This window comes from Larimichthys crocea, chromosome XXII, assembly GCF_000972845.2.
Source record: "Larimichthys crocea isolate SSNF chromosome XXII, L_crocea_2.0, whole genome shotgun sequence".
Classification (NCBI taxonomy): Eukaryota; Metazoa; Chordata; class Actinopteri; family Sciaenidae; genus Larimichthys; species Larimichthys crocea.
In genome coordinates, this window is record NC_040032.1 from 5,588,774 (window position 1) to 5,731,206 (window position 142,433).

Genomic DNA, 142,433 nt, shown 5'->3' on the forward strand with positions numbered 1-142,433 from the left:
ACCTTCTCTGGTGTCACAACACTGCTTCCTTGATCAATTTAATAATATTTTAAGTTCTGGTATATAATCATTAGCTGTCAATTAACAATCTATGTGTGCAGCTGCTTTCTGTTTGTTACTTTGAGGTTTCATTTGTTCTCATTTATGTTAATTATATTTCAATTTATGGCATTTTAATAGCGCTTACTTATATAATTTCTCACAGCAATCCAACTGAGACTCCTCCTCCTGCATCATGCCAAATGAGTCTTCACTCGTACTGGGAGCAGAAAAATTGTCCTGCACCCATCTAGCCTGCTCCGGGACACCTCCAGGCTCTCATCCAGACCAGGGAGATCTTTCTCGGGTGCTCAAAGTTCCACAATCCCCCCAGACCCATGGAGCCTACTGATCAACCACATTTTCTTCAGTCACACAGATAATACGAAGTCTATCCAGACTGTGGTTCAGCCAGGAAGGCTACAGGGGTCACAATCCATTTCCGACACCCACCCCCAATGTCTTGGAACTCAGCCTGAACCCGGAGCCCCAGGAGACGGGGAAAAAGATGCAGGAGCAGCTCAGAGAAAGAAACATCACTGTGGGGCGTGTGGGGATGTGCTGCTGGCTGTTGTCCTGGCTGTCTTCTCCCCGCTGATAGCTGTGGGAGTCTGCATTGCTGATATCCTGACTGGAAAGTGCTGTGATGGGAAAGACATGGACTCTGTGGATGAACTATAGACTATAAATACAGTCTTCATGAGAAAGACTAAGGCTATAAGGGGGCTTGTGAAGAAAGACACATCAGGTTTTACTGTTTAATCAATTATTCATGAATCACATACACACTACTGAAACATTTTTCATAGCAGGTTTTAGACCTATCGTATATTTCCATTTTTTTCACTTCAGTACTGTATGAAAATCAACCTGGAGAGACTTTGAATGTGCTTGTGAGGCAATCCATAGTGGTGAATATATATTGCATACTTCATAAGTTAAGAGTTATGTAAACCTCCAGTTGGTAGCAGGGTCAATTTATCTCCTCGTGGTGCATTCAAGTAACCTCTAACATTCAAGTACTGATAGTGGCTGTAAAATATTATTGCTTTCATAAGTTTTGTTACTCTAAAAGGAAATCTTGACAAGACAAACAGTGACACCAGCTGACCAAACAGTTCCATTACTGTGTTTGTTGCATTACTGCATTATTTTTAGACAGTGGTACACCTGTACTGAGTGTAAAACTCATGTCATCTGTTCACAATGTTGTTCCAGTGTTCTAAAGAACTGTTGTCACTCATACAGAGTATGATTTACTGCCATGTTTTTGAAGAATACAGAAAAATTGTATAGTACTCCTAATATGCGGTTAATACATGATTCTATGTTATGTGCGCCACCCAGTGGTCTCCTAATACAGTGATTGTACTGACAATAAATTATATGATGCCAACATCCATTTCCACAAGTAATCATTGCTGTAAAATCCTCCTCCACATACAAACTGTCTCATGTAGGTATTCAGATAAAGAGAATCAGATCAAATCAGTGGTACAAAGTGACTAACTGCATTTACTCAAGTACTACATTTGTTTACAGTTTTGAGGTATTCATTTAGTATTTTAATTTAATAATACTTTATTCGCTATATTTTGGAATGAAATATCCCAAATACTACATTTATTTGATAGCTGTTGTTACGTTTTAGATGAAGGTTTTACATTAACGTATGATAACCATACAATACGCAGTGCATTATTAAACATTAAACCAGTGGTGGTTTCCCTGTTTGGCTTGTGACCCCGTACAAAAGAAGCAGTGTGTATAATGGCTCCTTGTTACGTTTCAGATGTTGTTACAAGCTCCATTAAAAAGTAATTTCCCAATCTCCCGAATTGTTTAATTTAGGTTTGAAGCCTATAGAGGTCCAATATTTCACAATAGTGTATGGCCCAAAACATGAATTTATATGTTTTTAACCCTCATGACCCCTCAGAATTATGCTGTGACGCACTAGAGGCAGCCCACCCCTTAAAACCACTGCACTTAACTAGCAAACTGTGTATTTATCCTGATACTTCTATTTAAGTGGGGGTTTTGAACGCAAAACTTGCAGTGTAGTATTTCTATAATGTTGTATTGGTACTTTGACTTAAGTAAATGAACTAAATGCTTCTTCAATAGCTGATCTGACCAAAGAAATGTCAAAAAATAAATAAAAATCAGTCTGTATTGTGGACCACTGTTAAAGCCTGTTATTCATTGAAAACATTTATTACATTTTTTTATGATGCAAACAACAGCGAGTCCCACCCTCGTTGGAACAGCTCATCACGTAGTCATGAGGGAATGAAAGAGACACAAAGGGATAGGGACAGAAAAAATGTGTATTAAGCGCAATTCCATTGTTTCCGTTAAAAAAAACAAAAACAACAACAAAAAAAAAAATCATGACAATCAGCTCTCATTGTAAATTTTGGCATCTTTTTTCCCTCTTGTTGCACTCTCTGGAATAATGGTCATTAAAAAAAATCAAAAGAACAAGGCATGCATAATAGTTTCTGGTAATGCACATAGATTAAAGGATACCACTTAAATTCAAAATCCATGTACGATGTTGGTGTACATTTCATATATATGTATATATATGGTCCCTTTCTTAGAGGCGTTTTAGGCCTATCTACCTGTTCCTGCTGTAGGACTGTCTCCTGTTGTCTACGCTTGGTCTAGAGTCAGCCTGTAAAGAGGTCTGCGCTGGAAGATACATTGGTAGGATGGACTTCTAATATTGACTTCTCCTAGATGTTACAAGCATCTGTTTATTCATCCCTTCATCGCTTACTGCATGTTATCAAGCTATTTATCCCAAAGTTTCTTTAACTTAAATAGTTTTCTTTGCGTCAACTGACCATTGTGTCATCTACACGATTTCATCAAACCTTGCCTGGGTTATAGCCAGTATTATTTTCTATTAAAAACATCTTCTCCCATCTGCTATACTACCACCCCATGCTTCTGTTTTAAAAGGGGAGCCGACAGACTTACTTGGATCTATTCAATGCTACTGTGCCCATGAGATAGAAGTCTGGAACAAAAGTATTTTAACTTCCAAGTAACCTAAAGTAATGGATTTAATTTCTGATACACTAAGATAAATTTTAATAAATGGGTGAAACAGCCATGCCTCTATAGTGCGGGCTGTATACGTGGCCACACATTTTATTTATTGAAATGTAAAAGAAAAAAAAACAAGAAGAAAACAAAACAAAAACAGGACAAACCAAAATGCGTTGATTAAATAGAATGTGGAATGAATGTCTTTACTGTTAAAAAAGTGTACTGCAATGTATACAACTATGGTGCTCTTTCGCATTGCTCAAAATGAGTTGAAGAGGGGAAAGAGGCATCAGGGATTGTTGATATACCAATGGAATCATATACAGATTTACAGTTATAATGCATCTATCATCACACTCAACAGATGGCAGGAAGGGAGGGGGGAGAGGGCAGCAAACGACAGACACAATATAGAAAAAATGCATTCGTTTGAATTTGAACATCCTTTGCTGTGGAACCAATGCTATGTTACTCTCTTAGAAAAAGACAGATGGAAACGAGTGAGTGAGTGTGTGCGCGCACGGACAGGTATGAATTCTGTAAGTGCAGAACCAAATGTTCGACCAATAAAAGTCTATTGGGATCAGGTTGTACTGGTTTCTCTGAAGGTGGAGGCAGACTTGTTTAACCAAACATGGGGCTGAGTATGATGGTACTGGTGGTAACGGTTGGGCGTCTTGAGTGGCTGGGTTTAGCGCCCCCTCCCGATGGTGTTGTTGGTGGTGGTGTGGGTGTGTTATGGGGCATGGCTGCTTTAATCGATGTACTGAGAGAGCCAACGGAAACCCTCGCCATAGCCCTGCCTCTTCAACACACTGCACATGAACACCTCCAGTGGTCTCGTGTTCAGCTCCTTCATGGGAATGTTACCCTGAGAGAGAAGCAGGAAAAAAAAGGCACTAAATCAACTTTCTTGTGAGAATAGATTAATTCTGTCCTCGGGACAAAACAAAAACAACCTTAAGTACTGGACAACTCTTGCAGTGCGAGTTATAATTCGTGAGGAGTTCAAGAGCGAGCGCTGGGTATAAATGCATTTTTGAATATGCAAATAGATACAACGGGTTGTGTCAAGTTGCTCTTTTACCTTGGCAAACAGGTAATGAAGGCAGCTCCTGCAAGACTTTACCTAGCAAACTTAAACTTGATGTTTGGTACATGTTTTAATGCTGACAAATGGACCAGCCAGCAGTATTTTGACACCACAACTGAATTACTTTTCAATGTCAGTGTACTGGAGTGGGAACTCATTTTCCCTTGTCCAAACACAGACTTTTCCCCAGTCTAGAAAGTGGACGGGGGGTTATATTTATATTTATGTTATTTATCATAAGTGCTGTGTCTACTCACCTTGCCTGTCGTCTGTCCATACAATCCAAAAATTTCCCTCAGCTTCTCCTCACTGATGGCCTCTGGTCTGTCGATCTTGTTGCCCAGAATCAGGATAGGTACATTTCCGATGGTCTCATCTGTCATTAATGCCTGGGAAGGTAGACTGGGTATTACTATGTGGTATTACTTTAGATTATTATCACTATAGATGATTATTTTGCTTAATGAGTAAACAGCTAATGTATAAATAAATGTATAAGCTCCCAGACTATCCTACCACTATCTCAACTTTGCTGGTGTCAAACACCAGAAAAAGTTAAGGTTTTTCAAAAGTGGATTTGCTGTCAAACACACTGCTCAACTGTGACCTAATACATAGCAGACACTTACATCAAGTTCTGCTTTTGATTCTCCCAATCTGGTGTGGTCTGCACAATCCACAAGGAAGACAATGCCATTGATGGCAGGGAGGTAGTTTTTCCACACTCTGCGGGCTGTGTGAAAAGACACAAACAAACAAAGAAAAATAAACATGAGAGATTTACATTCCGGTCTGTCTGGTTTATTAGTCTTATGCTATCAGGAGTATTGCATCAAAATTCCACTAGCTTCCACCAGTGCTCCTAGTGGGATATATAGCTGCGTGGAGAACAGACCAAAGCAGCACTGCAGCCATGATGTCACAGGGCCACGTCAGGTGGAATTTAGGAGTTAGTTCAAGAGAATTTTCTTGGGGTGCACAAATTGCATGCTGCATTTTCCCCACATGGAGATCAGGTACGTCTCCTCGAAGAAAGCAGCTAATATCCTGATCACTTTATTTACAGTTCATATATTGGCGGTGAAAAGCGGTACCGGAGCTTCACAAACACCAAACATTAGTGTACACAAAACATACCTTGTGCGTGGCCTCCAAGGTCAAAGGTGGTGAAAGTCATGCCAGCAATCGTCAGCTCTTCTGAGGCTGGAGAAAGAAAGAAAATGATCATGAACGAATCTGAGAAGTCAGGCAGCTCAAAAATCACTGACACACAATAGCTAAACCCCCCCACACCAAAAAAAAAATCAAAAATTCAGCAGTGGTTTGGTTAAAAATAGCGAACATAAATAGCTGTGAATAATTAATTTTTGCACGGATGGTTTTCAGCACATTACTGATTGAGCATGTGTGGATGCGCATGTATGTGTGCGAGTGAGTAGCACCAACTCACTTGGATGTAAAGTTGGCACATGCTGTCCCAATCTGTCATCTTTGAGCATGTGCAGTAGTGTTGTTTTGCCAGCATTGTCCAAGCCAAGAAACACTAACTTGCCGGATTTCTTGTACAGTCCTGAAACAAAGCCAGAAGCATTTCAGAACACAAACCTGGGACGTAAAATCCTCCTTCTTTAGACAGACTGCATCATATGACACAATGCTTAGTATTTGGACATTTCACACAGAAATAGTCTCTTGACAAGTGGCTGTCGACCTAATCAGTTTACCAATCTCCAAGCTCTACTTGACATTATGAACGTTAAATGACACAAAAAAAAAGACAATCTCATCCTTGTATTCCTGGATGCAGTGTTTCTCAAATCACGTACCACCACAGAAAATGTTAGTACCACCATTATGACAAACAGTAGCATAGGACAACCCTATTCAGCAACACAGGTCATGCAAGAGCCAGAGCTAGGAAGACTCCTGTTCCTAATATTTCACGTTGTGAGATTGCAGCGGTTTTAAACTATATATCATACTTTAGCTTTAACACATCCTTTACTGAATCAAGGATGGCAGGGTGATATTGAAACCAAATATTACAGGAAATGTAAGATGTATTTTAAATTACATTCCAGTGATCTCATAGTTTATTTTACATTCAATAAATGTTGTAGTATATTATGGTTTTAAATTAATTACATTTTTAAAATATATTTCAGAGATTCCTCCATGTACCACTTGAGGGTGGTCACATACCATAGTTTGAAGGTAGTGTTAGTGTTAGTTAGATCTATTATACTAGGAATGACATTTAGACATACTGATTGAGAAAAAACCCCAAAAAACCCACAAATGCTAAAAAGAAAACTGTCAAGATTATTGTTCATTCTCTCATATGGGTGTAGCGACTAACTGAATACAGGACAAAGGGTGAAACTGAGGTTGCTCCTTAACTCTCCTGACAAGAATACAAGGCTTTGTGTTTACCACTCTGAGTCAGCGCAGTGATACCCAGTGGGTTTGTGAAATTTCTGACTGAGTCAGCTGTACTAGACGTTACTATTACTCCCAACAGCACTATGCTACCTGTCTGACAGGGAGAACAGGAACGGCCGCTTCATGGGATCAGCATTGAACACAGAAACTACGACAGAGCTCTTCGGGGGAGAAGAGCAGCTACTACATATGAAGGGTTTTCCAGATTTCAGATAAACATATCGATCACAAACACATTTTTAAAAAACTGGGGTGAAAATTTGTCACATTTCTGGGAGATATTTCTTTTGTGTGCCTTTTATGTTTACACTGATCGTGCAATTGTCTGTAGATGATCCAATCACCTCTGACTAAGGTAGTATTTATGAGCTCTGACAATATTTCACTCAGAAACAGAAATATAAAGTGCATGTGAAAGCTACTGCAATTCCGCTGCATTAAAGTGCAAAAACACAGCACCAAATGAAATCCATCATTAAAGATTTATTTTAAGTCAACTGTCACTAATTAAATACAATTATGTGATAGTTAGCGTGCGGACTTCAGTAGAAGCATTGCTTGTAAATGCACAGTAGGGAGCAGATTTGAAATTTTATTTACTAAAACAATTGAGTTCCTTAATATCAGCAGGCCTGTATGTTGGATGCTCTTAGCTGAGCCACTTTAGATAAATATAACTAGCATGTGTGCCCCCGATGGGAATCAAACCCACAAGCCAGCCTGTGTAAGTGCTCTATGCTTTGGTCGCTAGCGATGGTAGTGATTCATACTACTGTCTTACTACACTGACCACATAAACTGATGTGTTTTTGTCTGACATGGGCTTTTGCTGAGAATGTCTACTTGCATGACATCCTGTAGTGTGAAGGAGCAGTTAAGGAGTGGTGCCTGCCGATACTGTCTGGGTGTTTGTGTTTCAGATTTGAGTCTCTTGTGCACGACGTAAACCAACACCTGTAAAGAGACCCTGCTTTTTCCTATCAGCTTCTACCACAACAAAGATCACTACTGTGCACATCAGCCTAAGCCTTTTACTTAACGATTCAGGACTGAGGTGTAAGATAGACCAGCAGTTGTAACAAGTCAATCGACTATAAGTCCCCTCTCAAATGACCAACTATGTTACATTACAAGGATGCTCCTATTAGGATTTTTGGGGCTGATCACACTTGCTATTGACCATGTTTAGTGGCAGACAACATGTGCAACACATTCCTCTCCCAATTTAATATGCTCACCCTGTTTTTTCTTTTACTTTAATGACTAAAACTGTTTGCAGTGACACTGAATTACTGAGTGTGTGTGTGTGTGATCAGGAATACTCACCTAAGAACTGTAGTACACCACTGAAACTGCTATAAAGCCAATTTAAAAGGCCTGACATATCCGGAGCCGTTGAATCCTGAGAAAAAACAAACGAGGGGGGGACAGACAGGCAGATTAGAAGACATGAGCGCACACAAGACAAACAGAAGATCTGGCGTGTTAGTTTGCCGCCAACATCCATCACTATCATACAGTCATTGAGCAAAATTGAAGCACGAACACGCAACAAAGCATCAGTTTATCAGTAACTCCAGGGATTTGGACAGCCGCATTAAAGAGAAATTAGGCACTTTTTTTCTTACAATGTTATATGTTACCAATGGAAGAAATACAAGTCCTTGTTGCATACTATATTGATCGAGAAATCTGAGTTCTCCTTCTGCAAAATCAGCTGTTTTCCTGGCACTGGTGCCATCGTTTAACTTGTACACTGACACAGTGTGAAGCAAAGAAAAACTACAGTGTGGGAAGAACTTTCAAGTGACCTAGCAATCCAAACCTGCTCCACCCAGACTCAGCATCATCAAGGCTTTGAAGCATGGTAAAAATCCTCTGTGGCAGTCATGCGCCTTCTTGCCTACATATTTGCATTCTTCAAAGCTTTCGCTTCCTTCTAGCAAACAAATAATTAACACAGTCTATAACGCACACAGTCACATGATGGTTATATTCGGTGCTTCCACTTAAAGTGGTCAAACAAGTCTGTTGTATGTGCCCCTTTTGCTGTTACTGTCTTCTGATATTTCTTACAAATTGCTGTGGGTTGTTGCACATTCGATCTTCTGTAATGTAAACAAACCACTTCCACTCTCCGGAAGTCTCTTCCTTTTTGGAATGGACTCATCCGCAGTGGCTAGTAGCAATGTTACTTTCACTTTCAGCTGTACGTGTTGTTGTGCAACAGTATGACATCATTAGATCAACGTGTCTGAATATTGCCATTATCCCCATATGAATACAAAAATATGGTGCATTATTAAAAATGATATCGTATGTTACACCATTTTATTAAATTAGTCTTTGAGTTTACAATACCTTTTTATTCACAGAGCTGTATTTGAAACGCACACCTTCACTTTGCTCAGGCCACTTTATGCTGGTTTACATCACCGGCATATGCCGGCTTTTACCAGTATCAGGCGTACTTTGTCTGGCTGATGAAACTATCAATGTCCAGTTGTCACAAGATGGTTGGGCGGCTTCAGCTTTCCATACATCACCGAAACTATTTGGACATCCACATAAAATACTGCACATTTTTTACTTGACTATTATAGGATCCTTCATACCCAGTATAAACAGAAAGACTCGTCAAAATAACTAACATGACACACCTGAAAATTCTGCAAGCTGTTTAATATTATTATTGTTCTCAGTCGTTCACATACTCAAAGCACTGGACAGCAGGAAAAGGTGAAAGTTATGTAACAAACATAATACTGAGATTCTAAATCTTGGGAAGAGCATAACTATAAAGATAAATTGGCAAATTCTTGTCCAAATTTGATGGCTTAATATTCACTTTATTAATCATAAGACCAAAGGGAACCATTCAGCACCTCTCACCTCAAACCTGAGGCACTCACTTCTAAGAATGCAGCCTGTCTTAAGCCATCATACAGATAGTGGCATCTAGTGATAAGAACAATGGCTGGCTTTCTACAGCCAATGATAAGCTTGTTCCAGTGAAGTCTTTGGACAGAAGGACAGGAGATTCGGCGACTGATCACATACCATCTGACGGCTCCTCCACAGGCATGATGAGCGTGTTGTTCAAGAGAAACCCATCTGCATGGGCCTTGTGAAAGAGGACTAGTCTTAGCCTTTTGTGACAAGCTAGCCAGATTGCATTTCAATCAAAACAAAATGGATCAGAGATAGGACCTGCTGGAGCCGTGTGAAATCAAACAGCTCTTTGACTTTTACTTACAAGAGTTGTTCATTTGTTATTCTAGTACACACAGACTTCTTTCTCCCCTCTTTTAAAGTGGCGTGATCAAATGTTTCAGCACGTGTCGTGAAAATCGGAGAAAACACAAACATCCTCTCTCTGTAAGCAAACGAGAAGCTTTTAATTCCATCAAAATCCGTGCCCCATAATGTAGCGAACGTGGTTATGTTTGCCACATTAGACACACACACACACACACACACTCTGCGACAGTTACAGAGGCAAACTGGTGCTGACCTCTAGCCGTAGTTACGTAACATGCAAACAACTTCAGGGCTAAAGTATAAGGCAGCCAAAGTTCAGGACCACGCAAATACAGCTGAACTACATGTCATCCGCTGTTACACTTTAGTCCCATATGCTCCCACGCCCACGCCCCATTGGCTGCTACGACACTGTGGGCTGTTCATTACAGACTGACGCGACCACGTGTGGCGTGATGCAGCTGTGAATGTGAAACAATATGACGGTAACTGATAACAACCCACCGGCAAATATCGGCTCATATGAGACCAATGCGGGTTATAAAAATTCAAAGCATGTGGCAGTGACAAAGTTTTACCTGAGGCAGCCTTAAGTTGTTTTAATGGTTGACATGGTTTTAACTGGGTAAACTCATCGACAAGCATGACTGACCGCATTAAAGTGACTGATACAGAACGACTGGTTGCCAAGTGATCACTGAGGGTGCAAGGGAGGAATCTGACTAGAGCTAAACTCACTACTGTCAATGGTTAATGGGCATTATTTCAAATTAACACCCTCAGCACATGATTGTTTACTGACTGAACAGGAGTGTACTTAAAAAAAAAAAAAAATCTACACCTTTTGGACAGTTTTCCCTCATTACCATCCACCCTCTAAATTAATCTATAATTGTCTGACAAACAACTGGAAATGGTTCCTCAAACTCCTCCTCTGTAAGTCGCTTTGGATAAAAGCGTCTGCTAAATGCAATGTAATAATGTAATGTAACTTAGACAACAAGGACGACTTGAAAATAATTATTTTAGAAATGGGTTTCAGTTCTCAAATGAAGATGATCAGTAACAGGAGGACACGTTTCCCCCCTGAGGATAGAGCCATATCAATTCCCACATACTGTGATCTTTCAGGCAGGTCTTGTGAATCAAACCACGTGTCACAAGACTGTGGATCTTTTAAATACAGTGAAACAAACTGGATGCGGTTCGACCCGGCTGTCAAAAAGGAAGTCCAGCTCACAACCTCTGTCAACGTAGCAGCGAGTAGTTAGCTCCCCATTTACCTTTTTACGGCTAACGTGGCTGCTACGTGAAATGATTGTTCCGACAAGTTCGACGCCGGCAAATGAACAAACACTAATATCACCCAATATCACAATAACAAAGTCGAAGCTATACACATATACGATACATGTTTGTTTTTTTGTTTGTTTTTTAAACCTTGGGTGAGGCCGGCTCGTTAGCTGGCTTTAGCAGGAAGCCACCTAGCTACGTGTCATAGTCTCTCAGAGGCGACGTTGCATCGAGGAGCTACGTTGGCTAATCGGCAGTTAGCTTTAGCGATACCTCATCGATACAGCACCAACACCGCGCAGTGGTAACCGTGGGAGTATTTCCCTCTCGCTAATAAATACAACTGGGACAATAAATATGAATTCAGTTCATGGATATCTGAAATAATACGCTGAGTTAGCCGACCTGGTGCTAGCGATGCTAACGGGCTAAGATGCCGAGCGTTGACGTTTTTCTAAACCGTGGCGGAGGAAATGTGTCCTGAAAACTCACCCGTTATTTAGGAGGAGAGTGATTTGCCGAATGCGTTCGCTCTTGTAGTCATGTAAATTCGGTCTCCCGGTCGGGAAAAAAAAATAAGAGAGCCTGCGGTACACCAGCTCTTCCTCTCGCTCTCTCGCTCTCTCTCCGTTTTCGTGTTTTGTTACTGAGCCACGACACTGCAATGGCTGTCCAACAACTCCCCGAACTCTGCCCAGCCGCTTCCTGTTTATGTCTCACACTCAGGCTTCCGACGGGAGAGCTGCAATAAGCGGATCGTCGAGTGTTATCTCTTAATTTCGACAATACCCACGCATATATTTCACTGGAATCATCCATACGCGTTTTTTATTTTATTTCAGCTAGCTATCTGTGAATGCTTGATAAAACGAAAGAAACGACCGACCACAAAACCACAGCTCACATCTCGTTAGATTGTAGCATTTGCTATGTGTGTGTGAAAAACCATTATCGCTTAAATGGCGCTTTTGATGTGACTGGCAGTTGTTATGGTGATTGTTTAAAATGCACACGGACAGATTAGCGGCTGTTTTGCTTTATTTTTAATGAGCAAATGTTTAATAAAGACGGCGCCCGTGACTGAAATCGGAGATTGTGCTCGCTCCTCTTGTTTCCAGTCGAGTGAGAACACAGGAGCACCGGAGGAAATGCCACGTGTACACACTGCGCATGCCCGACGATTTTTACGTTGATCCTGCTGGGTGATCCCAACTTCCGGTGAAAGGGGAGAAGTCTCACACGATTACTCTGACTAGGCCTGTCGTTACTCACCCGTAGGTAGTTGAACGGGCTTTCGGTAATAGCCATGGCCCTGTGATCGCCAACAAGTCAGCTGATTTACTTTTTTTTTTTTAAAGACATTAAGAGACGTCGCCAGCTTTGACTTCACACCGCAGCGTCAGAGCCACAGGTTCAAACCCCGCGACTTCCCCAGTTGCTAGTTAGCGAGCTAAAGACGCAGCTAGCTATTCGCCAAGCAAGCAAGCCTCTAAATAAGATCCTGGTGTCTATTTCAAGATGTCAACTGCGGGGTTTAACTCCCAGAACGGGACGGGGACGGGACAGACATATGCGAACGGTGAGTAACATTCAAATATGAGTGAAGTTGGTTCAAGGCAAAGTCGCTGTGGCGTTAAGTAAACTCGTGTGTCGTGAGTTAAAAAAAAAAAAAAAGAAGCTAACACTAGCAGCACTTCTTCAGTCTTGAGTCTGTGGCTAACTGTTAGCTGGCCGCTCTGCTTAGTAACGCTGTGACTTGAGGTAGCCAAGGCAGAGTGAGCTGTCACAGTTAACGCCGGTATAGCTGTGGTTAGACTCGACCTGTGTTAAGTTAGCCCGCTGACTTTAAGGTGGTAATAATGTTCGTAGGGTAACTATACCTGTGTTGCTAACTCGTTTTAGCCAGTGTTTGCTACATACACAGGTAGCAAACCAACAGGTTGGTCAACACAACCTTTATTTATCGTCATAACTTTTTCATCTAGGTGTTGGGACGTCCCAAACATAACGGCGATGCTGACTGCTGTCAAGCTCTTGGGCTAGTCAGAACTTTTCCTTTCATGTTAAACCCATCTAACGAGATCTGACTTGTCTTTTCACACCTGTTTTTTTTTTTTCTTCCTCCGTATAGTTTCAGAACTATTGTAAACTGCAAACTGCAGAGCAGAGTCAGTGTCTGCCTCGCTGTTGTGCAATGCTGTTTTCCTTCTTTCCTTCTTTCTTTAAACAGCTCAGGCACGTTTGTGTCCTACGTCTCACTGTACATGTGGCATATTGGTGATGATCCAAATATATCACAGAGGAGCTTTCTCCGGACTCAAACGGTTACCTACTGCACTTTGAAATCGCTCACACACATTTCCAGGATTCCCCATGAATGTCGAAGAAAACACTTGTATGCAGCCCTTTGGTAGCTTTTCTTATCGATTCATGTGAAGGGGCGTTGAGTTTATAACGCCGCTGTGCTTCTACAAAGCTGCATTTAAACTTCTAATCATTCTTTTCACTCCCGGTATCTCCCTTGAATCAGATCACCAGAGCATTAGAATCCAGCTCTGTTCTTTGAGCTCTGATCAATCTGAAAACAATGCGTTTGCTGACAATAGAAACAAACCACGAAGGCATGTCACTGAAGCTGGATGGGTTTTCAGAACAATGCTTGTAAATCACTACCTGTCATGAGATATCTGTAATGTGAATGAACAAGTCAAATGGAAGTAAGCATCGCTGTAATCAGCCATTTAAAAAGGGATTAGCATGAACATATTTAAACATTATAATAGTTGTAACATAGTACGGTCATAAGCTTCGTGTCACAAACTCACACTTGAGGATTAATCAAACACTCTCCATTCAAATCCCTCGAAAGAAGTATGATTATAAATTGCCGTAGTAATACACCTTTAAAGGTCCTTTTGTATTTTTCTGGTGTTATGCTTATTTACTACTCAACCGTGCATCTTCGGTCACTTTTTTCCCCTCATTTTTAAACCAGCTTCTCGCACGTTTTCCCCTCTCATTGGACTGATTTGTGATTTGCTGAGAGGTCTGACTCCCCGCCGGGCTCTTCATGATCGGACAAGTGCTCCAGCTGAGCTGCAGTTCTTAAAATTTTCCTCTTAGGATGGTTGGATTATGCTCCTTCGCCTATCTTTGCTCATTGAGAAGAGTTGTGGTCTAATCCCATCTCACTCTGCTGGCTTAGCTCTACTTCCAGTTATCCAGTGCAGGACTAGGAGGATGGGAGTGAATCTGTTTGCATTATGTAACTATTTAGGGTGCAAACGGTGAGACACTGATGCTGCAAGTGAAGTGCTGTTAATTATTATTTATTTATTTTTCAGCTGTTAGAAAGATCATGTGTCATTTACTATTCCAAGAAGTAATTCTGCTTTGATATGTGGTCAGGAAATTGAGAAACAAATGGCACGTTTCAGTCTAGGATCTGAATAATACTCAGCAAAGTATTCTTAAATGCACAAATGTGTCATTACTACTACATTGAGGGGAGTAAGGTCAGACTTGGCTCAGAGCCGCCACTGAGGGCAGATAATGGTGACTTAAATCCAGGTAACGAGATTAAACTCTGGGCTGTTGATTCGTTGGTCATTTAGGTGTTCAGTGTTTTTCAGTTGGTGTGGTGTCATCGCCAGGACTGTGCCATCCGTTTTTCTATCACCTTTTGAAGTGAATACATTTAAACTCAACTTAATATCTATAATTAAATCTATTGCATTTGTTTATCTGTCTAGGAAGCTAATAACTGGAATGTGAGGCTACCTTACAGCTACTTATTTAATGGCTTTGGGCTACCATGACAAGAACTGGATCTGTGTAGTCTTGGTTCCAAGAAATATGTATTTACTAAATAAACCTGTTGTGTAACTTCTCGAACATGCCTTCATTTCTCTTCTCCAGGCCCGTCACAGAATCCAGTAGGCCTGCAGCAGCTGCCAGGTGTCAGCTATGGCATGACTCACCAACCAACCTACAATCCAATGCAGGCCAAAGCTCCTGCACCCCCTGGACCTGGACTTTACCCCTCTGGTCCATACCAGCCTGCTCCCCCAGTCAGCTCCTACCAGCCTGTACCGCCGCTCGCTTCCTACCCATCTCCTCCAGGCCAGCCGCTTTTGACAAGACCTCCAATGGGAGGTCCTCCACCTCATACCCCTCCTCAGTCTGCCAGCCCTAGCCCTGGTCCTAGACTGCCCCCTGCACATGGCACACCTCCCCCTCCTGCTGTATCTTCTAGTAGCTACTACCCAAACCCACAGCAGCCACAGCCGATGGCTCCAGCTTGGCAGTACAGCGCAGCCCCCCCACCTATGGGGCCACCCACTTCCATGAGTGCACCGCCCCGTGGCCCTGTGGCTAATCACGTGAACCCAGCTGCGAGCTCAACAGTGCCGCCACCGCCTTCGTCGACAGCTTACAGCCCCGCACCACCAGCCCTATTGTCGCACAGTGCCACACAGCCCCCAGGCCCAAGAATGCCCCCCATCTCTGCACATGGATACACCCAGCCAGGTAGGAACACAAAAGCTCCACTGAAGTTCAAACCGTACCATCTGCTATTGAAAATCTAATGATACAGACACTCCTGGTTCAAATCAATAAAAAGATAATTCAGCTTCTATAAAAACCAGTCCAGTGAACTTCAGCCAGTTAAGTCCCTCTAATATAAAAACTTTATCTTTTTAAAACACAGTTTCTTAAAAAAATATCCACCTCTGTGCTTTTATTTTTTTATTATTACTGTGCCTTTTCCCTGTCATCATCTTCTTTCACTGACATGTGCTGCAGATATGCATATCTAGATAGCTGACGTTGGAGCTGGACATTGCCCTCTGCTCCTACATCGATTGTGTTGGCCTCTGTCTCATTTACTCTGAATTAGTACAAAGTCTGAATGAGAATTTTATTGTTTCGAGTGTTCTTCTCATGTAGCAGTTTGATGTGGCTCATAGGACAGTTTAAAATTTCAGTTTGTGCTGTTGGTTGCTTACTGCTGGTGATATTAGTAGAATTTCCACAAGTATATCTTTAGGGCATTTCTAACATTTTGAGAGATTCAGGTCATTTCATCTCTCACTGAGAGTTTAAGGATTGTCTCCACAGAGAAGTATTTAGCTCACATTGTCAAAACAAAAGGCCACTCATGGAGAATCTCAGTAACTTTTTATGCCAACTAGTCACTAACATTTTCTCTGGAGGAAGTGATATGAGCACGATAGAAGCTGGTTGTGTAATCTGCAGCCACAGTGCAGATTTGTCACAGCGTTTCGTAAAATAACCTTGATTTTTTTTTTTTTCTTTCAGTGCAGTACTTCTGCATAGAATGAGAGTACACACGTTCACCTCAGTCTGTCTGTTATAAGTATATCTCTCATGTTCAAAATAGACTGGCCGTTCACATACACACACGCCAACGAGAAGAGTCTGCTTGACTTCAGTGACCTTTGCCCCAGCCGCACCATCAGGGCAGATCTTCCCAGTACAATGGTGACAGTGAAAGTAGCAGCTAACCGGAGACATGATAGAGATTTTGTTGACTTCTTTTTCTTGTTTTAAAATGTCGTACGCGTCACAGGCAAGTCTTAAATGTCACACATTTCACCACCAGCCACAATAAGCTGTTGACAGACGCTGAATGTTTTATAGTGCAGTCAAATATGGTTTAGTCTCAAAGTATTTAGTCAGCATATGACAGGGCCAATATAAAATGCAAAGAAGTACAGAGCAAAAATGTGTAGCTAATCTTTACACTCGTTACTGCCCTGAAATTATAGATTATTCCTTATAGGCAGATAATGATGTGTAACTCTGTCACTGCTAAAGCAACCTAGTAATAAACCATGCCCTTGGCGCATGGTGTATCCTTTTTATAAAACATAGTGTTGTGTATATATGTCACACTCAAAAGTGAACCTACTTCCTGCATTTATTGATCCATAAATGAATGGAGGAGTGTGAGACATCTGGTTTGTCCGTAGAGACAGAAATGAGCTGGCGCTGGGTCAGAATTGCAGCCAGCTGTTGTCACCTCCAGTCCGAGCTTATAATGTTACACATCAGGCCTCACATCTCTAATACATGATATGTGTCAAAACCGCAGAATGCCAATGCTTTACATGACACAGTTATGTGCAGATAGAGAGATCACTGTGTCTACTAAGTACCTCACGGACAGTTTCAATGTTGATTATTCAATAACAACTTTGGCATGAAAGTATAAATAAATATGATCCAAAATGCATCACAGTTTCAGCTACTGAAATATGAAGATTTGCTGCTTTTCTTTATTTATTCACCATTTTGTGACATTTTCTGTAATAAACGAGAAAATAATGAGCAGCTGAAGCCAAAAGAAGAATCACTGTCTGTGTTTATCGCCAGGCACTGCACCTCCACCAATGAATCCCATGGCCCCCCACACATACCAACCAAGCAGAGCTCCCTATGGCCCCCCACCTACAGGCCCACCACCAACCATGAGACCCACACCGCCTCCCACTGGACCCCCAGTGGCCAATGCCACACCTCCACCTCCCAAGGCAGATGGTAAGTTTTTGTTTGTTTCCTTTTTTATTCTTGGCAAATTTGAATGAACGTGAAAAAAAGAGAAAATCCATGAGATAAAAAGTGACGAGTCATCATAGTGGAGTTAGTATTTCAGAGCGATTGCAGATGTTTTAAATATCGTTATCGAACTGGTGGAAACACTGGATGTCACAAATTAGGCAAGATAAGTGTCTTTATTAAAGGGACGTTTGAAGTACAAACATTTTGTGGTCCTTGTGGTGATTGTAAAATCAAAACGCTGTCAGTGATGATCATGATATTGTGTCACGTTGGGTCTCTGTTTCCTTTTTGATAAGCCAGCTGTTTTTGTTCTGACCCCCCTTCCGCTGTGTCCCTCCCTCCCCCCCTCCTTCTTCAACATGCCAGCTCAGTGTGGGGCGGCTGTTAACAGCACTCTGTCCCCCACTGAGCCCGACTGCCAGGAGGGGGATATTGAATGTCCAGGTGTGGCCAAATCTGTCAGTAGATGTTAGATGTTGTGTCAGTGTTGTGGTGCCCGTCCTGTCCTCTACGTGCTGTTGTTCATTGTATCTCGGACACACTCATTCTTTTTTCATCCCTTTTAAATTGATACGAAGCTCCACAGAATCCTTTTGAGGCCGAGCTCAAATCTATAACAATGAAGAAAAAGTAGTTAAAAGTTTCAGGTGCTTTGCTCTCTATAAGTTGTAGCTGAGTCTTAGTGCTGCTTTGGCCCAGTATTGTTAGTATCACAGATTTCCTGCTGTTAGTTTGTCTCTCTCTTTCATCCATTTCCATCATATCACCACATGTATGAGCTCATATATTTCATCGACAGTGTCACCATTAGTGTAGAGTTGCACGATACCCACGGTATACCCGGTACCCCGCGGTGCCAAATCATAACCGTCGCTACTATACTAGAAATTTTATACGACGGTACTACCGTGGATTACTATACTACCGGTGCCAGTCTCCGCTACATAGCGGCCGCCTCTGCTCTCTTCCCGGCTTCTCACTGCATGCTACTCCTTTGTAAACAAACCAACATGGAACCGCAACCGAACGTCACAGCTGCTGAATGATTGGCTGTTTGCCTGTTACTGGTGACGTCCAGGGATATGATAGGCTGTTTCTACACGCTGTGTCCGCCCGTCTGTTAGCTGATTGGCTGTTCGTGTGTTTCTGCCGGCAAGAACAAACTCCGCGAAGACAGCTCCGCTCCGATAGAAACTCGCTTCAAAACAAACAAACAAGCTAAAGTTCTGTCTCGCCCAGACACGAGACAACACACTCACCATGGCAGAAGCACCGGGCCTGAGCGGCGAGTCTGCCGTGGCGTCGTCATCAGTGGCAACACTAATTTTGCTCAAAAAAACAAACTTGTTGTTTCAAACTTGTTTCAGTCTAATTTTTACTTCACCAGTATTATGTTTATCATGCACCAAACAACATTAGTAATTAATAAGTATTTATAACTTGTACAAATACATTGCAGTTCACCAAAACAATAATAATAATAAAAAGGCTGCAGTATCGCGCAGTATTTGTCTGGTATAGTATCGTGGTTACTCATTTTGGTATTGTGACAACTCTACATTAGTGTTGTTTTTGCTTCAGTTCTCCTTCCATCTTGTACGTTTTTAATGTAGGTGAGATCATTCCATATCCATCACCTGTGGTTAGCACACTGAGATAGAAGTGGGGGGAAGGGAGTCATCAAAATGATTCAATTATCACATCTGTGTTTGTTTTGAAACAGGAACTATGGCTGGCAATGGCCCACCAGCACCAAACAGCTATAATCACATTGACAACAAAATGGGTAAGATTCTTTTCACACCAACTACATGTACAGTCCAGGTTTATCAACAGCTTCATTCTGCGGGAAAAGGGACAAATGATCCTCTTTCAATTCACGTCACTGTTTTTTTGGAGGTGGCAAAACATTTATGAACAAGCTTATTTTCTAACCTTTAGTATTAAAGGTCCAGTGTCTACGATTTAGGAGATAGAATACAGTATATTTATGAAAAATCACCTAAAAATAAGAACTGTTATTTCTACCTTTGAGTGACAGCATAGGCCACCAAGTCTGCCATGTTTTGTACCTCTGAGTTTCTCCTTCATGCTAGGAAGCAGAGGATGAAGCTAACATGACTGCGAGATGCTACAAAGTCCAACACACTGGTCTTTAACTTACTTCTTTAGTACACTTTTAAACAAATTATAACCTGTTGATTTTTCTGCACTAAGTACTAAATAGACAACATAACAGGAGTGAAACGCCCACAAAGCCCTTCAGTGACTATCCTTCTGGTATGCCGCACTCAGTTTGATGTCCAGGAATTATTAACAATGTATTAATGAGCCACACCATGACAAAGAGTGACCCGTTCCTTCATTTACATAAAACACTGCCACTGTTGTTTAATTTTCCCACACAAACCGTCATGCTGCTGTCACACTCATCTGCCACCAAATGTGTATTAATCTGCTCACTAAATGCATGATTTACTCCTGTCTGTGTGTTATTAGCAAAAAGCCACTTTGTCTAGCTGTTTCAGGAGTCTAGAGAGTCTTTTTTTTTTTTTTTTTAAGCGGAAAACTATACATTTGTGGCTTCTTTTTTAAAGAATTGTGTCTTCAATAGAGGCTAGGAGCACAGTGCCAGAAACAGAAGGGTCAGAAAGTGTGGAGAAGTAGACTAGTGCGTTGTTTGGTTTGGTCTTTTCATTGGTGGTGGGTTCACTTTTTCTTTCAGACGTTTAATTCAAATTGAAATTTTCTTCCAGCTGGCCTGCCCCAACCTGGACCACCGGGTCGGCACTTGTGCCACTACCCCTCCCTTCCCCCTGGGTACCAGAACACCTCGACCCCCCAAAATGCCACGTCGTCCTTGCACCCTACTATACAGGCCGCCACGCATCCTTACACTCAAGGACCTCAGCAATACCAGCAGGTGAGAAAACGTGACTTTTATGGTACTAAAAACTAACGTTTATGCCAGCAAATGACTTTTTCAGGGCAAGGTTGACACAGTGGTCATCGATGGAAGTCAGTTGCAAATATTAAATGTATTCTGGTTATGCTACGAAAAGATAAAGATTCTGGAGGGAATATGAAATCCTTGAGGCAGTGAATATCAGCAGATGTCTACACCAGTCGATCAAAGCATGGGTGGCGGTCCATGCTAAATGATTTGGCAGTCATCGCTTTTCAGTAAGTAGATTAACTGAATAGCTGCTTGTTTTCCCTCACCTCAGCCACCTGGTGGCCCAGGGCCAGCCCAGTTGAGTCCATCCTTGGCAGCCATGAGCCTCCAGTCCAGCACCCCAGAGTCCCTGAGAGTGGTCAACCTGCTGCAGGAGAGGAACCTGCTGCCACCGAGCCCGATCCCTCCCCCAACACCATGCCTCCCGCAGGATCTGCAGAAAATCAACTGCAACCCAGAGTAAGCAGTTGTTGATTAGCATTAAGAGCACGTGTCTGTAACTCTCTGTACATGTAGTTTACACCCTATAAACTTCTATGTTTGTGTCTCTCTCCAGGGTTTTTCGTAGTACCCTAACCAGCATCCCTCAGACCCAGTCTCTGCTCAATAAAGCCAAGATGCCTCTGGGCCTGCTGCTCCACCCCTTCAAAGATCTCTCGGTAACACCTCAGTTCAATATTTGATGTGCACACACCACAGGCTGTACAATTAGTATAATTTACACCGTCAGTTTTATTTATTTTGGTTGTCCATTTTAATTATTAGCAGTATTTGTATGTATGTATTTGATCCTTTGTGTTTTTAGAAAGGGCTATAAAAATAAAATCGTTATTATGTTATTAATTACTATATTTACATCAGCTTAAATAACTTTTTATTGTCAACTCTGTGTAATAACCTTAATTTTCAACCTGAAACCTGGTTTATTAAGGGTTTCAACAGGAACACTGTAAACACAACTACGTTTTATGTGCTTTACAATGCTCATAACTGGTTTTAGCATATGAATGAGTGTTCAGACAAGGAGACAAGGAAAGTGCGTGTGAAAGGATAAAAGGAAACATAGCAGGTTGCTTTGCAAAAGTATAAAAAATGATCTGCAGCCTGATTCTCAGTTATGTTTGTGAGATGTAATTAAAAACGCTAAACATTGAGAATCTGTCTGAACACCTTCTTTCAGAATAGTATTTGACTAAATTAGTCTCCAGGCAAACTCTGCCAGAATGAATCTGCGTTTGTTCCCGTGGTTATTGAGGACACAGACGACAGAGATGTTGCACAACTTGGACAGCAACAAGAAAGTCTTTTATTGAAAAGCCAGTTACGACAAGCAGCAAACTGAAGATGAGTTTGTCCGGAGGCTCTCCTCACACAAGGGTTGCCGTTGTTCTGTGGTTTTTCCTCGCAGCAACTTCCCGTGGTGACATCCAGCACCATCGTCAGGTGTCGCTCCTGCAGAACCTACATCAACCCCTTTGTTTCTTTCCTGGACCAGAGGAGATGGAAGTGCAACCTGTGCTATCGGGTCAATGATGGTAAGATCATCTGTAAGAGCTGCTGTCAGGGAGAACATCAGAGGCAATCAACAAAACAAATACAGCTTAGCAACAAAATAACAAATCTATTTATTAATTATGTATTAACCCTGGTACATATTTTAACCTTTATGACTGTGGACATTAGTAATGATCGTCCTCCTTACTTTTCCTTCACACAAAGAATTACACACAAAGTACAGTGAACTGTTTAATACAAGATGTTTTGTGTGTGTGTAGTTCCAGAGGAGTTTATGTACAACCCAGTCAGCAGATCGTATGGAGAGCCACACAAAAGACCCGAGGTCCAGAACGCCACCATCGAATTCATCGCTCCTTCGGAATACATGGTAGGCTTCAACAGCTGCATTGACATTGATCCTGTTTAGGTAAGAGTGTGTTGGCCCAGGATCAGCCCGGGACGGTATTAGTGCCAAAGCAAACCTAATTAGACAATTATGTGATTAAGTGCACGCATGTAATTGTAATGTGAACTTGAACTATGTGTTGGCTTTGATTTACCCAGCTGAGGCCACCACAGCCTGCAGTTTACCTCTTCGTTCTCGACGTATCCCACAATGCTGTGGAGACAGGCTACCTGAAGGTTTTCTGCCAGTCACTGCTGGACAACATCAATGCGTATGTACAACATCATATTTCCACTATTTAGAGATTTTAAGAAGGCACAAGGGTAGTGATTTTCAAACTGCGAGCCGATACAGAAATTCAGTTTAAATGTTTTGACATTTCATGTGTGGATCGGCTGACGTACTTATAAGTCCTTCAGTGGGCCACTATTTAAATAGTTCAGCCATAAAGTGGCAAAATATAGACAGATAGTTGTTAAATTATTGTAATAGTTTCAAGTAATATAATTTAACAAAAGTAGCAAAACGTCATCTTGCAAGGTTGAAACGGTGCTTTGTAAATACAGATGAATGTCTGTAATTCATGATGCTTGAGTGCTAGCTCAGGTTTCCCTAAACATCCTTTCAATTATGAAAACCTGAAAATAGATTAAAATGACTGGAATCCTGGTAATAAACTCTGTTGTCCTAGCCTCAGATCGCCTATGTAAACCAAGGTGTATTTTGCTTTAAACTCAACTGTAGGATACACTTTCAGCCATTTGTGAGGAAGTGCTGTGCTGTATTGTCAGGAATAGCTCTGGAAAACGTGTGTGTGTGTGTCTCATAGGCTTCCTGGAGACTCGCGAACAAAGGTAGGCTTCATCACCTTTGACAGCACCATCCACTTCTACAACCTCCAGGAGGGGCTTTCCCAGCCTCAGATGCTCATCGTGTCTGACATCGAAGGTGAGACACAGCCGTTTGTGAAGGCCACTCGTCATTACTACAGCAACTCGACACAGGCTGCACGCAGATTTACTGCAAAAATCTAGAACTGATGACATAAAGAAAGATATCAAGAGATCACACACTATCTGCGACTGTCGGTGCTCTGCTTTTGGTCAAATCATCGAGTTGGCTGCACCACAACAGTGCTTCTGTTTCATGTATTTTTAAATGAATTATTTTATGTTAGCTGCACTATTATCTCATCACAATAATATCAGTATGTATGTATTACATTTGAATATCTTTGTGCTCCACAGATATCTTTTTACCAACACCAGACAGCCTTCTAGTAAACCTCAATGAATGCAAAGAGGTAAGAACATTTACCTGTTACAATTCTACTTATTCTTACTACTGGATATTTAAACTTTGAGGCCACACTCGAGACTGACGGAAAACTTTAGTCACCCTGACTCTGACCGCTTTACAGATGGAAGAAAAATGAAATGAAATGAATGTTTTCCCTCAGGGATCAATAATAGGTCACACAAAAAAAGACTCACTCCCTATATTTGCCTTTCAGCTTGTGCAGGATCTACTGAAGAGCCTGCCAAATTTATTTGAAAAGACCATGGAGACTCAGTCTGCCCTGGGTTCAGCTCTGCAAGCGGCCTTCAAGCTGCTGTCGCCCACCGGAGGGCGCATGTCTGTTTTCCAGACCCAGTTGCCTAACCTCGGTGTGGGGGCGCTCCAGTCCAGAGAAGACCCCAACCAACGGGCATCTGCCAAGGTGAGACCTCTTATATCCCGGACAAGCCTCACCATCCATGTCCAGCCATCGGCTGTTCAACAATAATGAAATCTTTTTTGTGTAGTCACCTCGGGTTCTGTGTTTGGCCCTCGTAGTCTGACCTGTTGTGTTTTTCCTTCAGGACATCCAGCACTTATCCCCAGCGACAGATTTCTACAAGAAGCTAGCTCTGGACTGCTCCGGGCAGCAGGTGGCGGTTGACCTGTTCCTGCTCAGCTCTCAGTACTGCGACCTGGCATCGCTCGGTAAGGAGAGGGGAGGATAAATGCTCATTAGCCGCTGCAATCAATAAAAACACAACACATTTATGAATCATTAATAATGGCATAATGCCAGATGCCAGCGCAGGCTATCATGTCGAAAACAAAACTATCAGCTTCTCATCCACCCTTATTGCTCTCCTCTTGTGTGCCTTTTCTCTCTCTCTCAGGTTGCATATCCAGATACTCGGCAGGAAGCATTTACTACTACCCCTCCTACCACCACCAGCACAACCCGGCACAGGTTGAGTGCTTCCAGAAGGATCTGAAGAGATACTTAACCAGGAAGATCGGCTTTGAAGCTGTCATGAGGATACGCTGCACCAAAGGTCTGTTTTGAATATTTATTTTTCAGAATTTTAAAGGTTTTTAACTTTTTAACATTCCCTGTTCTGATTTTTTTTGTCCCTTTTCATCCTATTATATGATAAGTATAATAAGGATTTTGTGCTGGTTGCTTAAACTTAATCTGCAAAGTGTTGAAGTTTGTTAGGGCCCCAGTTAGACCCCAGATGTTGTTGTTGTGTTTATTATACATGCTACTTGATATCAGTCCAGTTTGATTGATGTTGTCCCTTTTGTCTCTCTGCAGGTCTGTCCATCCACACGTTCCACGGAAACTTCTTTGTGCGCTCCACAGATCTGTTGTCCCTTCCCAACGTGAACCCAGACGCTGGCTTTGCTGTTCAGATGTCCATCGAGGAAAACCTGGACGACATGCAGGTCGTCTCTTTTCAGGCAGCGCTGCTCTATACGTCCAGCAAAGGTACACACACACACACACACAGACACAGCCAAACTTTGTTTTGGATTTTTCAAAGCCATTGTGAAAATTAGATTATTTAAATACTGTGTTTTCTCTCACAGGAGAGCGGAGGATCCGTGTCCACACCTTGTGTCTCCCTGTGGTCAACTCTCTGTCAGACATCTTTGCTGGGGCTGATGTTCAAGCCATCTCTGGACTGCTGGCTTGCATGGGTATGTACCCCACTATCTAACACCTTTTTTGAAGATACATGTTTTAGCACATAAAAATTCAGCTTGAAATAATAACATGTCGGATGTTATTGCCACAAAAAGTTCAGTACCCAGTTTCTCTCACTCAAAAGTCACGGAAAAGTCCACTCAGTGTGTGTGTGCAGTGGAGGTTTTACACATCACACTTGTATAAATTGTATATTGACCCACAATTTGTTATGTCACAAAATGAAATCCTACATTAACGTCTCAAACTCAGATTTAAGGTGAGCACGGCAGATGAACATAAAGCATCACGTTCTGACTGTCACTGTGCAGAATGACTGAGTGTGTGTAATGATGAGCAAAACACTCTTTCAAAGGAGGGAGCATGCAGCATGGTTATTTCAGAATGGTGTAGACACTGTGGTCGAATATATATTAAACTTAAATTTCATCAGAAATGAGAAACATCTCCTAATGCTCTGCATAATAATTGAATGACATCTGCTTTCATTTTAAATTGGGCAAACCTGCAAAACACTTACCCTCGAATTGTTTTACAGTTAAACTTGATAGGAAAAAAGTTTGCCTGTGTCTAAACTCACTCTTTGCAGTGCTAGCTCTCTTACCTGATTTAAGCAAAAAAATGTAAAGATGATGTCAAACCACGCAGTATTCTACAAATGAGTATGGATTTTTATGAAGCGTCGCTCTGAAATCAGTCCCCATTGATTCAGTTAATAGTCTTTTGATTGGCTTGATACTAAATCATTGCTTGAGTTTTCATCCACTTCACTGTTATTAGCACTGACAGATGGAGATGAGTGGCGACAGCTGTGGTTACCGAGCAACCGTCGCATACTGAGCAGTCAGATCTGTCCTGGCTCATCTCACATCTTACAGAACAGACGCTGATATTTTGCTTTCTTCAGAACATGGCACAGATTGGCTGCACCGCTGTCATTTGTGCCTTTCTTCTTCATCTAAACCGCTTCGTACCGAAACCTTAAAAAAACACAACATGTCTTTAAAAAAAAAAAACACACTTTATGCCATGACAAGAAAAAAAAAAGGTCTGGTCTCCCAGCTTTTAGTTTGAAGTGTTCAATTTCAGCTCTGTGAAGTGCTTTAAACACTTTATTTTTCTTTTTATATATAATTGTGCTTCAAATAAAGACGAGCATTTCTCTACACCTTATTCTTGTTTAAAAATCATTCACATTATATGAAAGTTATGGAGAGAGGAAAAGAAAAAAAAAAGTGATCTTTTGGTGTTAAAGGCGATGCATTGAAAAATTTGGGTGCACCTAAATTTTGTGCTGGTGCACCAACAAAAAAGTTAGGTGCAACCAATGCAAAGATTTAGTCTGGAGCCGTGCAAACAGCAGCTGCTGACAGCTCTCTCTCTCTCCAGCTGTGGACCGCTCGGTGACAGCCAGTCTGAGTGATGCCAGAGATGCGATGACCAACGCTGCCATTGACTCGCTGACGTCGTACCGACAGTCTGTGTTGACCATCCAGCAGCCCGGCCTGCTGTCCCCGGCCTGCCTCAGACTCTTCCCCCTCTTCATCCTTGCCCTGCTCAAACAGGTTAGTTAGTTCATTTTGGATCTTGTGTTGTAAACCACACTATCGAGTCTTTACTGATCCTGTTTTGTGTGCATCTTGCAGAAATCCTTCAGGACAGGCACCAGCACCAAGTTGGATGACCGGGTGTTTGCCATGTGTCAGCTGAAGTACCAGCCGCTGGCCTACGCCATGCTGATGATCCATCCTGCTCTGTACCGTATCGACGATCTGACTGATGAGGTGAGGAGGATGAAATTTCCCCTCAGTGCCTTCAGATTTTTGCAAGTAGTGACACTACTAAGTGTAGTTTCAGCAGAGAAACACTGTTTTTGTACGGAAGTTAAAACACTGCTTGGCTGTTAAGGACTATTTTTCTTTCAGTCCATAGCTTTATATTTTCCACTTTAATTTGAAGTGCCTCTCTGTTACTGAGTCATTTCTTCTGTTTCCTGCATCCTCAGGGAGCTTTGAACATCAGTGAGCGGACCATCCCTCAGCCCAGACTGCTGCAGCTGTCTGTGGAGAAGCTCAGCAGGGAGGCAGCTTTCCTAATGGATGCTGGAACGGTATGATTCTTTCAGTGCTCATAAACCACGAGAAAGCTGATGTCTGAACGTAGCTGAACTTTTTGTCAATCCCAAAGACGCTTCAGATCTAGCTATAATGTTAATAAGAGTAGTACGCAGTAATTGTGATTGTTTTTAACGTGTACTTTACTCTGTGCCAAAAGGTGATGTATCTGTGGATCGGTCGGAACTGCAACCCCAACTTCTTAACACAAGTCCTGGGAGTTCCCAACTACGCTTCTGTGCCTGATAACCTGGTAGGAAACCACACATCATAGCTACATTCATTTTTCATTCCTCTGCTTCGCCCCAAACCTGTAGTTGAGGGTGGCACAATGGTCACATCTGTTAACTTGCACACCGTTTCGGTCTTTGCGTCCTCCTCCCTGATGATGAAAACTTGCTCTCCCTCCCCTCACAGTATATGCTCCCAGAGCTGGACACTGCCGAGTCACAGAGAACCAGAGCTTTCATTGGATGGCTAAGGGATCAGAGGCCGTTCTTCCCCTCCCTGCATGTCATCAGGTGGGCAACAGACAGCATCCTGTATAAGAGAGTAAAGTAGCAAGGAATGTGGGGAAATTAAAAACCAGCCAGCTTTTTTTCTATCTAGACATCTTATGGTCCCCTGTTCCACCCTGGAAAACAATGTGGCTGAATAGATCAATTTACAATTAACTCAACAGAGAAATCTGAAAACTGAGCAGCAGTGAGGTTACTGATGAGGTTTTGTTAAACTAGAACAGAGGAGGAAAAATCAGTAACTGAGTTTTTAGAACAAAAGAAAACATTTGTCAACACTTTGAAGGAAACTGACTATGACTGACGTGTCTTGACCTTTTTCTTTCACCGCTCTCTTCATCATCTACCTCTCTCAGGGACGAGAGCCAGCGGAAAGCCAGCTTTATGCAGAACATGATCGAGGACCGAACAGAGTCGGCCCTGTCGTACTATGAGTTCCTGCTTCACCTCCAACAGCAAATCTCCAAATAATCTTCAGTGGGACTGTGGAGGCGAGGGAACGCTGAAGTGAGGACGCGCATTGGTGTGTGTGCGTGTGTGTGTGTGTATATGGTGTGTATATGGTGTGTGTGTGTGTGTGTGTGAGCAGTGGGACTGAAGGAATCCTCCAGCTGTGGTGCGAAAAAGCTCCTGAACTGAACTGATGTAAAGCGTCACTAAAATCAAACTATGTGACGAACAGTGCGAGGACGGAGAGTGACAAAGAATCTATTCTGATGCTTATTTGGCACTTTTTTTTACCCAGCTGAAGCAACGCGTTGGATGGAGAAGGAAAAAAAAAAAAAGGCAAGAAATCCGCGATGATGTATGTCAGTGATTGAATGAATCTGTGTTTATTCTCATAGAACAATGTTATCTAATTGAGGTATCATTCAGATACAGTCCAGGCAAGAGGATGTGTGAAGTGTTTTTTGTTCAAAAAGCACAGTCGTCTTTACTAAAAGTTCAACGTATGTGTGTATGTGTATGCTTAAGACTAGGTTCATGAGAATGTTTAGTATGTTTGCGCTCAAAGACTGTTATTGGGTGTCACCAGGAGTGTTTTCTTTGCTCACTCGACAACACTCTTATATCATGCCCGAGTGACAGAAGATGTGCTTTTTATTTCTCAGTCATTATAATTGTGTGTCGAACAAATCCATAGACTATAAGGAAGAAATGTTAAAAGGTGTTTGAGGGGCTGATCGACCTCGCAAGTCGACGCTGCCTTGAATGTGTGGACTCGGCAGCAGGGAGTCGTTTTCATCGGACTGATCTGTCCTCTGTCATCTTTTCTGTCTGTGGACATTCAGAACGCCTCTGACGACATCGCTGTTCTGTTTGTTTATTTCCTCTTTTTTTTCTGATAATCTAATAATTTATGAGACTCCCAATCTGATTAAATTCTTATAATTGCCTTGTATGGGAACTCACTTTTTATTATTAAACCTCTGTTCAAATACAGACTCTATATATGAAATATTTTAATATAATAGGATATGGTAAATTCTTTAACACAGACATAACAAAGCCATTGTGATCTTTTACTCATACTTACTGATACTTGTATATTGAAAAGACTGCATTATATAAAGGTGAAGAAATGCTGATTTTAGTATAAACATTAAGGTGAAATGACGCTAAGAGAATAAAATGTTTGGGACTTTTTAAATGTAGTTTTGTGTTTTGGTGGGTGAACAGTGTTTATTCAGTGAAAATGAAGACTACAAAACACAATATGGACCAACTATAGTCAATTTTTCTCTTGACTGGGCATGAATTGAAGGCTTTTGATTTGGTCTGATTTCATACAGTTTGTAATCTATGTATTATATAAGCGAAAAATGTATTTAGGAACAGATAAATATGTTTTGGTCTTCATGCACAAAATTGTCTTTCATAAAAAAACAACTGATGAAAATAAAATAAAAAATAGCCTGTGTTTGTACAGAGTAAATTGCAGAGGTGTGGAGTCAAGTCACGTGACTTGGACTTGAGTCAATAATCAAATAGACCTGACTTGACTTCATCTCTCTTGGGTAACTTGATCTCCTTTGCAAACCCTGAAATTCAAATGATTTTATTAAAGTGTGCAGGAGATCACCTTTGAATCGTTTGGCTGAGCTGGATAAAGAGTGCAGAAAAGCAGATAAATAACTCATTATGCACTTCAGACTCACACTGATGTACAGTAAATACATTTAAGGAAAAACTACAAAACATGCAGCTCAAAAATTATATTTGTGTCACAGGAATAACAGATCAGGGCTCAACTGGTTGTTTGGCTTTGTTTAAAAAAAACATTTTAAACGTCATTCATTATCTCTGTAAATTAGCTGTAAATTGCTATATATTGGGCAAAGGCGCACATAATAAATGAGGTGAGAAGACCTGAAAGAGTTCAGACAACAATGGCTTTGTTCCACTTCTTGTAAAGTGTGAGCCACAGCAGTAACGGTAACAGATGAAGCATGACCACAAACTGATGCAACAATACAGTTTTTGACAATAATTATTTCCCACCTCTATATACCAAAACCACACATACATGTATTATTCTTGGATGTACAAAATAGATACTTTTTATACTTCTACTTAATTATTTATACTTTATTTTATGTAAACACACACACATTTCCTGAAAAAGAAAATTGTCTTATCAAACCGAAACAATGCCAACTTCACTTGAGTGTGAAAACCTTTAAAAAAAACTGTCTGTGTTGTAACAAGTGACCAGTAGAATCTCATTTCATACATTGTCTCTCATTTTCTGCCTTTAAAACTGAATCTACAGAACAAATCAAAGCTGGCTGTTCTTATAAATCTGTCTCACACCTCTGCGGGATGGTCACAGTACATTAACATCTGATGTTTACCAACCTTATCAGTGCACTGTTTAATTTTGAAGTGCATTGCTCTTTCATGTTTACTTTAATGTCAGGTTTAATGGGTTTAAAATGTGACACACATTGGTATGCTTAAATTCAGGCTTTGACAGATCTGGATCCGCTGTCTAAATCATTTTAGTTTTATCCATAATTAGCTTTTTGATGCTGCAAGTTTAAAACCCATGATGCACTTTGACAGATGAAAGCAGGAAATAAGAAAACCAAACCTCTGTTACACAAAATAATGTTTGGTTTTTCAGACTTTTCTCTCATCTTTGCTTTGTCTTGTGAAAAAAACGTTTAGTTTCATATCTCAAGGCTTCAAAAAAAGGCCTCCAACTGAAAACAATCCAGTCAGGGAAAATCACTCTTGCCAACTGAACTTTGAACAGTTTAGTTGACAAGGGGTTGCAAGTATATGCTGCTTCATATTAGGGTCACAAGCAAAAGGTTGGGAACCACTGCTGTAAAGGACAGGGCCCAAAATAAACAGGGGTTATTAATGATCATGCTCTCGGGTTAGCAGTGGAACAAGTGGACAGTTTGATCCATGACAAGTTCCAGGTCCTTTCCAGGTTCCTGCAGAGGCCGCTTAGTGTTTTGGTTCAAAAATCTAATTTATTATGAAAATGTGTATGCGTGCACAAATGATTTCTACTCCCACAGCTATAAATTGCGGTTGACATGCCCTTAATCAACTGTTAGCATTTCATTACCCTAGTCTGCTCCACCAGCCTCTCAGTAAAAAAAAAGAGGTGCAAACCCAAATTAATTAACAATAAATTATTCAAGTCACAGTCTATATAACTGCACATTCTCTATATATTTATATAGTTTCATAGCTTTGGTGCTGGCTCCCAGGTGTGGTCTCCCACAAACTGAATATCTTATATATTGAGCGGCAGTGTACGGAAGCCCTAAAAGGCCATACATACATACATTTTATTCCACTAGTTTTCCTGTGATAAAGAGATAATTTCCTCTGTTTTCCCGTGATAACAAGAGAATTAATTCGAGATCTCGAGAAAAAACGATGGTCTAGTGTATTAAATCAAGTGCGCACGTATTACAGAATGTATGACAAATGCATGTAGTCCATGATACGGAGCGAGCAAATCTATTACGCCACTGTAAAATCCCTTTGATCCAGAAGTTCTGACAAAGGTTAATACACATGATCTCAGGACCATCCTGACTGTTCACTCACTCAGTATAAAGCATATTTACTGTATCATTTTTGAGCAATTCAGCCTCAAAGTTAATTTTTTTGAATTGAAAAAGGCATTATGTACAATATTTACTCTACTGTAAAATCTCTTTGATCCATAATTTCTGACAAAGGTTGATACACTTTGGCTAATCCTCACTCCAGTCCTGAGATCAAGTGTATCAACCTTTGTCAGAAATTATGGATCAAAGGGATTTTACAGTACATAGGTTTGCTCGCTCCGTATCATGGACTACATGCATTTGCCATACATTCTGTAATACAGGCGCACTTGATTTAATACACTAGACTAACGTTTTGTATTCTCGAGATCTCTAATTAATTATCTCGTTATCACAGGAAAACGGGTGGAATAAAATGTATGTATGTATGTATGGCCTTTTAGGGCTTCCGTAGCAGTGAGCTTTTGGTCATAAGAAACTGTGGTGAACGTTTCATGCTGTTTTCTATGGAAGCCTTAAGCAGTCATGCATTCATTATTTCCTCCATTTTCTCATGATAACGAGTTAATTCAATTTGTTTCCTCGAGATCTCAAGATAACAAAACTTTCATAATTAATGTGAGATTGATCGAATATGATAGGCCTGAGATTCCAATCACATATGCCATAATCACCTGATGCTGTGACGGGCTGATCGATATACTCCTGCTCATCTGGCTACACTGAATGTTTCCCACAATGATTTAATGCACTAGACTTATCATTTTGTTTTCTCAAGATCTCATATAATTATGTTGTTATCTCAAGAAATCAGAGTTTTGTTATCTCAAGATTTCAAGACAATTATCCCATTATCTCAGAATAACAGCATTTGTTATTTCGAGATAATGACCCAAGTAACTCGAGATCTGGAAAACACATGAAATTTAACACTTTATCGCAAGAAAAAAAAATCAAATGTATGAATGTATGACCACTTGATGTTTTCTGTTGTTGTCAGCTCATCAAATAATTTATCAATTATTTGAGAAAATAATCAGTATGTTAATAAAACTGAGCATTGGTTAGTGCTCCAACACTTTCTTTTTTTTTTTGCAAATATTATATCATGAATGTGGCATGTGAAATGGTGCACGTGTGACACTCACTAAGCCTAGGAACCGCAAATCACTAAGGATATTAGTGTTATTAAATCATATATATATATATATATATATATTATATTATATATATATAATATATATATATATATATATATGTGTGTGTGTGTGTGTGTGTGTGTGTGTGTGTGTGTTGTGTGTTATATTAATTATATTTTTATAAATTATTAATATATATATATATATAATATTATATATATATATATTATATTTATATATATTATATATAATATATATATAATATATTTATATATTATAAAATTTATTTTTTGTTATATAACAGTTTAGCCTCCAAGTCATCGCTGAGGGCTTCAAACTCCACCAAACCACTTCGTCATGCTCGGCAGTGACGCCATCACAGCGCGTCCTCTCTCCAGACAGTTCACGGTTTGATTCAACGCTTCAGTCCTTTGTGTTGTCGTCGGGGAGCCAGTCGACTCGTCTTTTTACACGTCGTTGTGAATTTTACCGCGTAGTTCACGTTAATTCATTAATTCATCCCGACATGGAGACCGGAGAGGCCGGAGAGGAGAAGACGGGCTCCGTGTCTGCGGCGCAGAGGAGAGCGGAGATCCGGAGGAGAAAGCTGCTCATGAACTCGGAGGACAGGATGAACAGGATCGTGGGCTACGCTAAAAACGAGTCTGAAAACAACGGTATGATATGAAAGCTGACCCGGTTCACACTGCACGGCTGTCTTTTCTACTCAAACATGTAGCGACAAGTCCAGTCAGTTGTGTTCATGTAGACCAGCAGCATACATTTGCACTGATATAGTCCCCAAACACCTTTAACAGGAGCAAACATGCAGGACAAGAGAGGACAGGAGACCATCTTCGTAAGTTAGGCCTTTGGTGTCTTACTCAAGGGCACACCGGCAGTCCCCAGGAGGTGAACCGGCATCTCTCTAGCTACCAGTCCACCCTCCATACTTTGGACCGTGCCAGACTTGAACTGTTGGGTTACTTAAACCACGTCCCTACGGACTGATGAACATAGACCTGGGAGGATGCTGAGCAAAGTCCAGGTGCATGGGAGCTGAGCAACACCACCTCCTGGAGATATGGAAAGAGGACAGACTACACCAGGGGTGTCAAACTGGTCCACAAAACCGTTTTCCTTCCAACCAAACAGCAGCACACCAGACTTGACTCATTTAATCAACTGATCTCAGTCTTCAGAGAGTTGATTGGTCAAACTGTGTTCTCTTGGTTGGTTGGAACTAAAACCTGCAGCCACACGGCCCCTTTGTGGACCAGTTTGACACCCCTGGACTACACAAACGCAAGCACATAAAAAAAAAAGAAAGAAAAACACCTGGAATATGAGAAAGAGACTGACAGACAGACACAGACAGACACGGAGGGAGGGATTGGCTGATGGCCCGGCAGAGAGGACATGGAGGTGAAAATAGGCAGAGAGAGAGACGCACACAGCTGTGCTTGTGGGACACAAACCGAGAGTTAGACAGATGAACGTGCACTGAAATGAGCCGAGATAGATTCACTGAGACTGAGAGCGACACACTGGATGGATGATGCTAACGAGTACAAGGCCTGAAGTAACCGAGGAGTAAGCAAGTAACTGAAAGTTAAGGCAGACAAATGATCTTAGGTTTGGATTTAAAGGTGGGAAGTATGACGAACTATCAGAAGCAACCATATAGTCTGCTCCAACATGGTTTCTTCTCCTATTATAGCAAATATTATACCTTTGTGAAGTGTCGATCAAACAGCATTGAGCCAAAATAATACTGGAACCTGAAGCCAATTCGTGTCACAATTTCAGGGTTAAACGTCTGGCACTTACTGTCCTGACTGTGTGTACAGACTGTGGTTGATCGACATCTTATTCGCTGCTGATGAAGTTACAGTTTAATCGTTTTTAATAGTACAAAGAATTTGGTGACATCACCTAATAATGGTCTATAAAATGTTGGAAAGTTTCAGTTTTTCAGAGCCCAGGGCATCATCCTTAAATTGCTTGTTTGATTTTCCAACATATGAAAATATAGACTGGAACTCAACCAAGCTTGTCATTTCCCCATATAAATAACTTTTACAATTATTAGACTTATTGTTTCATCACTAGTTCAATCTTCGAATGTCTTACATCTGCAGCTGGAGTGTCCCGGCGTCCCACAGAACCCCACTTCCACCTCGACCTCGACAGGACGGAGCCGTGGTCGTCCTCCTCGTCTTCCCCGAGACCCTCTCCCTTCCTGCCAGAGGCTTCGGGGCTTGGCAGCCGCTCTCACAGTGCCACCCCAGAGCGGAGGGGCTCACCCCTGCTAGGCTTCAGTGAGCCAGCGGGAGGCTCTCTGGAAGATGACATCGGAGGGATTCGACAGAGACCGAGGGGGGAGCGGGTGTCGGACGATCTCAGCGGCTCTCCGCGTCGAGGCTTTCAGAAGTATCTGTCCCGTTTCGATGATGCCATGAAACTGCGGGGTCAGCTGACAGAAGAGAAGCCAGCCCAGGACCAGGGCTCTGAATCAGAGGAGTTTGATCCCTTCAGAATCTTCAGGCTCATCGGCAGCGTCCTTCTCGCTGTTTTTGTCAGGATGTTTGTCTGCAAGTATCTGGTGAGTCTGTGATAGCTGTGAGAATAGCCCAGTGCTCATTTCACATCCTAACTGATGACAATGTAGACACAAGGCAGCCTGCGACAGATCATTCACAAGGTTTAATGACAGTATGTGATTATTCTCATATGAAATGTTTATAATGGTTCATATAAAATGACAAATTCTTACATTAGTTTGTATATGTATTAAATTCTTACTCAAACAGACGTGGCATTCATTTTGGGAGAATATCACATACACTTTAGAGGCATGATATCAGCCCACATTTATTAATCAGTGCATCTGACTACCAGAAACCTGATATTATTTTGATAATGTGACTCTGTTTTTTCTTCTAGTCAATATTTGCTCCATTTCTGACCCTTGAACTGGCCTACATGGGGTTGTCCAAATATTTTCCAAAGGTGAGTTTGCGCTTGATATTTTGTTATATAAAAGAGAGCCAACAGGTGATTAGCGTAGCTTAGCATAAAGACTAGAAACAAAGGGATACTGCTAGCCTGGTCTCTTCAGTTCAAAAATATACCAGCCAGCTGGCAGTGATTTCTCGGTGTCTTGTTATTATATGAGGTTTCTAGGCAACCAGCGGAGACTCTAGGAAGTCACTGACCCTACCAAAAAAATAGTTCCAGTAGCTCCCTCTAAAACGTATATATCTTTTTTTTCTTTTGTTTTCGATCATTCCTAACCATCCAAATGACGTTTTTCAGATTTTATTGACTAAAGAAGTTGCCACCATGGATCATAGTTCTACTTCTCTTCCTCCAGGTAGAGAAGAAGGCCCAGACCACTGTGCTGACTGCTGCCCTCTTGCTGTCCGGCATACCCGCTGAGGTCATCAACCGCTCCATGGACACCTACAGGAGGATGGGTGACGTCTTCGCCGACCTCTGCGTTTACTTCTTCACGTTCATCCTCTCACATGAAATCCTGCAGCTCTTTGGTTCAGAGACTCCCTGATGGACCAGAAGAATCTCAATAACCCCAATCCTACCCCCTTCTTGATGTCCTCTCCCTATGTCTCCCATAGCAACAAGGCATGGTCATTTACGTCAGCTGATTTGGGTTTGTTGTCGTCAGTCTGCAAAACGAATCCTTGCTGTCTTATGATCAGGGCTGCACGTCAGCTCGACGAGTGCTCATTAATTCAAGGCTTCAGGATTCCACTAAGGCTAAGCTACATGTGACCAGAGAGTCTAGAGTTTCTTACAGAGCTCTAAGTCATTTTGCTCTGGACTGAAGCTGAGAAACAGAAAAACAGTATGTGTTTGTGTGAAGAATGTACAATGGCGTTTATCATTCTGAGTGATATTTATTTGGCAGGTCCAGCATAGAAAATGATAAATGTCTTAGTGGAGTGGCCAACAGTGCAGTTCATCATCAGTCTGTCAGCCACAGGCTCAATTTAACTTATGAATGGGGAAACACTAGAGTCCTTCAGGGGTGGTTGATATTTCTGAAAGTGCCGTTACATCTTTAATTTATAATATGGCCAGTGTATGCTACAAAATAATCAAATTAGTGTTCAGTCTCATTGTCTCTCAGTTATATGCATTACATCAGTAAAAACTCTTCAAAATCTGTAATCCAGAAACTTTAACGATGCTAGTTAGACGGTTTAACAGTAATGTCACGATGTACTTGAGTACATTTCTACATAACAGAAGCAAGGTGAGAAGTTAAACCAATAGAGAGCAGCAAAAACATGATTTCCAGCTACTGTTACGTTGTTTGACGGAAATTGTTTTCACATGGGATCATTAATTTAAAGTGAGATTATGTAACTTTTGCTAAACAGTGGCCACTTTGGTCATAAGCAGCAACTACAGGATCATTATAAATGCTAAAATGTAGTGCAACAGTAACAGTTTAGATTATTTAACATTAGGCACCATGATGCATTGCTCTTACAAAAAAAAAAACAATGCTGCATTTTACTATTTATATGAAGTCAGCTTTATATTTCAAAAAATCAAAATGCATAAACTGGGTGCATAAACTGTGCACGGTGGTGTCATATTCTCAGCGATCAGCAGCTGTCTGACTCAGCTGTAAAACCAAATCTGCTGGTAAAATTACAAGAACTGCTGGAGAAATTTGGAGGTATCTGATCTCTGGTTTACCCCACTATGAATATCTATTGGTCATACTAGTGAGCCCTGCAGTGCATCAGGCAGGGTTGGGGTCAGCATTTTCTGTTCATGTCATTCAAAACCTAAATCTAAACTTTGGGTAATTTGAAGTGGGATTGTTGGGCTCAGTTGAGCTCGGTACAGAAGTTAAGCTAAAAAAAAAAAAAAAACCCCAAACAACAAATATTATTTATGATATACTAGACTTTATTGGGGAAATAAATGTAAATTTACCTTGTAGAACACAAGAGTTGCTGGTCTACAACTGCTTTGATTAGTTAGTTAGTGTTATTGTGTGACTTTTTGTTGTGGGATCCAAACTAATGTTAGTTGCTCAAGATGGCAATATACCAGCAACTCATGTTCTGCAAGGTAAGATTATATATTTCTTTGTCAAGGTTAAAGACTGGTAGTTTTGGAGAAAGCTACATAACTACTACACTTTATGTTGGAAAGGACCGTCTGATGTCACGGTGGGAAAATATTCGAAACCTTTTCTTGTTTGTTTTAGGCAGCTAAAATACGTTTTGTCGCTGCCCCCATCCCTAGCAGTGCATGGCTTAGCTTCTTTTCATCCGTTTCTCCTAACTGGGTGCATGCAGACCTCATACCCAAACTATCCCTTTACCTCTGAAAGGGAGCCTACTGAAAAAAGACACATTACATTTCATGGTAACGTAGGTTAATTAACCAGCGAATGATTTTAATTGGTGTATTGAGAACTTGAGCTCTCCTTTAATGAGTAGGTAAGACTCCTGTGTGTTTGTGTTTTCCTCATAGGCAGCACTTTAAGTTCTATTTTCTGTTGCAACTTGTCATCCAGCGTTCAGAAGGGTCCACCTGTGTTATGGACGAGTTCTCTCTTTTAAGTTGTGAGGTCAGAAGAAACATCTAGTGATTTAACTTGGAGTGTATTTTTTTATTATTGCACGGCTATGAGCTTAAAAATCGCAGTAAGCTTCATACAGTATATGTACGTGATGAAAAGTGTGATGAAGCGATACAGGAAAGCTCTGTGGGAGTTTGTACGCGTATTTGTGTTGAGTATTTCTGGTGTCCTGCTCTGCTTTGTTCAAGCCTTACTCATACATACTTTATATACAGTATACTATACTTCTGTGCTGGTATGTCCTCTCTCCATATTTTTAATTTCATCCAAATTAATTTATTACTGTAAATTACTTTTCATGTAAATGAATTGGTGTGATTTATCCTACAACTTGTCTGACCTACTTGATCGTTTTTGATAATGTTTACAGAATAACTGTTTTTAACTGCTCTTGCAGTATCTTGCGTATTTGAATTTCAGTAACAAAGTGTTAACATCATGTAAACTGTCTCTGCTTAAAAACCTATACAGGAATGAATAACTGAACAATTCATACCAAATAAATACTATATGTGTGACATCTGTTTTTAGTCTCATCCATTTTCTTTATGGGATTATGTAACTGGGACATTGCACTTTAATGAGAACCTACTTTCCTCTTATTCTTTGTTAACATCATGGTATTGATTTTGGCTGTATTGTTCAGCCATATTTAGAGGACAGGAGTGTTGCGTTTCACTGTAATAAATATTTTCTTTTTTTTTTTAATTGAGGGAATAGTATTGATAAAAATCAAACTGCATGCAGACTGTTATGTTTATAAAAGCCTTTCGAAGCAGGAAATTTGGAGGTTCATTGAGAAAGAAACAATTTTCTAGAGATGAAACAAAACAAAAAAACGATAACCCAGGCACAGGTTGAGAGTAACTATTTAGTTGGTATATCAATGCATAACATCAACCATGAGACTAGTAACCAGTTGTCTTCCACCTATTCATTATTTTCTAAAAGTCTTAGCCATCGCTATTTAATAAATACAGAAGCCCCAAGCGGTCATACATTTTATTTCCTGTATTTTCTTGTAATAAGGACTTAATTTGTTTTGTCCAGATCTTGAGCTATTTATGTCATCTTGAAATAACAAATGGTATTATCCTGAGATAACAGGATCATTTTCTTAAGATCTTGAGAAAACAAATCCGTCTTCTCAAAACAACAACAAAATTAATCTTGAGAAAACAAAATGACATTTTCAGAAACATCATTCATGGTCGCTATGTCAGAGGAGCAGGAGTATGTCAATCAGCGCGCCACATCCATCAGTCAGCATCAGGTCAGCATGGCATGATGTCACGTGTGATGGAAATCTCAGGCCTGTTACATTTGATTCGTCATCTTATTGTTGTTATCTTGGGAAAAAGACAGTCTTGTCATCCTAAGATCTCGAGAAAACAAATTGAATTAACTTATCACGAGAAAACGGAGGAAATAAAATGTATGAATGCATGACTGTTGAGGGCTTCCATAGAAAACAGCATGAAACGTTCACCACAGTTTCTTCTATCTATCTATCTATCTATCTATCTATCTATCTATCTATCTCAATGTACAAAAATGTAAATATTTATAAATGGAATACTAGCATTAGGGTCAACAATACTTTCTAGCCTTTACCTGGTGAAGCTTTGCTCAGAGCTTCCAAGTGGTTCTAATGTGTTTCTATTTTCTTCTTCTTCTTACGTATAAAAACATAATTTCAGTTTCTTATTTTTGTTGCAGGTAACAAATAAATGTTTTTTTTTGTTTAGTTTTTTTTTTTGTTTCACACCCCTAGCTTTAGTTGTTTGGTTTCTGTGGTTCTTGGAGTCAGTGAAGTTTTGTAGTCCTCCTGCACTCCCGCCGCGCGGTGGCGCACTTCGCTGTTTCCCGTACAAGTTCGTGAAGTACTCTGTCTGTCGCAGTTTTCTTACGACACACAAACAACCGTCCACCGCGCCACAGTCGTCGTTACAGCCGTGAACTCATTTCAGTGTTTTTACGAGGCCTAACTTCACGGCGTGACCATGGGACGAGAGTCCAGGTATGTGGAAACTATCCTGACAGTTCTCTGCTTTTTCACCGTGACTGACTCGTGTGGCTGATGAACCTCAGCTGTTTTCATTTGCAAGGCTAATTTCGGTTAGCATGCCAGCTACGACGTACCTGCGTTCACGCGTCTCAGCCGACAGCTGACCTCACACATCCCTGAAACATGAATTCAACTCACTTAAAACGTTTTTAAAATGTAGTTTTTAAAAGCCAGCTGACTGTCCCGCTGTTTGTTTCTCAGACACTACAGGAAACGCTCCGCGTCTCGGGGACGCTCAGGTAGCCGATCAAAGAGTCGCTCTCCGGACAAACGCTCCAAGAAAGACGACCGGGACCGAGACCGGAGCAGGAGAGAGCGCTCACGGAGCCGGGACCGACGGAGGTCCCGGTCCAGAGACAGAAAACGAGCCAGGTGGGTCTTCTACAGTACTGCATGTTAAAGACTCAGCTGTTCACACTTCTACAAACCTAATGCTCTCAGTTTTAGATAAACCGGCCTAACTCAGCTCTCAGACCACAGTTTTGTCAACACAGACATTATGAATATAACCTATAATAAAAGAAATACCTGTCCTGAGCTACGTATAGAAATACGTCGTGTTGTGTCCCTCTTGTCTTTTCTGTTTTTCATGTCATATTTACTTTTCGTTGTGCAGGCGCTCCAGGAGTAGAGAGAGGAGAAGGTCAAGAAGCAGAGAGAGGAGGAGGTCCGGCAGCAGGACCCGAGCTCGCAGGTCCAGATCTGGAAGCCCCAGCAAGAGCAGGAGACCAGATGAAAAGTGAGACCCTCGAGACTTAACTGACAGATCTGTTAACCCCTGCAGTAATCAAGTGGGATTTGTAAAGTAACCTTTTTGGTGCAACTTTCATATTTTCAAATTAAGGTGCGTCAAATCGAACAACAGCAAAGACGGCAGATATCGGTGATATGTCCCCGTTTGACTAAAGAAAAGTTTTTAACTTCCTTTCAAAAACTCACAAGAATATTGTTCTTGTCTTTTTTTTTTTTTTAAATCTTGATTGTTTTGTGTTTTTTTTTCTCTCGCAGGTCGAGGAGTAAGGAGAAAGACAACATTGATCCTGTATCTGAAAAGAAAAAGGTTAAAGAGGAAAAAGAGGATGAGAAGGTCGAGGATGTGAGTGTCATTTATGGAGGCTTTTGCTAACCTCGCCACATGAAAAGTAGATGGTGGAAATGTTTCTGATCTTTACTCTGTGTCCGTGCAGCAAGACTTTGACCAGAACAAGCTGGAGGAGGAGATGAGGAAGAGGAAGGAGCGCGTGGAGAAGTGGAGGGAAGAGCAGAGGAAAAAGGCCATCGAAAACATCGGAGAGATCAAGAAAGAGCTGGAGGAGATGAAGCAGGGCAAGAAGTGGAGCCTGGAAGACGACGACGGTGAGTTTTAATTCAAACCTGCCCGAGTATTTAGTACAAACAACCTGCTAGGAGTAAATGACACTTAAGTTCACCATCTTTTGTTTTATTTTAGAGAAATATAATAAGGCAAATTACCAAAAACGTACCAAAATTCCTCACTCTCTAAGTGTTTTAATTATATAATCGATTATTTCCCATCATAAGTTGATTTTCTTTTCTTTTTTAAGTATAAAAAGGATAGAATTTTAGTGAAATCATTCTTGTAATTTAGAAACTGTATTCAACAAATGTTTGGTATGTATTCTTAACAAGTCATTAAATCAGTCAATCTATTCAGTGAATTGATTAACATACTTAACATCAGCTTAACGATCGACTGACCGGTAAAGGCCGTAGCTTTATAACTCGCTCTTCATTTCAGATGATGACGAGGACATTTCAACTCCGATGGAGGCCGATGATGATGAAGATGGTGACGGGAAGGGGGAGAATAAAGAGAAGGAAATAAAGGAGGAAAAGAAAGAGGAGGGTGACAAGGAGAAGGAGACTCTGATGGAGCAGCAGGCCGAGGAGGACGACGTGGATCCTCTGGATGCCTACATGGAGGAGGTAAAACAAGAGGTGAAGAAGTTCAACATGGGAGCTATGAAAGGAAATGATAAGGTGAGTGAGTGAGTCATTAAAGGGGCTTTAAATAATGTATGACTATAGTTTATAGTTTGCTTCTATTAGAAACCAGTAAGAACTGCAGCAATATTGACAACTTTAAATTAAAACCACAGATCAAAATGTGCATCATACTGTGTTATTTAAAAGCCAGCAGTGTGACCACCTGCCAAGAATTATAATGTAAATACAGTCCGACATCTTGCCGTACAATATTTAAACTTTTGTGTTGTTTTTTTCATCTTCAACAGAAAGGGGCAATGACGGTAACCAAAGTGGTGACTGTTGTTAAAACCAAGAAAGGGCCTCATACTCACAAGAAGAAGGGCGAGCTGATGGAGAATGACCAGGACGCTATGGAAGTGAGTTGTTTCTTAACCCTCAATCAACATCTCTCTCTTGTGGAGATTTAAATCGCGGTACTTAGACTCATAAAAAAGATTTCATAACGTTAGACTTCTAACGATCCAGAATGTGCTGTGTGTTTGACAGTACTCATCAGAAGAGGAGGAGGTGGACCTGCAGACTGCTCTGACAGGCTTCCAGACCAAACAGAGGAAGATCCTTGAGCCTGTTGACCACGGGAAGATCCAGTATGAGTCATACCGCAAAAACTTCTATGTGGAGGTCCCTGAACTGGCCAGGATGACTCAGGAGGGTCAGTGAACGGAACACCTCTATACGCCATTGTAGTATTAAGAATATCTTTCTTTGTATATCATCACCACCCATTTAACACCTCTCTCTTTGGCTGCTCTTAATCAATACACAGACGTGAATGCATTCAGGCTGGAACTGGAAGGGATCACCGTTAAAGGGAAGGGCTGTCCCAAACCCATCAAGACTTGGGTGCAGTGTGGAGTTTCTATGAAGATCCTCAGTGCTATGAAGAAGTGAGTATGACTGCTGCTGTAAACTTGGCAGCCTCTCAATGGACATTCCTGAAAATACGTTTGTACAGTCAGTTTGTGTTTAAATGGCTCGAGCAATGATTTTAGGTCCACGTTCAGAGAACAGCTCCCTTTTTTTGTAGTAGTATGAAATATATTCAGCCGGACATTGAGTTGTAGGTAACACAGCAGTATCAAAACATGTCTTTGTTAAAGCACTATTATATACATTAGAAACATATATTCAGATTGTGCTTTTCAACCAGAATCTGACACATCACATTCATGTTCATTTCTTTCTCCTAAATGTCCATAGGCATGGCTACGAGAAGCCCACCCCCATCCAGGCCCAGGCAATCCCTGCAGTCATGTCAGGCCGAGACCTCATAGGCATCGCTAAGACCGGCAGCGGAAAAACCATTGCTTTCCTTCTGCCCATGTTCCGACACATCATGGACCAGAGGCCCCTGGAGGAGTCTGAGGGACCCATCTGTAAGGAACCAATCTTTTTTTATACTTCCTTTAGGCATCACTTTGACATTTACAGAAATGTCTCTATTTCTACTGTCTGTATTCAAATGGAAAAAAATGTATTGTATGATTTCCTACTCTTGTGCTTTACAAAGACTTGGTTCATAGCACAAATGTAGGTCAAAGGAAGACTAAAATAGGACCCGTTTAATAACCCATAATAATCCCTCTCCCAGCTGTAATCATGACTCCAACCAGAGAGTTGGCTCTGCAGATCACCAAGGAGTGTAAGAAGTTCTCTAAACCGCTGGGACTCAGGGTGGTGTGCGTTTATGGAGGGACGGGTATCAGCGAACAGGTAAACAAACAAACACACACACACACACACACACACACACACACACACACACCAATGTTGTCTATTCATTTGATTTCCCAGGTGCTTTAATTGGATTACAATGATTTGATGTCCAAAACAAAGTAGTGGTGAATACTGAATAATAATAAACAACGTCATTGTCATGGTGCTGGACAGTCCTTGTTAAATGATCTCGATTAAGCAATATTAACATGAGGATGTGCTTTAGCATCATTATGGGCATGACAGTAATGTAGCCCATAAGCATCACAGAAGTGCCAATAATCATGTAATAATACAATAGTCACCAACAAATGAAACATATAATCAAAATGTATTCATATTATGGAACAGTTCACTCTCAAAATAAACTTTTCTTTCTTGCGTTCCCTCTGTTTCCATGGAGATGCATAGGTCTGAGAAAAGTGAGAATGTGTGCAATAAAAATCGTCTGAGTCTGACAGCACATTACTAAATGACTGGAGTACTCTTATGTCGTATATGATGGTATATAGTGAAACGTTTAATTATATGCACTACTGGTCTGTAAAATATTTTGTAAATATTTGAACTTCAGATTGCTGAGCTGAAGAGAGGAGCTGAGATCATCGTGTGCACACCGGGAAGAATGATTGACATGTTGGGGGCCAACAGCGGTGAGTTCACACATGTTAACCCTCTCACTGCTTTGTTCTGATAGGATGTCAAGCATTTTTGATTGTGTCTTGTGAAGCTTTTTGCTAATGAGCTTGCATGGAACAAATGATTAAAGTACATAATGAACCAAGTCAGTACCACTTACTAAACTGTTGACATTATTTGACCACCTTTTGGGATCAGTCATATCTACAAGACAGTGATGTGTTTCCTGAAGATCAGGGCAAGTACAGGTAGGTGGACCTGGTGCTGCCTCCGTGGTTCCTCAAACTCCGAGCCAGAGATGACCAGAAAAGTTTGATAAATGTGTTGTAACATGGGTGTATCGGGATCTGTAATTTGTCATATTAAATGAGAGTAGCTTGAATGCTCAACCAGGATTCTACAGTGTTATTGTTTTAGCAAATATACTCATAGATAAATTCAAACTAAGTAGAAGAGATTTAAAAATAAAAGTTCCAGTTGTTTTCTTACAGATCACACATCCAAATATGTCGTCTGTCTCTGTGGTTAATTCTAATTTGGACATCATGTGGCATCTTAGAACAAATATCATTGTAGAGCCCTGGACAGCACTGAGCATTTGTATAAAAATGTGAAGAAATACATTGAAATGTGTTCAGAAATGTTGTTGTGCGCTATGTAAATATCTTTTGAGCAGTCATTATACTGTACTGGAAAGGGTTTTTTGTTTCCACACATGCGAGGTAATCTGTAATATGTTTCCCTTGTAGGTGAAAAGGCGCTTGGTCAGATAATGCTTGATGGGGCTCCATGTCTTGTATTGTATCTTGAGGCTGTTTTCTGACTTTTACAGGTCCCCCATTTCCCTGAGATGGTACGCAAGAGCAGAGTCAACAAAAACAAATAGCATTTTGAAATCTTAAAAAAAATCAAACCCTGGCCAGACTAGTTCTCAGAAGATTGTGCTGAAGTTAGGATGTTGTTTTGTTAAGTAATGTCAAGTATTGAAAAAGGTTCTCTGTGTTTACTAGATTAGTGGGTTTTTTTTGTTTTGTTGAAGAAGGCAGGGCTGGCTTTTCTTGAAGTTAACAGTTTTCCTCACACTCCTCTCCCGCGGTGTGTAGGTCGAGTCACCAACCTGCGCAGGGTTACATACGTGGTGTTGGATGAAGCAGACAGGATGTTTGACATGGGCTTTGAGCCGCAGGTGGGTGTCAAGAACCATCTTCATGGAAACGAGTATCTCACACAGATAATGCCAGTTTCTTCGGTTGCCTTCAATTCTAAACAGACATAAGATGGAAAAAAAAAACGAGACTTGACTAGACAGAATTCACTTATCTCCATCAGGTGATGCGTATTGTGGACAACGTGCGTCCAGACCGTCAGACAGTCATGTTTTCGGCCACCTTCCCCAGAGCTATGGAGGCGCTAGCTCGTAGGATTCTGTCCAAGCCCATTGAAGTCCAGGTGGGAGGCCGCAGTGTCGTCTGCTCTGATGTGGAACAACATGTGGTAAATATTCTACTTTTCAATTCAATTCAAGAGTTTATTGTCATTGTCCACAGGCGACGAAATTGTGTGTGGAGCACAACACAGAAAAGTAGTTAGTTAAAAGTTAAAGGTGCCAGTGCCCCCCTCTCCAGTTCCCTTAAAGTGCAAAGTGACAAGATAAAGTGACATTTGTGCCCTGTATCTTCTTCCTGAGGGCAGCAGTCTGAATAGGTGATTGGCAGGATGGTGGCAGTCATGCAGGATTTTTTTTAACTCTTTGTAGACAGCGTGTGGTGTAGATGGTACTGATCTCTGGGAGAGACGTCCCAGTGATTTTCCCTGCTGTTTTAACCACATGCTGGAGTGCCTGCTGGTCTGCTTTGGTGGCGCTTGAGAACCATGCCAGGAACCCATACATCAGGACACTGCTAATGGCACTGCTGTAAAAGTTCACTAGCAGTGGTCTGGAGATGTAGTAGCACTTTAACTTTTCTCTACCTCATTTATAACAAGTTATGTATAGGGCATGTTTGGTTTCTTTTTCCAGTACAGACAGACTCCCTGCTAGCTTATCAATATCCTACTTCATTTTTTGTTGGAGTATCCTGTTTTATTCAAATTCATATTGCGTTTCTTTTTGTAGCTGGTGATTGATGAAGACAAGAAGTTCCTGAAGCTGCTGGAGATCCTGGGTCACTACCAGGAGAAGGGCTCCGTCATCATCTTTGTGGACAAGCAGGAGCATGCAGACGCACTGCTTAAAGACCTGATGAAAGCCTCGTACCCCTGCATGTCACTGCACGGAGGTAAGGGGTTGCATTTAGGTCTTGATGACACTTGGATAGTTTTACATTTCGGATTAGCAGTTTCTTATAGCAATCTCAAATATGTCTCGTATTTGGTCTTTTCTTCATCCCTTTCCTGACCTCCTAGGAATTGACCAGTACGACAGAGACAGCATCATCAACGATTTTAAGAATGGAGCATGTCGCCTGATGGTTGCTACGTCTGTGGCAGCCAGAGGTCTGGACGTCAAGCAGCTGATCCTGGTGGTCAACTACAACTGTCCCAACCACTATGAGGATTACGTCCACAGGGCCGGTCGCACAGGCCGAGCCGGCAACAAGGTTAGGAACTGAACCTGTTTTGTGTCAAGTGTGTTTTTGGAGCATGTTTTTAATCCTACGCAACTTTCTATTTTTACACATCTCTAAATCTTGTTCCTTCTTCCAGGGCTATGCCTACACCTTCATCACTGAGGATCAAGTTCGCTATGCTGGTGATATCATCAAAGCCTTGGAGCTGTCCGGCTCTCCTGTCCCGATTGAACTAGAGCAGCTTTGGGCCTCCTTCAAAGACCAACAGAAAGCGGTAAGACAAGAGACAGGGGGATCTGAAGTGGCAATGCGTGTGTGTGTGTGTGTGTGCATCAAAGGTAGATTTTTGCATTAGACCGCATAAAGTGGCAGCAGGAGATCATTTTTTGAATTAATAAAATTGTCTTTGAGCTTTCTTTACATGGCATAGCATCATATCAAAAATGAATAAGGATACATCTGTCTGTGGTGTCTTAGTTAGCAAGCAGACCCAGTTTGATAAATATGGAGTTTTAAATCTCTATCTTTGTTTCTCTTTTTTGCTCCTCTCCTTCATCCTTGCAGGAGGGTAAGACCATTAAGAGCAGCAGTGGTTTCTCAGGAAAAGGCTTCAAGTTTGATGAGACAGAACATGCTTTGGCCAACGAGAGAAAGAAGTTGCAGAAGGCTGCACTTGGACTGCAGGACTCTGATGATGAGGACGGAGCTCTTGATGTGAGTAACCCTGAAATTTTACTATTCACTGCTACATCATTTAAAAATCTGACACAGATTCTAAGCATCATATGAAATATTTATATTTTGGTTTCTTAAGTGTGCTGTCCTCCCAGTTAGAAATCCTTATGTTAATTAATGTCACCATTCGGTCTCCTTCTCTTCAGATTGAGGAGCAAATTGAGAGCATGTTTAACTCCAAGAAGAGGGTGAAGGATCTGTCTGCTCCCGGGGCGGCCACCGGTTCCGCAGGAGGCGTTACCACCACAACAGCTGTACCCGGAGGGCTGCCAGGACTCGGACCCACATCTGCTGGAAACATCCAGAAATTGGAGATGGCCAAGAGGCTGGCACTCAAGATCAACGCTCAAAAGAACCTGGGCGCTGAGGCTCAGGTACGTCAAACTGAGATCAGATATATTATATATAGTCATCGTTGGTCCAGGTAATCATAGACCTAATTTAGAGAGACCGTAAGTTCTTAATGATCCCACTCGCCACCTAATCTTTTCTTTAATTTGTTTCATGTGTCAAGATTCTTTTCCCCCACATGGACCAAACAAAGTGAAACTAATGTTCTCTTTGTGTACAGGATGTGATGCAGCAGGCCACCAATGCCATCTTGCGGGGTGGCACCATCATGACACCGTCTGTGTCAGCCAAGACCATCGCAGAGCAGCTGGCAGAGAAGATCAATGCAAAGCTAAACTACACGCCCGTGGAGAAGCTGGAGGAGGAGCGGCAGGCGGCTGAACAGGCCGAGACCATCAAGAGATACGAAGAGGAGCTGGAGATCAACGACTTCCCTCAGGTCGGAAGCACACAGTGCAGGCCTGTGCTGACATATACAGCAGATTACTGCTGCTTTTATTTCATGGATAAATATTTCACAGACTCTAAAAGCAAATATATTTAGTTTTAGTCTGAAGTTTCATTTTTGTAGTAGTAGTGGCAACACAAAAACTGTCATCAGTCCTTGAATTGTGTTATGATGCTCAGAAGTGTGTAACATCACCTCCTGTGCACAGACAAAACCTCACGAGAATCAACCAAAAATGTTTGAGCTTTAACTTTGAAAATTGTGTATTCATGTAGGACTAAACATAGCAAGCTGAGGAATCAGGCCTCACCTGTGCTTCGTTCAAATTCAAAGAAAGTGGTGTCGTCTTGCGGTTTTGTTTTGATGGATGGCAAATGAAGAAAAAATTTAGGAAAAGTCTTTATATGTTCCTTTTTTTGTTCTTCCTCAGACGGCCAGGTGGAAGGTGACATCTAAAGAAGCTCTGCAGAGGATTGGTGAATACTCTGAAGCCGCCATCACCATCAGAGGAACATATTTCCCTCCGGGTAAAGAGCCCAAGGAGGGAGAACGGAAGATCTACCTCGCTATTGAAAGTATGCAACAGAGAAAACATTTTTAATTCTTGCTTCTTTAAGAAGTTCTACATTTTCAAAATGCCATTCTTTCTTGTGCTTTATATTAATGTTCTGTTTTGTTTCTTTTAGGTGCAAATGAACTGGCTGTGCAGAAAGCTAAAACTGAGATCACACGGCTAATCAAAGAAGAGCTCATCAGATTAGTAAGTATCTTCTGCCTCGTGAAATCAATATCCAGTACTCCATATCCTACTGACATCAGGATAATTAGGAGCTTGCTTCAAGTTTTGAAAGATGTCGCTTATTGTTTTATTATTTTTTGTCTTCTTTTCAGCAAAATTCCTACCAGCCGACGAGCAAAGGCCGGTACAAGGTGTTGTAGAGGAGGAAGCGAGGCTCGCTGGAGGAGTTCAAATGTCTCAACAGTCTCCTGTCGTCTCTACAGTGTCATCAAAGTGATTGAAGGATGTTTTAGTTTATATTTTTAATGATGCTTCCTTTAATTACCCAAGTTACTCATGATTTGTTTTTTGTTCCCAAGTTACTCATGATTTTTTTTTGTTCTGTCTCCTCTCTGCTTCACTTTAGTTTCAAGTAATTTTATAGACCATTGTGTCTGATGCCTCTGGTGTCATTGAACCATCACAATTTTACAATAAGCTGTTTGGCAATTTTTCAGTCATCATTTCTTTGACTCCGTTGTATGTACAGCCACCGTCTTTATGAAGAGGTCCCCAGTTTTTACTTTCCTCACAATAAAACAATGTGTTGCTAAGGAAATGAACTCGATTTGTCCAACTGTTTTGAATCTGGTAGATACTGTGTACCCTTACCGACTGTTTGAATTATTCAGCAGGTTTTCGTTTGTATATTATTCATCAGCAGTGGGGTAGTGCTGTTTGGTGAGCACTAAAACAGCATTATGGCTCAATTTAAGGACTAAAACCTAAAAAATAAGGCAGCTTTATCGCTGCTTGTTGGATGTAAATAAAGTGTTTTGTGGATTTTAAAGTAAAATGAGCGTTTTTGGGGTGTCAGAGTGGTTCAGGAGGAGGGGAAAGGGGAAGAAGGGGGGAAAAAACCCTTCATATGCCCTGTTTGGTGCTCTGCGCATGCTCAGACTGCGCTCCCCGTCTTATTAATTTTTAATGGAAAATGGCTGCGTTTCTTATCCAAACCTCTGGATGTGCGAGATAAAACCTCGTTTATCTGAACCATCCTGCGTCTCTTCGGCGTTAAACACCGACACAAACCTGATGTGTTGATCCAAACGCGTACGCTCGCCGATGTCCTGTGCTATTTGGGGGGTGGAAATGGTTCGAGTCGCGCTTTGAAGGGATGAAAGATCATTTTTCTCCTTAACCATTTCTGCTCCGAGATCTGCGAACAATCGAGGTACAGTAACCTTTATAGTTATCGCTAACGTTAGCGGTGAGGAGGTGTATTTTTAGATTTGGATACACGGCCTAGATGTGAAACAAGGCAAATCGGATATGGCCACACTTTGGTCAACATTTTTAAACCCGTTTTTCGGGCCAGAACCAGGCTAGATTCAGCCGTGTTGTGTGGTAACATTGCACCGGTGCAAAGTGACACGGAGAGTAAGAGGTTTTTGTCGTCTGGATGCAAATCTGCTGAATCCATGTGCATATTTTTTGTGAATGAATATTACTACAGTGTAGTGTATGTGATAGTAAAGTCCACACCTCCCTGCATCCTGCATCCTCTGCAGATCTCATCAGCAGCACTCTGTCCTTTTTTTGTTGTTATTGTTGCCATCGTTAGTTATGAGTTTAAGCCCTGACCTTAAACAGCATTTCTGTGTGTAAACAATCAGAATGCAAACTAATTGTAATCAGCAGGTTTTTAATGTGCATGTTATGTTAGTGAGGAAGTCCTCTATAAGGAGGTCAGAGGTCAGGGTTGCAACCAGCTGTTTGGGATTCAGGCACTACTTTAATAAAGGTTTATGATATAGTTGTTAAAGTTCTAACCCAGGTCTTTTTGTCTCCACTACAGTAACACAACCTAAATCACACTTTTAAACATTTATGTTCTTAATTGGTGTGGTTTATTCAGAATCTGAAAGCTGTTTGGGCGCAGCAGTAGCTCAGTCTGTAGGGATTTGGCTTGGGAACCGGTTTCAAGTCCAGCAACTTTCCAGACTGGTAGCCGGGAAGGTGCCAGTTCACCTCCCGGGCACTGCTGAGGTGCTCCTGAGCAAGGTACCAAACCAAACCTCTAACTGCTCCAAGGGCGTGCTGCTTTCCACCATCTCTCCACATGTGCATGTCTATGAGCCCTTTGTGTGTGTGTGTGTGTGTGTGTGTGTGGTTCTAAAATGCATGTGAAAATTTGAGTGAAAAAATTATTTGCCCCCCCGAGGGATCAGTGAACTATCTATTCTATTAAAACAAGCCATGTTAAACTGTTTGACTTCTTTTTAATTATATATATGTATATATGTACTATGTATATATGTATTATTGTGTAATTATATCTATATATTATATATATATTATATATATTATATCTCATATTATATATATATATAGTGTGTATATGTGTGTTTATCTCAGGCTGCATGGCGGTACCGTGGTTAGCACTGTGGCCTCACAGCACTAAGTTCAAACCCTGGAGTTTTTCTGTGTGGAGTTTGCATGTTCTCCCTGTGTCTGCTCGGATTCTCTCCGGGTACTCCAGCTTCTTCCCACAGTCCAAAGACACTGCACTCAACAGGTTAATTGGTGACTCTAAATTGCTACAAGAATTGTTACAATAATTATTACAAAACCCCATTCAAAATGTAACCATTTAATTGAGAAACAGTCTCATTTGTAGTAATAATAATAATGACATTAGTATTAATGATAAATGTGAATATGAAGTTTAAAAAGAAAAAAGAAAACAGACTTGTGTGCTCCCACACCTTCAGTGTTAATTTCTTAAAGTCTCATGATGACTTTTATGTGTCTAGTAAACTTGCATAACGAATCAGTTTATTTTGAAAGCACCCAAATATTGTGCAACTGCTTCTCTCTGTTCCAAAAACAAATGATTTGTTTCTATTTTTCGCGAACAACTTCTTATTGATTAATGCTGACAGAAAAGAACATATGTACATTTTTACAATAATAATGTGCAATAATATTGTGCATGTACATAACAATACCTAGTGTGCAAGTACAAGCATGCATATATATATATACTTGAACATAATACGCTGTGTATGCATGAGCCGATACAGATGTACACCTGCACATGCGTACTGTTAAAATGGAAAATTATGCTGGGAAGCTATGAAATCTGTCGAGTTGGGGAACTTCACACTATATTTAGCACTGAGCTAATGCCATCAGTACATTAAACTTGTGTGTGGGATATCTTGGGTTAGTGTAGAGCTAAAGAAATCCAGAATTTGTTGTCCTGCACACGGTGTGAGTGTTCTCGAGACTTTATATCTGCACTAAAGTTAAATGTTGATTTAAGTTTTGCAGGCTCGAAGCTAAACCTGTTCAGGACCGTTTCTTTAGTCCCAAGGGTTTCCATAGAAAAGTTCAGGGAAGAAGGTGTGTGATGCTTTTTATCAGAGGTGGGGGAGTGAACCAGATGTGCATTTGCCAAACCATCATGTTAAGTCTTCATCTTTAAAGTCTTGAAACGTTAATTGTGATTCTAAACAAGAGGATCGAGAGCTCAGAGCGAGCCACACAACACAACAGGTGGTCGGACTAGCCATTGGCTTTCTTTAGACTAGTTTTAGGTAGCGAGGGTATAAAGCTCTAAATGAGTCCAGGTTTCTTTTCTATATGCAGGTCAAAATATTGACATCTTCATATGATAATATATTGTGTATATATATTCTGTGTATGTGTCATCTGTGTTTGATTATTACAACTTCTTTCTGACCCCCAGCAGAAGATGATGCGACAGGTGACAAACAGTGACTTCTGCATGAATAGCAGGCCGTCGTGCCTAGCAGAGGACGGCCACCATCCCGCCTCCCACTTTGAACTGTGCACCTCCCAGTCCAACAAGTTCTACCCACCTCCCCCTCCGTCTCTCCAGATGACACTGGCTCCCATGGCCCTACCCGCCCAGAGCCACAAACCCATGGTGTGTCAGAGACAGGAAGCGCTTGGGGGTGACCCCCGCTCACCTGGAAAAATACCCAGCATTAAAAGCACTGATCAAACGCCGGATGATGGCAAGAAGAAGAACAAGGCTGTCGGGAAGACGGGCAGACGCGGGAGGCCTTTGGGAACCACCAAACTAGCCGGATACAGAACCAGCACAGGGCGACCTCTTGGCACGACCAGAGCTGCTGGTTTCAAGACGAGCCCGGGAAGGCCGCTGGGTACGACCAGAGCGGCTGGATACAAGGTCAGTCCAGGACGGCCTCCTGGCAGCATCAAGGGCCTCTCTCGCCTCAACAAACTGGCTTACGGTAGCACCTGCAGCGGAGCAGCTTTTCCCTATCCCCTACCACACAAGGAAATCCTCTGTGAACCTTCCTGCAAAGAGAAGCCAGCTAATGAGTAAAGGCTCTACTCCGTTTCTACTCACCCTCCATCAGTTGAATAAGAGACGCATGAGTACAGATTCCTGCCAGATACTGGGGGCGATTGTGATCTCTCCCAGTCTGCCGTGAGGCTGAGTGGAGGACATTTTCTATTATTCGTGTTGGTGTCATCTGTGTGCCTGCCACCTGATATAATACTGTTTTTTTTTCAGTGCTACCGCTGGAGATCTATGGTGCGTGGAAGCTTTCACTACACATCGCTGTGTCTGTTTTCTTGGAAGAAAAAAAAAAAAAACAGATGTTCATTGAGCAGGGGCCTTTTATCTTACTAACAACTATAGTGGTAATTCATGACAAGTTTGTGTGATTTATGTAGCATTTGAATGACCGAAAACGTTCATTTTAAAATGTTTTATTATTGTAAACAAAGGAGACTGATTGATTGATTGATTGATAGCCATGATTGTGTGAAATCTAAAGTAGCTATGTTGTCAGGCAACAGGAAGGTTTGTTGGAAGTGTGGTCTTTCATTTTAAAAAACAAAATGCTGTATGTAGCACCTTTTATGTGTCATATTTGTAAAACGGGAATGGTATCTTGGGTTGGGGGTCAAGTAGCTTGTTCCATGGTCCCTTCTATGATCTACAGAAGATCTTCCGGGCTAACAGCACCTCAAAACTGAAATCCAGTTAATCCAACTTTTTCCACTGGGCACCTGAATTAACATGACCCCCGTTAAAGGACTAATGTGTAGAATTTAGTGGCATCTAGCCGTGTAGTCGCTCATTTCAATTCTGGACTATTGTAGAAATATGGTGGTTCAAAATGGCAGACTCTATGTGAGAGGAACTGTGGCATCTGTAGATATGAAAGGCTCATTCTGAGGTAACAAAAACATAATGATTCTCATTTTCAGGTGATTTTACACGAACAAAGCTATCCATTTTATATTCTGTAAACACAGCCCCCTAAATCTTATATACTGGACCTTTAATATCTTTGTGTTCACTCTCTAAATGTCATCTTGCGAAATGTCTACATTTGCATGCAACTTAGGGATTGGCGTGAGAAGTAACTCTGTCACCCAAGTCCGAAGAAATGTTTTATATTTTAAATCTATTTTAAATTGCATTAATATCTCTAGCAAGAGTTCATGAAAAAAATGGGTTAATGTGGACCCTGGGTTGGCTCTTTTGCTCCGTGATCACCACAAAAAAAGTTGTCTGTGGTTAAACTTTTGGATGAACAATGTTTATATGTTCTTTCTACTGCATTGCTCTTCATTACAGTTAAAACCCCCTACTAGCTTGTAGTGTAGAAATGTTTTTTCTAGTCTGATTTTATTTGCTTGTCATTCAAATGAGTTCTGCTACAGATACCAAAATTCTACATTTTATAACTCACATTGCTCTTCCTATAGGTCTCAACACAAAGCAGCCGAAGAAGAGATTTGCTTCAATGCAATACACAAAAATGTGATTTATATCTAGGAAATATCTGATAAAAAAAAATAAATTAAAAAAAGAGAAAAATCTGATCAAGCATTCAGTTTTACCGTTTGATGCCTGACAGGTCATTTTGCCACAGACACACTCACACAAGAGAAAGGACGCAAGAATTGCCATGTATGTTCAGTGTCATTCATCATCACATGCCACTGATTGGATTATTGAGTGTGAACAGACTTGGCTAAAAACTGAAATTCAGGTACAAATAAAAAATATATGTTGCTTTAATGTTACAAGAAAAATGAGCAGGTTGATATCCAAATAATAATCTCATCTGTAACATGAATGTGTTGCTGAATGCACTAACTATGATTGATATGGCAGTTAACAGTGTAGATATAAAATGTATTCACACAAACGATCTTTAAAAGAAAAAAAATATATTTGATGTGATATGTGTTTGACATATGTCCTAAAATGATTTAAGATTCATGTTTTAATTTGCATTTTAATGCTGAATCCTAAACAAATGAGACTGTCACTGACAAGACTGACAAGCACTGCTGGCCTCTGATTATATTTGGCAGACAGGTGGCGCTGTTCCCCTAAAGCAAACAGCCAAAGCAGTGATGGAAAAATCATTCCCCTTACTTGCTTTGTAAAGAACAGCTAAGAGCCACATTTTTAGAGCACTTACGACAACTATCACACGTCAGACAGACTACAAATCATCTCAATCATGGTCTCATTTGTTTACAAAGAGGTGTAAGAATTTAAGAATTATGGTTTAATTTCGACTGGGAAAGGAATGGTACAGCTTGTCAGTCTTTCACATTTTGATTTTAACAATGACAAGGTCAAATCATGTCTGTTTTTTTATGTTGCTATTTATTATGTTGTTTTAAGTATAGTACCATAGTCCTGTAGAACACTTGAACTGTTGAGAAAGCTGGTGTGTTTTCGTCGAATGCTAATGTAAAATAATTTTGTAGTTTTCTTTGTTTAATATCTGTCATTTCACAACATGCTTAATGCGCCAAAAAACAACAAAAAAACACAGCAAATCACATGTAAGTCTAATATGATTGTGATCCAAAATAACTGATTGGCTATTACGTGTCACTGTTTTATGTTCAAGTTTTAATTTTTTCAAAACATAAATCTGATCTGCCCTGATGAACATCCAGTTTTTTGGTATTATTCATAAACATTTAAAATCCGGAGAGTTTAAGAAGCATTTGCACGTCCCTGAGTTGCTCTGCCATGACAACATTTTAAATAGTTACATTTGGTGCAATAATCTGTTGTATGTATTGTACTGTGAAAACTTTGATACTATCACTTTTTATTATCGTTGTATTTTTATACTCGTGTACAAGGCCTGTCACTTGTTTTGTTGATGTGTGTGATGTTAACAGAGGATATTGAAATGTCACATACAAACATGATTCTCACCCTCCTTTACCAAAGAATATGATGTTATCTAAATGTAGGCATTGACGCTATTTGATTTTAGTATTTAGTATTCCAACATAAACTTAGCATGAAAGTTACTGTGTAAAATCTAAATGGAGACACACTTGGAGACCACTATCCCGGAAAATATAATACGATTGTTTGGATTAGTAAAAAAACAAAAAAAAACTTAAACTGTCAGTTTCTTGAATGCATTGTAAATTGCTATACATTGACAATGTAAACTTAGTTCCTTAGATTTCATCATATTTATATCCATCGGTCATTCACTTTGAAAATAGTTCTCTTTTTTATATATAGTTTTTATGTAGCCACGTTTGGTATTTAACTGATAATGTTTTGTTGAGGTTATGGCTGATATGATGCCTGACTGTCTCACATTCTGACATTTGTGTTTCTTTTAGGTTTTAGATACACGTGGTGAGGTGTCTTCACAGAAGACATTTTGACATGTCACAGGAAGAAATGCACAGGCGAAATACTAAAAATTAATGATGGCTCAATTCAATTTAGCTGCTTCAGTTTGCTTCAGAGTCCTGAGTTGATCAACGTCACAATGTCATGACGTACTGGGACACCCATTAATGTTAGTAGGTAGCAGGTAACGCCTGTGCTTCTTCTTTTATGACAAGACAAAATGTCTGCTGTAAAGCTGAAACTTTTTTTGTCCATTTTCTTGACTAAGCGGGTATCAACACCTTGTCTCTAGCATAAAAGAATGATGAATTTTGTCAACCTTCAACAGCTACAACTCCCACAAGGCTTTGACATTGTGCTGGTGGAACAGTGGGTATAGCCTCTCTACCACTAACTTTCTATAAATTCATGCAATCTCACATTCCTTGGTCCGATACATAGGTATTGACACCAAGGTCTTGGGTTTGTGGGAAATGGTGTTTGGCAAAGGGGACTAAAGACAGCAAAGTTGTGTTGTAATAGCTGTAATGGGAGTTTTTAATAATTTGTGTTATTACAACACAATGATTTTAATTGAGAGGTTTTAGTTCCTCTTCGACTCCCCATTGCTTAATGGGATATAGTGTTGTTGTTTTTGTTGTTGTCGAACACTAAAAATTGACAATTGTCACATTTGTCATAGATATTCATTTATTTTAGAATCTGGACAGAAAACTATTAATTACTATTATTATTATTATTAATTAATTTAGTTTCAAATGTTAATCCAACAGAGCCTAGCTAAGATGGAAGGAGTGGGACTTCTGAATGCCAGACCTCAGACATCAACAATAGACTTTTATCAGGGCAGCCATTTTGACATGAAATAGTAGGTAAACACAGGTGTTACCAGTGATATGAATTAGGGTTCTGTTCCATTCAGGTCAGACAGAGCCAGGGTGCTGCTGTCCTGTATGTTAGTTCATTGGAAAAGGCTCTGCGGCAATAAATGGAATAGAACCTTAGTTAGAGTCATTAGAAAGACTTGCGTGGACCCTGCTTCATGTCAAAATGTCTAGACAGCTATTTATTTCCTGATTTTTCACTGATATTTTGGATCTTGAACCTCAAAGGAGTACATTGCAGAAGGGATAAGTGGTTAAGGGATGATTAAGGAAGGTGTATTAACTAAAATGGATTCAGTAACACAGTTCATTTACTCCATAATTGTCTAAGTGATTTTTTCTCTCACCGTCTTCAGCATTTAATTAACAAATAGTCTGTTATCTGTAGATGATTTTTGATTTGCAAAAAAATATTACCTCACATTTTGTTTTGTAAAAGTCATGAAGCCCTGTTATTCCTAAAGTGTGACTGGCGAAGCCTGTAAAGCTTTGTATTATTCCCATTTTATTCCTGCATGATTGTTGTGGAATGTTCAAAAGTTGTGTAATAAATCTGAAAGTAACACACTCTGCTGAAATGTTGTGTTAAAATGCTTTCCTTTGAAACAGAGCCAACATTTCATAAAGTTAAAATCATTTCAGGATGGTGCTATTTCTGGTGAAAGTACCTGTCACCTCCGTCAAGTGGATGTAATGTGATTTCCTTCATTCATCTCTGTGTGTTTGTCTGTTACTAAAATATTAAGAAGAAACAGATTATTGGTTTGTTGACACAGGACACACATGATGACATGTTAATTATTTATTTATTTTCAACAATGACTTTTCATAAATGTTTCTACCACGTAAAGACATTTGAAATCACTCTTAAAAAGATGATCAGAAAACTATTTTTCAGGTTAAATTTAAAATCATATCAGTTTAAACAGAGTATCCAGTTTCACACATATTTCTCATGTACTTATCATGTCCAACAAACAAAACAGTAGTATTATTTTGCAATATCATTGCAACAGCAGCTCAGTAGTACAGAGAGCAGTATGTAAAGTACTAAAGAGTAAACATCAGGCTATACAAATGATGTTCATGAAGATATGATACAACTAAAATTACATTCAAGGTTCTGTTTACATCGTTACATACATGACTTCTTTTAACTCGTGTTGACATACTTAAGTCCATTTATATAATGACCAAATTCAATTTTAAGCAGGACAGAAACAGATTTTTCATTTTGATATTTCACATATACAATATTTTCCATGCACAGAATATAAAGAAAATGTTTAGTAAATATAACATATGAATCAAATGACTTTCATTTCAGCATTTCATTGAACTGACACAATGAAAACATAAAATGAAGACAAACGTCACAGTCCCACCCACTATGTTTGATCTCTGCAGTGCAGACACACCTCAATATATACTGCAGCAGCACAGCTGAATCACTCTCTGAACTACTTCAGGTCACACAACTCAGCAGTGTCTCCACTAAGGCCTGGAAGCCAGAATCCAGGATAGAGAGGCTGTGTGAACGTGGTCTGGACTCTGTGGAGGAGAGTCATGGTTTCAGTGACGCTGTAGTAAGACAGAGTACCTGCCCTATGATCCAGATAAACTCCTATTCTGGAGGACTGAGGGCCTGAGATGGAAGTACTAATATTATTATGAATAAATTTATAACCACCACCTGAACAATCTAACGCCCAGGATTTGTCATTATGTCCAAATCCACATTCAACACTAGATCCTGTTCTGCTAATATTCTTGTAAGCAACTGCTATAAGAACTCTCCTGTTCCACTTCACCTCCCAGTAACACCGTCCAGTCAGACCTTCTCTACTCAGGACCTGCCACCAGCGAATAAATCTGTCTGGGTGACCCAAATATAACTGGTCTACCGCCATCAATGTTGCTTTTCTGTTTCTGTCACACAATAAAACACGTATGTTTGCTGTATTTGGATCCAGAGTGATTTGACAAGAATATTTCATAAATTCAGCTCTGGTTTGGGGCTCTCTTTGAGGCGGTATAACATCGACATCAGTCACTGCCACTGAGATCTTTGTCCACTCCTCATTCAGAGCAGCCTGTAGTTTATCTCTGGCCTTTGACACAGCTGCTGTCACATCATCAAAAGAGCACAGAGGATGGATATCAATGGTGGGTAAGTCTTTAGAGTCACTCAGATGTGACAGAGAGCGGTAGTTGTTCAGGAAATGGAGGTGATCCTCTGTGCGTGAGAGCTTCACCAGCTCAGTGTCTTTCCTCCGCAGCTCAGTTATCTCCTGCTGCAGCTTCTCCTCGAGCTCTTTAGCTCGACTCACTTCATTTCCCTGCTGGGATCTGATCTGCTGCTTCACCTCAGAGCTTCTTTTCTCAATGAGACGGATCAGCTCAGTGAAGATCTTCTCACTGTCCCTCACAGCTTTATCAGCAGACAGATTGATAGCCTCCACCCTCTTCTGAAGCACCTTGACGTCTTTCTCTCTGTCCTGGATTCTCTGTTGGATTTTTTGCTGACTCACCCCGAGCTCCGTCTGCCTCTCAGCCCTTTCAGCTGCAGCAGAGACTGTGTCATGGCCTTTATGATCATCCATGGAGCAGAGATAACAGATGGACTTCTGATCAGTGCGGCAAAAAATCTTCATCACCTCGTCATGACGAGAGCAGATGTTCTCCTGAAGCTTTGAAGTGGCTTCAACCAGGTTGTGTTTCTTTAATGGAGCTACATTGTAGTGAGGCTGGAGATGTTGCTCACAGTAAGAGGCCATGCACATCAGACAGGACTTGAAGGCTTTAAGTTTCGTCCCAGTACAGAAATCACAGGCCACGTCTCCAGGTCCTGCATAGGAGTGATCAGGTGAAGCAGCTTGAAGTCCTACTTTCTTCAGTTCCTCCACTAACTCTGCTAACATGGTACTTTTCACCATGACAGGCCTCGGTGTGAAGCTCTGCCTGCACTGAGGGCAGCTTTGTGTTTTCTTCTTCTCATTCTCCTCATCCCAGCAGTCTTTAATACAGCCCATGCAGTAGCTGTGCCCACAGGGAATAGTCACAGGATCCTTTAGAAGATCCAGACAGATTGAACAGTTGAGTTTCTCTCGGTCCAGCTGAAACACTTGCTGCGCCATTTCTACTCTAAACGTCAGTGAATGTCAGTAAGTTTCACTTTCTGTTACCGGATAAAAGCTGTGCTCTTTCCTTGAAGCTTCTTCACTGATCTGCAGGGCATGAGCTTTTCAACTTTACATTTCATCACATGGTGTTCACACCCATCCTTACACTGGCAGATCTGTGAAAGGGGAGGGAAAGACAAACGTCTGAGCTGAACGGACTTGGAGCAGGAGGAGCCTAGTCTAGCTAGAAAATAAAATCAGGGTGTAGTTTATAAAGTTGACTGGTGCAAATATTGCTCTGTGTCTACTGTTACTATCTTAACGAAATTCCAAACATCATTTTCACCTTCCTTCAACAAAGAATACGATGTTATCTAAACGTAGGCATTGATGCTCTTTGATTTTAAAAATATTCCAACAACTCACAAAATAACCTCAGCATAAATGTAAATGAAGACACTCTTAGACAACAAAACATGCTCATATACAGAGTGTGTGCACATTTGGAAAAGTTTCGTTCTTTTTCTTTTTGTGGGAGGGTAACCATCCGTTGCACACCCCCATGTCTGTCTGAATTTTGCCCTTGTTGTTCCTGAACACTAAAAAACAACTACGTAACGATTTCATATTTGATCAGTTAGTATTAGTATTAATATTAATTAAGCAACTGAAACCCCTGCTCCACAATTCCTCCAGCATGGGCTAAAATGTGAATGAATGCGGTTCATTTTTTTCAGCAGAGAGAGAGAGAGAATATGAATATGGACATGTTGACATAATATAAAAACTTTGATTATGAAGTCTGTTCTGTTGTTGTTGACTATGGAGCTGCTTTTACACACAGAGGTGTTCACGTTTGTTCACGTTGTTGTACAATGTTGCTTTATAGATGACTATAGCTTATAAATTATCCTGACCATCAAATTAATAAAACATGAATATCGCATTTTACTGTGACAGTCAAACTATCCAGCGTCCCTCCACATCATCATGGAAGCCGTACTGTTTGTTATTAATCATTAATAATTTCGAACCATCCATTTTGCCATAACTTGTTTATGTCTATGTTTATATCTGAGACAGGAAGGTGAGCGACCATTCTTGTTCATTATTTCATTTCTGATGTTGATAATAAGTCATATTTTTCCACGTTTACATATCCCGCATAACAAAAACACGCAGTAATCTCAGATGAGCATTTTGTAGTCCATCATCTGAACTTTGTAGTTCTACCACGGACCACGTCGATAACATCCGCCGTCGCATAATGACGTAGCCTAAAATAAACGCTCCCCTTCCGCAAAGTGTATCGTTTATTTTCTTCCGCCACACCTCGAAACGTTGTTTCCTATGAGCCGAACATTACGACCTCACATCTCAACATGTGAGGAAAAACGCTCATATTTGTATCTAGATACATTTAAAAAAAAAACATGACGGGGATTTGTAAGAAACCTTACATCTCGTATGTTTTATTATTCATGTTGTGTCATTCTGATGTTTTGAGGTTTTCGTCTGTAGCGGCACAAGGTAAGAGACAGACGGGCTAAACCGCGTTAGCGAAACACTGTGAACTGACAGCAAACTGTTAATTAAACTGTTAACTAAACTGTTAATTATCAGTTATAACGATGTTTTTCCACAGCAGCCGTTTGGACATGAACTAGTAAACACAGTTGTTAACAATGATACTAATTAAGGTTCAGTTCGGGCAATACATGGAGCAGGACCTTAATTAGTGTCATTGGAAACACCTGTGTTGACTATTTTAAAATGGCTGATGTAAAAATTTGGTGTTAATGATATTAACACCAAATTTAACGGCAGTAATAAACGTGCTGATTGTGTCAGTGTTGTGTTCACGTATTAACAACAAGATGTCGGTTTAACCAAATGGACCCTGTTCACTGCTCCAAAATAATTCTGAATATTTTACATTACTGGACAAATTCAACTTCATGACAGCAGTGTTAGACTCTTCGTTTTGCCCAAGTGGCAACTGCAGATACATACGTTCATTCTGGTAATTGTAATAAATTGCTATTTAACTTCATTTATTCTGTTTGAACACTTTCAGTGCACCTTCTCTTTGGAAAAAAAACAGAAGAGGTGTTATTACAAATGAGACATTATCTTTAAGGGCTATAGTTTACACTATCAAAAGGAAAACATGACGGACAGCCATGAGAAATATTTTATGTACTAAACTTGATCTATAAATGATCTTTTTTCAGAGAATGATGAGTCACTGGAGCTCATACTGTCAGAGGATACATTGCCCGACTTGGAGAACAGTCCAAAGTTTGTGGAGTCAGAGGACCTGGACTCTCTGCCCAAGAGGCAGTTCAAGACAGCTGAGATTGCAGATGCTGTGATGGGAACCGAAGCTCCCATTGATCCATCTGACATCGAGTCCCTCTTCCCCAAAAATGTGAAAGACTTCCAGTCAGGTTTCTCCCCGCCTTGTGATGAGAACAGTGCGCAGTGTGGTTCGCCTGCCCTGACTACACAAGGAGCATCACTGGACGAGAAGAGCCTTGAACCGTCACAGCAGGTTACTAACTAGAAGTTACTAAAGAACCATGCCTCAAAATCTGTTACAATATACACAGTGATGAGTGCAGTAGTGCAGAAGTTGACATCTCCTTGGTTGTTTACCTCAGGTCACTCTTGACATAGTGCATGCTGACATCACACCAAGTGAGGAGCTGAATGCCACAGAGAGTGCCAAGACGTACAAGGTGAACTGTGATAAGAGGAACATCACAGGAATGGACAGTTTCACTGTGCAGGTCCTCAACGCTTCACAGGTATTGATGCTGCCCTATGAGGCTCACTGCTCGAGGAGTATCAAACACTCTTAACACCTGAATGCTATTTCCTAAAATTCTTCTTACATTTAAGACAACTTAGCTCTGAACAAATTCTTTAGATTGGCTATCATTTTTCTAATCTTTCATCCATAATATTGGTAGCTTATTATAGTTATAAAACGTCCTCCCCATGCCTGAATACCAGTATCAGAAATGTTCCTGATACGGTCTGAAGTGCTGGATGGGATAGCTCTCTTAAGCTAATAATTGCCAACATATCAGGTAGATTTTACTTCATATTGTTCATTGAATGGAAACCTTTTTGGTAAATGTTTGAAGAATTAGAGCAGTGAACAGAGAAAAGGTCACTGGTCAAGATCAACCCAGGGTTTGTTTGACCTGTCTTTGTATTTCAGATTTTCTGCAGTCTTAATAGCTGTCTGTTTTCCTCATTTCTATCAGGACCTGATGGACTTCCTGAATGCAAACAGCACAGAGTGCTCTGTGGTGCTGTTCTTCACCGCGTGGTGCCAGTTCTCCGCCAGCCTGGCACCTCACTTCAACGCCCTGCCCAGAGTCTTTCCCAGCATGCACTTCCTGGCACTTGATGCTTCGCAGCACAGCAGGTGAATGGTCATGTTTTCTGCTATTAATGTGTATCACCCCCCTCTGAGACAAATATCAGAACAAATGAAAGCATAGCTAACTATACAGTGAGATACCAGTCCAGTAATCTAAACTTTGTAAAGATTAAACCTTTCAGTTTTTGTTGAGACTGTGACAGATGTTTTGATTCCATGAAATGATGGATTGTGTTATGTTGAGAGATGTTTGAAATATTTTGTCTCCTCTATATATATTCTGCATGTAGATGCAAAAAACATTACACCCTTGAATATAATGTCTTTTGGTCTAAAAAACACCACAGCATTCAGTCAACACCACTAGGAAAGTCTCAAACCAAACCTTCTATTTTAGATTGATTATTCTGGACATTCTGGACACTCTCAAAGTTCATCAGAAGTGCCTGAGTCGGTCTCACATTCTGCACAACTCAAGCTGGTGGATAGACTTTAAACCCCAAGATAACACCACAAATACTATACGCCCAAAATTAGTCAAAGAGAATGCTTTTACTCATGGAGGTGTTTTTGTCAGCATATTCTAGTCTGGAGACACCGATGTCTGTTTACACAGATTGGAATGGCAAGCCATCTATTATGTCTAGGAAGGCAGCAATAGGTCAGTGTTGAGATAGATTCGCACCTACTGTTCCCAATCAAAGCCAAACAATTAATAGTGCAGAGGACCTCAAGGCCCACATGTGACCTTGTATAACCTAAGGATAGAAAATTCCATAACAAGGTGAATATTTAAAATTGAGTCATCATTTGTAATTCTTGTGTCTTTCCTGTCTCCATCTTCCAACAGCCTCTCCACAAGGTTTGGGACTGTGGCAGTGCCCAACATCCTGCTGTTCCAGGGGGCCAAACCCATGGCTCGCTTTAACCACACTGACAGAACACTGGAGATGCTCACCTCCTTTATCGCTAACCAGACAGGTACAAACAGAGTAGTAACAGTCCAAAATATTGCCGTTTTTATGTTTAAGGCAGTCATATATTTGTTCCATGATCTATTGATCGAAAGTTTTGTATGGATTGAGCATGCATGCCACGCATTTATTGGTTCTCTAGGACAGGGATTAAGACATTCCTCTCTAATACTGGCTTTGCCTCTTTTGCTGGAAAACTCTGCGTCCATGTGTTCAATTTTTAACATTTCCTGGGTGCTTGATGCATGAAGAAACAAGTTCAAATTGATGTCATGTTTCTGAAGTAGTACACATGAATATTTGACACATTACTTTTTAGAATCCCCAGTGAAATTCTGAGACCGAAGATTTACAACAACAAAAAAGAAAAATCTTGTGTGTTTTTCTGCATATATTTCTATTATTTACTGGTTTGTCATCTTGGGCACTAGACTGGAATGCTCCTGGTGGTTTGAATGAGCTTGGACAGGGCAAAATAGATTTCTTATGTACTGCACCAGCACTGCTCACGAGGCATGCTGTATTTTTAGATGAACTGTTTACATGTTTCAGGGTTTGAAGCAGGCTCCGATAGAAACGTGATGGATGCAGACCGTCTTGGTCCCCTCCCCAGCGTCCCGGTGAAGAGCATCGACTGGCTGCTGGTCTTCTCTGTCCTCTTCATCACAGGCTTCACTACGTATGCCATCCTGCGAACAGACAGCATCCGCTGGCTCATACCGGGACAGGAGCATGAGCATCAGGACTGATAACACACAAATACACACACACACACACACACACACAGACTGCAAGTCATTGGATGTGAATGATAAACAACTTTGTTTGCTATTAAAAGTAACATTTGTGAATTTGGTTATGTTTCAAGTGTTTGATGAATAAAATTAATTTATGTGTGCCATTGCTATTTTTTAATAAAGAATATACTGATTTGTAGCTGATAAAGGTCCAGCATGTAGACTTTAATGGCACCCATCACCTGTTATTCTTGTTTCAAGCATGACTTAGAAACTATAGTGGCCATGAAACTTGTTAAAAGCGCTTAAGGTCCTATGTATAGCCAGTATTTGGTTTGTCCTTTCTAGGCTGCTGTAGAAACATTGTGGGCCAACATGGTGGACTCCATGGAAGAGGACCCACTCCCTCTGTAGATATAAAAGGCTCTTTCTAAGGTAACAGGTGATCATACACTTATGAGTATTATATTAAATTTCTGTCAATAGATCCCCTTACATGTAACACACTGGACCTTTAACATTGCAGGGCCTGGAGAAGTAAAAGCTATAGACTTGTCTGTTTCTCTTCTATTGTTTTTATTAGATATTTTGTTTTTAGCCTGAAGTACAAAGTACAACAAACTGACCTCAGCAGGGAGGGGTAGGAGGAGGATATATGTCTGTATGAAACGCATCTAGTCATAACCAGACGGAATTTTAATCAGGCAATAAACTGAACAGCTATAGTAAAGTGTGAGAGGACAGGAGGGGAGACGCTTAGCAGAAGAGGTGAAAGTGGAGAAGTAGTACAGCTGACAGCACGCTGCTTATGTCTGGGTTAATGTTTAGCCTGAGGCCGAGCAGCTCATGGCCCTGCAGCCGTCTGTTAAGGCTGAGCAGTCTGCTGCTGACCAGGAGCAACTCGTCTAAAATGGTGAGTGCTGCAGTGACAGTCCAAGTGTTGTTGCATTTATAAGCATCTTATCTACGTATTGTTTACGAGGCCATACAAACTCCTGAAATAGCAAGTGGCGATAGTCAACAGAAGGGAGAATTGCTTATGGGCTTTTATTCAATTAGGCTTTAATAGTTTAATAGTCGTGGTCTTGCCTCCTGAACGTTACTACATAATTAAAGTGAAATATTTCAACGTTAAGTCCAGGTGTGTGCATGGTACAGGTGCTGAACTGAAGAATGGGTTGTAAACAGGTCACAAAGAGTTATATTCGTATAATTGTGAGTGTGAGTTTGCATCTACGTAAGACGGTATTGAAAAAATAATTAATTTAGCGTGTTTTTGTGTATTTTAAATGCACATATAGAGAATAAACCCTGAGTGATAATACAGTTAAATATGAATATAACAGCAACATGAGTGCACATGTAATGTCTGTGTTGCTGTTGCTTGCTCGGGCCAGCGTTACTACCCATTATTAGTGATAGGCTGCCACCTTGCGGACACGGTACTAATAGCACCCAGGTAACCAACGTGACAAATTAAGAAAGTGGCAGTAAGAAGTTAGGTTAGAAGAAATGTTTAAAAAATAATCACCAAGAACCACTGATTAAAATGTGATCAATCAGTTAAAATGTCAGTTAAAAAAGTGACAATTCCTGTTTTACTACAGACCATGCGTTCACATTAAATGCTGCTTTTAGAGCCCAGCAGATTGAAAAATAATACAAGTTAAAAAAAAGCTAATTAAAATGTTCTAACCACACAAATGATGTACACATTTTGAGTCCTGTGTGTGTTTGTCTTCAGTCGTCAGACTCCCACTGGCTCTCCTCTGCAGACCGGGATCAAGTGGTGATGGAGCTCAGGGCCACAGGCTGGGTGGAGGTGGACGGCCGCGATGCCATCTTCAAAGAGCTTCATTTTAAAACCTTTAATCAGGTGTGTGTGTGTGTGTCTGTTTATGCTGATGTATTTTTGACATGGTAGAGCCAATATTAGACCATTTTTGTAAGGTGAGGTTACTTTGTCTTTTACTTTGGTTTATAGTTTAAGTTCAGATAGATATTGTATACAGTGAGGTGTATCTAATTTCCTGTTCTTGCGCTGATGTAATTTACATATTGATGATTTCAAACAGACATGCACAGAGATGAACACTTAGCAGGGCTGATTTTTGTTTCTGTCTTCAATAATTTAGAATTTCGCCATATTGACGGTACTAAAACATCTGAGGACACTGCTGCCATTAAATGATTTCAGTCAAGATTTGGATATAAACGATTAAAATACAAATTTTCCCCTCTAATTATTGACATTAATAGGAATAATTAATTTACTTGGCCAAAATAGTGCAAATTGCAACTGTTCAGAGTGTGTATGTCTTAAATTCAGTTTGCCACCGACTGAACACACACAGAGACAACTGACATCTGCGGCAGTCTTTGTAGTTTTTTTTTATTCCAGGCGGCCGGTAGAGTCTGTGAAGAAACTCGTTTTTTGTAGTCTTTGTCGAAATCTGTCAGCCTCTGCATTCTGCCACGATCATCAGTAGGCTGTAGTAAGCTGCCTGGAGGTTTGTTTGATGGGGATCAGGACACAGACCACCAGACGCACGGCCATCGGAAACACACAAATTCATCTGTGTTTATACTCTGATTGGTTGCAGGTGTAGCAGGAAGGCAGGTTCCTCTCTGCTTTCGCTGGTTTCATTTGGTTCATGGAGTTTTCTTTGTTCATACCTGCAAAGAAAAGCACTGATGACAGTTGAAAGGGTGTTATTGTGTTTATAAGAGAAGCTATTATCCCTACTAATATTTCAATCAATGGGGCTCTAACTAAGAAAGAGCATACTAGACACGTAAAAAACTGTGGAAAGTGGAGATATTAAAATTTGAGTTATTGCATTTGAGTCTTTATTAGTTCAGTAGTTTAGTGCGCTGAATAAGCTTTTTTCTCAGATCATGACAAGAAAATCACTTGTACTTTGTCCAGATAAAATACAGCCTGAACTAAACAAAGTTATGATACGAGGAAATATTAGACCAGCAAATAACCACACCGGACAATGAATCTAAAATATTCAGTGCCAATTTTTGAAACTTGACAGTTTTATGAACATTTTGTTTAGTTTGTCTAATACCCAGTCCTAATCACACCAGGACAGATTAGGTCATTTCACTCACTTTGGCCCTTCATGTTGCTGAGGTGGATTTGCATTTCAAGCCACTCAAGGACACTCCACATATATTATGTAAATCAGAAACAAAACTTAAAAAATATAGTTCTATGTTCTACATGTCTTGATGAGGTGAGCAGTCTGTACATGAATATGAATCACAGAAAATGCAAAATATATTATTATAATATCTATCTATCTATCTATCTATCTATCTATCTATCTATCTATTTCTGTAAATTTTAAAAACTTAAGCTTAGTTTGGGGCTTTCGACTGTATCCCTTGCTCAGTTGCTATTGTGACAAGTACATAATTTGATCACGTGATGATATGTGCTTGAACAGAAACCAATGCCGCGATCTTCCCATCATCTATGGCCAATTGGAAGTGAAGTGTTTAATTCAACATGCTTGTTGTACCAGACAGGTGTGGTTCATCACATCACCGTAAGCCAAAGTCTCAACACTATCACACTTATTGTGACCAACGTTGCAGTTCATTCCCTACTTCTCGGGGGTAAAAGAAACACTTTAAGTTATTCCTAAATGCTTTTTGGCACAGCATTGGGAGTCAGCTTGCTACTTTGCCTCAGCCCTGTATTGGGCGAAGTAAACTGCAGCATCTCAAGGCCACTTAGCGGACTTCCTCTAATCCTGTCGTTAGTTGTTTTAGCCCCTAAAATAGTCTGTTTTTACACTTCCCCATGTTTGAAGTCGGTGGGGCGGGCGCTGACCTCCCCCATCTGCTCCTCCTGGCTCTAAAGCCTCTCCTCTTACCCCGACACGTCAGGCTGCATTACTCTGAGACGCGCCAGGCGGCCAGTTGGCAGCAATTGGGGTTTCGATCAGAATGATTTCTTTCACAAACAATCAAATTGGTTAAAATGTTTCATCTGGTTCGCAAACCGCTAACAACCCTGTCATTCCTTCTGCTGGATGTGCATTGCTTTCTGTTTTTTTCTTGCTTAGTTGCCACCCTCCATTCCCCATCTCTGTCTCTGTCTTTGTCTGTCTCTTATTCCCATTCTGTGCCCCATGTTATTGGGGAATGAGCTCATGTTGTTCCAATTTTATATGCTGGCAACTCTCTCTGTCTGTCTCCCTGTCCTTCTTTTTCACTCTCTTTTATTCTCTCTCCCGCCATTGCATTTTCACAAACTCTCTTGCTCGTTTTTCATGGCTGTTCTTAAAGGGCTTTTACCAGAGGGGAATGGAGATGAGGAGCGACATGCTGGCTGATTTCCATTCGCCACTTATCTGCCAGTGATGGGCTTGAGGAAATCAGATCCCGGGAGTTTATAATGAGAATAACAAATCCCCTCTCTGTGGGTTAAAATTCTTCCCCCTGTGGTCTCTAGGGGGCGGTAGAGGTGTGTCTATGCCTCCTGTGTAAATCTGTTGAAGCATAAGGAATACATGAGGCACATATCCACCACTCATAGCTGCAAATGAACTAAAAAAAGAAGATGACAGCTGGATTTGCTTTTTTTAAACTTTTCTTTGATTGCAGCAAATGGAAAGTGTTATGATGCTGTTGTGACCAGCTCGGTAATTTATCTGCGGCATGTGGGTAAACGGTGCGTTCTTAGTGGCAGTGGTCTGAGAAGTAAATGTGAGTTATTTTCCTCATCAAGCTCGGTAATATTTAATCAGGTTTGAGATGTGAAATCCTCTCTCTGGAGTCTCTTTGGTCAGTGAGAATCCCTGCAATCATATGTGGAAACATCTGTGTGTGTGTGTGTGTGTGTGTGTGTGTGTGTGTATAATACTGTAAATTTTGGTTGGAATTTGTGCTTGTTTTTAAGTTGCAGTCACTGATATTGTTTGATCATCAAGCCTTATGTTATGTGTGTTTACAGATGACCATCTGCTTTACATTTCAGTGGATGAAGTGGAAACATTCATGCGACACAAGTGAAATGAGTAGCCTTAAGATGCAGTTTGCATAGGAGAGGTGAGCTGTGCATGCTCAACTGTTGTGTTCTGCTAGCTGAAGTTGACAACAATGGCATTCCATCTTTCCCCTCAAATATTTAGTTATGCAGTGATTCGGGGGGAGGCAGGGAGCTGCATTTGGGATGGAAAAATGGCTGGTTATTATCTCTAGTCTCTCCTGCAGTGTGATTAAGTCCCTCCCCAAGAGTCCAGAGTGCACAGAACTGTTTTTATTTGAAGGTTAAGCAGGCAAATGTCCACTCATGAAGAGTTAGTTCAGTTTTCCAGAAATTATTAGCATGTTAGTTAGCAGAGTGACACAAAAGGGATGAATGACAATTTTAATAGTTGATGTAGTGTTTGGAAAAATGCCAAACATGAGGATTTGCTGCCTTTTTCTCTGTTATATCATTTTAAATTGGATATTGGGTTTTAAATATTTAGATTTTTGGTTTTAGGCTGTTTTTTCCCACTATTTGACTATTTAGATGCTTAAAGACTAAATTATTAATTGACCAATTAATCAACTGATTAAAACACAATTAAACCCTAGTTTTAGCTCTTTTTATGGATAGTAGTTCACTCGTTCACAAAGTATGGTACGTGTACCATTGGTGGCATGCAACCTCCCTCTAGTGGTATGTGGAGGAATAACTTGAAGGTAATTATGGTCATAATTATTATGTTGTGAGCTGGTGGAGGTAAAAATCAAAGTTTCAAAAACACTCCCATCGCGGCTCCAAATTGGAAATATTAGGAGGAGAAATGCAGATCAGGAGTAACCCATTTTCCACCAAATTAACTCTTGTTCTTGAAGTGGTTTCAATCTGAAATGATAGTAAACAATAAATATTCTTATTATTGAGACTGTACTGCCTCCTCCTGCGTAAACTTTCATTAGCTGCATACCATCGGCCTTAACATCTGTCATAGTGCTACTTGGAGAGGCTAATATTATCTGAGGTGGTACATGATGTAAAAAGTTTGACCTAGTTAATTTAGGAGAGATGGTGCAGTTCATCAGCTTAAGGGTTGAATCTAAATGTGCAGTAATGGTACAGCTACTATACAGCTGCTATGGCTACCAAAGTTGATGTCCAAATTAGCATTCATGAAAGATATTTGGATTGTAGGGGGTGTAAGATTCACATGATTAGCTGTAACCAATAGAATAATGAAACAATATATTATATTAGAAAGCTATTACGTGTCCAAATGTTTGCTGAAATAAGACGACGAAAATAAAATAAATAAATTCACAATCATAGTCGTGCAAAAAAAAAAAAATCTAAAGAAATAATGCAACAAAACCAAAAAAGAATATAACACAAACTTAAGACAAACAGCACACCAAAGTTGTGGTTCACCACAGAAAATAACTGCATTACAAGCGCCGGAAAAAGCTGCAGCGTCCACACATCTTCTGGATTTAAGTTCCAATTTTGAGACTGAGGAGAGAGCGCTGCCGTGTGCTGACACCTCCCTCCGCTCCACTCTCACAGGCTGATCCCCCTTTTTATATTCAGTCAGGGGCTCCCTCTCCACCAAATCTCCCTCAAGCCTCTGCCTCTCGTTACGGGCCTTGCTCTGCTTGTGTTGAATAAGTTGTCCTACAACTAAAACTGAGCCCCTGGGTAAACCAAACTCTGAGCCATCCCCCTCCTGACACACACATACAGACACACACACACACACACACACCATACTCTAGGCCCCTTGTCCTTGATATCAGGTCGTTGTACTTCCTTTGTGCAATTAAACAATTATTTTTAGTGCTTGTCAATTAAACATACTTAGAATGATGAAAAACAGTTATTTTGTTCAAATATCTAGTAAATTTAGCTGGTTACAGCTTTAAAAATACTATGATTTGCCTTGTTTTCTTGGTGTGACACAGCTGTAAAATGAATGTTTAATTATTAATTGAAAAAAACTATAGATAGATTTAGAATTTATTATATCTATTTTTTTTATCTTATATTTTTTATTTTTTTTGTATGTTTTTTCCAGAGTAGCCAAGCATTTCTGAACTATGGAGTGAGTGTGGTGAGTGAACTGACTTTTAAAGAGCTGCTTAACTTTAAAGAATTTAGTCAGTGGACAACTAAACAGTTTATATTTGTCTTTTCCACCCTGCAAAAAATACAAATCTGATGGCAACGCATGATTTTTTTCAGACGTTAAATGTTTAAAATGTTCACGATCAGTCCATCAGCCTATAAAACTCTGAGTATTTACATACACATGCGTACATAATCACCCTGCACAAGCGCTCACACCATATCTCTTACTCAAAGTGAGAGGGCGGTTAATCGGCTCAGCGGTGTTCAGTTCCCACCTCCGTCTCCAAAATGGAACTTTCCCTGGGAACTGGAGGCGTCCTATATTCATCTCGTCTTGTGAAAATGACTGGAGGGAACCGGCGAGGTGTGGCGCCCAAGCGGAGGTGGTTAGATAATCTGGCTATCAGTCCTTGGGTAAGCTAAGATGGCCCTGACGTCTGCTGTCTTTTGACGAGCCCAATGTCTTTTTAAGCCCTTGCTGGTAACCCTGCAGTTAATGAGGGGGTTTGCATAAGTTGGCCTTAACGCCATGCTTGAGCATTACATGACACTCTTTACATAAATAGGAGCTGACGTGCATGAACATTTGTTACACAGGGTATTAGTCACTTAATGAGTATTCACAGCGTGCATCACCTTTGTCAGAGTATCAGATTGAAGCTCCTCTGTGGTTCTCAACTTTTAAGAACGTTAACTTGAGAAGATTATGATGTTACACATACCCAGCAGTGCTCTCTTGGACTACATGAGAGAACTTCAGCACTTGGCAGCTTTGCTTCATAATTATTTAATATTTTGCTTTAAGTTACATGTCAACTTAGCCGGCAGCCGTGTTCGGCCAGCTGGAAGCTTGTGAAGAACTGTTTGGGAAAGAAGAGAAATGAGACATAAGAGGTGTGGTCATCATCATCATCCTCATCACCGCCACCACCACCACCACCACCGTGCAATTCACAGCGTTCTTGCCTTTCACTGCAGAGGAGCGAAGGTTTTCCAGGGGGCTGACGCTGACGCGAGTGATGATTGGGCTCGCAGGGTAATCATCGGGTAGTCGTGGTGGTGTGTAATGGAGGAGAGCGGCTTGTCTTCATGTGTGTGTCGGCACATACTTGTACGTATGCCGAGAAGGTCTGCATGTGTGCATTCGTACATACATCAGTGTGCTTGTGTGTGTGTGTGTCTGTCAGAGGCTAGTGAAGAGTAGGCACAATCTGCATGCACTTAGACCTGGCAAGACAGAGCAGGCGTTTCTAAGCCCCTGGACCGCGCGGCGGTGGAAAACCGATCTGTAAATAACAGACACATGTGTTTGAAACTGAGTCCTGTATTCCAGCCCACGGCCGCAGTGAGAGAGAGAACACCACTCTGCTCCGACGTCAAATTGTCTCATCCAGTGTTGTATGACAATCATGCCGTAATAGCACCCAATCGGCTCCTCAAAAGCAGGAACGTGGGGAAAGGGGGCATAGCGGGGGTCTGCCGTCGGGTGTTTCTGATTATTTGAGATGGAGGCCTGCAAAATATCATGTCAAATTATCTGACTCTGACAGCTACAGCTTGTTGGGCCAGTTGGAGAGAGAGCGGCTGGCTGGCTGAATGAATAGATGGATAGTCGACGGGCTGGCTGACCTGTTGGCTCGAGAAGTGTGCCCCGTACAATACAAATGGGGTAAACAAAGCACTTTGAGAGGGAGAGTCCTTGACCTCTGTTGACATAAGACCTCAGCTGGGAGTTGAGGGTCGGTTTTATTTTCTTGTTTGGCCCAAGTTGAGGATGTTGAGATGACCTAGAGGTGACAGACAGGCGTAGCACCGGCACTTCACCAGTATTGTGTCCTGCTACTCCCCTTACTGCCCCCGAGGGACCACCACCTGTGAGAGAAGTCCGTTGTAGGGCACGATTTTTCAGGCCTTTACAGGATTTCAGGTTTTATGGACATTCAACTCCAATTCATTTGTAGTGAGAGATTACCGCTTTCCTGACTCTTTCTCTCCTCATTTTCGTGGGACACGAAGAGTCTTTTCTGAGGGTTCATGTTGCAACTTAACTGAACTTGTCATCTTCTGTTTCACATTTCACTCTCCTCCAAATTTGATTTTGTGCTGTGGTTCGTTTGCACATCAGTGAGGTCTAAATGGGGTCCTAATTTTTCAAGAAGTGTGACTTCTCTTGATAAAAGCAGCACAACCCGCATATTGTCCAGCACTTTGAAGTTTGGATAATGAGTATAAGCTCTGGTTGTGGTTGGTTCGCTGTCAATTCAATTGTTTCAAAATGCAAATAAAAAACACCCTTATTTGGATACTAATACAGCATTTGTTCTGAATCATTGGTGAACTTCATCATACAATGAGCGGGCTTTGAAATAAAAATATACTTCTTGAATTAAAACTGAATTGAAGTGACCAATAATTGGTCCAGACTAGAAGTTCCTTCCTATGCCAAGTTTGGAAATCTGTGGAAACATATCATACAGATGTGACTGCAGATGTTCGCATTTTGAGACCCTTCGCAATGTCAGTGAATCCACAATTGTGTTATTGTGATAGTGTTGCTTTAAAGTGGTGTGACCCAATTGGCAGACATGTAGTGTTAAAAGGGATCCTCCCTGTTGTATTCATTGTCCAGTATTCACACATGCTGAGCAAGGCCAGGAGCCTCAAAACCGTTCATCTCCAGCGGGAATAAATATGAAACTGTTCCAATAAAATAAAAAGCTATTTTCATACAGTCATGTAACTTGGCCATAATCAGCATTTGGACCGCTGACCACAATCCTCAAATCCAGCCAAGAAATTCTACAGACATAAGTCTGGCTGATCCTGGAGTTTTGAAGTTAATATTGATATTTTTCCTGTAAATATAACTCTGAACACGACGCATCATCCGATATTCATTTAACAGTTTTGATAAGGATCTCTCAAATCTGGGTATTACATTGCAACTGAGATGACACATACAGAACAGGACATTTTATATTTGACAAATAAACTTTGTGAGACTGTTTCTAAATGAACTAAAATATATATTTTGCATGTCTGTACCGCAATTTACAACTGTTACTGACGAGCAAACATTGTAGTGCTGACAAATTTGTGATTAAAAACCAGCTTTAAAAATAAAAGCGCACAATGGCAACATTTATGTCCATTTCAATTATGTTAGTTGTTATTGACACAAAAGCTAAAGTCACATTTCACATGGCAACAGATAAGATAGCTATCAGAGATCCAACTGTAACATTTTGAGAAGAAGCTATTCATAATATTGTATTTACAAGCATCAAAAGTAGTGGATCTGGACCTGAAACGTCGAGAGAGAGTGGTTCTACCAGTGATAGTTGCAAAAATAAGATGAAGATGAAAATGGCTGATTTGTAACTCTTCACACACAAGTTTGACCAATCAAAAGTGTCTAGAAATGCCAAGGGACGAGTTTTTGTTTCATAACAGAGTCCAGGCTGGAAAGTGAGCTTTTGAAAGAACATGGTGTTTTGAAATGGGACAATGTGCAGGAACCCTTAAGTGTTCACACAGAATCCTTTTACCTGTCACTCAATGTTCCTCAGCTGCAGATTAGCTGGAGCTCGGCCCTGAGAGAGAGAGTGAGAGAGAGAGAGGACATGTTTGGACAACACCTGACATGACAGGCTGCTTAACCATCTCCATTAGAGCCAATGAGAACTGAGAAAAAGCAGACCGCCTCGGTCTCCAAATTGGTGCCAGTGGGGTCAAGTTGCAGGAATATGCCAATTACTTAAATTGATCAGGAGACGGTTTCCTTGATAACCAATTTGATCAAGCTGCCGATCGTGTTACACACGCCGCGCTGCACGGGCACCGAACAGGACGTCTCAGAAATTGGTTACAACTCACTAAAAAGACCAAACGCAATTTCTTCCACGAGAGTAATTCTGTTTCGTCATGTCAGGTGGTGGACGGGGCCGCAGCCATGGCCTGTAAACAAAGGCGTTTCAGTTGATTTAATTAGGCAGGGAGGAAGTATTTAGGGGCTTAATTGAGATTGCAGTGGGAAATTGCTCTGAAATAGGTCTACCTGATTTTTTTTTTCTTCCCTCTCTTCACAGTGAGCATGACGAGGGATTTCACTCTCCTCTTTGTAGATAATTAGAATAACCATAATCATTCCCTGGATGGTCTGTGATTGGAGAGAGCCACATGTTGGACTCAAAATATGAAGAGTGTGTATGTTTTTGAGCGGGTGTGCCTGAATGCTGCCTGCTTCTTACATGAGTGTGGAAGTATGCACATACATGCCTTCGTGACTTCGTGAAGGTTTCCAACATGCACAGAGACGCCTCTCTGTGCCTCTGATGGAAGCATTGGTCTTTGCGCTCTGAGTCTGTGATACAGGTTTTACTCTTTACAGTTATTAGTCGATCACTCAGTTGGCGAAAATGAAATAATCTATTTTAAATATCAATTAATCATCTTGTGTATTATTTATTTATTTATTTATTTATGTATTTTTTTAAATGTCAAAATTAAAAGATTTTTTGTCCTCTAGATTTCTATGATTGTAAACTTGGGCTTTTGGGCCATTTTATAGACTGAAAGACTAATCAGTTAACGGTATATATCTTATGACCTCATTGGCAAGAGTGACATTTTTGGGTACAGTGATATTTGCTGTGATGGAGGATTTTTTGTGTATTTTAAATGTTATGTTCAATGATTATCTGTATATTATTGAATTGCATTTTCGCAGTCGATCGGGGGGCCACTGACGAGGTTGTTCCCCATTGTTTATTTTTTTTTTGTAATAATCCATTTAATCTACATACACGCTGGAGCCGAACAACTCTTTCCATCCCCTCTCCTATCATGTCTAACGTACTGCTCTGCGTGGTTAGGAAGGAGTGGTGCTTTATATATGTCCCTGGAGAATGACAGCGTTCCTCTTGCAGCTGAGAGTTGAAGAGCCACATAACCTGAACCCTTCACAAACTGTCAACCTTTCCTTGGCAACACTTAACTTTAAGTGTATTCTACTTAACAGTATATAATCATTTAATAAATAAACACATAAAATGTAGCTTTAGGCATAGATAAGTGTTTATTAATGTTTTTGTAATAGCAGTGGGTTTGGCAGTGATGGCTAGGTAAAGCAATGAGTATACACTCATAGTGTACCACTATATATATAATATATATATATATATATATATATATATATATATATATATATATATATATATGTGTGTGTGTGTGTGTGTGTGTTTTTTTTTTGACAGCAGTGCTTTGCTCTACTAAAGATGTTGACCGCTGTCACATACAAAGTCACACAAAGAATTACATAATGAAGCTTTTTTCTTATTGTAATAGCTATGCAGTTTAAGCAGAGAAATCCACTTCCTGTATTATTTTTGATTGACACTTGATTGTTTCTTCCGAACCAGGCGTTTGGCTTCATGTCCCGGGTAGCTCTGCAGGCAGAAAAGATGAACCATCACCCAGAATGGTTCAATGTTTATAATAAGGTAAAAATCTTTTCAACATTATGGTCCAAATCACAATTTTTAATACATGTTTTACTTACTGCCGTATTTACTATGCTATGGACACACCGAGATCAATCAACCACAGATAAAGTCAGATTTTTTCATGTCAAACAATCCTCCATAATTCTGGAGAGGTCTTGAAACGCACTCTGTAAATCAGAATAATTAAAAAAAAAAAAACAAAGACAAACAAACAAAAAGGAACAAAAAAAAACACAGTAGCTTCACACTGTAATCCCATCGTTTTTCTTATGAATATCTCTCTGCCTCCCCTCCACGAAGCCCCTACAACCCCAACACTCACGCACGTCCTTATTTTCTCTGCCTCAGAAATAAAGTAGTGGTTGATATGACAAACCCAGTCCCTGAAAATCTCACAGCATTAGGCTGTAGCCACTGAGTTACTGTGTGGTGGACCGGGCTGCTCTGACAGGAATGCTGCTCCTAATCCACTCTTTATTAAAGTGGCTGTAGAATGGTGCTACAGGTCTCTGGGCCCCCACAGCACTTTCCACCAGACACTTACACATAAATCCCACTCTGACTGAGGTTCAGCCTCGACAAAATAGATGATGTATATTGGGCTACTGCTAATATTTTATTAACACTCATTCATGCTCTGCTCTGATTTCTTTGCTCCCAATATTAAGATGTGTTACAAACATTTTTTATGGGTCAGAGCTGCTGTACTAGAAATAACCTCATTGGTTGAGTCGCAGTGCAGCGCCTGCCAGATAACAGGAAGATACCTGTCACGCTATGTAGATTAAGACTTAAATAAATAGTTCAACATTTTGCCAAATATGCTCATTGGATTTCTTTCCAAAACTGAGATAAGCAGATCAATATCAAGTGCAAGATGTGGCTAGTCTAGTTTAGCATAAAGACTTGGCTTGTCTCTGTCCAAAAATATAATACCAACCAACACCCCTAAAATTCACTAAACAGAAATGTAAACACAACAATTTGTGGTTTTAGGGGTGAATTGTGGTGCCAGAACTACTTTTTGACACCAAGAGCCAACCACAGTAACAGTGTGAGGCTCCCTGACGTCTTGTCATCACATTAACGTCACACTGAGCCCAAAACCTGCTCTCATTGTCTGAATGTGGGCGACCGACTGTATCTGGAGATGCTGAGCAAAAAGTACATCGTAGTCAAGACATACCTCCATCTCCTAACTCCCAATGGAAATTAGCTTTAAACAACAAAAATATGAGGCACAGTTACATCTGCCAATCCGCAGCAACATCAGCTTCCACAAACATGAGGGGTGACACTCAAATGAATAGTTGACTGAAAAACTGAGTATTGATGAACAAATACTGACTCTAACTCTTCAACATAATCCAAGTCTCCTATATATTAATTCACTATTCAAGACCAACTAATGAAGGAGCTCTTTGACCAGATATCCTTCTTTGTCAACTAAATTGGTGAGATTACATGCAGATTTCTTTTTTAGCTAAACAATGATCGCAGCACCAATTATCCTAATAATTATCCTGTCGTTTGCATAACCTGTTATTGCTTTGTGATTGCAAATGGTGTGTCTGTGTCTTCACAGGTCCAGATTACATTGACTACACATGACTGTGGAGGACTGTCAAAACGGGACATCAAACTGGCCAAGTTTATCGACAAAATTGCTCTTTCAATTTAATGTTTTTGTCTATACCCAGAATGTTTCCCTTGTATTTCTGCCTTCAGTCACAAGATAATTTATATTTTGTTTGGCGCATATTTTGTACAAACATTCTGTAAGAATAAAACTTTGATTTTGCGAAACAGTCTTGTAATTGCTTTAAATGAATATAGTCCCACTCTGACTCTTGAGTAAGGTGAAATTTGCAAGGCTTTGTAGAAAACGTTGCTCTGTGGTTTAGATTCAGGATTTCATCACTAACTGAATCTAGCAGATTTAATTTCATTGTGTGTGTCACTGTGTGGTTTTCTAGTTTTTAGCTGTGTTTATTTTCACACATGGATTTAGAATGGAGTGTAATTGCTGTGCAGCACTCTGTCCGGATACTTTCCCCCATCAGTTCTCCACCAGACCACATGTTCTCCTGTTGGCCCCGGAGAACGGAGCAAAATGAGGAAAGGGTCAAAGTCAGTAGGAAGGGGATTTATTTGATTTACGGTTTGGTAAGGGATGAGTCAGATAGGGCTGCTGTGTTTTCCTGACTGGATCGCCATCAGGAGAAGATCAGCAAAGAGAAAAGAGTGTAATAAAAGCCAAATCAGTAGGGCTGTGATTACGTTGCCAACCTATGTTGCAAAAAGCCTCCTTCTCTGTACTTTGAGCCTGTAGAAGGGAAGTTAATGTTTTCTAGGTATGGTATAGCTCGAAGCAAGGTGCTGGGCACCTCAAGTACTCTCTTGAATGGTTGTTGTTGCACAGGGAAAATCCTAATTGGTTGATCTTTTTTTCCCTAAACAATGAGTAATTATGAAGGGTCTGTCCATCCTGATCAGGTCAAGGTAAAACAAACCCCCAGATACTAATTCTGCCAACAAACTCACTGTATAGCTTGCCAGTATTTAGATAAGAAGATTCATGCCACTCTCATGCTTTAACAGTCAGTGTAACATTGTTAGCTTAGCTTAGCACAGACTGGAAACAGCTAGCTTGGTTTCAGTCAAAGGTAATAAACGTGTCAAAAAAAAAAAGGCAAGATGGCAGTTTGACAGTCCACTGGGGGGGTGATGGCTTTGGGGTGCGTGTGAAGGAAGGAAAGTTGCCACCACAATTGCAAAATGGAATGGACTTTCAGGCCTTGTATCCACACATAAAAATGCTACAATTCACCAACGCGTTGTAAAATTAGGTGCTTGTTATAATAAAACAAACACGTCTCAACCAAAATGCCCACTAGGATTAGGAACACATCACTTAAATGCAGCTTCTAAATTCAACTCATCCATAAACACGATATATTGAAAAAAAATAACCTCCCATCCCCACCCCCATGCTGAAGACCAAAGCCGTGAAACTCTGTATTTTAACCCTGCTTGAAAGTTGTTCCTGAAGTTTAGTTATCCCATTACATTTAGGCCTTGACTAACATGGTAGCTTGAAGGTTATGGGCTATAAGCTGGTTGCATTTACATTAGATTAAATAATTTGTCAAATTTTCATATGATTTTGTCTTTTCACAGTGAAGGCCATACATATGTAAGTGAGACTAAAGCACATGCTCAGCATTAGATACTCTATATCATATTGCAAGCATGATTTTGGAGCACTTAACCCCCTGTTCATTCATCTGTATAGTCATGTTCTGACTATCTTGCTGCATGGCTGGAAACAATATCATTTCATGTCCTTTTAATGTTACTGACTCAAACCATCTTACCTTTTTTGTACTGTACGTAAAAATACAGATACAACAATCTAAAAGTACTCCATTACAAGTAAAAGTTCTGCATACTGTATCCTATTTAAAAATAATAAAATAAGACTTACTATTGTACAGTACTAGCAGGTTAAAGTTTGATATGTAAAAGTAGTTATTCTGCAGAAATATGTGCAAATGTAGAAGTAGTATTTTGCTGTTGTTGTTACTTATCACGGTGGAGCTAGTTTTAACTACTGTATACACAGTTAGGTTGTTCATTGGTTCCCAAACTAGGGGCTGGACCCCCTCCTTGAGGGTCATGATATACATCTGAGGGGTTGTAGGATGATTAATGGGGCAGGAAAGAAGAAAAAACACAAAGTGAAACCGTCTGAGTGGTTTAGAAAGGAAATCTCTCTTTGGCGCAACTGTGAATGACTCATCTCAAACTTGACTGCTGACGGTGACTTTGCGTTTTAACAGATAAAAGTGAGAGTGTACTGATCTTCTCATCTATAGCAGAAAGCGAATGAATGCCAAACTCTTCCTGTAAGTCCAAAAAATATAACGAAAGAGGGAAAAAATAGAAGAAAATGTCCATCGCAAAAAGTCGGAGCATCTAAAACATCTAAATTTCCAATCCTCACATGTGAGATGCTAGAACCAATGAAAGATCTTTGATTTATCAAAATCGTTGTTTAATAATTCATTTTTATTGACCAATTAATAGATTAATTGACTAATTGTTTCAGCCGTATGTGAAAGCCTTTTAACTGCTAGGCAACCATCATCTGTCCTCTGTGGTGGAGGAAGGAGAAAGAGGAAGGGGTGGCCCCTTCAGATAATTGGCCTCAGCTGATGGACAGAAGCAGCAGGCAGCCAAGCCAGCCCTCCCATTAGTGAACTCCCTGGATTCTGGCTCCTTAATCCGTTTTCAGCTTCACCTACTAATTCTGCACCGCCAGCAGTCCAGCCTGCACACATACACACACATCCTACACCCGCCCATGAGAACCAGAAGGAGACAGACAGACAGGGGAAGGAATGAGGAAGAAAGAAGAGGTAGAGAAAGTGGGGAGGGCAGTTGAAGGGAGGGGGATAAGAGATTGCAGAGGTGGAGGGGAGTAAAAGACAAATGGAGAGAGAGTGGAAAGGAATAGAGTCGAGTATAGATGAGTGGGACAGGCCAGGTGTGGGGGGCTTTTTTCTGTGTAGACCCTGAGATGGAAAAATAATAATTCTCCTCAACATAAATGTCTAGTGACCGACTGAGAGCGACAGAAAGGAAAAGAGAGTGGGGGTTTCATCAGTGAGTGAGAGAAGAAACCACAAGCAGGAGAGAGACTTTTTGGGCTTTTTCCAAGTAGCGTGATAGCGGCCCATATTTCTCCTTAGAGTGTGTGAATCGTAGTTTCACTCCCTGGCCATATGGTGGATGAGGTTGGACGACCAGTAGTTGCAATCTGATACTGCCAAATAAAGATAACAAGGTCATAGAAAGTCAATCTTGACTTAAGTCTGCTTCTGGAGTCTCTAGGGGGAGTGTGCAGGCCAGCGTTTAGCATGTGGGCTCGTTTGTTGTGGGATTCACTGCAGACACAGTGCTGATAGTAATCACAGTGTGAGCTTCAAGCCAAAAAGCAACCAGGAGCTTAACATTTGCAGAGACATTTGTATGGCATTTGTTATTTGATTAAATGCACCCCGTTTGTACATTTCCCATGTGGTGCGGTAACTACTGGACAATTGCTGACTGTTCTCATCTGTGTGAATAGAAACATATTGTTGTCTGTTTTGCTGATGAATGGCTGTTTCACGCTGTCTTCTTCCATTTAAAAGACAAGTTGTCAGTAGTCCATTTTTTTCTGTGAAAAGGAAAACATATTTTCTCTGGGATATGAGGGATCACAGTAATGGTTGTCATACTGATTCCACCATGTAGTAAAGTATCAGCTACAGGCAGAGAGAAAACACTGTTTTTAGCTTTTTTTTGCAATGCATTTTTAAAACAGTCAAATAGGATTTTAAATGGTTTATGTAACACAAGAAGTAGGAGAATTTCCTCAGCTCATAAAACTATGTTTACTTATTCAGCTAAAACATGTAAAATCACCAAACTGGGAGATACAATGTATAATCTATTAGAACTTTAAGCAAAGTGAGCTGGTTTTGTTTCGCATATCTAAATATGTTTAACAAGATCTTTTAACAAGACTAACAGTCTATGTTAGCGGTGCTGAGATGCTGTGCTAAATGCAAACATGCTGGTGTCACACAGGTATACTGTTTTTTGCCTTTATTTGATAGAACAGCCAAAGATGACAAGAAAACAGGGAGAAAAAGAAAGGGGACGACACAGCACAGGCTGGAGCCACACCTGGGTCACTAAAGCAAATGAGTTAGCCTTTTGTACATGAGGTACACGCTCTACTACTTAAGCTGCCAGGATGCCCCCACCCTCACACAGGTATTCCATCCCCATGTTATTATGCTAATAATCAGCGCAAATCAGTGATAAAAACGAAATTTTGCAAGTATTTAGTCAAGTATTTGAAAAAATTAAAAACAACATGGTGGTGTTAGAGGAAACAGGGGATCACCAAGGTCAGTAGGCATCATCCTCTGAGGACCTTGAATGTTTGTACAAGATTTGATGACAATCAATCCAAAAGTAATGTGATAATTCAGTTTTACAAACACCTGCACTGCAGAATTAATCCAGAGTCTTTAGGGTTCTTGTAAACACTATCATACCATATAATGTCGCTTGGGACATCCATTTTCAGTGTAAAGTGAAAGTGGTCCAATGTATCTCCATTTTGTTTCACTACTGAGGAGGAATGGGGGGTGTCCATTGGTTCAAGTAAAGCATGCTCTTGAAGTAAGGGTCACATATTTGTTAGCGGCCGTTCTTGATGACTGCGCGTTTAGAAATCCGCAGCCATTTTGTCAGCAACGAGATCTCCAATCAACAACCGACTGAACACGTCCAGCAAAACACAAATATGTACATCGACATACTTTTGAAAATATGTAGTGTACGTAGGGATGGGAATTGATAAGATTTTTACAATTCCTATTCCATTATCGATTCTGCTGAATGATTCGATTCTTTATCGATTCTCTTATCGATTCTCGTTTGGGAAAAAAAGGAGAACAAACAGTTTGATCAGCATCATCTAGAGGAGGTAGTGAACTGGAGCGAGTACTAGTACAGCTGCCAGCCTCTGAGCCAGCCAGACTCTCTCTCGTCATGGTCATCTTCTAAATGTAATGCAGAAGGCATTTGATTAATGTGAACTGTTATAGCATGTTTTACAAAGCAGCACATCGCGCTAACATGGTAGGCAGTGTGTTATTTACCATTTACCATCCGTACCTTCCGTAGTAACCGCAGAGGTGGTCATAGCCTGGCTGCTGCCGCTGCTGCTAGGTTGAGATTCATCTCCAGTCCGAAGCGTGTCAAAAACACGACATTCATTTAAAAATATTGCATGTTGTATGCGCAAATGTTTCTGCATGTTCGTCGTGTTCCCTCCCAGCGCTGTTATCCCCACTTTGCAATGATTGCAAGTCGCCCTGTTGCCATCTGTTTTGATAAAATGCAGCCAAACTTTGGAGCGTTTGAACCGAGTGGGTTACTACTCATTGCACTGCACGTGCGAAACTTGCGTAAGTTACGTGCCGTAATTTGTCCTGCTTGCTGGAATTGAGCGTGCGTATGCGCAACGTGATTCATGCTTTTTGGAATCGATAAGAGAATCGTTAGATAAACTGCCAAACGATTCCATGGAAGTGAAACACATGGAACCGGTTCTCAACAAGAACTGGTTTCTCGATTCCCATCCCTAAGTGTACGTCAGTATTTGATGTACATGTGCATTCCATAAAGGTAGGTTTTTTGGTACAGTCACTTTCTGTCAAGTCCAATCTTTAACTGGTGATTTACCTACATCTCCCAGAATTCCTTAATTTAATAAATCCAGCAAGAAGGTGTTTCAAAGAGAACAACAGTTAAGCTCAGGATTTTATTTATTTTGTATTTTTTATCCCTGGCTATAAAAGTACTGTGCACACACACTGTTGTTAAGGAGTTTTGATGAATTAAGAAGTCAGATAATTGGCTTCCTTTAAAATAAATAAAGTACGGTGAACCAGATCTTTCATACAGTAGGCTCCATTCTTCACTCAGCCACCCACGGCTCTCTTTAGTGTGTTTTAAGCACTGACACACACAAAAAAAACTTGGCCGTGAAGTCACTACAGTTCGACTCAGCATGGACACTAATCCCAAAATGACTGTCATGTGTCAGCTTTATCAGAATTACTGCGGTACTGAGACAGAGTCTTGGCGGTAATTACATCATTTTCTCAGGACACATATAATTATAGTAATTCATGCTGTTGTACTTTGGCTTGCAAAAGCATGCAGTTACTGGCCAAATGCTCTTTTAAATGTTTGATCTAATATTTTCTAATAAATCTACAGCTCTGTAAATCAAAGTGTATCTCTTTGCAGTGCAGAATAAATTATGGCAGTTAATACTATAATCATTAGGTTGACATTGAGTTGAATAATTAATTAATCATAAAGAGAGCTTTACTTTGGATGGATGTTGCACATGGATATATGCAGCTTAAGGTTTTATTGTTAAAGTACAAAATGTAATGAAATGCAGGAAGAGAATGGAAATAAAATAAGCAGCCACCGGGCTGTTTGAGATACTTGGCTGATGCTTGTATCCAGGAAGGTTTTGAGCAGAGTTGGTGTCTTGTTCAAGTACTTTTTGTCATAAAAAGTTCGAGTTACTGTGAGCTTCCTTATTCAACCTGCTCTTCACCTTTTAAATACTGTTTAGTCATGCTGTAGGAATTAAGTCCGTACACTAACTTTGTTTTTTATGTTAAAAATATGCCTTCTTTGAACTCTCACCGTGGCAGGTCCAGAACAAAAAACAATGTGAAAAGTACCACACCTCTTTCATACAAGACCAAAACCAACACTGTCTGTGGCTCATAGCTTCAAGAACATTTGTTCTTACTAAATATGTAAATGGGTCACCAATATATACATTATTTTTTTAATAAGACTCTACACATTTTTTTTTTTTTTAAACATTTGGACGATGATGATTTTAATTCTACTACTTACTCGAATTGGAATGAATGTTGGGGACTATTTTAAGCTGTGGATTAATACATGTTTAGAGCTCTGAATGCAACAGAAGAGGTAACTACGGTTATTAGTAAAATTCTATACAGCACAGAGAAATAAGATATATCAGGCTTAGAAACAATGTCTTTATTGAACGAATTGTTTTTTGATAATGCAAATTACACCAACATCATCTTCTTTCTTCCCCCCAAGTAACTAATTAGAGTGGACTGCACCACTAGTAGGGTAGCTCACAATAAACACACATGTAAACAGACAATTTGGCAACACAGGTAATTACAATTTATACAGTTTTGCTCACATCATGTATACAAGGAGTTACAGTGTCAAACATATGTAACCACCAGTTTCAGAAAAGCACCTTTAATCAAAAGCAGACATACATGTGTCCCCCCTCCTTACTTCAAACATGGTAGAACCAGGAAGTATAAATAGATATGAGATGGTTGGCAGAACCATTTTGCCTGAGGACCAGAAAGAGGATTAGTACCAAAGGTAAGACAGTTGAAAGTTTCTTAGCAGAACTTGGCTTACTATCAAACAGTAGGCCGCAAATATGCCCGTTTGTGGTACAGGCCGAACCTGATGGTTTCTTTCACGCTTTGATTTGCACTGTTTTCCTTTTGCTGCCAAGAACTGAAACCTCACATGTCACACAAACATTAAAAGACCCACAGCCTGAACTGTAACACCATGAAATGGAGGAGAATCTCCATTACCCCTCTTTTCTCATCTCATGTTTGTAGCAACAGTTGGTAAAGTAGTCACCGACTACTTATTTATGCTAAAATAACACTAATCAGCTATTGACATATCACAGGACAATGACCCAGTCAGTTTTTTGTAGATTAGTATGTTTTCTTTTCTTTTCTTTTTTTTTTTATTTTTTTTTTTTATGTGAGGTGTGCCATTGTAGCTAAATGCTCGCCTCAGCATGGTTGATACCTGCATGACCTGTGTTTACTATGTGATATCAAATGATAGTGATGCTGTAATATACTGTAAATGAGAAGGTTATGGAAAATTATCTTCACAGAGGTTTCACCCCCATATTAATGATTATAAGGGTGAGAGTGTTTTGCCCTGACATGCCATGTCGGTTTACACTGAAATAAGACCTGCTTTGTGAATTGGATGAATGCTTTAAAAAAAAAAAGTGTTTTTTTTTTTGTTTGTTTTTTTAATTTGCTGAAGTTGTAACCAGTAGTTACAAATTCATCTTCATAGGAATGCAACCTCTGTGAGAGTCAGAGTTTGAAATGATCATGCACATGTCGCTCAGTGAATGAAGACCAGTGAAGTTCATGAAAATGGACCTGGGAAGTTCTGTGGCTCCAGCTAAACAGGTAAAATGAATCTCTTTTGTAAGATCTTTTTACAGGCAAGGCGCCACTGGCACCAACATCGGCTACTCTGAAACACAACGGCTTTAGGTTTCAACAGTGTGTGAAATTATCACTTGTACTATAAAAATACACTGTGTATATATTAGCTCTTTACACTGACCACCCCGTTTATACCACTGCAGTCGGGCCAAATCACAGAAACACTTCTCTGTATAACACAACAGCTTCAACAAAGACTGAACATTATGTATTAGACTGCATTGGTTTTAGCTACATGTGCCCAGTCAACTGGCTACTGTATGTGTATGATGAACAGTGTGGTAAATAAAATGGCATCACGTAACTGCAATGCATCGCTTGTGAGGTTAGTAAGAAATAATTCATATGATGGCTTCTCTAATATATCATCAGTATTATGCGTCCTATACAGCAAAAACTGAACAAACTATGTGGACACCCGAACATTGCAGCCATATGTGATTGTTGAACGTCTCGTTCTAAAACCAGTCATTAATGTTCTGCTAGGATAGTTTCAGCTCCTCTGGGAAGTCTTTCCACAAGATTTTGAAACCTGGCATTATGTTCTGCCACACCAAAACTGGGAAAATAATTTCTTTATAGACCTGGCTTTGTGCAGGGGTATGTATTGTCATGTTGAAACAGGAAAGGCATAAAGATTTCCACAATTGGAATTAACTGGCTCAGTCCAAAATATGGAAAACAGCCCCTGACAAAAGCGAACAAATGTACGTAAAGAAGTGTCCACATACTTTTGGCCATGTAATGATGAAGTCGGGTTCTTGGAAGTTGTAAATGTTCAGCTGCAGTGTTCTTTTAAGTACTTCCCTGCTATAATTTTAATGCAGCTTGTCGTTTTTAGTATACGCGCCTCCCTCTCATACATACAGTATGTGACTTACACGGGGCTTTATATTTGAACATTTAAGGCAGAACTGGTCATTTGCCATAAGTTTATAACCCCTGACAGCCTGGCTGAACTGTGGTTAGCTTGCACCACAATGGCACACAGCATGAGACAGAAAGTCAAACAGTGCCTTAATGGTGTGTGCTTTGGAGACGCCTCCGTTCAGCGAAAAACTGAAAGAATGAGATACGATAACCCCAAAGTGTGTTTGAAACAAACAAAAGCAAAACATGCAACATCTTGAGTTACTGTTTGTGATGTTAGTTTCATGGCAACAGTAATCCAAAAGCAATCAAATGTGAGCAGCAATTCGGGATTCAGCCTGTTGCTTCACTTCACTCGTGTGAAGGTGTTTTGTGCTCTGCGAGATTTAAAAAAAAAAAAAAAAAAAAACTCCATGTAATTGTTAAAGAGATGGGGTTTGTCCTCCAGGAAAACATTGTGCAACTGTGACAGTAAGTTTAACAACACTTACAACACATTTATTTTTCACTGTCAGACATGTTTTTTTGGACTGAATGCGTTTTTTTTTTCTCCCCACTCCAAGCAGCCATTACTTTTGATTGATTTTCAAAATCAATCTGCAGAAATGTGAAACACATTTTAAAATTGGTCTATGAATAAGTCATCCATCACAGCGAGGATCTGCTTTCATGATTCATTGGACGGTCACTACATTACAACACAAAAAACTTTGCAGATAAGAGACAAAATCTTTTGCACGTTTTAGGTCTTTGTGCAAATTAAAGCAAACCGGTAGTTTCCTGGAGGACTGTAAACACATTCAAAATGCTGAAAAACCTATGCAGAAAAAGACCAGCTGTAATGTAAAGCACATACTGTACACCTGATTTATTTATTTATTTTTTCTTTTCAGCGGGCTGCTGTCTTGTTTTTGGGGTGCAGCAGCTGCTCTATACGCCCAGAGGAGATAAAGTCACTCTCATTAAGAGAGATGAAGGCTGGTGCTGCCATGTCCTAATAGACCCCTGCTGCTATTTTTTGATTACAGGGTCACTATTGTTATATTATAGAGTCTAGGCAGTGCTTCTGAATAAACTACAGGTTTGGATCTAAACAGGGGCCTCGGTGTGTTTATAGGATGCAGCAGCTGCAGTGCAGGTTTCAGGGATTTCAGATGAGCTGCTGTAGGGACCTGGTGGCAGCAGCAAAAAACTAACAGAAGCTGAGCAGCAATTGCATTCATAGCTGAGGGAAGGCCTCGGTTTAGCAGTGCTTGTTTTGTTAATTGGGGTACACCAGATGGGCGGGGTTGTAGAGACTATTCAGCTGTCAGTCACAGTAGTGTATACAGTGCAAGGTTCTGCTTTTTATTACATCATGGTGGTCTTTGCTGACAAACAGATGAAATATGTCATTGTCTGTAATTGCTGTGCCTGCTGTGCTCCCTCCTTTGTGCAGCCATTAAGTATATCTGCAAACACTATTTGACTCTGCTCTCTTGGTTTCTTTACTCCTTTTCCTTCATAGGCCGCGACAGGTTAACCTCAGGCATGGCTGTGTTCATTTCTTAGGGGGCCCATGGGGTAAAAAAAACATGTGGAGCTCCGTCTGACCACAACACCTAACGGCCTCATGTCAGCTTCATTATTTGACCAAACAAACAGAAACCAACTTGTGGGTCATGTGTGGAACGCCAGGATTTTGTGAGTCTTAATTTGACAAATCAAAACATATCAAGGAGTATATACTTTGTTAAAATTAAAATAATAAAAGTCTTGTTCTAATTTTGATAATTAGACACAAATATGCTCTTTACCATTAACGTGTATGTGTATATTTTGTATATTTGATATATATATTCCTTAACTCAAATGACCAAACTCTGTCGATAAAATAAGTTGCCAGCTTCGCCCTGCTGCTAATTAAGCCTCGCCTTAGAGGCCACAGGAGCACCATAAAATCTTAAAGGGGACTCGTGGAAAGTCAGTACTGTTGTGTACATATATTCACAATAAAAGTACACAATCTAACGTGATGTATTTCAAAGCAACGTTTGCTGGTTGACTTCTTCTTGTCTTAGAGTAATACACAGAGTCCATTCTGGCTGCCATCCTTCCTCTTGATGATATGATCTGCTGATCTTTTCCTTGTTTTTTTTTTTTTTTCAGTTTAATATTCAAAAAGCTGCAACAAAACAGGGGAATGCCTGTCATCTTTTTCTTGAATCACTTACAACAATGTGATTTAGCAAAATGTCTCTTATCTTGTTCTCATATTCACTCTGGATTTTTTTTTTTTTTCCACACTTTCGGTATCGGTGTAATCTTGTGTATGTTTCCTGTGCAGATCATATCTTTCTCTCACACATACTTATATTACCATCAGTTATTCAGTGTTCAATTAAGTCATTTTTATGTGAGACATAATCCTGACTTGCACTCTTGAACCCACAAACACGCGGTTACATGTCACACATTTTCTGATTCCTTTCCTTCACCGCATCTCTAATAATTCAGGGGAGGTGAGCTTCCTTGCTTAGAAACACTTGTTCAAATATTTACCGGCTATAAAGCCGCGTGTTGAACTTTGCCCTTTCAGGTTCAGGCGCGTTCACGCTCCTCGGGCTCTAACCGGAAACGAGCATTTATGGGTGGCATTTACGACCGCGTGCGCGGTTTGTTTTTGTTGCCAATCACCGCGCGAGCCTCGAGTGCGCTTTGTCCTCTGGACAAACATTTTCAAATCAAAGCGGAAAGTTGCCAATTACCAGTGCGCATGCCCGCCTTGAGTAAACGTTCTGCCCCTCCGTGCACGCGGGCGCGCCCAAGCAAAGAATTTGAAGGCGCGCGCGCGCAGCTGATGTTGTGACTTGTCGTGAATGGTGAAGGTCCACGACACGAGAGCCTCCGTGGAAATGTGACAGAGTTGGAGGAAGAAATGGAAAAAAAAAAGCAGTGCGTCTATAAATGTTATATGTACATAAATATGATCATAAAAATCAATCCATAAAAGCACCAAAACCAACCTGCACCTGTGTCACTGACTCAGCAGTTAAGATTAAATATTGTAGCAATATTATAGAGCCACTATAGGAGATAAATTTACTCACAAGGCACCCGGATGTCAAGAAACTGACTTGAGACATATGGTCAAATATTTTCGAGCTGCTATGAAAGATTAATTTTCTGAAAAGGCACCCTAAGTTTAACACAAACTCAGTGGAGTATCACAAGTCAGGATGAAATATTACAGGAAGATTATTGAGGATCTATACGAGGATAACTGCAAAAAACTCACGTCTGAGTGACACACACACTCTCACTCACACTCACACTCACTCTCTCTGGTAAAATATGATAGAGCCACTATTTTAGATTCAACACAGGAAAGTCAACAAACTGGCTTTTAAGTGTCAGACTCACTCCATATTAAAGTAAAACATTGTAGGGATTTTATAAAGCCATTATAGGAAATAAATACAGCAGAAAAACACTTGAGGGCCAAGATAAACTTACTTTGAGTGTCAGACACACTAAACGTTATGGTGAAACTTTATAGTTACTTCAGCCACCTTTTTAAGGTCAACATGAACTTGCCTTTTGAGTACAGACACACTACAAATTACTACAAATGAAGAAGCCTCTTGGACGAGAGGTGAAAAGTCTTCATGGATCTACAACTATATCCAGTTGCCCGGATTCAACTCTCCAAGACAGATGACCTGGACGACTGACAACCCTCAGACAAATACAAATGAAAATACAATATGTGACCTCCTCCATCATTTTGAGTCAAACATTTTGATATGATTTTACATAACAGATAACTCACAGTGATAGAGCAGGTCACATATTATTGGAATATTGTAGAGGGATTTAGAAAAACCAACCATAAGGTGGACATAAACCTACTTTTGAGTGTCTGACAAGCTTCAGGTTTTGGTAAAGATAAATATACTGTTATAAGTATACGTAGACACAATACATAAAGACGCCTTGAGGTCAACACAAACTCAATTTTGAGTGTCACAAAAACTTCAGGTTATGTTAAAATATTTTTATAGGAGATCTAACATAAAAATGCATTGGGTCAAGATGAAGTCACTCAAGCCTTGAGCAATAATAGATATAATAGAGGAATATGAGTGCTGAAAATAAAAATGACAAAGTAACTAAAGAAATCCAGAGCTCTATAAACTTTTTTTTTTTTTAAACAGTGAAGCACAACAAATATTGTCATTTCTGTTCATTATAAGTTAAAACTCACATAAGAGAGTTTGACTTTGTATAACAAACCCATGAAATAATTCTGCAGGTATTATGAGCTCTGTTTTATTTTTATTGGTCATTAGATGGTGGTTTATTAAAGAGTTGCCTCATAATCCTCCACTGAGTGCACTATCAGTGAAAGCACACAATCATTCCTGCCACATTCGTGCTGCGCACAAATATCAGTCTAACGGGGAGTAATATAGATATGGGGATTTCTGCAGGTGTCAGAGAACAAGATATGGTATTGACTGAATTCATTTTGTTTGCACTCGGACAAACGTGCACGAGATTATCCCCGAAGAAGGAGACAAATCCAGTTTGCGCATTTGACGCAAACGAGTCTGTTTTTTTTTTTTTGTGTGTGTGTTTTTTTAAAGAGTTTCACATTTCTGCAGCTCAAACTTCATGACTTCAGCTCGCAGATAAGCTCCTTTTTAAATCCTGTGATTAGTGTAAAAAAAAAAAAATGCAGCTTGGATATAATTATCTAAAGATGAGACACACCACAGTATAATACTCAGGTGGGTCCATAGAAAGGTGCGGGTGCCAAACCTCAGTCTGACTGACTCCAAATGTAATGATGTGTGTTATTATGGTGTAATAAGAGCAAAAATAAATATAATTAGAAATCTATTTAGACACGCTTATTATAAGATAAAACACACCAGAGGCGCATGTGGGGCTATTTTCTGCACTGTGCGGTGAAATATGGCGATTATCACTCACCAAGTAACACTATTAAGTAAGGCTTTAGACAATGATCCTATTATTTCCTAGAAATGTAGATATTATTATCTGGACGTTTGCAAGATGCGCAGCTATATAAACTCCGGATTTATTTCCTTCCGCAAAGAAAGTGTAATTTAATGTGCAATAAAGCAAAAAAAAAAAAAAAGCAATAATACTGGAATAAGCTTCAAAATTAACACAAGAAAAATAAAAATCTCACGGTCAAAGCTCAGATAACTACCGGCGATTCGCATTAATCCTCACAGATCTTCATATTCCTGAGATAATCCCTTTTAAACTGAGTGGATCAATAGGCTGTCCATACAGTGCCAAGTTATTTATTTTGCTCCTCTTTGGGGGGGAAAGTTGGACCACTGCGGGCTCGTCTCGTTAAACAAAGACTCCTCTAAAACATACTTGAAATAAACCTCTCTTTTCCTGGAGTTTATTCAAACAAACATGTTACCATAAACACATGAAGTGACTTTTTTTTTTTTTTTTGAATCACCTTTTGTATACAGTTTAGGCTAATGAACTTACTTCTGCAAAGTTTTACATTATGGTACAAAACACGTTGCACTCAAGTTAAACATGCGGGGTTTTCTATTTCAAACAAAATGGGAAAAAAAACAAACAAACATTTCAAAGTAAAAGTCACTGAACGGGAGGCGTCGTGGAGTCAAACGGGCCGGTGGTATCCTGCATAGACGGTAAATAGAAAGCACACAGAAGCAGTATAAAATATGTACAATATAGGCAAATTTCTTTTTTTTTTCTTATTGAGTCTGGATTCATGAATCTACTCGACACTCTTTTTTTTTTTTTTTCTTGCAAATCCTGGTTTTGGTCGAGACCCCTGTCCCCCCTCCCCCCCTCCCATCCCAGTCAGTCTTCAAACGCAAGCAAGCACAAAAAAAAAAAAAAAATCCCACCGTCTGTGTTTTTTTTTTTTTGTGTGTGTGTTGTTTTTATATATATGTTAAGCCTGTATATATTTACATTTATGTATGTACAATGCAGCAATGTAACACGTCTTCATCATTTAAAAAAAAAAAAATCCAAAAAGAAAAAAAACCCTGGACATTTGCTGTGCAAGTTCATTGGTAAACACACATAACCCGCATAATCCATTTTTTTCTCTTTTATTTTGAAAATGACTGCAACTAATCCAGTTTAGTTGTCTTTGATTTTTTTTTTTCCCCCATCCGCAGGTAGCCTCTATAAGCTCTGACACCGTGTCCGTTTATCACATATATATTTATTTATATTTGCAGATATTCATGCCCCTCTTTTTGGCCCGTCAGCTGTTGTATTGACACGCGTTCAGACTCGAGCCGGGGCTCTGCAGGCCGCTGTATCCAAAAGTTGGATGCTGTTTGGATTTGAGTCTCAGGGTGGCCAGGCTTGAGTTGCAAGTGTCCCGGTAAACGCTATACGGAGAGCCCGGAGGCCCGTACGGACACGCAGACGACGACATGGCTGAGTTGATGCCTGACGTGCCGATCCCGTTCAGGTTGCTGATGTTGTTGAGGCCCGGTGTGGGCATGCCCGGCACGGCGGAGTGGCCCATCCCGGACGCCATGGTCATGGAGGAGATGGAGTTAGGCGCCGAGAACATGGACTGTGAGGTGAGGGGGCTCATGGAGTTGAAGAAGGTGAAGTTCTTGGTCGACAGCGGCGCCGGGGTGAGGCCTTTGTTGGTCCAGTTGTTGTAGGTGTAAGCCGGGTACATGTCGTCGTAAGGCTGCATGAGGCCGCTGAACTGCGGCAGGTAGCTGTTCTTGCACAGGTCCATCTGCTGGTTCCGCTCCCGCTTCCTCCACTTAGCCCGGCGGTTTTTGAACCACACCTGGAGGAGACACACACGGTTTAAAACTGAGATATTCACGACGAATCACCTGAGGAATGAGCGAGGTATTAAAAGTATTAATTTTCTTTATAAACCTTTATTGTTCTTTTATTTTCTACCCACTCCCAACGCGCCTTAAAACTCCAAAAATACCCAAATATCAAAAATATGTAGAAGTATTCCAAAAACAGGCATTATATTATGTTGGAATAAAATCCAACTTTCCAGAAGAAGAATAACGCTGTGCCTTTTTTTTTTCTTTCTTAAATATCATAAATTCTGAGCTAGGACTGGTGCAATAATACTTGTGTGCTTTACTTTTATGGCAGGGGGTATCAGACCCTTTCTCAGGCCTCCGAAGTGCTGCTGCTGCCTTCAGGGTGTGTTGGTATTTAGGCCACAGAACACACTCAAATAAAATACAAAATACATCTGAAAACAAAACTGAATGAATGATGTTATAAAGTTACTCCAGCTAACTTGAATAGTGTAATTTCCCCTTTTCCTTCTTTTTTTTTTTTAAAGACACTCAGAAGCCCTACAGCGAAATCTAAAATTTGAAGCTGAGCTCTCACATTGATTGTCTGTTTTTTTTTTATTACAACATCTGTTTAATGTTCAGATGTCTTGAGATTTGTTTGCAGCAGTATGTAAACACAGCAAAAAAAAAAAAAAAAAAAAAAAGAGCCTAGACTGTATTTTCAATTATGATCATTTGAGAAAAAACACACAGAGACTTGTTTGCTTCATGGTCAAACATTTCAGTTGTAACGCCATAAATTTCTCACAAAGCTCACCCGGTGCCTTCTTTAAATGGAGAAAAACATTTCTATTAGAGCTCATCTTTTCTCCCAGTAAACACGTCAAACTGGACTTGTTCTTAACTTTCTTTTCCAGTTCAGTTCAGTTTTCCTGCATCGGAACCAAAGATTTCATGTAGAGGAGCAGCAGCTGCTGCAGCTCCACAGTCCAGTGCTGTCATCTAGGCTGTAAAACCGCCTTTAATAAGCGTTGGAAAACAAGCTCTTTAAGTATATAGACGATAACAGTGGAAGGTACAACAGTCGCTTGGATCTAAAACTGCTGCTTTTTGTGTGGAAAGCCTCATTTTTCTTTTTAAAAGCCACATTCATTTTGAGTTGTCTTTGGTTATTTGCGCAGGAAGTGTTAAATGAGCTCTGCAGAGGATAAAAACCTAATTAAAGGACCAACTTTTGTGCACATGGCCTCATATAAAAATTCTTGGAATGTATTTATTAATTTAATCGTCTGCGTGAGAAACGTCCCCTTGATTTTTTTTTCATATCGAAAACCTTGTTTTTAAAAGCCTGCAGATTAAATCATAACATGATAAAGGAAAAATGAAATGAGTAAATGTGTGAATTTAGTGAAAAAGTTCCTAAATGACTTGATTCGAATAAAACAATTATAGCATCCTAACATGTGTCTGGACTTACAGAGCTATGGATGTGTTGGAAGTTATTAGTCCATTCTGGCATTTCATTTTAATTGTTATTACTTCATGTCTAGCAATGAAATTCTGCGTTTCATGCGGGTAAGATTCACGCCCACGCGTGTGTACGTGTGGGTGAAGTCACTATGTGGGTCAGACTGCCCAAAATAAAAGCAACACGTTTACAACATGAATCAAACACGCGCGGGAGGGATGAGTGTGAATGAATCAGAAAAACGTGCCTCTGGAGATCTTCACGCCTTATCGAAAGCTGACAAAATCCCCGTTAGTCGGCACTCTGCGAGTCATTTTTAATTCATAGTAGAAACAGTTTACAAGTGGTTTCATCGGACGAGCCCCACGGATGGCTATTTATAGCCGTGCAGGGAACAGGGTGCTGCGGACAAATTGTCCACAAAGACATGAGCGATGTGACAGAGAGCTGCGGGGGAAACACGCACGCTGCATTTCACAGCAGCGTCTCGAGTCCAGTGAACTCTGCTTCCTGTACCGAGCAGAAAATATAAATATATAAATATATAAACGCCATGTGAACAAACATAAAGTTAGAGCTATAATTGGAAATATCTAAGTCCACAAATATAATTCATTCAATACATTATCTGTCTTGATTAAACACCCGTGACCTTTTTAAAAAGATCAAGTCCTGACACAGTCCAAGCATTTAATGAAACGCTCAAGTTATGAATCAAATATATCCACGCAGCGCCGCGTCACGCCACGCTCTTTCCATCGTTGTATTCCTCCAAAATAAAAGGCTACTCTTGTTTTGTCAAATTCACCCTCTCTTGCTCTAGAAATAAAGATCTAAAGTTGTTCTGAGACTTTTTACTGTACTCCCCCCCTGACACACTTTAAATAGCTCTATGCATTTTTGTCAAGCAATTTGAGACGGTGGATTTTTTTTTTTTGCAAGGACGAGCCGCCAGGCGCCAGTTGATGTAAATGAAAACCAACTGCAATTGTTATGTGTTTAACGCACATTTCTCACATCCACTTTTTTTTTTTTTTTTTAGCAGCCCGCATGGATACCTGTGTAAAAACAGCGACTAGTGATGGGTCTACTTTTTTGTCAGCCAGAGTAAATGTCACCTTCATTGTCTATTTAAAGCGGCTCTAGTATAATAAGAATCCAAATATTTGATAACTAATGTTTTATCAGTCAGATACTGTTCAAATATGATTTTTTTTTGTTTTACCCTTCAGGTTTCTAAATGTGAAACATCCTCCCTGAATAAATACAGGCATATGTTGTTCCTATTCATTGCACAGCTCCAGGTAAGTTTTGGCTCCATGAACGGTCTCCTCCACGGGGACAAATAAGTGTCCAGACTGGTGATGATGTCATCATAAGACAAATCCCTCATTGGCTCCATTAGTAGCGCGGATACACCCTTAAAAACCATGTCATTTCCAACACATCCAAATAGTTAAAGACAGCTTTCATTTCTGCTAAGATGAACAATTTGAACATGAAGATGTTTCTTAAAACGTGCAGTTTTTTTTTTTTTGTCCTTCTTGTCCAAAGTGTGTGACGTTTTATGCACATGTTTTAATAAAGGAAGACTTTCTGGATACAGCCTAGCCAACAGTCAGGGATGACTGCAACTTCTGTTGAAAATCTCCCAGTTTTTTTTTTGTCAACGGATTTTCATTTCAGCGTGTTTCTGAATTATATCACACTTATTTCTGATTGACTGAGCTGTTTTAAAGTCGCTGCAGTAACTTCCACGGAGTCTGTTAAAAGGCTGGATTTTCACTCTTCCATTGAGGGCAAAGTGTAGACCTCAATGCCACATTTAATATCACGATGGATGTTGTCGGCTTGTCCTGCTATGAAAAAAAAAATTTGCTGGACAGAGGCTGACTTTCTCTTTTTTTTTGCACGGCATATTAGAATATCTCGGTTTAGACAAATTAATGCTCAGCTTTGCATCAAAACTGTAAGTGAGAACGTGAAGCTGTGATATAATTTAACGTAATGATTATTGTGAGTGACTCTGATATTAAGCAAGTTTTAGGATTTTTCTAACAATTTAAAGATTATAATAATGAATACATTTTCTTACTGATTTCAAAATATTTCCCTTAATATGTCACTATTTATTTGCATCACATGCGTTTGAGTTATTTAATTTATTTAAGTAATTGCTTAAGAATTCTCCCACCCCAAAACTCAAATTTATGTCAAATCCTCCTTACGCATGCATTACGCACACTCTACGCACGGCCGGTGGTCTGCCTGCTGGCTTCTTACCCTGACTCTGGCCTCGGTTAAGTTGGTCCACACGGCGATTTCCTCCCTGGTGCTCATGTCCGGATACCGGTTCCTTTGGAAAGTGGCTTCCAGCTCCTGCAGCTGCTGGCTGGTGAAGTGAGTCCGCTGCCGCCGCTGCTTTTTCTTCTTGGGATCGTCCGCATTCCCGTCATCGCTCCTGTGCTCAGCGCTCCTCTCCTTTTCTGTTGATCATAAATCGGGGTGAAATTACTGCGTGCTACAGCTGCAAGATAATTTCCAAAAGCATGCAAATAAAGCGCGATGAAGACGTGACTATTTGCACAATAACGGCCAAACGTTTCAGAGTGAAGTTAAGTGCAAGAACCCCCCCCCTCCCCAAAAACTTTAAATCCTCTTGAGCAGAAAAAGCCTGTCAGCGTGAAATAAGCAAAAGCAAAGCTATAAATAAATGATATACAAAGCTGTCCATAAAAAATAAGCTGAGAAGAGAAGTGACAGATTCAAGCCAAATATTTACAAACATGTCTGAGACTTTTGTATCGATTCTTTCAAACACACTTAGATGTGCCTCGTTGATAATATGACTGTCTTTACGACGAAGCTCTTATCTCTTCACTGCAATATTGTATGCGTGTCCTAACAAGATTGCCTCATTAAATCTAAGGGTCAACACGTGCAAAGGTTACAAAAATATATATATTTTTTAAATTTATTTGCTACAAATAAAAAGTAACTTAAAGCCATGTTTTAATATGAGCCCCTTAAATAATTTAAAATTAAGAATGAGAAATAAATGTCCTGTATTTACCATTTTTTTTTTATCTCATGTGGACTGAGACAGAAGAAAGATGGAAAAAAAAAATGTGGCAAAGCTGAAGAACAAAAAGCTTCTCAGAATTGTTAATACAGACCTTCTGGCTTTCAGTTTAGATTGGAGGACGGGCCCAATATTTATAGTTTGTTGTAATGCATTTACTGACAGCAGGCCAGGCTGTTCTGCACATTTTTCCCTGACAGCCTTCAGGATCCTGCCAAATGTTTGGTTCAGCAAGCGTAATAAACAAAAAATGGGGTGTAACTGTAGCAAAAAATCTAGACAATTTTCCCTGTTCCTTTTGCGCTCCTGCGCGTTAAATCTGAGGAGCAGAGCTTACATCTACTGCACGAGTGTTTTGATGTATGTTATCCACGTGCATGTTGCACCGTGACACACGGAAATAACCCGCCATAGCAGTGGGAATAAGCAAACACTGTGATATACAATGAACTGTCTCCTTTTTTCTCGTAGCGTTAAACCCACCGGGATGCCTCTGTGACAGTCCACCGTAAACGTGTTTATGGAGACGTAAAACAAAACTGTTATTGCACTCAGAAGAAGGAATCGAGTTGCTTAAAGCACTCTGACTGTGTACCTGCCAACTCTGTGTCTGAAGACTCGCTGCTTGAGTTCTCTAAAGTTTCTCGACTGCTGTTTGAAGTTCTCGGTAAATGAAACGCGGGGGCCACGTCGCGGGGCGGCGGTGCTCTCACTGCCTCTGCGATTCTGTCCAAATTCATCCCACCTTTGAAGAGAAGGATGCGTACAGAAGAGGAAAACGGGGGGTGAATCCTTTGGGGGTGCACAAAGCTTTCCTCAACAGCTGAAAATCCACCCGCTGCTAGACACACACCACGACATGAGAGGATGAACCATTCAGGGAGAATTTCCAACAGAGTTTTGTTCCTCCACGTCAAAAAAAAAAAACAAGACAAAAAAAAAACAAGACTTTGAGAGGAAAAAATTAAAAAAAAAAAAAATCACACCAGCACCCTTTCCCTCCGCTACAGCAGTGACAGCCCAGTGCGCTCTCCTTCTCTCCGCAGCAGGGAAAAGCTCGAGAGGAAGCTCCGGTTCTCCAACACACATAAGAGACACACCCATTTTGTGCGTTTAACCTCCCCAAAATGAGTCAGTCCCACCCACTAAGCCAGCCCGCTGCAAGAAAATACCCACCCAAACAAGATATTCTGACGTCAAGCTAAAACAAGAAGTGGAAGAAAAAAAATGCTTTTAATTCATTTGGCGGTTGGTTTTGTCACATGCAGATGAGCAATCAAGTTCTGGTGGAGGGAAAACACACAAAAAAATGACTAACCTAAGCAGAAAGAGACTATTCATATCAGTGAATTTATACATTTCTAGTTTGTTACATGTTACATATGACTTGAAGCATTTTTTGCAGCGGTCGTTTTCTTTTTTGTTCAGACTTCGTGAGCGCGCAATGCGACTCTTTGCTCTTTTGGAGTAAAATGGGCCTTTCATTCGTGTAGGCATGTTTGAAATTTGTCCAGCGCAACGCAGCTGGGTGCGCTTCTACACACACTCTCCACACAATGTACATCTCGGATATGTACAGAGCTGAATAAACATTTGCCATCTAACACGGGTAACTGCCCGGTTACGGTTTCTTCAGTATGAATAGTACATGATATGAGGATTATTGTGTGTGTGTGAATGCCACTGTGCCGCTCTATCAGCTCATTGTTTCACCGCAAATAAACAATCAGGACTGTTAAAAGGCTGGCAGACCGGAGTTCTCCTTACTTAACGCATGCAGGACCAACAGCAGGCCGCTTTCTGCTACATAAATGAGTGAATAATAATCTGTTGACACTTGCACCAAACAGCCACCAGTTTATAATCAATTCAAACTATTCTAAGCTTCAGCAGCATACACTCAGTGGTCTGGATCTTAACCTTTCAGCTCAAATTCATCACTAATGATCCGCAAATATGATCTAATGAGATTGCACTTATTTTTGTTGGTGCTGACGCGCAAATGGCAGCCAGTGGACGCGGAAAGTTCAGGACAGTTGGAATCCAAATCCGGTCAAGTCATGCTGTGTAATTTAGATGCACTTTGGAATTTAAAAATCAAAATTTTAAATGTCAGAATTCCAGGGTGTTTTCTGGTCTGATTATAATCTGTCATCCCTGGCACACACACACTGACTCATTCATTGATTCACACAGCGCAGCTAAAGTGAACCGTGTGGAGAACTGCTGAGCTTCGTCCAGATCTTGACTTGCAGCCGAATAAAACCTAGAAATGAGATGATTTCTATAAACGTTGGTGTTTGCAGCGCCTGCTGCTCACAAAAACACTTTATTTTGAAGTTAGGGTGGAACTCAGTGAGGCCTTGTTGTAATACTTTGAGGTTTACGTAGACCTGTTGCATCTTGGGAAATCAGGGGTGTGATGCGTTTCTTTTTTTGACAAATGCGAGCAGTAATTTATTAATAGTAATACCAGTTTGATGTTACGCATTAGGATTTATTCGGACACACATTTGGCCTACAGTTTGCGCATAACGGACCTTTGTGTGTGCACCAAGCGCTCTTGTGTGATTGCGCATGACCTGCAAAATTTTCAGAGGGCAAGCTTTTGCCACTAGGGTCCGAAACGTGTTCCCATTAAAATGTTTTATCTTGAATTCATTTGAAGTCAAACTGTTCAAACACGACGACAAACTGAACATCATGAGCTCTGAAAAATCAGTTCTGTGTGATTAAAGTGCAAAGAACAGATATTTTAATTGTTCGCGCAATCACGCCTAGCCAGAAAACTAATTGCCAAACACAACTCAGGTCAACTTAAACATTTCTTTGATTGCAGACTGTTGGCTACTCTCCTGCAATATGAGACTAGCTGGCAGCAGACTCGCTGTGGCTCGGCCTGTGGCCTACATGTGTCAGGTAAATGCGCACTAGATCAGGCCTCTCAGTCTGAGACTCGGACTGTCACCGGCGCCAGTCTCGAGCATTTTCGGCCTTTGTATGACAGTGACTTCTGACATGAGATCCCCGTCCGACCGGAAAACTCCCCGAAGGCCCTTTCAAAAAAGACAATTGCGCAAACTCTCAACCATCACCTGACGTTTTTTTTCTATCTGTATTTGTTCAGCCTCTCTGCACACACTGTGCTCTAATGAGCGGAGTTAAAGGGCACGTGGAATCTGAATATCTATAAAACTAAATGATGCAATCCAGTGATTTAATAGCAGAATTATTATTATTATTAGACTATCACCCTCTTGTGTGCAGTCATAGAGCTGTAACAAGTTCGGCCTTCACATATATCCTACTGAAGTGCCCCTAGGCAGGAAAACCATCATCCGCTGCCTGCTTACTCACGTTCTCAGCTGCAGCCAAGTGCGTAAAATGCTTCTGGAGTGATATTTGGCGCAGAAAACAACACAATTTCACCTGGAGTAGGTGACCCCAGCTAAGGAGGGTTGTATGGAAGTGACCTCGGGAAACTTGTGGCCACCAGGTGGTTTTTACTATGCATGGACTGGAGCTCTAAAACTGTGCGAGTTAGTTGCGGGGGTTAGTGGGTACATTACGCATCCGTGAAGTGTAGACGGCTCTGAGTGGATCAATGATGGAGGTGGAGATTTTAAGTGTAGTAGTGCGGTTATATCCCAAAAGTAATTTTCCTAATATTAAGACTATCACAGCAGCACTGTAAATAAAAAGAACACACAATAAACCCAGTGACCCCTGAAATCCTCACTGGAATATTAGAGGATTTACAGCACATGAAGATGTTCCATGGAGGAGTTCCTGTGAATGCTACTTTCCTCTGTCCTCCAGCAGATATTACAGGCTGATAGATGGGGGTAATCTAAATACCCAGCCTCCTCCTGCCTGCCTGCATCCCGGCCTGCGTCCTGCTCCTCCTCTCTGGAGGGCACTTGCGTGTGATGGATGAGTTAAAAAGCCTTTCCATCCGGCAGGACAGGTTAAAGGCCAGTGGCAATGCAAACACTCATATTTTTCCTCCAAGAAGTGAAAATAAACTCAGCGAACTCCGTTAATCACACACCAAACACACATGAAAAGACAGTCTTGGTGGAGTTTTTTTTTCCTCCCATAACTGTAAAGTAACCAAACAAAGTCGAGCTAACCACGGGGCCAAAAAACAAAGCATATAGAAAATTAAAGCTGGCGAGCAGATTCAAAGGCAGGACAGCAGTGGAGATGTAACTGGACACGGTGCGTAACCGGAGAAGGACAGAGCTGATTATTTCCTTGGTGATGGTTTCCCTGTTTGGTCCAAGGCCTGTTTGACCTAGAGCTTGACAACCACTAAACAACCTGACAGAGAGGATGCAGGTGTAAATAAAACAACGTCTAATGGCCATCACAGGCAAACACTCAGAAGACGAATCTATATAAATGCCAGAAAATGTGGGATTTTGTTTTTGAATTTCATATGACTGACTAGTTGATTTAATGCAGCTCGGCACGCATACATGCATCATTCTGTGTGTTTACTCAGCACCGTGTCCGTTTACTGTGGTTTTAAAGTAAAAATAAAAAGACTGATAAGTTGAGTTGTGGTGGAATTAGTCCTAAAAATACATATTTGTCAAGCACAAATGAGTTTATTTAGTCATGAAAACACACTTCTTAAATCCAATAAGAACGCACTTGTTTCTATTAGCAGCATAGATTTGACTTGAATAAAGGTTACAGTCTGAATTTGGTACAATTTGGTACAAACACAACCAACCCCCAAAGGCAGCCAGGTTGTCTTTAAAATAATTATTTCCCAATTCTGTTTTTTTAGTTTAACAACTGACTTTTAATTCAAAGTTTTATTATTAGAAATGATTATTTCCTAGACGGTTTAAATGGATTGCACACAGCCAGTCTCCGCCTCACATGTCTGTCATTTAAATGTCTAAAAGAAACTTCCAAAGTTTTCAATTTTTCATTTTACGCTCTTTCTTTTGACTGTGATTAAATCCAGGTGAGCAGAAAACTCCCCTTTTTAAATCATGTTGAGAAAATATTCTATGTATTCTTCTGCTTTTGGAAACTTTCCCCCCCTCTCTCTTCTAATCAGCTTTTTGTTGCTTGCTGTCATTTTGACTCGATGTTTTTCCACTTTTTTGTTTTTCAAATTCAAAACGACTCACCAGGAAATGGTTATGATGAAATACCAGACACACAAAATAAAACTCTGTGGAAGTAAAACTGAAAGAGATTGTTGAAAATGTTGTTTCAGTCTGCTTTCATTTTATTTCCTCACGCTCCCATTTGCATCTCATTATCTGCTGTATCTGCATATCAGCATGTACATGCAATGCGCATTAATTACAGGAAACATATTGCATCTAATCGTAAAAGCAGATGGCTGTGAACACACACAGCCCGTGTGCTGCGAGATTTACCAATAACAAGTTCTGACTTTGCGCCAAACCGAGGGGTGCAGGAGGTCCGTGCTTAAGGCTGCAGCATCCTTTTAAATAATCAACTGTGTAAAAACGTCTCTCAAAGAAAACATAATAACTGAACCGAGTAGATAACAAGTCATACCTGGGTCTCCACAAGAAATCCCATTCTTCGACAGATTCAGTTCCATTCCAGTTGCCTGAAAAAACAAAGGAGAGCGTTGCATGAGAAGAAAATGTTCCTGCATATCAAAAAATACATTTATTGTACTCTGTACTTTGCCAATATGTGTTCCAATTATAATCTCTGATACACTCAATTAAATAAAGTTCATTAAAACAACCAATAATTCTGTAATACAACACTGCTACACCAACTGATTCATGTTGAATTCTTTTTGGGTCCTTCTTAAACACTTTATTTTTTTAGAAAAATTTAATTATTATTTGAATTAGAATTATTTCCTTTTATTTATATATATATATTTTTAAGGAAGATTTTCAGGAAATGCAGACAAATGAAACGATAACTTTACTAAGCAGCAAACTCAAACTTTTCACCAACCATCAAACATTTTAATATGAAAGTTTTCACGCATTTTTATGTTTAACCCATCATCAAAAACGTTACCTTTACACACTTACACACACACACACACACACACACACACACACACACACACACACACACACACACACATACACACAGAGCCCTTCTTATCTACAGGAATCCCTTTGCTGTCTGCTGATGTCCTCAGTAAATCTTCACTCAGCTCCCTTCTGTCTCTCCGTGTTCACACGCTTCAGTGGCCGACCCGCCTGCACTTTCTATTTATTAGGATCATTTAAGGCATCAGAGATTATTGTATCATTTCAGTAGGAATGCACTGGAAATATAACAGCAGGCTACATCTGGCTAACATGATACTCAGGTTGACTCACGCTGATATTTTCTACATTTTATGCTGCCGTTTAACTCCAGAAATCGTTGCTGTGCGTAAACGCTCCATCCACTTATCCTCCGGCCTCTCTGCATCCACTAAAGCAGCTCTGACCCCTAATCAGCCGACAACACGCGCACTGTGGAGACTGCGCTGGTCACCATTTCATTTCCTCCATCATTCTTAACTCTGACTCGTGTTCGATTCATATTTGTCAAATCTGAAGCGTAAAACGGCCAAAGAGCGGGATGCCAGCCAATCTACTGACTCCTGCAGGGGAAAATGTAGCGACCTCACAGGCGAGGTGTGTGTTTTACTCACCAGTTAGTTCCAAGAAGAGGCAGACGACAGAGAAAAAATGAATAAAGCCCTCAGAGTTTCCCCATGCAGGTGTTCAGTAAATCCACTTTATGCGTCGGCTGCGCGTAAACGCTGCGTCCGCGGTAATCAGCGCTTTGGTTGCGTCTCTGCGGCGCTGCCTTGGTTTTCTTCGCCATCCGCAGCACGCCTCGCTGTGACGTCACTCCACCGCAACACCCCCCCTCCGTCACCCCCCCACCACCCCAAAACACGCACTCCCCGCCGTCGCCACCATCTCCCACCTCCCCAGTTGTCATCCTCTGTATCTTCTCTGCACCTCAATTCTCCTCCATCACAATTTTTAATTACACAACTTTAGTATCTTCACCTGGCGTCACCCTCATCATCTTCATCCCTAAAATGTATCCTCATCCTCATTTCTCAACCCTAATATGTGAGTAGCCCAATAATATTAACAATAGTACTATTATCATCAATAATAAAGATAATGATAATAACAATGATAATAATAATAAAATCATTTGACATGTATTTATTTATTCAGGTTTATTTCCTCCGTGTACCACCCTGCTCTCTGTGACAGTGGCTCTGAAGAAAAACAGTTTCGTTGTGAAAAGTTGAGGCTTAAGAGTTTTTATGAGCTCATCATTTGCGTGCACTTCACTTTTCTGTAAACTCACAGGTCGTCTTGGACTTGAAAAACTTTAAAAAATAATACGTTTTGTTCTCAGTTTTGCTCTGCCGACTCCCCCACCTAGAAACGCACACGTCTAATATTTTAGTTTTCAACTCTTCTAAATGTTTAGAAAACGTCTTTATTACAACTGAGTCTGAATTGATCACGCGCCTTCCAGGTTCTGTTGTTCAATGTGTTACTTTGCCCGTCACACACGACAAATCACGTCACAATATTTGAATTATTGGCAGCAGAACATGACCACAAATAGTCTAATTTACATCAGACCGTTTTTTGTTTGGGTGCGGAACCTAATAATGTTTTGTCTTCTCGACAATGACTTGATTCATGCAGGATGTTTAAAGCTTGTGACAGCGGATAATTATTTAAACAATTAATTGTTCATATCCCAATATTTACATGCAGAGTTTGTTCTGCATGAATCAAAACATTAAAATTCATCCAACATTTAATTTCTTATGGGGCGTAAATGTTGGGGGCGGGGGGAATTAAAGTTTTTATTTCTTTTTAAATAAAACGAGCCTGAAATATTAAAATGAATATTTTCTGAACGGATCACTGGGGCCTTTGTGTGTCGTTCAGCTGCTTCAGCGGCAGAGAGAGGGAGAGAAACAAGACAAAACACAACGAAAACTATGGATACAAAGCACTTTTATTGCAAATAAAGTGATGATTCGGGTCAGGAGTTAAGCGTTACAGCACGGCTGTATCAAGACACAAAAGGCCTAAAAAGGCAGTAACATGGCAGGATGCAAGTAGCCGAGCCCGAGATTAAAGTAGATTTAGCCTGTAAGCCGTGGGCGGACTGGATCACTGATGAAGACTTTTCATAAATAAAAACATAGAAGTGAAAATAAATCAGCTGCAGTTAAATATTTCAAATTATTAAATTTGCATAACTGTAAAGCATTTTTTTTTTCATTCATGTTTTCTCAACATCCTTGTTGCAGAGTTACAGTGACACACACTCAGGCTGCGTTTCAAACGTCCAACAGCCAAAATGTGCGCAGCCCACGCACGGCACAGTCCCACCACTGAACCACCGCAGCGTCTGTGTGGCAAAGAATATTTCCAGCTCCACATAGTTGCTTTACAAGCTCCTTCTTTTGGCCTGAGACATGGGAGAAAGTGTGAAATGTGTCCCACCCTTACACTTTTCCTTTTTAACTCGGCCAAGAGCTGCGCACGAAGCAAAGCCCGGCTCTGAGAGAGGGATCCCGGAGGGATTAAAGGGGAGCTGCGGGCCTCCCTCCAGGACACGGACAGACCTCCTTCCCATAGTTGCTTCTAGGAGATACCGAAGGCTCTCTCTCATCTATCCTCACGTCAGCTCAAAATGGACGCGTCGGTGTTGTGGCTGCACATACAGGTGAGATGCAATGATGTAACAATCAGGGCTGCATCGGTGCAGAAAATGCAGTTTGGACTCTTTTTGGATTTTGCTCTAAGGAGCTTTTTTTTTTTTTTTTTTAAAGATGATTTAACATAAATCATACCAAATGATAACAACAGGCTCAAACTATTTGTAGCACCTAATATCTGCACCTCATGCATGTCCTCCTGTTTCATTGTCATATTAGTCCCCAATACTGACCCCAGCTCCACAGCATGCAACTGTATCCACAGTAATGATAGGTAACATCAGCCTGTCTACCTGTGAGGCCTGCATTGCTAAATAATGAGTCGTGCCCCCCCCCCCCTCTCTATAATTAGGCAGGCAGGTAGGAGAATGCTGTGATTACTCAACGAGTGACTCGAGGAGTTAAGTAGTGCCCTGAAGGTGAGGCCGTGGCCTCATCTCTCCTGTGCAAATAGGTGGAGGGATTATTTAGACCGTGTATGAAGGGGGGGGAGGGAGGTGTGGGGGGTGTTTCTGTGGCCAGGGCCTGTCTGATGGTCACTCCCGCAGCGTAAATAGTTATTCCGAAATAACAGAAAGGCTGATGCGCACTGCGGAAAGGTGGAAAACAAGCTCACACCCCGTCAGGAGAAGAGTTTGAGTTTGAGTGTGTGTGTGTGTGTGTGTGTGTGTGTGTTTGTGTTTCTGAATCAGGGTCAGCTGTTTTAATCTGGTCTTAATCACAGAAAAGAGGACTTGCTGTTCTTTCTGTTGCCCCCTCAACCAGCGGCGCCCAGCGACCCCCCCCCCACTCTTCTCTCTCTCTCCCTCCCTCCCTACATCTCTCTCTATATATCTCTCTCTTCTCTCTCTCTCTCTCTCTCTCTCTCTCTCTCTCTCTCTCTCTCTCCCTCTCTCTCTCTCTCTCTCCATCCAGGACAATCATAATAAAGCAGAGCTGGTGGCATTAGTATGTAAGGCCTGTTTCCGCTGAGCGAGGAGCAGAGAAGTGCTTTTGAACCGTATGTCGTCCAGACTCTGTAGAATCAATCAGGAGGGTTTTGCGAGCTTGACGCTGGGCAGCTCGACAGGATGGAAAGCCCTTTTGTAACGTCGCAGTCGTTTTTCTAACTCGGAGCAGAGCTCGGAGAGTCCGCCTGCATGTCAACAAGCCAAACACCCAACCAGCCGGCCTGCCCAGACGCACAGACAGATACACAACAGCCTGTTAGACAGACTGCCAGCAAGCCATGATATTTACTGCATAAAGTTTCCACTACTATGGATATTTATCTACTTCAAAACATGTGAGCAGGACGAGGATGAAGTCACCCTCTCATCACTGGGGCTATTATGAGGGATGGATGCTTCCAAGTTGTATTTTTTTTTAATTTTTTTTTTACTTTGAAGCAATCCCCATTGAAGTGCGTTGAAAACGCAGATGTCACAGTTTCCAATCGGCAGTGAAATTAGTGATGTTTTGATTGCGCAGGGCTCGGAGATTACCAACGTAAACAGGTCTGGTGCATAGATCATCATTTCAAGAGGAGGCATCATCCCTTTTTTCCACTTTATCCAAACTCGGCGGGCCTCTTTGGCTTAGTGCTGATGAGAAGCGGACGTCCAGCTTCCAGTTTTTCATCTGAGCATCAACCTTATGCTGGCGAGAGTGATATTTCCTTTTGGTAGTACATTTAAATGGCCGACCACCAAAACTGGCTGCTCTAGTCACCACAGTTTGGACTTAGCTTGTCTAAAAAGACATCTTTCCATCACATCCTTTGGCTTAAAAAAAAAAAAATATATTATTTAGTTTTTCTTTCATTTTAGATTTAACATCCCTGCAAAAAATGTTTCTATTGTCAAGGGATGCTGATGGAGGAGGCTAATCATTAAAATTATACTATTTTTTTTTATCCACCTCCATTCATTTCTTTAACACTTCTGAAAATTCTGTTTTAGACTCTGGTGGAGACACCAAAGTTCCCAAATATACCAGGATGATTTTGGGGGCATTGTGTATGCAATGATGTTCAAGATATCAAGAGTATTTCCAGTGTTTTTTTTCATAAAATTATAGTCATATTCAAGATGTAACATCCTAAAAATGAATAAAATCACATGTACTCTGTAATTTAGCCACATTTTAGTTGATAAACATGGAATCCAAGAACAAATATTAAAGTACTGTAATCAGAAAAAAAAACCCTTTTCAACAAAGACAAAATCAGAAAACTATCAGCTGACCTGCCTGATAGTATTAATCACAAGAATAATAATGTGTGTATTATTTTTTGAATTGAAAACCAGAGTTTAGAGCAAGCTATTGTGCGCGGTGGCGGCTCCAAATGGCAGCAACAGGTAACTGTATGAAAACTGTGTGAACCTCAATACCCAGAAATCCTTAAAATACTGCAGCGTGACGTCTTTAAACTGCACACATCTGCCTCACGTTCATCAACCCGGAGAGTCTTTATGAACCAAAGAGAAGAACAAAAGATGTAACATTGTGCAGATGAGCACGTTGAAGAATCAGTTTTTCCACTTCCTGTGATTTCCTTCAATTGATCGAATCTGAATCTGACATAATTTGGCAGATTAAGTGTTGGTAGGGAGTAAGATGAGTATGTTTTCATATAAAATCCTTATTAGCTGTAAATCCCTCCCAATGCTTTGCCTCCTCTATGATACAGCATGGAAATTCAGGCTCTTAAAAATCAAAATGTTTTGGAATCTCAGAAGTGTGCTGCTGCTGTCTTTGTTTTGTTTATCAAGCACAACAGCAGCAGAGACACAGCATACAAATAGGTCCTCCAGGATCCACTCCCAGGCCAGCAGGAGTTCATGTCCAGAGGCAAAGGTCTTAAACAATAAACCATCACTATGCTCTGCACAGTAAGATTTTAAGCCGTGGATATTTATTCCACAATGAGGTTTCCATATCTGTTTATCCCTTCAATCCACCTGCATCTATAAATGATAAAAACTAATCCAGAGGAGCAGGCCTGTTTTGTATTCAGAAACACCTTGAGCTACATGGAGCGTATGGTGCTATAATATCTGTGTTGTCCCAAATGGGATTAAAGTACTGATTTCACTCACTGAGGGAGTTTGTATTGGACATGATGTCTGGGCGTGAGTCTGGTTGGGGCTCCCGCAACCTCATTGATAATCACTTAAAAACAGATTTCCAATATCAGCTGCACAAAAATCAGTCTTTAAAAAAAAAAGTCTTTCCCTTTTTCCTTTTTTTTTTTGGTTCTTCAGTTTTGATAGATTGTTTTATTTACTGTCTCTCTCCAACATCTGGATTCTGGCCTCTGGAGCGGCACACAGCACTGAACAAGCTTGGCTGTGGCTCGGTGAGCTCTGAGATTTATGGTGGAGGCTTATAGCACTCTGCTGTGTTTGGGATAGCGCTGCCCTGCGCCGTCCCACTAAGATCACTATACTCTCTCCTCCCCTGCATCCCCGCTTTCAATCCAGCCTCTGGCTCATCGAGGAAAACTGTCCGCCCCCTTATTCCCCTCTCAGGCTGCTTCTGTCACCAGCGAAGGACAATAAAAACCACAAGGTCATGTGGCTGCTCTGATTACAAGAGAATGTGGGTTTGTAGCAAAGGGGATCAACTAGGCTGCAAAGTTCTTCACAATGGGGTGATTTAAGTGATCTTTTAAGCAGTACAAACTGTGAAATATTTTTATAACTATTGATGATCTCTTGGCAGATTAAATCCATTTTGTCCAAATCCACCTATCCAAAATGACAAAAGAGAAACCTTCTTTCTTGAACCTTAAAGAAATATTTTGACATTGTGGCAAACACACACATTTGATTTCTGGTGTAAAGTTAGATGAGAAAATCAACACTACACCCATGTTTGTTTGTTAAATATAAGGCTAGAGCTAGCAGCTGGTTGGCTTAGCTTTGCGTAGAGGCAGGAAACAAGGGGCTAGCCTGGCTATGTACACATTTCAACATGGTACATTTTGCTTGTTTAACCTGTACAAAACCCAACGTGTAGAAATGATAATTATCTGTTTTGCAGGCAGTTATGTGCTGGAACGTTGCACATCACTTGCTAAACTATCAGTGGAAAATCCAAGAAGTTACTCCTCAGAGCCAAGAAACAGTCTGGCACCATAACCCCTCATAAAATGACGAATTGTTGGTTTAACATGGTTTAAACAAGACCGAATGTGTTAATTAGTGCAGTGGATTCTAGATAGAGCCAAGCTAGTTTGTAGTCTTTGTGTCTAAGTTAACTGGCTAATGCCTTTCGACTTATATTTAGCAAACTTTTATTCGATGAGGCGGATAATACAACTCATCCATCCATCCATTATCTGTAACCGCTTAGCCTCATTGTCACACAGACAACTCTTATAATATAAAAGTCTAAAGGCATTAGCCAGTTAGCTTAGCACAAAGACTACAAACTGCTAGCCTGTTCTCTCTAGCCAGAGAGAACATTACTACAAATGTCAAACTTTTGCATTGAGCAAGAAGTTTTAATTGCTCAAATCTAACGAAACCTTAACCATGGAGGTGAAAGATCAGACCAGATGCTAATATCAATTATCGATCATTTTTAATGGTCATTTATAGCAGTTTTGATGTTGTCAAACTATGAAAACATATGTTTATAACACAAAACATATGTTTTCATACTAGTGTGTGCATACTGACTCTGGATCATGAACTAAGTGTTTGATGAGACATTTTATTTTACAAAAACAAAAAGCTCTCACTTGCTTAATCTCATTTCACTAAAACTGAAATATGTTTGTACTGGGGCTGGAGGTCATTATGACATTTTGAACATCACTGCTAGTCACGTCTCTCTGGCAACTGTGTCAACTGTTACTCTTCCTCATTTTTGGGCAAAGGGAAAGGAACACGTCCAATTTTCCATCATTTGAGGTGCATTAAGCTACTTCCCCTTCTCTCTTTGTCTGTCGGCTCAACTTCACCGGGGCTGCCCAGGGTGTCTGTAAAAATCCTTTTGGCCTTTTGTATAAAGCGTTCCCATAATTAGAGATCAGTTTAAATGTAATGAAATTGTACTTGAGAAATGATGTCTTGATAAGTTGTTTTTGGCACAAAGACCTAAAGAGCCTAAAGCTTATTCAGCACATAGCTTGATAATTGCATATTTTTTGGTGCATAGCCATCACTGTTAGATACTCATCATCATGTTAGAAGTGTGTATGACAACAAAATGTTTAGGGCATGTGGATGCTTGTGGGTATCTTGCTCTAACTGGGTATGTGAAGGTAGCAAAACCTTGGGCATGGGAACTGCCAAAGGTTACTCAGAGGAAGGCTCTGCACTGGGCCTGATACATGTGTATATAAACCTACTGACAGCAGGCTGGAAAAACAACCTGGCAAATGGAGAGAATGGAAAGTAGAGTGAAGAGTAAACGAGGAAGAGAGAGAGAGAGAGTGTGTCCAATCCGACCCGCCCTGGTTTCGACCTATAGCTCTCTTTGTGTTCCCCTGACACAAAGATTTATTAAGCAAACATTACCGTTCCCAAAAATACATATTGAAACAATTTTTGGACAAACACGAGAGACAAAGTGAGCGTCCTGCGCTGTCATGGGAGTTTGGAACTCAGGGCGAGGCGGCGAGGTAGCAAGGAGAGCAGCAAGTGCATTAGTAGTCTCGCTTCAGGAGCCCTGAAAAGGTAAGCAGGCCGGGGCGGCAATGTGGGCCGTCACACAAGAGCGAAGGACTGTCAAAAGAGAAACAAAAAGGAGGGAGAAATGATTAAGAAGCTGCCATGGCCTCCTTGCCTGTCAGTGTACCTGCCTGCTCAGTGGAACCAGGCCGAGCAAAGGCTTGAGCTTGGAGAGTGTAAACAGTTATAAACACACTCCCATGTAGATGTGCACGGACTCACTCACACACAGCTGTATGTCCTCAATGCACATGCACTCACACACGTGTGTATCACTGCAGTTTTCAGGTCATCCTCTGACTTGGCTAAATGCTGACTGCTGAAGTTGATTTATACTTTTCAACTGAATTATTGTGGTAGCTGTAGCTCCACAGGTGAATGACTGTGATCCACCAAAAATAGGTTATTCAAGCTGAACAAACATTGCAGAGATCGTGATTAGTCTGCTTCTACTACTTCAAATGACCAATTATGCTTCCTCTAACAGACAGACCAGAACGTGACCGAGTGAAGTTCTATCACATGTTGAAAATAGGAAGTATTGAAGCTACTTGCAACTGACTAAGCTAGGTCAGCAATGACAAACCAAGATCTGTGTAAAATGTTATAAGCTTGGAGGATAGAGTCCACCATTTCTGCCTCCACAGTGAGGGCCCCTGAGAAGTCAGCAGTCCATCCATCTTTTTTCTGCTGCTAGAGTCTAGTTGCAGCAATAGGAGGGTAACCAAGGTAACCCAGGTGTTCTTATAGCCTCGTCCTCCGACTGCTCCAAAGGGGAACTCGAGGTGTTCCCAGGCCAGATGGGATATATAATCTCCCCAACATGTTCTTGGTTTTCCTGGGGTATTCTCCAAGTGGCAAAATAATTTGCTTTTGTTTGACGTCACACATTTATCAATCAAAGTTCACACAAAATTTGACACAAAACTGTATTCGAATAATCTGATTGAAACTGGTGAACAGACTTTAGAAGAAATTAGAAGATTGATTCCACTTCAATACCACTTCTGCCAGGAGATGGTTACTTCATGAGGTCATATCACAACATATTTCCCAAAATACTGAACTATTCTTAGGATTGTTGCTATTTCGATTTTTTAAAATGTTTCCTTGTTAGAAGCCTTGTTAAGAAGTGTTTACTGCATTGCTATTTGAATGCTGAAAATGGAAAACTTGAAACATTGTCAGGTTAAACTGGACTTTTATGGACACACATGTAGATCTCACATCCAATAATGAATACATATGGTGCATTGAGTTACACCCCAGCTTTTAGAGAGCTGACAACACACCCTGAACTGACCACAGTGTCAGTTTTATAAAGCCACGTGGATTTCATTTCTTTCTGAGAGGTCAATACATCAAAACAACATCTATTGAGGTGACATGTTTTTGGCAAGGTTCAAGATTTCTTGCATCAAGTAAACTTTATTTATTGATCAAGGAAACCACCAAAGTTGAACGAGCCTCCTGTACATATTTGCTCAGGAACCTTAGCCTTGTTTGTCCATCAACAAAAGGTCAACCACATATTTTATTTCTCACAATGCACCAAACTTATTTTTTTAATGTGGGAAGTTCTTGGATCTGAGAAAGTTGTGGACTGAATGTAGTCAAGCACATATTTACATGTGCACACACACACAAGCTCAGACTCACATCCTCCCTTTAAAAAAAAAGTGATCTATGTGTTTTTCAAAAAGGACACGTAGGTGAAACTCAACATGCCTCTTCTCTTGTCTCTCTTTCTCAGAATGAAAGGTATTCAGGAGGGAGAGGACAACGTCGCCCCACCGGACAATTTACTGCCCTTCTCTGGGAATTCCACATGATCCAGGTATGGGAATGGAGAATGGGAAAAGCTGGAGCAGTGAACTCATCCTGGCAGTTTTATCTTGATTGTCAGATAAAATGGTATCTGCTGCTCTAAATCTGTATGAGACTCTTTAGCAAGAAGCACTTTAGCTCCTTCTCACGTTCTGGCTTCTGATAAAATAAAAAAAATCGCACAAACACTGTGTCATTAGCAAGGCCAATAAAAGTGCAAAAGGTCTGGAGCCTCTTCTGAAGACTTTTCTTTAAAGCAACAACATACTTGTGGAGAAATACCCCTTCTTTCAAGTTCATCAATCAAAATCTCTTAAATACTTAGCCTCTGCTCTGTGAAAGTGATATCAGTTGGGTGACTCGCTTTGTGAAGTGTTTCGAATGCGAGCACTGCATCCTTATGTAAGAGTACGGATAAAACTATGCATGAAGATTTAGGACTAACCTGATAACAACTATGATTTACAAAATAGACTACAAAAAATGTCTGATCTATGACTCTGTTTCCGCCAGATGCTTATTTTTGTGCAGAGTAAAAAGACATCAGCTAATAACATTTTCTCTTGCTCTCCACTCAAACCAAACACCAAAAATGGATGATCAACATCTTTCCACTCACTGGATGTTGTTTTAAATTGTGTAATCAGTTTTGAAGCACCATAAAACATCAGAAATATGACTGTTTTGGCACTGAGTACATATTTTTCAGTGCACATGAGTCTTGGCTAAGATAAGTTAATGTTTATGAGAAGCTTCTATAAATTTTAGCCCTTAATGCCAAAGGGAGCAACTTATTTCCTTCCTCTCTCTACTTTCTCCTCTTCATTCTTTCCCATGCTGTGTACTAAGCCAGACACGCAGACACAGGTATGGATTAGCGCAGGTATACACACACACACACACACACACACACACACACACACACACACACACACACACACACACACACACACACACTAATGCAAACTCATACACACACTAATGCAAACACATACACACAGTAGCCTGACCGAGCAGGCCAGGTTAAAGAGGAGTTAGGGAGGAGCAGGAGGAGGAGGATGAAGTGAGGTACTCTGGTTATCCTCAGTCAGGAAACAATGTTTTCCCACAGCAGCTCACGCAAACAGCTTCACGTGGCTTCTTGTGTAACACACCGTTCCAACTCTTCTGTCTGTCCTGCTTCGACTTGGCTAGTTTTTTATTTTTTTTTATAAAAAGTGACCTCTTGCAGGTGATCATCTTAAAACACGATAACTGTCCAAATACGGTCTTGCCGAAAATCTATTACAGCAATAATTTATGCTGTTTTCTCCCGTTCCTGTCTTCACATACTGCAGCCTATGGAATCCTCTCAGAAAAGCCATGAAAAGACACATGTACATTCAAAGCTGAGAAAATGATTGAATTACTGAAATTATTTAAATTTCTTACAGTGCAAAACAGAATCAACTTTATTATTCTGCTTTAAAGTCTTTAAAAAAAATGGAATGGTTTGGCTCCCTTGTACATTTCTGACCTACTCGTTGACTACAATTTAACCAGACCTCTCAGGTAATCAGGTGTTTCCTAACACTTCATCGAGAGGATGATGATGATTGTTTTCCTTTGCCTTTCAAAAACTTTGCTGCCATGGTTACAATAATAAACACTTCATTCAGGTTATAGAAATGTGCCATATACTTTAAGGTGAGACTAACTAACATTTGCTGAACACCAGCCACTGTGGCCCAGAGCCACCATGACTTTAACTGTCCTCCCAAAAACAAGATCATGTCCTTTCAGCAAATAATGTGTGTTTACATTTTCAAAGCCCTCTAGTGGCCATGGTGACAGGAAGGAGGAGAAGGTTGGGGATGAGGAATCAAAAAAACTTTAGACTTCAGCACAGGAGACCAGTGTTGTCCTTCACAAATGTGCAGGTTACCCATCAAGCCATGTGCACTAATGCACCCACACTTATCATCATGGATTTTGGCTTTTGAACTGTGCGCTGATAATAACGCTAATAACAAGCTTCTCTTTAGCCCGGACGACGTGACAGAATTTCAAATTTAACTCGTTGACGGAGTGCCGTCTGAGGGCCTGAAGATCACAGCCATCCAAATGTCGTTTTTCAGCCTTGTCTCTTGCATACAGAGATTCCTTCTGAATCTCTCAATCTTTTAATGATATTATGTACTGTAGACAATATAATTTGCAGATTCCTTGCAATTTTACCTTGAGAAACTGTCAGCACGGTCTTTCTCTGTCTTTTGAAACATGTTGCTGGTATCAAATTCAAAATAGGCGTATAATTTAACAAAAACAATCAAATTGTCACTTTCAACATTTGATAAGTTGTTTTTGTACTGCTTTCAATTAAATGTGGGGGTTTATGGGCACATCATCACATTTTGCTTCAGTTTACATTTAACACAGCATGGCAACTTTTTTGGAAAAAAGGATTATAAGAAAGCCCACATTGGTAAAGTTTTCCCTCATGTCTTTCTGCCAGAAAGCCTTACTACTTGGTTAGATTTAGTCACCAAAGCTACCTGGCTAGTTTTAGTAAAAAAAAAGAAAAGTAGGAAGACTTTCAGCCAGAAAGCCCTGAAGGCAATTTCTGCCATGTACCCAAAAAGAAAAGCACAAAAAGAGTCCTAAAGTCTGCAAATGGACTCAGTAATGGCAGTTATATTATCTAAAGTTTGGCAACATTAGATAGCATTAGTCACCAAGAGCTACTGGTCACACCAGACTAAGTAAAGTTGTAGCAGTAAAACTCCTGAGTGTATTCAACTGAACATGGGTGCGTTTTATTGCTTACTAATTAGGCTTTTAATTTGTAAGAGGAAGAATGTTTTATTCAATAAGTTTAAATACTGGCCCTACCTTGCCCAAATAATAAGGTCTTTTAATAAGTGCTGTTAATACTCTTGAGTAAATTGAGTAAATAATATTACTGTTGGGAAAAAGGTGAATTAACCTTTATTCTGCCCTTTATCCATGATTATATCATCTTTTCGTCAGAGTCTTTTTTTTTCATTGTACTCCTCATTTGTGTTTCTGTTCCTTTGTTTCCCTCCCCCCTCATCTGTCCCTGTGGTCATGATCTTCTTCCATCTAACATCTGCTGTGCAGAATGAACAAACTAGTTCCCAATGTTTAGTTGGAGAGAAGCACTCGAAATACACTCCAATGATAAAGCAGGTGTGGGTGGCTTTTGTTAAACTCTTGTCTTACGCTGCAAGACTTTATTCCCAAATGTTTTGAATTGTTTGGAAAGGCTGAAGTTGGCAGAGATTTGCTGCTTCACTGTGTGTGTGTGTGCATCTATGTGCACTTAAGATAGCTGAATGTGAGGAAAAATTATACACAAATCAAACAAAATGTCAATGGCCTAATCCTCCAATACTTTAGGACTGACCAATATTTGTTAATTATCATGATACATTTCAATTTCCATGCCAAAAAGGACAAACATTCAGTGTTTCCCAAGAGTTTTGAAATGCATTGTAATAAAAATAGTGACAATTTGACCGACATGGAAATGTGATGATGCTATTTTTAGACTGAAGCTGTTGGCAAGAAAATCCCACATATTCAGCATTGCAGTGGAAATGTTATTTTTGGGTATAAAAAGCTCTGAAACAGCATTTAAACACTGTACTCTGTGGCCTGGAGGTGCATTATGGTGCATTAGAGTCTTAAATATAACAAATACACCCTGATTTTAAAAGGGCCATTAAGTCATCTATGACATTTATTACCAACCACGACTGAACCTAAGTCTGACGTCATGCACAAATGCTAGCCTAGACAGATCATCACATCTTTTGTGTTTTGTCAGTCTAACATTTCCTGTTTTATATAATGCAGCCTGCCGGTGTTGTGAGGGGCACAGTGAACATGATACTAGAACCAATGCATGATTAATCTCCTGAGAGCCATCATTCAAATAAAAAGGCAGATGACACATGAGAACCAATGTAACAAATACGGTTTAACAGATTAAAAAACAGTTTGTGATGGAGCTGAAGTTTCATTTATTAATTTACAGGTGAATATTTTGGCAGATTCAGGTCTATAACTGGGTTCTTATAGTCTACAATCTACAATTTATGCCGTTCAGTCAAATTTTATGAGAACTGCTAATTATATGCTGTCAATTACTCAAATGTAAAATAGTGCTTTACACTGCAGTTACAGTCACTAATAGTTGTGGAAGAAATACTCAGATCACACAGTGCTATTAATGTTAAAAATCCTTCATTCAAAATTCTACTTAATTGGAAGTACAAACATACTATCGAAAAAATATTTAAAGCATGAAAAGTAACTAGGTAAGTAATGTATCCGTGTGTAAGCAGCAGTTTAATGTTGTAGCTGGTTGAGGTTGAACTAACATTCTTTTTATGCAGTTCGCTAGTTTAGTCCAGTGGTTTCTTTGCTCTTTTGTGAAATATTGGATAATCTGACCTCTTTGAACCTCAAAGTCTTATTTATTTATTTTATAACATACCTGAGAAGTTTGATGAAACTACAAACAACCCATAAATATTTGAAATGTGTTCAAACTGCTTTTTTGTAAGTTTTCAAAGGTGGTTTAATCAAACAATACATTTTATAAGCTTATAGTGTGTTTTTATGTTAAATTATAATCTGTAAAGTAATTTACAAGTGTAAAAGAAGAGTAAAGTAAAGTGTGCAAAGCACCACTTTTACCTCAATAATATCACATACTCAGTGTGTGGGATTATTTTTAAAAGTTGCACATTCATAAATAAGCTACTGATGTCCAACATGGCCGCCACACAGCATGTTATATCACCTGTCATGCTCCTGGGAGCACAAATTGTGTTCAGATTTATGACAAACTTAAAGGTTGGGTGGACGAGGGTAAAGGTAGGAGCGTTGGTGAAGAAAAGCCGCAGACTGGAGCCGGTGGCGGTGGGAGCGAGGTGGGAGGAGGGTGTGTCGGGTGAGGCTGAGAAGGGTGAGAGCCTTTCTCAGGTAGGTCTGCCCAAACATGACGGTTTGTTTACCTGTCAGGTTGTTGCTTTTGTCTGGGCCTCCCACGAGAGACAAAAGAGATGGAGCTTTAGCTCTTCTCCAAGCAGGACCACCAGTGTAGTGTGTGTGTGTGTGTGTGTGTGTGTGTGTGTCTGTGTGTGTGTCTGTGTCTGTGTGTGTGTCTGTTGCAAAGGAGTTTATCTTCACATGTGCGCGTTGAAACATTCTCACGCGTTCCTGTGTGCATGTAGTTGTGCACATGCATGTTATGCGAGTGTCTTCGTGTGTGTGTGTGTGTGTGTGTGTGTGTGTGTGTGTGTGTGTTTGCACATGCATGTATGACCCTGAGTTCCTGTTGTGTTTGTTTCTGGGAGGGTTTGTGTACAAATGCAAACATGTGTGACTAATTCGTTTTCAGGAGCAGCAGAGAATGTATGCAGTAGACTGCTATGGAATTGGGTTAGAGGTGTGTGTGTGTGTGTATGTATGTATAAGGGCGTGTGTGTTTCTTTGTGTCTGTCTATATATTTTAGGGTATGTGTATGTATTGTAATTTGAGCACTGTCATTCAAATGAGGACATTTACCGTGGAGTCTGCCCTTTGACTTACTGTAGCTGACGGTATACAGTGTCCTGCAAACATAATGGAAAAAAACTAAACAGAAAATCTCTCTCACACACACGCACACACACGCACACACACGCACACACACGCACACACACACACACACACACACACACACACACACACACACACACACACACACACACACACACACAGGTTGCTGTTTCTACCCACATTTTGTGACCAAAGTCATGTAAGAGATGACGCCATACTTGAGTAGAGACCTCTATACATGTCCACCTGACCTGATACCCATCATGATGTGATAATTAACAAATCCATCTCAATGACAATTAGGGCTACAAGATGTGTTTGAAAGCTCTGGAATCAACAAGTAACCATCAAGCTCCGCTTGTAAACACATTGAAATGCATGTTCACACAGTAAAAAGAATTAGGGGTAGGTATTAATTATTAAATTAAGTAATGTTTTTGATCTAACACAGTTAACACGAGATATAATAAACAGGAATTAAACCTAAAGTGTAATGGATATATTGAAATAATTTGATATAGGTTGCTCCATAAATACTACAGTATAACACATAATAAGAGGACAAGAGGACTTCAAGAATGTTCTCATTAATGTTTAACTTTGATCTTATTTATTAAAATGTAAAACTATTCCCTATGACTTTGTCTGCTTGTATAGTATAATTACAGTTTTTTAAAACAATGCACACTTTAAATGATATCTTCCAAAATTTTGCATTTAATTTGTAACTGTAACTGTTATTTATTGTACTTTAATTATTTTTAGCAGAGAATTATAACTATGTTTTGACAATAAAGCTAAAATGAATTAAACAAGTAAAATGTAATTATATCACATAAAATTGAATTAAATGTAACTTTAATTCATTAATACATTTTTTATTTGCATTTTTAAATTTAGTTTAAATGAGCAGGGATTGACAAATTATGTAATTAAAGCTTTCAACAACGTTGATCAGTGTCTTTTAATTTAGTCTTTTTCATGTGGATTCTCGGCCAGGGAGCCATTTTTTTCCTCCAGGTGTTTATTGTCATTGTGGCAACAGAGGCTCCGACACAACGCCGAGTTCATCTCAGGACAGTAAGTCTCCTTTTAAACCCAGACTAATGAAAATCTTGTCCGTAAGGCAGGGTGACCCCACCTGTCCAATAACAGGAAAAATTCTGGGATGCGGTGCTGCCTTTCAAATAAAGAATTAACTCACAAGACAATGAGAACAGTAAATTAAATGCGCATCGTAATCTGTCACCAGGTTTTACAGACTGTTTTACGAAGTGTTAGTGGGAGTCTAACACATGTTGTTCTGCCAAACAAAATAATAACAACTGAACGTAAAGACCAGTTTTTATTGAATTTCTTTTCTGTCTTTCATTGCACACAGATTCAAATAATCCATGTTAATGTTAAGCAGCACATGCTCTTTCTCCACAGCCACCTCTGCTCAAACATTGCAAATTTGTTTTGACTGCCGGGCAGTTTATGTAGGAGCAAAATAAATCCTAAAATGTATGACATCTATGTTAGCCTTATAGCATGTTGTTCTGTTTATATCCTATGCAACAACTTCCTAGAAACAATTCAACAGAATCCAATGGCTTTGCAATGCACATTTTGAAATATACACCTCTTGCACAAGCTGCATAATGCTCATGAAAACCACATAGTTGCAAAATGCTTTTCATGATGAAAAAAGCCAAAGCTACATTTTTCACTGATGCATCTTTGGATGTGATACAAAGACTCTTTTAACAGAGGCTGAATTAAACTCAAACATCGTAGATTCTGATCAGTAAAACCACAGCATTGAATGAAACTTATTACAACAGTACTGGATCCGTTTTCATTGCGTCGGTACTTGTGTTCAGTTGCTTTAGCTGCTGTCTGCTGGTGTGTGTGTGTGTGTGTGTCCTGCATGTGTGTTTGACAGAGTGTCTACCTGTGTGGCAGTAGGTAAGCCCAGTAATCTCTGTTTGTCTCAGTCTGAGAAGTATAATGCTGTGACTCATTCCTAGAACGGGTGTGCTAAAACCCAAAGCACTCTATCTATCATAGAAATCAACAGTCGCCACTGTAATTTACGAAACTAATCCTCAAATGCCAAATTAATATGTTAAGTATAGGTGTGATTAAACGATGTGAAAGATGCCTGTAGACTCCAAATGTTTAGGCAGTGTTCTCATCTGTGGTGAGTGAGGCTGAGTTTAATGTGGTAATCCCAAAGATTTCTGCTTTTTCTTTGATTCAGGGCTGCGTGGGCGATGTTGTGGTGTCTCTTTACTTGGAATTTATGTTGATGAGAGGTAGCACTTTTTTCTTTTCAGCCCTGATGGTTGTTGTTGGCAATGCTGACAATGTAGTTTGTCTTATCTAAACAAAGCGCTTGTTCTGCCGCCTGAGGAAGAGCCCGGAGCTTTAACCCCTGCTGCCTATTCCTATCTGCATATTACATCCACTTATCCTCATCTTTTAGTCTGTGTGTGTTTGATTTCTCTAATGGATATTTTCTGTTTCTTTTGGAAGCTCAAACCAGAGACAAACATGTAAAACATGTAACTTCAAGTGCAACTGGGAATTAGCCACAGGTAAACAGATACCGATATAAACATGATAGAGATTTTAGCTTGTAATACAATATTTGATTGTAGCAACTAAAGCATCATTAAACTTTATGGTTATGTTTAAGCAATCACAGTACTTGGTTCAAGTTAGGGAAGGATCTTGGTTTAATATAGAATACACTACACAAAGTCCACTGTACAAGACACAAAGTGTTTCTTTATTAGCATTTAACCAAAACCACAATCTTCCCCTGACCTTAACCATAGTGTTCATTTCCTAAACCAAACCACATGCATCCACTCAGGATGGGAACGCTGCACTTGGTTCAGTCACCATCCACCCTGACCCTGATGGTTTCCGTCTACTACGTAAATATAATGATCGTACACACACATATTTTATAAGTGACGGGGTTGTTCAGTATCTCCTGTTTAAGATCATTTCCATGTCAACTACTTGGTTTTTTGTCTAAGTCACATTTATAAGATCAAAATTGATTGTAGGTCCATTTTACAGATGAAGCCCCAGACCCTTTAAAGTGAAGCAAAGGAAAGATGTTTTAATATATGGTTTAATCTATAGCAGATGCATTTACAGACAGCTTGTAGTGAATATGAACGATTTCAGTTTAAAATATTCCTCTAATAAAAACAATGTTGTAGTGTTTGTAAATTGATACCCTGTCATCATCATCATTTTACTTCCTGCAACGTCTGCACACAGCTGTTAGCATTAGATAATCATGAGGTATGGATTCAGGTGTGGATGTAGGCTACTGGGCTGAAATCTACCTTCAAATTACCCCACATCAGCACATCTCTTCTGTTATGTCTCGCTCTCCCTTCTATGTCTTCCATTGTCTCACTTTATCTCCCACTCTTCCTCTGTCACCTTCTCCCATATTTCTCTGTCTTCCACTCCTATATCTCTTTTCCCATCTACCTTCCTGCCCCCAGAGGAGTCCCCCCCTCCCCTTCATCTATACATCCCTTCCTCTTGTTGTGTACAACCAGCTGTTTCTCTTTCTCTCTCGGGTTGGCGAGCTGAGTGCTGAGGAGGAAGAAGCTAAATCCAGCTGGACATATTTCACAGTGATAGAAAGAGAGATACGAAGCCTAAAGGGGGAGAAAGGGGGGAGAGAATGAAACAAAGGTTTGGGGACAGAGGATATAAAGGGTTAGAGGGCAAGAAATGAGGGAGAAATCGAAAGATGAGGCAAAATTGTAAAAAAAAAAAAAAAAAAAAAAAAAAAAAAAGGGGGGGGAGAGGCATGGAGTCTCCGAGACATATTTCAGGCTGTAGTGGGGGTCTGTGGAGGCTGTCAGGCTTTGATCTGGCCTACACATTGTGTGTAAGTGTGTGTTTGTGTGTGTCTGGCCCGTGAGAGGAGCTGATTGCCAGAGGCCGGGGCTGCAGGATTAGAGAGCAGCTCTCCTCTTCTGGCACAAAAAAGCAGAAAAACTTCCCCTCTTTGGTTTTCTTACACTTTGCACTTTGTTTCTTTGAATCTTAAACAAACTGAGGGAAATGGACAAAATGTCAAGATAATGAAACTATATATTTAATTATGCGCTATAGTCCTTAAATTAAACAATCATCTCATTTAAGTCATAATCATCTGTGTGAGCATATAAATTAAAGATGAACTCACATATAGATATTTCGAGCTCTTTTACAAACTTTTTTAATAAATTGGTTTACACAACCTGATTAATGTGTAAAGGACTCATGGGACAGGTTTTAAAAAGAAACCATCAAAAATAGTGCTGCAAAGGTTGAGATATCCTGATCTAGTTCTGGTCAATCTCTAAAAAGATCACCCATGATGCAACCAATAATATCGTTCTATTAAACCTGCTAAACCTTCCTCCCTGTAAAATGCATTTCTGACACCCCACCCCAGTTTGTAATGCAGGCTTTCATGACATCAGGATTAGTTTCTCAGACTTGACAGAGACATCATAACTGTTTTCACAAGCTTAGTAGTAATAATCAGGTTGAGTAAACTAACTTATTAAAAGAGGATTCAACAGACTTTTTTCATTGGTATGTCAGACACTATAACATAACAATATTAACCTTTAATTTAAATGCTTGCATGGTCCTTTTAAATAGATAATTGAATAAATGAAGGAGTTTAAGTCACACAATTAAACATATATAGATGATGATGATTTGACTTACTGCCCCACAAAACATGTGGAATTTAAAGAGTAAATCTGGTGTCTTTTTTTGATTGCCACCAGATCCATGTAAATACCAATACCAGTAATGTCTTAGTTTGTCCTTTAATATGTCTTCACTTCCTCAACCCGTCTGTGGCCCTTAATCCTGAATTCATGGGTTCATACTGAGGTTATAAAAGAAAAAAGAAAAAACATCTTACAAGTAACAAACATTAGGACTATTTTTAGCTGCCGAACAATACACATTTGTTGATTTAGTCAGACTCTTTTTTTATTCTCAGATGTATTCAGAAACAGATTATAAAATAATTTTGACATAATTTTCCAATTTGCTTTACTGAATTACCAGATTACAACGTGAAAAACAAAACTCTGTGCTAGGTGAGGTGGATAAACTATATTAAAATATCTAAATTAAGAAAGAGTCAAGTGTAAATGACTGGATTACAAATTTCCTGACTGTTCCCCGGTTGGAGGATAGTTTAGTTTTCCTCCAGATGTGTCCTCCATTCAGACAAATGTCTGTGTTTCCTGCCTGGTCAGTGGGTCTAACCTTTGCTCTGTTTTAATTTAGGTAAAGTAGTGTCTCTGTAATCCACTGTTTGCAGCCGTACTGTGGTGAGTTACATACAATATGTATATATGTGTGTGTGTGTGCCTGCTAGTCAGACTGAGGTCTTGTAGAGATTGGAGTGGCCTTGAGGTCAAAGGTCAGATAAACACAGCTGGCACTCTCCTCCTGGCTGGCTTAAAAAAGCTGTTTTCTCCTTTTTCCTCCTCCCCATACCCTCTTTCTTTATCTCCCCCCTCCCTTGTCTATCTGTGTCAGTACTATTTTGTCTCACTTCTGTCTCCCTTGTGATCTTTCTTTCTTCTCCTGTCTCTTCTTTCTTTTTCGCTATTGCGAAAATAGCTAACTTTTTTTTGCCCTCTCCCTCTTTCCTTCCCTAATCCCTCCTCTCTTTTCTCAGTCATCTCTTTCTTCCCAGCCTTTTATCCCTAATTCTTCTCCTTTTTGTAACTTATTCTCTCTATTGTTCGCCCTTCATCTCATCCATCATCAATCTATTTGCTGGTCTTCCTTCCATTTTTCTCACTTTAAAACATTTTCTCTGATTTTCTTCTGTCTGTCTTATTACTTTTCTTGTTGCACTTTTGCCACATCTCTGTTTTTCTCTCTACCATCTCTCTCCATCTCCCCATCACGTCTGTTTAGGGAGGAATGCTCCTTTGATGCCCAGATCCATCCCGTCTCCACATTGTTGTCAATAAATCAGCCTCTTCTGTCTCTTTCTGTCTCGTTTGTGTTTCTGCGCCGCTGCCTTTTCATCTGTGACCTTGTCTGAGGTCTGTCTATCTACAATATATGGACAAAAGTATGTGGACAATGAACTTTACCCATATATATGTGATCCTTGTGTATTATTATCCTGCTACAACAGTGTCCACTCTTCTTAGTAGGCTTTCTACAAGATTTTGATTAATGATTCATCACATCCATCCTGGAATGATTCAGTATCGTAATTTAAACCATTAAGTCCAATAAAAATTTGAGAAGCCTCAAAGCGCCACATTGTTTAATTATTTCAATACCCTTCATGTGGGAGCCAGCAGGATGTCAGTTGATCAGTCAGAGAAGAACAACAATGCACATGCTTTGTGGGCCAAAAACATGAAAGCCTGAGAAATCTCTTTAGTGTTTGCGCCCTCTACCTGATAAGCAAATTACACTGGAATGATTTGGTCTCCATCCTCAAACAAAGTATGAGTACATTGTCATGTTGGAACAGAATAAGGCCTTTCCCAGACTGTTGCTACAAAGTTGGAAGCACACTATTGTCTAAAATATCATTGTATGCTGTAACAGTGCCCTTAAAGCTGCAACCTCACTAAACTCCTCCCACCAAAACCACAAGTTTGACCAGCATCTGAAGGAGTCAGTTGTCTCGTAGGACCTGGTCACCTTGGGGCCTCACCAAGATCCTGGTTCCTCTCGATGCAACCTGTCTTCTCAAAGACTCCCCTCCAGCACCAGACTTCTGAGGCATCTGTAACACCATCCAACAGTGGCATGAGAGGCTAGTACACTACACATTCACACACACCACTGTCCTTCCTCAAAAGTTATTCCCTACTGTCATCATGCCTCTTTGACACTCCACAATACAAGCGCCATGACATCGAGCATAGCCTGTAGCTCATATGTTCACACATGTGTTTTGTACTATATGCTGTTGTAGACAAATGAGGTATTGGAAATGTTTCACAAGTTGCAGGATTTTCTACCACTGAATCAGGCTTTCACCATCTTACGTGACATGCACGCACATATGCATTTGTAGCCAATAGGATAATTTTCTCTGTGAAATGACCTATGATTGGTTAAAGTCTCCTGTCACGGTCTAGATTTTCTAAGGCCCAAAATAAGAGGTGGAGAAGACTAACCTTCTCTCAGACCACTTGAATTACAATATGCTGAAAGGCTATTATGGAATTTTTGCCCAGTGACAAACAAAAAAAATCTCTACCCTTATGCCAGCTTTAATTTGAATTTAGGATCTTTGGCGAAACCATGAAAATAAACCAAATCTGTGTGTCTAACCCAAGATCAATAGTTTTGACTGTTTGTATGTTACATTTGTAAGAAGACAGGAAGAAGTATCTACATCCATGCTAGTGCCTCTGAACACAGCAATAGTTTGAGCCAGATGCTAACATCAGCATGCTAACATGCTCACAAACACATTGTTAACTTGCTGGTGTTTATGTTCACCATCTTAGTTTCGTGTGTTAGCATGCTAAGATGCACTAGCACTAAACACAAAGTAATAAAGTGACCCGATGAGTGAGGCAATAACTACTTACTGAGGGACATAATTACACTGTAGTCCATCTGCTAACATGTTTCTTTCTGAACCAAAGTTAGACTGAGTGACCAACATCACTTTTCCTGAAGCCAAGCTGCTAATGTGGCTAAAAAAATATAACCTAAGTCATTCCTTTGTCTTCTGAGGATACTGTATGAAATACAGTACATTTGAAGTTTTTGTAATATTGGCAATTCCTGGGCACATGGACTTCATATGGAATTTGCTGTTGGCCTCTCTTTAACCCTCAACCCAAGGTTACTCTGATACTGCTCCCACCTTCAACCAAACACAAGCTCATACCCTAAAATAGATCTTACTCAGTTTCAAATCTCTCTGTTCTTAAGTTCAGATCTCAGACTGGAACTATAATGAACAGTAGGTGTAGACACCTCGGACAGTCAATCATAGCGTTCTTTGAACGTTTCCCTGCTCAGTCAAGAAGATTATGATGTCAGTGCCAAAGATTTATGTGTGTCTAAGTGTTTCAGTGTGTATGTGAGCATAAGAAATATTTCTGTTATATTTATTGTGGTTATGACTATCAGTGTCTGTTCCAAGCTAACTGCACACTGGAGAGTATTTCAGCTCTGGTGGGGTTTGTGGTGGAGAGTCCTGTTATCCCTTCTGGCATCTTCTTCCATCTTCCAGTCTGACACCTCCTCTAGTCGTCTCCACAATAACATAAGAAAGTGTCCTCTTCAGTTTCGTCAGTTGCTCAGACTCCATCCATCACCGCTTACTCCGTTTAAGTGTCAAAGGATAAATTTTACATACACAAATATCTGGAAGAAGCCTCAGCTGGGCAGATGAACCAAGGTGTTATGTTAGTATGTTTACACTGTTTAGATGGAACATTTGGAGGACTAGAGGGATTTAAGGAGAGGGATTGTGATTGAAAGCTGGGGTGTGAATCCCCATCTCAAGGGCAAAATCGTGGCAGGAGATGGGAAAGTGTAAATCTCCCTCCTCCCTTAGTAAACAGCATGAAGGTGCCCTTGAACAAAGCCTGTACGCCCAACCGCTTAGCGGTCAGCAGCGCAAATTGTGGTTGTATTGATATAAGTAACAAAGTAGATGTGTATAAAGCAAATATCGGCGCAGAACCATAGAAAACAAGGGGCTTATGTAGAAGCCACGTGTTGAAATGTATAAATGTTGAAGCAAGGTGGTGCAGAGACATCAAACTGTCTCTGAATAAAGAAAGGTCAACAATAGTTCACACTTTCTGCTGCTAAATGTAACCTAAAATTATATACTGTGTCCCGTGGCAGTCTTACTGACATAAACACATGCGGATGTGGTAATTGTTCTCAGAGACATTGCTACAGTAGGTGTGCACCTTTTCTTCCTCTGGGTGTATTCATCATTAGCTGTAATAGATTGCTGCTCTTTTGTCATCTCGCGAAACTCTTATTGTTGTTTTTTAAGCACACAGGATGTGTCACCTTGACAACCTTTTTTGTTGTCTGTGGTACTGCCCGCTGTTTAGGGGCATTTTTTCAGATCCACAATCTTGTATTACTGCCTACCTGTCTTGGCAGCTGCTCAAGGGTGGCCTGATTACTTTGTCGTATGCAGATATCAACACTGTTCACATGCACGGTTAGAATAATTCATACTCACCCCTCCCTTTCCTACCACAACCACTAGCTTCACACGTCCATTACTGATTGTCTCCAACCAGCTCTACCTGCTTAATATGAAGACTGGTCTGCTGCAAGGTAGGCTAAGCTGTTTGCATTGCATGCAAAGGAGTTGGTTGGCTCCTGACAAGAGGCCACAGCTGCCAAATGAGAGACAGCTTCATCATTGTCTTCATGTTACAGATGGATGGCAGTGCTGACAGACAGGCAGAATAAATTGGAGGGGATATCAAGGACAGACAGAGAGCTTACATTTCAGAGCTTCTTTTTTTCCCCCTTTTCGTGCTTGTTTTTTCAGTGTCAAGGTGCATTTTTATTCAAATGCAGTGAGAGGATGGGAGAGACCGTTGGCATAGTGCACATGTTTTGTTAAGGTGATTTAATGCAAAGCAAAGCATTTGCTTGTATCAGTTGCCTGTGTATACAAAAGGTCACCCTCTGCATAACCGGTCGATGGTGTTTTGGTTTTTTTCATTACTTCTGTTGAGGGCTTATATCATACAGTTTGTTTAGGAATTACATGAAAATGTATAAACTCCCACGTCTACTAATCTTCTGCATTTTATGCAAAGTTTTAGCTCATCACCTACAAAGCATCATTGATCATGTCAAGTGATGCTTTGCTGCCGTACATTTTGGCAGACTACTTTTAAAAGCAGGCTATACAGCCTGCTGTCCCAGGCCATCATTGTTTTGAATCCATCACAGTGAACATCAAGTCTGCTGTCTGTTTTTGTCAATATTACTTTATTGTGGCCTGAATGATTTTAAAAGTCTACATAACAGTGCCCCAAAATCTATTTAACTAATAAAATGTCGTCTTTGTGTTCACTGACAATGTCTTTAAAAGATTTTTGCCTCATGTAGAAATGAATGGAAACCAAGGAGGGAACAGTAAAACCAATAACATTATTTTTTTTATTTGTAGCAGCATGGTTTGCAAAGAGTATATATGAATGCTAGTATGACATTATAGCACTTGCTGTTGCTATGGACCTTTTTAACTTCAGTCATAGAAGTATGGTGACCTGTCCTATTTAGCATTTATAACCACTGTATAAACCTGTTATAAAAGGTATAAGGTAGGTGGAGTCAAATATGAGGACATTTGTTTATCAATGTATTTGTCATCAATTATAACCCTTCCTATATTACTATCTATAACAAGTGTATGATGAATACTTCATAACAAGTGTAACATTACTGTATTGATAATACAAATATAACCTTATGGGAAATTTACACCAGTGGCTCGATGGTCTTATGTCTTCTTATAACTACATCATAGTGTGTTACAATGTGTTATAAACCATTTATTAAGGGTTTATAACATCATGATAAATGGGGGATTAAAATAAAAATGTCACCAAAAATTGTTCCACCTTTTTACCCTTCAGTGCTCAGACTCTCGCCAATCTGAGTGTTCACGATGCAAACAATGCACTTCTGTTCTATTCATGTTTGCTGGATTACAAGTAATCAGAATTTAACAACTGTATTGAAAAAAAAGAAAAAGAAATTAAGGTCTCACAGGCATTTACTGACATTGAACTTCTCTTGCATCAACCACTGTAGCTCTCTTTAGCTGTTTTATTTTGGTAATTATGCAGGAAATACATGACCTAGGTGCCTATGTGTTTGTAATGGTGTTCATGTTTGGCTTTATTGTACTTTACAGATTTTTCTGACTCGTTGTCGGTGGGACCTCCATGTGAACTGGCTGCTAGTATCAACTTGATAATCTAAAAAACAGCTGCACACACACTGCCGCAGATAAGAACTGATGATATTTGATTTATACTCTCCAAAATACACGTCACCACATTCTCTCCTGTATGTTTTTATATCAAGGCTAATCCTTTTCTTAATGTAAATGTGATTATATACTTTGGAATGACCTGTGAAGCCAACTCCTCATTCATTGCAGTGATCGTCTATTTTGAAGCAACTATGTTCAAACTCCCAGCTCAATGCAGTGTTAAAAATGCTTCCTTTGAATACTTCCATTTTTACATTTTAAAATGCATTCTCATTTGTTTTGTGAGCCAGACATCACATCACATATTGTTTCAACACACATTTTTCAGTCTCGGTTTCAGCCAAACACCTTTACTGGTGAATTACGTCCCCCAACTCAGAAGGGCTGTTAAGGTACTTGGGGAGAAAGGGGCAAGCAATATATTAAGTCCAATTTCTATAAGCCTGGTCCTAAATTAGACATTTGGTCGTGCTTTAAGTAAAACCTGAAGGTAGCAGAGGCCAGAGTGGAGCCAGAGAGATCAGGGAGATATATGGTGACATCAAAGCTGTTCTTTGCACCCCACAAAACCTCGACAGAATCAGAAAAATCCAAGTTAGAAGTGGAAGAGGGCACGTGAAATCTGTTTCTGTTTCTCTTTTTGCATGTGTGTGTGTTTTTGTGGCATGAGTATTTGCATGTGCGTGTCCTGTCAGATATAAACGGAAAAATATGATGTATTGTATGTTGGTGTATAAGGGGGGGTTTATGTTTGTAAGAGAAACAGAATAAATTTGCTCATATTTGTATGTGAATATGTTTCTGGGTGTGAACACGCAAGCAGTGTTAGGTGAGTAACTTGGTATATTTACTCTCATAAAATAAAACTTATTTACAGTATTTGCTGCTTACACCTTAATGCATCAGTAATAATAATAATATAATATATATACATACATATACATATATACATATATATACATGTAAGTGTAGCTACCAGGAGTCCAGACTCAAGAGCAAATTTGTATTCATTCTGCAGGATTTCTGTTGAGCCATTCTGTTGAAACGAGCAGAAGTATAAACCACATGCCTGAGAGAGACGTACATAGCATGAGTAAGGCTGCACTTGTCAAACCTAGAGAGCCAACATGCGGTTTGTGACAGGTTTTGTTAGGTAAGAAAAATAATACTAGGGGAGAGCTTAATCGTTTTGAACAGTTTGAGGATTGACGTATGCAGGAGAATAAATGCTTTGTTTTCTTCATGGCTTACAAAAATTAGAAGGAGGTCTTCTGTCCCACATGACACCTCAAATTACCTTTTGTCAGAAAATTGGTGTGATCTGGTTCTCTTCAGTCATGCTGTATTTATGTGCCATTAAGGAACGATAACCTTAAACCTACTCGCCAAACCTGAACTTTATGAAGAGGTTATACTTTGATTTCCTGTATCAACACTAGCAATTTTCACGCTGTAGGAGATGGTTGCCGTGAGATAGTTATTCCCTACCACACATATAATTAAAATCAATTATATACCCGTATCATTAGCTCTGCCTTTCCCTGTGACTTCTTGCTTTTCTTTGATGTTGCACACTGCAGCCTTTTGAGAGTCATGAGTCTGTGACTTGATCTTACTTAGGTTGCTTTTCTCTCCTTAAGAGAAAATTGCATGTGATTAAAGAGAAATGTCAGCATGCCCTGCCAACTGGTAAAACTGTGCCACATTGTTATAACCCTAATAAAAACAAAAATTATGATCTAAAAAGATTACTTTACAATAGAAATTAGATCAGAAAATGCAGCTAAACAACATCTGACACTATTAGCACCTGAGAATCCTGAACACAAGTTCATTCTTGCATTGAAACAGCATTTGTGATGTATTAATATTTGGCATAAAACCTTTTTTAACATATTTTACTGATGATACTTTTACAAAAGTAAATTTATGTTAAATTACTTCAAGCAACATTGTGCAAATTTTTTTCCATAATATAAAGATTTTAAGCTATTTGATGCTACACTGACTTGTAATCAGGTCAGTGGTGTTTGTCATTATTCTGCGCCCAATACATCTGTTCTTGCACTAAGTAACTTTTACTGTGGGTCCGATCACCCAGACAAAGTACATACCAACTACAGCACTAAGTCACACACCACCAACTATTTCACTGCTTTTGGTGAATCTGGATCATATTTTATGAAGAAAAATGTTTTCTGATTTTTCTCTGATGTCCCCTGGCTGCTCTGTCTCAACTCTCTGTGATTTGCAGAGTTTTCTGATGTGACAGTAAAGTAAAATTCTGCAAACTATAGCTGCTGTTAGCTAATGTCCACTCAGTTTGTTAGCCGGACTGCCTGGTCTGTGAGCTCAGAGTGTTAGCATTTGTATCACAGCTGTTTTTGACCACTGAGAAGAGGAGGTTGTCAGACCCTTGACACTGGGCAGTGCTGACGGGGGGCAGAGTTGGTGTTGCCAGAACTGGTGCCAGTTGAGTGGGCAACAAAACCAGGCTTAGTAGATTCTGGCGAAGAGACCAAAGAGGACGTTGACGGAGGAAGCTAAGAGGAGAAAAGGAGAGAGTGGCTGAGCAAGAAGCCACAGGACAAGAGTAAATCCAGGACTGACTTTTAGTTGTTGGCATGAGCTTTGTGAAATAAAAGGCTGAAAGCTGAGCTGGGCTTTTTGCTTCTATGTTTTATGTTGTCACACTTGCTTGATGTTTGGCTGTTATACCAGTAATACCAATTTCTATGGAGTCTTGATTTAATGGCAACTGCATATCACAGCATAAAAATATGATTTTTTTTTATTATATAAATGGTAGAAACATACTATATATTGTTTGTTTATGTATTTGGATATGTTTATGTGTATTCCACAATATGAACTTTCTTCTTCTTCTTCTTCTTCTCACCTATTAACAAATTCAGAAATGTTTTGACAGAATGATTGTGCAGCAAATCCAGGGAGGATAGGTGTGACAGTGATACCATTGTTTTGACAGCATTTGAAGGTAAAGTCCCACCTGAATTATTCAAACGTGGCCACTGAAGTCATTGCACACAGACCCCATATGAGCCCTTTGTAAGCCCTGACTGGAGAGAGTAGAAAAGAGAAAGAGAAACAAGGAATTCAAGAATACAAGAATACATGAAAAAAAAAAAATCATGACAGAAAGAGGCATAAATGATGAAGAACAATTGGAAAAATCACACACACACGCAAAAAAAACAAAGTAGAAAGACATAGAAAGATGGAGAGAGGGAGACAGTGAGAGAGCAAGGACTTAGAGTGGAGTTACTGTAAGTCCTCACCCTGTCACTCTGCTATCTAAGCCTAATACCGACGCCTAAGTGGCCCTCATTAGTCTGTTAGGAGCCACCCTGGTCAGCACGTGTGAGTGAGGTGGAAGCAGATACAGGAGAGGAGGGGATGCGGGGGTTAAAGTGGGTATTGGCTGGATTTGGTGCAGTGCAGACATAATCCGGTCTCCTCGCTGCTTGAGATTTGACCTCTGTTTACGAACCTATGCGGAGATTTGTTCCCAAACCTGGAGATGCTTGAATTTGTTTCAAGAAACTGTGCCGCCAATTTGGTACAGGATGGAGACGCAGTGTGTTGCGGAAGAGAGAGTTTACATCTGTGTCCCTGTCGAGTCTTTTTAACTCCCTCTGGGGAGATTTTGGTTTCTTCACTGCTTCACAGTTTGAGGTCCTGGCTGTGTGTTTAAAGCAGCAGCGGCGGACACACAGCTTCACTGTCTTAGCAGCCTTTATACAGCTACACACACAAAGTGCAGACAAAAGCCTGAGCTTACACCTGTAAATGTGCCTCACTGAAACTGCCTGTTGTAATCTCGTGAGCCTCCACAATCCACCAGTACAAAGAGAATTGATGATAGGGTATTATGGCAGTATACTAAATATGGCCCACCCTTAGAACTGCCTGAGATGATACATTAACACTGTTTCCCTAGCTGCAACTGTACCAACACTGAGCTGCTTTTTAGTTTGTAATTAGATGATGGATTTCTAGATCAATCGCTAGATGAAACTATGTTGTGATTAGGGTTTTTTGTCTAGATTTGAACAGCTTAAAGAATAATTAGTGTTTTGCCTAAATTGTTCTGATTCATTTTTATCACGCAATCACGTCTTTAAAAATAATGATGTTCTGTAAAATCTGCATACTTAAAAAGTACAATAATGATGCCGGTATTACATTGTAATACCTGCTCATCATGTCCCAGGGTTTTCCAAAATATAGGTTGCAACAGGATGATCATCACTATTGCTGATGTCAGGGTACATGCAGTCATACCTTAAGTTGCAAGCTCCATCCTATCAGAGATGATAGATAGATAGATTTCTTTATTGTCATTGTACAAACATACAATACAACAATAATAAGATGGTGTGGTTGATTAAAAACTGAAACACTTGAAAACTGTTGTATGCTCATGCTATGCTGGTTACTAGCTATACTTATGTAACCACATCCCTTGTTATAGCCTAGCCATACAATATGAATGAGATAAGCTATCTTACGGGTTAATTCCATGTGTTTACATACTTTTACATTTAGTCATTTAGTTGACGCTTTTATTTTTAAGCGACTTTCAGATAAGGGAACAATTAAGGTATAGTGCGATAACAAAGCTTGAGTGCAGCAATAAGTGCTGTGACAAGTAAATGTGTTCTTTGGGTTTTTTATCCGAGAAACCTAATACAGCACTTGCTATTAGAGGTAGAAACAACCACAGTGCCCAGTAACATTTAGCAGCACAGCAGCTGTTCCTTTGGTTACCATAAAAGCCACTCATGCACTCCTCTGATGTCATTTTTTGTAAAACTTTTTTGTTTTAGTATCCACTGTTCAAAAACATCTTTCCTGCTGTTCTGTTAAAGACGTGGCAATACTACTCACTGCCAACTGCCTTTCCTTTCGACTCGCCTTTTTTTTGGTGATCTGGTGACATTTAACTCACGTTGGCACTGGGTTTATGTATAGTCCTCATTAAAGGCAGGTGGAAAAAAAAGAGATATTAAAAAAAACAAAACTGATATTTGATCATTTCTATCATCATTGAGACATATTGTGTGAATAGCATTCCCCAGTCTGTGAGCAGACCTTCATTCTGCACACTGACAAGGCAAATTCTGCATTTAAGATCTTAGAATAACAAAGTTGTCACTCAGTTTTTCATCCAGCCAACAACAACGCTTGAGCTTTATGAAGCCTCCGGTGTAGTTACACACTTTCAGGCTTACAGAAAGCAAGTGAACTCAAGAGTGGATTTATTAAAGATCAACACTGATGTGGTGTTACTTATTCCAATTCATCCAACTGAGCCAGACAGTCACCAAAGTGGCATTGCTTTACTGCCATTAATTGGCTAGACAAATAAAGATAACAGCATCATCAAACAAATCCTTGTTTATATCAACAGAGCTCATCCGAGTCCAACAACAACAAATGGATTGGTTAGTAATAACTTCCCGATCTATTTAGTACGAGTTCAGTGCCTTCGAATGGCTGCTAAATCCGAGTGACACAAAAACAACGAAGGCTTCAGTCAGTGACATCACAGCCTCGAGCCAAATGTTTCACCTGTCATGAAGTCACGCTGACAAGGACGGGCCACATGCACACACACGCACACACATGCACGCACACGCACACGCACACACACACACACACACACACACACACACACACACACACACACACACACACAGACACATAGACACATAGGTATGTGCATACAAAGACTAAAAATACACACATGAACACTTACATACCCACCCCCCGCCCCTCTTTTTTTTTCTCTCTCTCTTGTCCCGGCACAATTGGAGTGTCAAAGTGTCAGAGGAGCATTTGAATAGCTGTAGTAATAACAGTTAAGGCAGGGCATCAGTGAGACGCAACACTGACACTCTTAACCTGCCTCCATCAACACATATGAACTGCCTCACTGGCAGAACAACAATTCTCTCACAGCGCCAGTCAAAACAAAGTGCACTGTTCACACACTCTGCACTGGCCAAAACTCCTCCTCGGCACACAATGCTTATTTGTTGTATCCACACAGAGCACAAAAACAACATGCTGTTCTCATGAAATCAAAAGACCCCTGATTCCAGGTGAAAGCCCTTATTTCCTATTGATTTCACCTGTTAAATCCACTTCCAGCGTGAAGGGAAGGAGACAAAAAATGAAGTTTACAAAAGGATTTTCAAGCCCTAAGAAGATTTGGACAGGGACTGTGATGAGGCTGCAACTCAATATTGCAAAGATGGTCTTAATAGTTTGTAAATGCACAGTAGAGTATTTCAGCGTTTTTTAATCTGGCCTGAGGCCCAGAGGTGACTCGAGGAAAGATTAAAATAGGCTTTCAGAATCAATGTTGGGAAACTGATATAACAAAATATTGGCTGAATAATCTCGCCAAAGCTTTTTAAAATCTCCTCAAGTGCACAGAATGCTGGATAAAGAATCATGGCGTGAAATCAGGGTAAATTATCTTCAACAAACCTTCACTATTTCTGGCTGCAAGTAGGAAAAGAGATTCTCTGAGAACAAATTTGATCTAAAACATAGAAATTTCCCATTTATCTGTTCTGTTCTATTCTGTTCTATTCTGTAGTCACAACATATAGCTTGCGGTTGAATCTCCAGCGCTCTTTTTAAACAGTAAAGATTTATGACTTGTAATCATTGTAGTTACTCTTGCTTGTGGTTTGCCTCAATCAGCTACCATCTTCTTTTCTCGCCCTTGACAAGGCAAAACAAAACTAGCTTACCATTTAAAAAGAAAAACTGTTTGAAGAAAATCTGCCCCACAAGCAGCCTGTATAATTTCCACCCTGAAAGATTCATAGGGATATTTTACACCCTCGCCGTGTTTACATTAGAAAAGTGGGTCTAAATGTGGCACACTGCTGAATGTTTTATGAATCTCTAACCCTTTGGTGAGCTTCACGTGGTAAACTACACGCTGCAAGGATGTAATGAGGGATGATGATAGCCTGGACAAGTCAGAAGAGGGTAATGAGGGCTGGCTGGGTTGGGAAAGCTTTGCGCAAAAGTTTGGCACCATTAAGACGGGCGTGCACATGTAAGACACTGAAGAATTAAATTGATGCTGAAAGGCCTCCAAACTCAAAAGTACTGTATAAGACTGTTGAAATATTCAAGTGATTTAAACAGTGTTAAACTGTTTGCTGCTGTCATGTCATGTCACCGTAAAGTAGAAAAATATTGTTGCCACGTAGATAATTAAATAGCAGTTTTGTAGCTTTCGATCATATCGTATGATCAGCAGATGGAGTTGTGCACAGTTGTGATGGTTGCAGATGTTCAATTTTCCTTTTTAGTTTTATTTTTTTTCTGTTTTGGAGCGCTGCAAGAACTTTTTGTCCTGGGTGGCTTAAAAGCTGAGCATCAAATTTCTTTCTTGATATTGGAAACACCAGTGAAGAAAACACCACATGGTCCATTTACTAACTGTTCTGAAGGTTTCGGTCATAACAGCCAGTCAGATAAATCCTTTCCTCAATTCAAGTCAAAATTAATAAAACGTGTATCTATTTACTTACTCCATTTATTTATTTAGTTCATTAAAAATTATAAAAGTATGATGTTTTACAGTGTAAAATGTCAAGTATGAGTGTTCCTCTCAAACTATTGGTCAGTCTCCTGTGATAATTTCGTTTTAA

The 142,433-nt window shown here is 40.3% G+C and overlaps 9 protein-coding genes and 1 long non-coding RNA gene across 18 annotated transcripts; 7 read left to right on the top strand and 3 right to left on the bottom strand.

Annotated features, from left to right (window-relative positions):
• Positions 1 to 2,240: 2,240 nt before the first annotated feature.
• On the bottom strand, positions 2,241 to 11,889 carry sar1b (secretion associated, Ras related GTPase 1B). Its single transcript, XM_010737658.3, has 7 exons — positions 11,681 to 11,889; positions 7,961 to 8,036; positions 5,643 to 5,762; positions 5,330 to 5,395; positions 4,822 to 4,925; positions 4,450 to 4,581; positions 2,241 to 3,970 (listed from the first exon to the last, which is right to left on the bottom strand). Exons 2-7 carry the CDS (start codon positions 8,016 to 8,018, stop codon positions 3,854 to 3,856), a joined length of 597 nt encoding a protein of 198 aa, XP_010735960.1. The 5' UTR covers positions 8,019 to 8,036; positions 11,681 to 11,889; the 3' UTR covers positions 2,241 to 3,853.
• A 133-nt stretch (positions 11,890 to 12,022) lies between these two features.
• Positions 12,023 to 29,035, top strand: sec24a (SEC24 homolog A, COPII coat complex component). 2 transcript variants are annotated; one of them, XM_019264558.2, is made up of 24 exons: positions 12,023 to 12,767; positions 15,107 to 15,718; positions 17,588 to 17,752; positions 18,140 to 18,217; positions 19,497 to 19,559; positions 20,530 to 20,696; positions 21,001 to 21,188; positions 21,286 to 21,388; positions 22,138 to 22,264; positions 22,505 to 22,614; positions 22,791 to 22,903; positions 23,462 to 23,580; positions 23,880 to 23,935; positions 24,146 to 24,352; positions 24,495 to 24,618; positions 24,804 to 24,962; positions 25,226 to 25,399; positions 25,501 to 25,611; positions 27,008 to 27,183; positions 27,265 to 27,402; positions 27,624 to 27,728; positions 27,893 to 27,985; positions 28,150 to 28,253; positions 28,607 to 29,035. In XM_019264558.2, the coding sequence occupies exons 1-24, from the start codon at positions 12,707 to 12,709 to the stop codon at positions 28,719 to 28,721; spliced, it is 3,468 nt and encodes a 1,155-aa protein (XP_019120103.1). In that variant the 5' UTR covers positions 12,023 to 12,706; the 3' UTR covers positions 28,722 to 29,035. The 2 variants fall into 2 exon arrangements, with proteins under 2 accessions (XP_019120103.1, XP_010735949.2); XM_010737647.3 differs by lacking the exon at positions 18,140 to 18,217.
• A 4,720-nt stretch (positions 29,036 to 33,755) lies between these two features.
• On the top strand, positions 33,756 to 39,578 carry camlg (calcium modulating ligand). The gene is made up of 4 exons (XM_010737635.3): positions 33,756 to 34,103; positions 35,568 to 36,031; positions 36,373 to 36,438; positions 36,803 to 39,578. The coding sequence occupies exons 1-4, from the start codon at positions 33,953 to 33,955 to the stop codon at positions 36,992 to 36,994; spliced, it is 873 nt and encodes a 290-aa protein (XP_010735937.1). The 5' UTR covers positions 33,756 to 33,952; the 3' UTR covers positions 36,995 to 39,578.
• Positions 39,579 to 40,928: 1,350 nt separating this feature from the next.
• ddx46 (DEAD (Asp-Glu-Ala-Asp) box polypeptide 46) lies at positions 40,929 to 50,933 on the top strand. Of its 2 annotated transcripts, XM_019264580.2 has the most exons (24): positions 40,929 to 41,075; positions 41,325 to 41,495; positions 41,740 to 41,862; positions 41,968 to 42,006; positions 42,132 to 42,219; positions 42,311 to 42,479; positions 42,883 to 43,124; positions 43,379 to 43,489; positions 43,620 to 43,785; positions 43,900 to 44,020; positions 44,334 to 44,509; positions 44,725 to 44,846; positions 45,424 to 45,502; positions 46,592 to 46,674; positions 46,818 to 46,982; positions 47,605 to 47,767; positions 47,895 to 48,088; positions 48,195 to 48,332; positions 48,623 to 48,772; positions 48,940 to 49,167; positions 49,365 to 49,583; positions 50,023 to 50,167; positions 50,279 to 50,352; positions 50,484 to 50,933. In XM_019264580.2, the coding sequence occupies exons 1-24, from the start codon at positions 41,059 to 41,061 to the stop codon at positions 50,529 to 50,531; spliced, it is 3,231 nt and encodes a 1,076-aa protein (XP_019120125.1). In that variant the 5' UTR covers positions 40,929 to 41,058; the 3' UTR covers positions 50,532 to 50,933. The 2 variants fall into 2 exon arrangements, with proteins under 2 accessions (XP_019120125.1, XP_010735926.1); XM_010737624.3 differs by lacking the exon at positions 41,968 to 42,006.
• A 3,140-nt stretch (positions 50,934 to 54,073) lies between these two features.
• On the top strand, positions 54,074 to 54,691 carry cxxiih5orf24 (chromosome XXII C5orf24 homolog). Its single transcript, XM_027273731.1, has one exon. It carries the CDS (start codon positions 54,074 to 54,076, stop codon positions 54,689 to 54,691), a length of 618 nt encoding a protein of 205 aa, XP_027129532.1.
• Positions 54,692 to 59,689: 4,998 nt separating this feature from the next.
• On the bottom strand, positions 59,690 to 62,172 carry LOC109139799 (tripartite motif-containing protein 16). Its single transcript, XM_019264537.2, has one exon. The coding sequence runs from the start codon at positions 62,031 to 62,033 to the stop codon at positions 60,357 to 60,359; it is 1,677 nt and encodes a 558-aa protein (XP_019120082.2). The 5' UTR covers positions 62,034 to 62,172; the 3' UTR covers positions 59,690 to 60,356.
• A 1,149-nt stretch (positions 62,173 to 63,321) lies between these two features.
• txndc15 (thioredoxin domain containing 15) lies at positions 63,322 to 73,873 on the top strand. 3 transcript variants are annotated; one of them, XM_027273848.1, is made up of 7 exons: positions 63,322 to 63,548; positions 64,253 to 64,572; positions 64,682 to 64,828; positions 65,294 to 65,457; positions 66,263 to 66,393; positions 66,939 to 67,172; positions 73,856 to 73,873. In XM_027273848.1, the coding sequence occupies exons 1-6, from the start codon at positions 63,452 to 63,454 to the stop codon at positions 67,133 to 67,135; spliced, it is 1,056 nt and encodes a 351-aa protein (XP_027129649.1). In that variant the 5' UTR covers positions 63,322 to 63,451; the 3' UTR covers positions 67,136 to 67,172; positions 73,856 to 73,873. The 3 variants fall into 3 exon arrangements, with proteins under 3 accessions (XP_027129649.1, XP_010735892.1, XP_027129650.1); XM_010737590.3 differs by lacking the exon at positions 73,856 to 73,873 and having other exon boundaries at positions 66,939 to 67,305; XM_027273849.1 differs by lacking the exons at positions 63,322 to 63,548; positions 73,856 to 73,873 and adding an exon at positions 63,886 to 64,041 and having other exon boundaries at positions 66,939 to 67,305.
• LOC104924273 (pterin-4-alpha-carbinolamine dehydratase 2) lies at positions 67,776 to 81,538 on the top strand. 3 transcript variants are annotated; one of them, XM_010737569.3, is made up of 4 exons: positions 67,817 to 68,036; positions 68,868 to 68,999; positions 79,655 to 79,735; positions 81,324 to 81,538. In XM_010737569.3, the coding sequence occupies exons 1-4, from the start codon at positions 67,932 to 67,934 to the stop codon at positions 81,417 to 81,419; spliced, it is 414 nt and encodes a 137-aa protein (XP_010735871.2). In that variant the 5' UTR covers positions 67,817 to 67,931; the 3' UTR covers positions 81,420 to 81,538. The 3 variants fall into 3 exon arrangements, with proteins under 3 accessions (XP_019120081.1, XP_010735871.2, XP_010735880.1); XM_010737578.3 differs by lacking the exon at positions 67,817 to 68,036 and adding an exon at positions 72,096 to 72,190 and having other exon boundaries at positions 68,886 to 68,999; XM_019264536.2 differs by lacking the exon at positions 79,655 to 79,735 and having other exon boundaries at positions 67,776 to 68,036.
• A 6,617-nt stretch (positions 81,539 to 88,155) lies between these two features.
• LOC113744426 (uncharacterized) lies at positions 88,156 to 118,311 on the top strand. Its single transcript, XR_003461517.1, has 3 exons — positions 88,156 to 88,768; positions 89,501 to 89,619; positions 118,029 to 118,311. It is a non-coding gene; the product is annotated as an uncharacterized LOC113744426 (long non-coding RNA).
• pitx1 (paired-like homeodomain 1) lies at positions 95,136 to 108,699 on the bottom strand. Of its 3 annotated transcripts, XM_010737549.3 has the most exons (5): positions 108,555 to 108,699; positions 107,438 to 107,492; positions 102,483 to 102,632; positions 101,089 to 101,291; positions 95,136 to 97,357 (listed from the first exon to the last, which is right to left on the bottom strand). In XM_010737549.3, the coding sequence occupies exons 2-5, from the start codon at positions 107,481 to 107,483 to the stop codon at positions 96,809 to 96,811; spliced, it is 948 nt and encodes a 315-aa protein (XP_010735851.1). In that variant the 5' UTR covers positions 107,484 to 107,492; positions 108,555 to 108,699; the 3' UTR covers positions 95,136 to 96,808. The 3 variants fall into 3 exon arrangements, with proteins under 3 accessions (XP_010735851.1, XP_010735858.1, XP_019120090.1); XM_010737556.3 differs by lacking the exon at positions 102,483 to 102,632; XM_019264545.2 differs by lacking the exons at positions 107,438 to 107,492; positions 108,555 to 108,699 and adding an exon at positions 102,741 to 102,803.
• Positions 118,312 to 142,433: the final 24,122 nt, after the last annotated feature.

What these genes read in the sequence shown, in the direction of transcription:
- pitx1 (XM_010737549.3), bottom strand. Translation starts at nt 107,483, where the DNA reads ATGGAACTGAATCTGTCGAAGAATGGGATTTCTTGTGGAGACCCAG. An exon ending in GATTTCTTGTGGAGACCCAG is followed by an intron (nt 102,633 to 107,437) that starts GTATGACTTGTT and finishes TTCTCTTCAAAG; the next exon opens with GTGGGATGAATTTGGACAGA. An exon ending in TAACCGAGGCCAGAGTCAGG is followed by an intron (nt 97,358 to 101,088) that starts GTAAGAAGCCAG and finishes TGTCTCCTCCAG; the next exon opens with GTGTGGTTCAAAAACCGCCG.
- sar1b (XM_010737658.3), bottom strand. Translation starts at nt 8,018, where the DNA reads ATGTCAGGCCTTTTAAATTGGCTTTATAGCAGTTTCAGTGGTGTACTA. An exon ending in TGTGCCAACTTTACATCCAA is followed by an intron (nt 5,396 to 5,642) that starts GTGAGTTGGTGC and finishes TTCTTTCTCCAG; the next exon opens with CCTCAGAAGAGCTGACGATT. An exon ending in ATGGACAGACGACAGGCAAG is followed by an intron (nt 3,971 to 4,449) that starts GTGAGTAGACAC and finishes CTTCTCTCTCAG; the next exon opens with GGTAACATTCCCATGAAGGA.
- sec24a (XM_019264558.2), top strand. Translation starts at nt 12,707, where the DNA reads ATGTCAACTGCGGGGTTTAACTCCCAGAACGGGACGGGGACGGGACAG. An exon ending in TCACATTGACAACAAAATGG is followed by an intron (nt 19,560 to 20,529) that starts GTAAGATTCTTT and finishes ATTTTCTTCCAG; the next exon opens with CTGGCCTGCCCCAACCTGGA. An exon ending in CTGCTGGACAACATCAATGC is followed by an intron (nt 22,904 to 23,461) that starts GTATGTACAACA and finishes TGTGTCTCATAG; the next exon opens with GCTTCCTGGAGACTCGCGAA.
- LOC104924273 (XM_010737569.3), top strand. Translation starts at nt 67,932, where the DNA reads ATGTCTGGGTTAATGTTTAGCCTGAGGCCGAGCAGCTCATGGCCCTGC. An exon ending in GGAGCAACTCGTCTAAAATG is followed by an intron (nt 68,037 to 68,867) that starts GTGAGTGCTGCA and finishes GTTTGTCTTCAG; the next exon opens with TCGTCAGACTCCCACTGGCT. An exon ending in ATTTTAAAACCTTTAATCAG is followed by an intron (nt 69,000 to 79,654) that starts GTGTGTGTGTGT and finishes CTTCCGAACCAG; the next exon opens with GCGTTTGGCTTCATGTCCCG.
- cxxiih5orf24 (XM_027273731.1), top strand. Translation starts at nt 54,074, where the DNA reads ATGCGACAGGTGACAAACAGTGACTTCTGCATGAATAGCAGGCCGTCG.
- ddx46 (XM_019264580.2), top strand. An exon ending in GGAGTCTGAGGGACCCATCT is followed by an intron (nt 44,510 to 44,724) that starts GTAAGGAACCAA and finishes TCCCTCTCCCAG; the next exon opens with CTGTAATCATGACTCCAACC. An exon ending in CAGGCCGAGCCGGCAACAAG is followed by an intron (nt 48,089 to 48,194) that starts GTTAGGAACTGA and finishes TCCTTCTTCCAG; the next exon opens with GGCTATGCCTACACCTTCAT.
- camlg (XM_010737635.3), top strand. Translation starts at nt 33,953, where the DNA reads ATGGAGACCGGAGAGGCCGGAGAGGAGAAGACGGGCTCCGTGTCTGCG. An exon ending in AAACGAGTCTGAAAACAACG is followed by an intron (nt 34,104 to 35,567) that starts GTATGATATGAA and finishes TTACATCTGCAG; the next exon opens with CTGGAGTGTCCCGGCGTCCC. An exon ending in TGTCCAAATATTTTCCAAAG is followed by an intron (nt 36,439 to 36,802) that starts GTGAGTTTGCGC and finishes CTCTTCCTCCAG; the next exon opens with GTAGAGAAGAAGGCCCAGAC.
- txndc15 (XM_027273848.1), top strand. Translation starts at nt 63,452, where the DNA reads ATGACGGGGATTTGTAAGAAACCTTACATCTCGTATGTTTTATTATTC. An exon ending in GATGCTTCGCAGCACAGCAG is followed by an intron (nt 65,458 to 66,262) that starts GTGAATGGTCAT and finishes ATCTTCCAACAG; the next exon opens with CCTCTCCACAAGGTTTGGGA. An exon ending in CTTTATCGCTAACCAGACAG is followed by an intron (nt 66,394 to 66,938) that starts GTACAAACAGAG and finishes TACATGTTTCAG; the next exon opens with GGTTTGAAGCAGGCTCCGAT.
- LOC109139799 (XM_019264537.2), bottom strand. Translation starts at nt 62,033, where the DNA reads ATGGCGCAGCAAGTGTTTCAGCTGGACCGAGAGAAACTCAACTGTTCA.